General features: G+C 46.5%; 2 protein-coding genes and 1 pseudogene across 2 annotated transcripts; 2 read left to right on the plus strand and 1 right to left on the minus strand.

The window, feature by feature from the left end:
- The first annotated feature begins 19,376 nt into the window (after positions 1–19,376).
- Positions 19,377–19,495, plus strand: LOC118601885 (annotated as a pseudogene).
- Positions 19,496–39,915: 20,420 nt separating this feature from the next.
- Positions 39,916–56,613, minus strand: LOC107508492 (60S ribosomal protein L27-like). Its single transcript, XM_036219543.1, has 2 exons — positions 56,322–56,613; positions 39,916–40,342 (listed from the first exon to the last, which is right to left on the minus strand). The coding sequence occupies exon 2, from the start codon at positions 40,319–40,321 to the stop codon at positions 39,944–39,946; it is 378 nt and encodes a 125-aa protein (XP_036075436.1). The 5' UTR covers positions 40,322–40,342; positions 56,322–56,613; the 3' UTR covers positions 39,916–39,943.
- On the plus strand, positions 54,286–101,740 carry KY (kyphoscoliosis peptidase). The gene is made up of 13 exons (XM_036219542.1): positions 54,286–54,308; positions 54,907–54,969; positions 55,228–55,469; positions 56,581–56,941; positions 63,878–63,940; positions 74,677–74,745; positions 76,538–76,600; positions 79,480–79,562; positions 83,429–83,537; positions 85,130–85,247; positions 91,864–92,052; positions 93,347–93,537; positions 97,392–101,740. Exons 4-13 carry the CDS (start codon positions 56,806–56,808, stop codon positions 98,285–98,287), a joined length of 1,917 nt encoding a protein of 638 aa, XP_036075435.1. The 5' UTR covers positions 54,286–54,308; positions 54,907–54,969; positions 55,228–55,469; positions 56,581–56,805; the 3' UTR covers positions 98,288–101,740.
- Positions 101,741–113,796: the final 12,056 nt, after the last annotated feature.

A 113,796-nucleotide genomic window follows, 5' to 3' on the forward strand; every position in this document is an offset into this window, starting at 1 on the left:
TCTGAGCTGAGCCCCTTGGATTATAAGAAATTTAAGTTTACCTGATTTAGCAAATGAAAATAAAGCATGGATATATTATACTAAAAAATTTACGTATTGTTTATTGAGTGGTTCAATCTTACCCATTCATTACCCTGGGGGCTGGAGAGAAGCAAGGGGGCTCTTATTCATAAGCTCTGACCTCTGCTGAACGGATCTGAGATGGGTTAGAAATGTGCTCTCTCGGTTTGGACACTTGGACTCAGTATCTCTTACTTGCTAACACTCTCCCAGGCTTCCTTTTAGTACTTAATCTAGGGAATAAAGACACTGTTGTCATTGGTTTTCAGACTAATGGAACCAGCATCCTAGAACTCCCATCTGGCCCCTTGCCAACAATACACACAGACGTACTGCCAAGGTCAAACCTCAGAAGCTGGAATAGACCAGGAAACCTCCACATTGAAGGATCATGGCCAAGCACTGCTTTCTCCTCGAGAGCAAGAAAAACTGCTAATCAGTTGCCAAACAGGACTTCTGTTGCTCAAAATCAATGAACTTCTTGATTCCAATGGGTGTTTGTACCTCAAAATCGCTGCAAAGTCTTCCTGGATCTTTTGATCACCCCCTCTCCAATCTTTACCTGTGAGTTTTCCTGCTTACAATTATTCAGAGGTCTCCAATATTTCCTCTTCTATGCCTAATTATAATAAGCTAATAATCGATCATTATGTACAAAACTCTTTAAGTTCCCTGTATATTCTTCCATTACATTTGTGATAATTATCTCTTAATACAGCTCTGACTAAGAAAGCGTGGGCCTTGACCCAGACACTCTGGAGTTTGAAGCCTAGATGATTATTTACTAGCTTATGACTTCGGTCAATTCATTGAACTTCTCTGAGACTTCTATCACTCATTTATAAGGACTAGCACAACTGACTCCTTTGACCCAAACCTTATTCTATTAGAAATCATTCAGATTAATGGGAAAAAAAAAATTGTGAACTCTACTTTAGAATTAGATCTTATCCTTTTATAAACCATGTAGATTTATAGGAAAATAATGTAAACTTCATTTGCAGCAGAACTAGGGACCAATTACCAGATTATGATATATCTACAGTGGAATATTACATAGGCATTAAAAATGAAGCTCTTTAATCCTTATGCCGTGAATGGTAGACTTTATTTTGTAAAAAAAGCAAGACGGGAAATACTATGCTATGCTTTGTATAAAAAAGGAAGGACGTAAAAATATTTTTCATTTGTTTAATTTACATGGACAACACACAGAACTTAATAAAGTGGTAAAATCTGGTGTTAGGATGGGGAATAATGGTTAAAAGGAAGAGTGGGAATGAGATTTTTCACCGTTTATTATTTCCATATTATTTTGATTTTGAAACCACATGAATACATAACTTATTCAAAAATAAAAATTAAAAGTTGAATGTTTTTAAAAATTAAAAATAAAATCTAAAAGTTGTGAGTTAAATGAGACCATGCATGTAGTATGTGTGTATGTGTATTGTGTGCATGTGTACGTGAGTGTGGGGGGGGTCTGTGTGTAGTACCCGAAAATTTACATGACATATAATAGATATTCATTAAATGTGGCACTCTTCCCTTGTTCATGTTTATTTTTTCTAATTCTAAAATAATATATTTTGTTTAGAGAATAATTTTCAAGTTAAAGAAAAGCCTAAAGAAAAAAAATAATCACCCATTATCCCAGCACTCAGAGATATATCTGTTAACATTTTGCATATTACTTACCAATTTTTATATTTTTATGTAAGTATTTTTACACAGGGAAATATATACGATTTTTTATCCTTTACCTTAAAGCAAAGCCAACACTTGCAACTTCTGCTTCTAAAATCTGCGTATATTCCATTCTCTAAATGGCTTTTGTCACTGTTACCCTGCCATTGTTGCCATGGTCCCTTCGCCTCCCTGAGAACAGGGGCCACGTCCCATTCATCTTTGAATCCCCTGTGTGTGGCTTGCGGAGGGATCCTGATAAATACCTGTTGAATAAAATGTAAAAAAATAATTACCTCAAAATTATTTAAGTAATCATTTATTGATGGGTGTTTGGATCATTTCCAATTGTTTTTACTTCCCTAAATAATGCTAGCACAGTCATTCGTGTATGTAAATCACAAATCGCCACACATGTCTTTGTCTTTTTAGGTGAAATTCCTAGAAGTAAAGTTACTGGCTCAATCAATAGGAAAAAAGTTAAGGTTGTTGAAATCATGTTGCTAATTTGACTTCCAAAAAGTTGTCCCAGCATGCACTCTCAGCAGTTGCTCAGGGGAGGCTAGGCACTGATGTTCACTGAAATTAGGAGTTCGGCTCCTTAAATCTTTGCTCATTCCTCGACAAGAGAAATGGCATTCCGTTGCTTTCTTTTAAATTTCTGTAATTGTTTTAGTGAGGTTGAACAGGTTTTCAAATGTCATTAGATATGATTTTTTTTTTTTTTAACCAGCTGTCTGTTCATACACTTTATCCATCTACCTATGTGGGCCTTCTTGTTTTCCTTCTATATCTTCTCTTTTTAAATTTGAATCTCTGTGTTTTTCTCTTGCTTCATAGTTTACCTAATTGTCTTCAGGGAATATTTTTACAGGTTTAGGGAAGATTTATATTGTGGAAAATGTCCAACAGACATAAAAGTAGAGAGAGCAATGAATCCCCATGTTCCCATCACCCAACTTCAACAATTCTAAACACTTTGACGGTCTTGTTTAATCTGTTTTTCTGTTTCTTCCTTAACACACACATATGGATATTTTTTTTTTAATTTCTTTCTGGAGTATTTTAGGTAAATCCTAGACATTTTGTCCATAAATATCCAAAGAATTTTTTAGCTACCATATGAGTATCTCTATTTAAGAAGTACACGGATTAACTCCACAATAAGGAATGTATTTATAACATTTCAGAATCCTGCCCTCTATCGTTCCTCTACATTTGGTTGACTGTAAAATGAGGCCTTTGTCCTTCTTCATCCTACTTGCATGTACTCCCTGGGATATGGGTGAAATATTGCAGCCATGCACTTAGGACAAATGAATGGCCAAGGCCTTGTCAAAGTCACCCAGATTGACAGGAGAAGAGAGTCATCAATTTGCATTTGCTGAGCACATAAACAACTCATCTCTAGCCTGTGTTTTACTAACTGATTGCCGCTTTAATCAAACTCATAATTCAACATCGTTAGTACTTTTAAATCTGAATTCATCTTCATTAAATAGTAGCTCACGTCGAGAGGGGAAAATGGGTTTCCTCCCCTTCCCTTCCTCCCCTCCCTATTAAATGGAGACTTCTTTGCCCTGCCAGAAGTGATGGATCTCATTGTCTTTCTTTTGGTAGACTGGGCCTCAGGTTTTAAGTAGAACTCCAAGATGGTGGCAGTATCTTTATTTCCTCTGTTGGAACCATTTTATCCAATTTCAAATCACTGTAGAAATCAGAAACCCAGTAAGCTGTCTCAACTGTGAGGACTATGGGTGTGCAAAGTGGAGAAAGCAGGGGAGAGAGAGACAACCATAAGGAAGAGATGTCTGCACAATAACAAAAGTTTTTTAAAAATAAGTGCTTGCAAAGACATAACTGCAGCCAGGCTGGAAGAAAAGAAGGCCACGCCACCCCCGGGCTCCGGCCTGCTGTTCCCTGTGCTAATCCCGGTGAGAGCAACAGGAGCCGCAGGAATCTGAGCTGCCCGCCTGACTTCAGCATCTGGCGCTGGAGTCCGGGGCTGTGGATCAGGGAAGTTATGTTGTTCTAGTAAAGAAATACCAGCTTGTCAAGGCCTAGGACTGGCTGTGGATGGGATCCCAAGCCTACTCCAGAAAAGTCTGAATGCCCTTTATTGACCAGCACTTGCATTCGGGTCAAGCTTTGGCCCTGTGCCAGCCCTCTAGCACCTCCTGGCCTGGTGTGCTGCAGAAAGAAGGAACAAGTGGTAGCTCAGCCAGCTCCCCTAATGTCAGGGAATGTTCTGCTGTGTGTGTGTGTGTGTGTGTGTGTGTGTGTGTGTGTGTGTGTGGTCATGTCCTGCTACTGGAGCTTGAAGTTACAAAGCACCTTGTTCAAAATGAAGCCTGCTGTCAAATGGTAAACAAGGCGGATTCTGAGGATTAAAATGTCAAGCCCGACCCAAAGCCAGGCCTTTGCTAACATGCACCGTGGCGGGTGGTGCCCGGAAAGGTTTTCAAAGGCTTGAGGCCGGCATGAGGTGTGTGAAACCAGAGCTTGGCCTTTCCGTGGAAAAAGCTAGGGGAGAACAGAAGGAGACAGGCTCTCTCACCATGAAACGTGTTTAAAGAAGAATCTCTTGAATTAAAATAGATGCACTCCTGAAATAATCTTGTTTTGAAGCATCACAAATCTTAGGAAGAGGAAAAGGCTATCAATACACTTACCCTTTGAGTCTGTTATGGCCCTTGCTATTTATAATGTATTTTTCCTCCATGTGGCTTAAAATAATCAACGAACATTATCACATTAACTCTTGCAATCTCCCCTGCCCTTCCACAGACTCCAGTCCTTCGGTGCCACAGAGGACACAGGCTGTGGCCTCTGCCGCCCTCACTCCTATGAGCCCCCTGGCCTACCTGGCCGGGGAGCGCATCCTAGTCACCGCCGCTGCAGTCCACAGTCTTTCCTCAGCTGCAGGGAGACTGCTGGAGGAGATACTGGAGCATCGAAGCCTACAGGACCCTGGAGAGTCCCCAGGCCCTGGTCCCTGCTGCAGTGTCCTGACCTACTGGTGTCATCATGAGGCCCATGGCAGGTCACTGTTGCCAATAATAAAGCTCTGATGCCTACAAATTGTTTATTTTTTAAAAAGTAAATTAGAGCAGGGTAAAGTTATCTCAAAAGAGGGTGCAAAATGCCAGCCCACGCAGTATGTATATGTTAACTTTTAAGACTCAGAAGAATTTGCATAAAAATTTCACATTATCAGCTTCTCTTGGAAAACCCAGGGCTGGTGATCCCAAGTGTCAGCTCTGGATGGGAGCTGAGTGGCTCTGCGCTTTCAGCAGGGAGCAGTGCTCTCTCTGAGTGACACCATGAGACCCTGAATGAGCACATCACTTCCCCAGTGAAGATAGTGCTGGGCCCTTATAGGCTTTTTGAGGTCTGACCTCTGGCAAGCAGGAGCAGAAGCAGGTTTCCTGGGAGCTGAAATCTGTACAATTTGGGGAGCGCATTTAAAACAATACAAAACCACAAATACAAAGTTAAATTCAAAATAAATATTTATTTAAAATGAGAAAAGAAATGATATCAATTTAAAAATATCAATGATGACAATTACAACATTATAGCTATACACACTCCACAAAATCCAGAAAAATAATGTAATTTTTAAAAAATAATACTTCACTGCATGACCTGCCCCTATAATACTTTTTTCTTAAAGTTTTCAGTTGCATCCTTTGATTAAGTCTCCATAGGAAAAGAATTTTTAAATATTTTCTCTAGCAAGAATAGAAAGAAATGTACTTTTTCTTCTAGATAAGCTGGCTGAAATTTGGTTTAAACTATCGATAGTTTAGAAAAGTTTCTTTTAGCATCATCCTTCATTATTGGTAATGTTATATGCACTTTTAGGATTTTTGCCAAATTTAGGAAAACTTTTAAGAACTTTTTTTCCTGTATGAGCTGTTGCATTGTATTTACATAGCAGTTTGAAATACCGCAATAGGACTGTGCCCATAGCATAGGAATTCTAATCAGTTCTATTTTACATGATTCCCATCAGAAAAGAAAAAAAAAGATTATATAGTACAATTATAATTGTATGTTCTGCCTTATTGAGTATATTCTTGCATAAGTGAACTTCTATTTTGACTAGGCATTGATGAGAATTGAATCCATCATTTGCAATTTTATATGCCTAGTAATTGGAAGATTATCCTACCGTACATAGGCAATGTACATTTCAAGCTTTGTTTCTCCTGCATTATCCACATACTTCAGGAGCTGGAACCATGAGTACATTCATGCTGTGATTCTGAGCGAGTTCACAGAATGAGCAGTGGAAACATTCTTAGAGCCGTTTTTATACTAGCATGGCCAGCAATGACTTATCCTTGAGAGTGATGCAAACCACAGAAATATATCCCACTAAACCCAAACTAAATGCACCTCAACTCAAACTTCCTTAACAGTTATCAGAAAAACCCTTGGCCACTCCAGGGCCACCTGACACAAAGAGAAGTCTGACAGAGCAGAAGAGAGAATGGACAGTGACCGTGGTCACACTATTACAGCTCAAACTCCTCACTTTTGCAAATTTTACAAAAACATAGAACCTTATGCACACATTGTGAAGGTCTCTCCTGGGATTCTGGAAAGGGGCCTAGAAAGTGAGGGGACTGAAGTGGAAGCTTAACTTGCTTCTGGGTGCATTGTCCTCTGGGGGATAATAACAATCCCACACCCCTGTAGAGACACGGGACTTTCTCATTACCCACAGCTCCTACCATCGAAGCCACAACCCTAAGCGATTGCCCTTTACTGCAGTGCCACTAGTTGTTGTCAGTTATTGAAGTGACTTACTTCCTCAAAATTATCTTTTGGATTTTTGTCAAAATCTAGATCTTGTGAAGGAAATACATTTTGCATACGACCGTTGATCACCAGCTATATCCCACCTGCAGGAAAATGGCAGAAGACTACTGTGATGGTGGGAGGCCCTCTTGCTACAGGTAGAGAGAAGTGAAGCTGCCCAGGGTTGTTGGGGCCAGGATTAGACTCCTCCTAAATCATCCTTAGCCCAACGCTGTTTCTAATAGTTCAAAGCGTGGTCTCAGCTTTAAGGTGGCTGGCTCTACCATCTCACACCTAGTGAAATACCATGTGTAGCCTTCTAATGGGTGTTACCTAGTGTATTGGTCAGGTATTGCTCTCATGTGTAACCACCTACCTCAAAGCCCTTTAGTTTGAAACAACTAACATTTATTCTCAGGGATCTATACATTAGCTACCGAGGCTGTGCTTCATGCTGGACGATTATGGGCCTAAATTTATTCCACACATTTCTCCGCCCCCTTGGACCAGAAAACTAACGTAGGCATGTTCTTCTCAAGGTGATGGCAAAGGTACAAGATGAACAGAAACACATGAAGCCTCTTATGACTTAGGCTTGGAACTGACACATTGTGGTTTTTATCCACATGTCATTAGCCAAAGCAAATCCTATAGCCAACATCAAAGTGAAAGATGTAAAGTATACCCCACTCATAAGGCTATGGAAGGGTGTGAATGCAGGGAAATGGGAAAAATTGGAGCCAATAATTCAATCTACTATACCTAGGAAGGAACACAGATGACAGAAAGGCAAAGCCAGCAACCCACTGTAGAGATGAGAGAATTGGGGAGTGCCGCAGACAACAGAGCTTTAGCAGGGTATTTGGCAGGGGCAAATGTGGACAGCTGGGCAGATTTATTGCTGAACCACTGTGCCCAAAGAGCATTGACTAAAGGATTGATGTCCATCTGGAAGAGGTTTGCAGTGGCATACCATCAGCTTCTGCCCTGCAACACTGTTTTCATCCACATCTTGGATGCAGGTATTGGAATCATGTTTTATCAGATTTGCAGGTGATACACATCTGAGTAGCGTGACTAATACACTTTGATGACAATATCAAAATTCAAATTGGTATCAACAGGCTGGATTTATGGGCCCAAAATAACCAAGGACAAATAAATTTAAAAGAGAACTAACATTTATTGAATAGCTACTAGGTGTCAGGCACACATTTTATTTAATCCTTAAACAACACTTTAAAGCAAATATACTACTTTTCAGATTAAAAATATCCTATATCTTAGAAGAAGAACAAATTACATCCAAATCAAGCAGAAGGAAAGAAATTAAAAAATTAGCATGGAAATTAATAAAACAGAAGAGAAAAATAATAGAGAAAATCAACAAAATCAAAGTCGGTTCTTTAAAAAGACTGACAAAATTGGCAATCCTTTAGCTAAGTGGAATAGGAAAAAAAGAGATAACTCGAATCATTAAAATAAGAAGTGAGAGGACATCACTACTGACTTTACAAAAAAAAAAAAAGGATTATAAGGAAATACTATAAACAACTATCAACAAATTAGGTAACTTAAGTGAAATAGACAAGTTCCTAGAAAGACATAAATTACCGAAATTGAGTGAAGAAGGAACAGAAAATCTGAATAGGCCTATAAGTAAAGAGATCAAATTAGTACTTTTTAAGTTTCTCATGAAAATGAGCAGCCCAGGCCCAGAGGAATGAAGTCTGCCAAACATTCAAGGAAGAATTAATATCAATCCTTCATAAACTCTCAGGAAAATTAGAAGAAGAGAAAATACTCTTCGAACCATTCTATGAAGCCAGTGTTACCCTGAGAGCAGAAGCCAGTATTATCCTGCAGAACAGTATCCTTTATGACCACAAATGCAAAACCCTCACCAAAATACTAGCAAATCCAAACCAGCAATCTATACAAAGAATTATATGCCATAAACAAATGGGATTTGTCCCAAGAATGCAAAGTTGTTTAACCTTCAGAAATCAATTAATGTAGTACACCATATTAATGGATAAAGGACAGAAACCACAAGACCATTTCAATAGATTCAGAAAAATTATTTTACAAATATCAATACCCTTTCATGTAAAAAAAATTAAAAAACACTCAACAAACTAGGAACAAAATGGGACTGCCCCAATCTAGTAAAATAGGAATCTATTTTAAAAACCCATAGCTAGTATCATACTAATGGTGAAAAATCAAGCTCTTTCCACCTGAGATTAAGGACAAAATAAGAATGTCCATTCTCATTATTTCTATTTAACATGTATTGGGGGTTCTAGTCAGGGCAATTAGGTAAGAGAAAGAAATAAATGGCATCAAGACTGGAAAGAAAAAAGTAAAAATCTATTTTCAGATGACATGATCTTGTTTATAGAAATGGTAAGAAATCCACTAAAACACTATTAGTACTAATAAATGAGTTCAGCAATGTGGCAGGATATAATATCAATATACAAAAATAATTGTATTTTTATAAACTAGCAATTCAAATTGAACTATTTTAAATTGGTATTAAGAAAATTCCATTTACAATAGCATTAAAAAGAATAGATACTTAGGTATAAATTTAACAAAAGAAAGTTTGACTTGTTGAAAGAAATTAAGAAAGATCTAAATAAATGAAAAGATATATCATGTTTATTGTTTGGAAAACAATATTGTTAAGATGATAATACTCCCCAAATTAATCTACAGACAGTGCAATTTCTATAAAATCCAAGCTGCCTATTTTTGCAGAAATTGAAGAGCTGATCCTAAAATTCCTGTAGACATTTAAGAGATCTAGAATAGTCCTAAAACAAGTAAAAAGATCAAATTTGTAATTTTTACCAATCTTCCCAATTTCAAAACTTGCTACAATGCTATAATAATCAATATTGTGTGGTACCAGCATAAGGACAGAAATAAAGATCAATGGAATAGAATTTGGAGTCCACAAATAAACATTTACATTTATAGCCAATTGATTTTTAACGAGAGTACTAAGCTCATTTGATGGGAAAAGAATAGTCTCATGGTGCTAGGGACAACTGAATATGCAAAAGAATGAAGTTGGACCCCCACATCATTCCACAGACGGAAGTTAATTCAAAATGGATCATAGACATATAGTATGAGCTAAAACTATAAAGCTGTTAAAACAAAGCATAAGAACACATCTTCATGACTGAAGATTTGACAATGGATTCTTAGATATAACACTAAAAGCATGAACAAAAAAAAAAAATTGGACTTCAGCAATGCTGAAAAATTTTGTGTTTGAAAGGACATTATCAAGAAAATAAAAAGACAGCCCATGGAATAGGAGAAAATATTTTTAAGTTATATATCTGATATGAGACTTGTACCTATAATAAAGAATTCTTGGAGCTCAATAGTAAAAAAGACAACCCAATTTAAACATGGGCAAAGGATTTGAATAGACATTTCTCCACAGAAGATATCTAATAGCCAATAAGTACCTGAAAAAAGGCTCAAAATCATTCATCATTAGGAAAATGCAGCTCAAAACTACAATGAGATACTTACTTCAACAACCAGTAAGAAGGTATAATAAAAAAAGACAATTTGTGTTTGTGAGAAATTTAAGAAATTGGAAACCTCATACACTGCTGGTGGGAATGTAAAATGGTACAGCCAGTTTGGAAAACAGTTTGGCAGTTCCTCAAAAAGTAAAGGTAGATTTATCATGTAACCCAGCAATTTCACTCTTAGATATATACCCAAGAAAAATAAAAACGGGCATCCACACGAAGACTTATATACAACTATTTAAACCAGCATTATTTATAATATCTAAAAAAAAAAAAAGGGAACAACCCAAAAGTTTGTCAATTGATGAATGGATACATAAAATATGATACACCCATACAATGGAATGCTATTTGGCAACAAAAAGGAATGAAGTACCAATCCATGATAGCACATGACAACCCTTGAAAACATGCTAAGTAAAAGAAGTCAGACACAAAAGACCACATATTGTATGATTCCATTTGAATCATACATGTCTAGAATGAAATGTCTAGAGTGGGCAAATACATAGACAAAAGTATATTAGTAATTGCTTAGGGCTAGGATTTGAGGATATAAAGGAAATGGAAATTGACTTAATAAGGATGGGATTATTTTTACTAAAGGGGACAAAAGTTGTCTAAAGTTAGATTGTGGTAATGAGTGCATAACTCTGTGAACATACTAAAATATGTCGACTTATGTGGTACGTGACTTATATCTCAATAAAGCTTTTTTTTTCTAATTGACTGCACAGGTGAAAAAAAAGCTATATTTTAGAAAAGTGCTTCTCATACTTTAATGCACAGGCAATTCACCTATGGATTTGTTAAAATGCTGACTCTTATTTGTAGGTCTTGGATGGAACTTAAGATTTGGCATTTCTAACAAGCTGCCTATACCACACCTTGAAGAACAAGACCTTAAGGTAGTTAAATAGTTTTCTCAGGGTTATACAGCTATTAAATGGGAGAACACAGGATTCAAGTTTGTGTGACAGCAGAATTCATAACTAGTGGTTAAGTGGCGTATGAATTAGGCCTGGCTTTTCAGCAACTATTGTTTAAAAAGAAAAAAGAAAGAAAAAGAACATTCAGAGGTTTTACATAACCGTAACATCAATGTATCAAGAGTTCACCCTAGCCACTAAAACTCTGAATGGAGTCTTAAACTAAATTAATAGAAGTAGAAGCCCCATCCAGTAAGGAAAGTATAGCCTTGTGAACAGACCACCTCTGGAACCCCAGACTCAGATATGGTAGCCCCATTTAAGAGGAACATTGAAAAGGCACAGTTTATATAGAAGAAGATAACCTGCATGGAAAATAGATAAAATGATTGGTGAGGTTTATAATTCAGAAGTGAGATTTGGGCAAGCTATAATGTTCCTAAATAAAGGCTATCCTATGATAGAGGAAATGGATGTTTTCTATGTGACCTAGAGGGCAGAGCAAAGATTAAGAAAGGACAGTTGTAAGGAATTCACTCCAATAAATAAAAAAGTAATAAGTCCTAATGATTAAAAGCTTCTTATACCATTCACGACTCAGAAACCAAACACAAACTGGCTTAAGTTAAATGGGGAGGGTTTTTTCCACATAACATAAAAGTTCAGAGATAGGTTTCAGGCACTACCATCTTTCCATGCTGTTTTTCTCTATGTTGGCTTCATCATCAGGCATATTCTCCTTCAGTAGTGACAAGATGGTCTCTAGTAGCACCAGGCTTAGATCCTATCAGTTTAACAACCAGGAGAGTAAAGAGATCTCCTTCCCAAGGGCTCCAACAAAACAACCAGGGCTGTTTTGTTAGAGCCCTTGGAAAGGAGATCCCTTTGATTGGACAGCTTGGGTCACATGCTCATTCCTGAACCAATCATAACAGTCAGAGTGTGAAGCATGATGATTTACCAGGCTTGGATCACATGCTCACCACTAAAACTGACAGGTGGGGTCAGCTCTGCCTAAACCACAAGCCTGAGACAGGAGAATGGGTGGTCTTCCAAAATAAAAAATAAAATCGTCTGGCTGTTTTTTCCAGAAGGGAAAATAGTAGTTTGTCAAGAAACCAACAGATTTTCATAAACTGTCTGAAAACTTTGGGAGCAGGAGATAGAGGATTCTCTCTCTGGAGACATTCAAGCAAAGGCTGACAGACCACCATTACCCTTATCCAGTAGGAAGAAGTGGTTGGGAGTAAATCTTAGATAATCACCTACCTCTCTTCTAAGAACAATGATTCTCTGTTATCTTCATTCTTTCTCTCAGGCATTTACTTCTGCCTCAAAATACCTTTCATTATAAAGAAGTTTCCTAATTCGTATTGCATAGAATGTTTCAGGCCTTATTGGGAGCATAATTATTTCCTTTTGTCTTCTCTCTTAAGTCAGCCTTGTGGCCTGGACATATACTCTCTCTTCATCACTGGCCTCAGCCTTAGAGCTTTGCCTTAATTAAAGGTACTCACTCCAAAGACAAGTTAGAATGTGGCTTCAGTAGAGTATTATCATCTCTTCTGTATTTCTCTTTAGCAAACCACCCCTTATTCAAGGAGAAGTGTTTTGTTTACAAGAAAATAAGAGCATTAGAGCTAACTTAAAAAAAAGGTGTGTGTACATGCATGTGTGTGTGTGCGTGCATGCATGCGTGCATGTATGTGTGCGTGTGCGTGTGCGTGTGCGTGTGCGTGTGTGTGTGTGTGTGTGTGTGTAAGCAGCAGGCTGACCTTGTAAGGATACGGCATGTGTGAGGACCTCTGGAACAAGAATCACTGCCAGTCAGGATGGCCCTGGAACCTCAGTGGCAAGAGTACGCCAGCCTTGCCCAGTGCTCTGTCATTATTTACCTGGCTAGCCATAGGCCACATATTCAAATCTTCATACTCAGCTATCAACTGACTTGCCTTTCACTGTCCCATTCTCACATCCTGGAAGAAAACTCTCATTGGACCAGCTCCTGTTTTGCTCCAGGCAGTAGGCTTGCCCTAGTCTAAATCTTATTCCTTTTCCAAAACAGATTTGGCGGCCCAGGCCACCGCCCTTCAGTAAGTCTATGGACAGCATCTTTGGAATATTGTACTCACCTAACCCACACTCTGAATCTGTCATGTGCACCCCACCCCCGCCCCTTGTACCTGAGTGTTGCTGGGAAGAATCAGATGCCCAGCCTCATGTTCTCCCGGCAAGTAACCAACCAGCTGGAAGGGTGTAAAGTGATCAGGCCATTGGGCAACACAGAATGATCATCTTTCCAAATGGTGACGGCAGAGGAGGCTGGGGGGGCTTGCACATGACTGAAGACAGTGCCAGGAGAGAGTTTCAGATTAAGGAAAAGGAGGAAATCCACCGAAGCTCAGGTTTCCTCTGCACCTCCGGCCTGTCAGAGAGGGAGGTTCATGTGTGTGGCCTGTGTTGTCCCAGGGACAGGGACTACATGTGTGGCAGACTAGATCAACCCTGAAAATTCCAGCTATACCCAGAAGGACCCACACATGAGTCCCCACATGCCACTACTCAGAGATTGACATCCCCGCCCAAGCCTCACATGCACTTTCCTACAGGGACTCACCAGGGAAGGGGATCAACCTAGAGGACCAAGGAGTCAGGGAGCGCCAGGGCACTCAGCAACTCAGCCACCTACCACATACAGAGGAAAAGGCTGAAAACACCCAACAGGATGAGCATCTAAGGGTTCACCAGCCTGAAGACATCATTCCCATGAAAATGAACAGCCAGAGAGACCAGAGGGAATTCTAAGAGATCCGCTAGTTCCAGGCACTGCAAGAGAATTGGACACAGTAATTAATGGAACCTTAAAAGACAAATTCAAATTGATCAGTCACTAAATGAGAGTATTGCTACCCAGACTGAAACTGATTTAAAGGAACATAAATTGAGTCAATAATAAATGTAGAAGGAGACAGGCGTCGGAGGAAAGTATCTAGTGTAGCATTATTAGAGTTGATGTTATTTATTATAGGGAATTAATACCAATTTTTTAACAAAGTTCCCATGACAAAGCCTTTGAAAGAAACTACAATGCAAAACTTAGATCTGTAAGATCTGGTTTTAGGAGCTTAATAGAAAATATTAAATAGAGGACAGCAATTTAATTAAATATAAAGATGATGATAAATTGCTGGGATTCTATCCAATCACGGGAAAAGAGATCTTGAACAAAGTGCTCTGGTGTGATCGGAGGATTGTAAGACACAGACATTTGTAAAGACAAAATTTGCAGAGCATCGATTATGAGCTTTCTTTCGCCTCTCCCTGTAGGGTTCCCCATAGGATGTGGCACCAGGATCTCTTCAAGTGGCCAAGGCCCTCCAGGATCTATCTGTACCCACCCTGCTCCAGAGAAGGAAAAACCCCTTCCTTTCCCTGGCTGCACAGCCCTTCTGGCATCAACACCATCCCTGAACGTGCAATGTGCAGACTCTGCCCCCATCCATTGCCCAGTGTACACGAAGTGGGCAATCTCAGAATCACCCACATTCTATCTATAAACCAGGGGGAGGGGAACACCTGGAGCTGAAAGGAGTGCAATTCATCCCCGGATGACTGATTCAGGAGTGAGGAAATTCCTGATGGAGAACTCTGACATTGCTTAATTCTGGAGCAGCTGACCTCCAACCCCTTGCTGCCTCAGCAGAGAGCCCGGAACACTTTCCCAGGTCCAAGCAATGCTATCTAGCATCACTCTTACACATGGGCTCACACAGAGAGGCCGCAGCCAGACTCATGCTGTGCATGGAGGAGGGAGGACAGTAGTGTCCAGACAACTGGACAAGGGGGACACATGTATGTTACAGGGTGGTACCATGAGCTAAGAAGGGTCGGGATGACCCTAACAGCATGAGACAGAGCCTAGCCACAAGGTCTCAAGGCCTTCTCCTTCTTAGCCCTAAAGACCTGCTAGTTGGGAAGCCTTCTCTGGATTTCCTGCCTCCCCAGCTGGGGTTGGGGCATCCTCCTCCAACTCCAATGACACCTGCTATGTTAGCTTCTATCTGGGCACTTTGCATGTTGTCTTAACAGTTACCAGTTCCCTGGGCTGTCTCCCTGCTGGAGTGGGTCTTATTCATTGTAGTCTCTCTGCAGCATTCAACAAAACCAGTCACCCCCAGCGTGACCTTTTGCATCCCTGAGACAAACTGGCAGCAGGCCCATTGTGCCAGTCTGAGGGGATTTAAGGCCAATCCTGGCATTTTGTAACAACCCCACAGAATGTCTGCCCAAATGAGGTCCCAAGCCAGTTGTTGGCCATGACATGGGTTCCCGCCACCGTGTACAGCTCCTGACCTCTTCATATGACTGACCACATTAGTTTCAGCATAGTCTCCACTTCTTTCAACCACCATTCTTACTTATAGACATAACGAAGCCAGTGCAGTAGAGTGGAATGAAACTGAATTTAAATAGAAAAGACCCTGTGTTCAAACCCATGCCTAATCCCAATCAATTCTATCTGTTTATTTCTCTGCCAACAACTTATTACTAATCATGTTCCAATAATGCCAAATGTCTTACCTTTCTTAATCGGAGAGACTAAATAACTTGACCAGGACCACACAGGTAATGACTCAACTCTATCGGCCCCAAAGTCTGGATACGTTTCGTTATTTCAGACTAACTCTATAAATATGGGAAGGGATGAATTTTATTTCCAGAACAGACACAAATATTCACTAGGAGGGCGTTTGTAAACAAGTACTGCACTACCCAAATGTTCATTTGTTAATTCAAGAATTGTTTATGCAAAGTCCTATGCTAGGTGCAGACCTCATCCTCAAGCAGGGCGGAGTCCAGTGTAGAGAAAGACACTAGAACGAATAACCCAGCTCAGCGATTAGTCTCTGATCCCACCCCCACTTTTTTCTGAGGGTTCTCAGTTAGCTCTCAGGTGCATGTTCCATGACCAATTATATAGCAGCAGTCATTTTCCTCCTCTTTCGTCTCTTCTTTCCTAGGGCTATCAGCTGCTGAGGCCTTGGTTATCTCTAAGCACCCCAGTGGCCATGGTGCAGCCACCCTCACAGCAAAAAAGCCCTGGAGTCCTGTAGCCACCAAAATGGGGCGAATAGCATTTGGAGCTCGAAGGCTGAAGCCACACTGCACTCTGTGCCTGAAGGAAGAAAATGTTTCCCTCCCTCTGCCTCCCTCCTGTGGTGTTCCTGCACCCGAAATCTTTCAAGGTTGCCACTGAAAAATATCCTTTCCTCTGTACTCTGGGTCTTATATGTGTCAGTGGGACACTAAGCTGGGAACGAATCCAAGTGATAGCCCCTCTCAAGACAGGTTTGGATCCTGAGTGTAACTCCTGCCTGAGCCTCTTCCCAGGAGGCTCCTAAATCTTTCATGAAAGTAGTTTTGCCCCACCCCTTTCATCAGACACACACTAACATGGCTCAGAGCTTACGGTCCACTGACTCCCAATACACACGGACATGCACGCACAATGCACACATGCACAGCTGTGGGAGTCAGTGGTCAAGGTCCGACACTCTTAAATCTTATCATTAGGGGACAGAAAGAGGCAGGAGGGTATATGTCCCCCACCTCTACCACCATCTCAGGGCAATGCCCTGAAATTTCAAGGGATAAAAATATTTAGTAATTGATGGCAATGTAATAGAATGCAAAGCCTGATAGTCTAGGAATCAGATGTAAAAAAGGGGAAATATTTGCCTGAACTGTGTTTGTGCTATCATGGGGTAAAAGCAACCAGCTAGAATTTGCAGAACTGAGAAATATGAGAGACATCTTAAGTACAAAGGGCCTGACTGGCAGGTCATACTGAGATTCTAAATCTCTAGGTTTCTTGATCATTCCCTCAATGACCCATCAAGATAATAAAAATACCCCTCCTGTGACCTAGTCTCTTAGGGCCCTGGCCTCTGTCAGGCAAAGCTTTATTGTTGTTGGAAATCTCTGACCAATTGGACAAATTAATCTCTGATAAAAGATTAATGCAACAATGGCAAATAGATTTCTTTTCTGCTGCCAACTATAATCGATCGGTAGGGCTACCTGGAGTGCTCACGTGAGGACTGTGGCCAGAGCTTAGCTCAGCAGGCAAGAGTGCTGGGATCAATTCAGGAGTCTGTCCTGAGCTCTCCAGGGACAATGGCATTGTAGGTGCTGCTTGTCTGCCATCCTAAGATTAGTAGCTGTTCCTCCCTCCTTGGGTACAGACAATAGAAGACATTGAGGCAATGAAGAGGTATAAGAGATACCAGCCTTCTTGGGGACAGCCCTTTCCATGCTCCAGGAGGACCTGACTGCTCTGGCAGCATCACAGGGAACCCTCCCTCAGCAGTACTCCATCCCAGGGCAAGAGGAGGGCTGAGCAGCCATCAATCTCAATGAGCATCATTAACTTGTACCCTCCAGGAGAGTGACAAACATGCACATGTGGCTAGTGTGAGCTCCTCATTGGTGGTCAGGCCTAGGTACACCAATCACCACCTGTTTTGGGGACTCAGGTTGGAGTCTGATCAGGCACTCACTAAGGTGAAGAGAAAGTAGATCGATCTTATAAATAGACCCTGGATGCACTGAGGCCGTGCACATTTAGATCTCACAGTGGATCCAGAAAGGATGGGAGAGCCCCAGCCTCTGACAGGTTATTTTTGTTTAATTTTGTTTGCTTTTCCAGGGCTGCAGATATGCTTGCTAAAGTACTAAATATAAACAGCTCTGAAAATTAAGGCTGACCCTGGCAACATTGTGTGGGGCCCATGACCCTTAGACATGGAGTAAAAAAACACTGGGTAGAAGACCTAGGATATTACAGGAGAACCAAGCTACTACTTCTGTGGCCCTTGGGGAGCCTGAGCTATCTCCTTCTAGGGGGGCTCAGAAACTCCTGCCAGGCCCTACTTTTCTAGCAAGCCATGGCCCTTCCATTCTGGGATCCATACACTATTTGCAGAAAATTCCAGCCCCTGAACAAGTCCCAGCTTGCCCAGCTAGTCCAAATAAAGCACATAGGGGCCATGATGGCATGATGGCAGATTGGCTCATCGGCAGGGTGTACTGGGAGCAGACTCCTACAAATAGCAGGCGTGAATTAGTCCTGGTTACAGAGGAGAGAGATCCCTGTGAAAACATCTCCCCTTGGGCAGAGTCGAGGCTGGGACACTCTTAATCACAATGATTTCTGAATTCGATGGGAACGTACTACTAAGGGGGGCTCCTGCCCTGAGGCGTCTGTGGCAGTGGTTCCCCCTGTCTGGAATGCTCTTTCCCCAGATAGCCCATGGCTCACTCCCTCCCCTCCAGCAGGTCTCTGCTCAGATGCCACCTCTCATGAAGGCCTACTTGTCTATCCTATTGAGTAATGTAAACCACCCCCACCCCGGCTCTCTGCATCCTTCTTACCCAGGTTTACTTTTCATTTTGTTCATGGGTCTCATCACTTTCTAACACGTTCTCTAATTTACCTATTTATTATGGTAATTGTTCCCCATCTGATCTCTCCCCACAACATGGATGAATTCCTGTGAGGATAGCCATCCTGTCTGTTCTGGTCCCTTTATGCCAAACGCTTAAAGCAGTGTTTAGCATATAGTCAGTGCTCGGTTAATATTTTTGAATAAAATTAAAATTTTAATTTTTAAAATTTTATATTATGCCCTAGATCAGCATCGATGATATCAATCTTTATACATGACGATCTTTATATCCATGATATTTCACTCAGTAATTCAAGAAAGAAAGAATTTTTGGAAAAGAAAATAATTCTGAGTACTGTATGCCAAGGGCAAATGCATTCATTACTTTGGCTTCCAGTTGGATGTGGTGGATTCAACGTACATGTCTTCCCCAACAAAATGCCAAAACATATATAAAAGCAGAAGTAACCCATAAAGCCAAAAAGAACCAGAGAGAGATGATAACAGACAAGATACAGCAAAAGAATAAATAAATAGCAATATGGAAAGCAGATGGATGAGGGGCAACCATATTGGCACACCGGCCAAAGGCAAACGATGCACATCTAAAGGGAAGGCAGCTAGCAAGAAGCTGGAACTTTAAGAAGAAAGAGTGCCCTGAAAGCTCTGGGGCAAGTGGGGCTGAACATCAGAGAATGAATGGGTTGAAGTTCAGGTTGAAGAGACAATGAGACCCCCAATGTAACTAAATTGGATATAACTAAGTTGGAAAGATGTTATCGGGAAGTGTCTCTGTGATGAGGAGGGAGATAAGAGAGATAAGTCTTATATCTTGTTTAGAATTCAGTAGAAAATAACTAAAACCTAAAACTCAAAAGCCAGTCTACGACCATGCTGCCCTGAACAAGCCCAATCCCGTCTGATCTCGGAAGCTAAGCAGGGTTGGGGCTGGTTAGTGCTTGGATGGGAGACCACCTAGGAAGACAAGGTGCTGTAGGCATAAAAAATAAAAAATAAGGGATTGTTAAACTGACAAGGTCCTTGTAATCTGTGAGGCCAACCAAAGGTAGATTCATCTAAAAAAATAAAAAATAAAATAAAACTCAAAAGCCAGCTGTACAAGGATGGAGGAAACTGCCTATAGAGTCGCAAATGTTCACCTCTGAGAAGCGTGGATTGTGGCAGAGGAGGGATGGCACAAGACCCGCTATTTTCGTTATAAGCCTTACAGAACTATTTGCCTTTTAAAACTGTCTGTATACCACTTTTATAAAAATAAAAATAGAAGTTCTGGCTGCTGTGTGGAGAATAGGTTGGAGGAGAGGAAGAAAGGAACCAGGGAAACCCATTAAGTGGTCCAGGGGAGAAACAGTGAGTGAGGGCCAGGGCCAGCAAGGTAGGAATGAAAGTGGAGAGAACTAGATGCATTTGCAAGTTTTGGAGACAGAGTCAATGTGACTTCTTGAAGGATTAAACATAGGCAATAAAATGGTGAGAAGAATCAAATGTAATTTTTAGGCATTTGGCTGGAGCAACTTGGTGCAGATGGCCTAGGAAAAGAGTTGAGACAAGCAAGGTGCCCTGCGCACAGCATACAAGGAGGCCCACCCTCCCTCCCTCTCAGGACCATGCAAGTACAGGTGGGCACTGGAGCGAAGGCCTTCTGAAACATTCTTGCCTCGCCTTAGTCCCAGCTTGAATTGGTGGGTTCTGGCACTATTTACTGAGATGGGAAAATCAATGGCATAAGCACAGGGGTCAATGCTTTTGGAGGACAGAGAGGGAAAAAGTTTTATTTTGGACAGGTCATGGTTGACTCTTCTACTAGTGATCCATGTGGAATTGTCAGGTAGTATGTGTCTGACACTCATGGGAGTGGGAGGGCAGTCAGGTTTGAGATTGAAATTTGGAAGCCTTAGCATAGAGATGATGCCTAAAGCCATGTGTTGGGACTGGACACCCCAGAGAGAGTGGGTGCGAAGAGTACAGGAGGGGCCAGATCGAAGACATTCGGGTATGTAACAATGAGGAGAAAAGGAATGGACAGGGCAGACAAAGGAGCATCCGCAGAGGTAAGAGGAAAACCAGGAGAGGCTGGTGTTCCAAAACCGGGAAGAAAGCCTTGGCAGAGGGGACTGTCCTGAATGCTTCATGCCCACAACCATTTACAGAAATGATGCCGAGGAGACGAAAATGCGTGTTGGTCTCTGTCTTACCCAAGCCAGCCCCCTTTGTGTCCACCTGGGACTTCTCATAACTCATGCTCTTCTCCACCTGTGGTGTGGCCTTGCTGCCAGTCCCGCGCCCTCCCAATGCTGCAGCGCCCCTCCCCCTCCCCGGGATCTGCAACCTGCAGCTCGGTCTATTCTCCAGAAGCAGTGCCAGACACAGTATATACAGAAATGGTCAGGACCAATGTTTTCTCCAGAGGACTCATGCCTTTCTGAAACATTTCCTCCTCTGGACTTCTTCAGTTAAAACACCCCACTTGTCCAAGTCTAAATTCTGGCCCCAGCCCACTGACCAGACCCCCCCAGGCAAGCCCACTGGCCCTCCATGGGATAGAGAGGGACATAAACCTTTGCTCTGCCATGAGGAGCCGCCTCATTGGAGCACAGAATCATCCACTTTAGAGAAAGCCGTTCCAGGAAGGGCCAAAGAAGAGCCAGCTGGTGAGGTGCCCCTTTACCCTAGATCCTAGTACAGCACCTAGTGCACAGGGGTGCATGGAATGACGGCTAAGTGATTGGAGTGCTCACCCTGTGAGAACCCACGTCTCCGCCAGTTCGGCACACACCCTATGCAGGACAGCAAGCCCAGGCAGGCCATCTTCTGTGTCTAGACAACCTGCAGTCATGCTGTGCATGTTAATGTCCCCGTCTGAATGTGGAGACACTTCTGCATCAGGAGACCATTCGCTTCCTGCTCTGTGACCCCGCCTGGAAGCAGCTGGTGCTCCACTCCCAGCCCCATTAGTTTCATCCATGCTGATTTCCCAATTAGCTGAATAGTTTGTTGTGAGTTGTCCTTATGATTTTACAAAAGTGAAAAAATATCAAAGTGCTAATATTGACAAGAAGAAGTCACAAAGCTCAACATAGTGAACATGAAGGTGAGACTCTTTAGGCATTACTGAAAGAAGCAAACTCATAGCCTCAAGCTGATGCTCATTAGACTTAGGCCTGTCAGCAGCTGTGTGTGTGTGTGTGTGTGTGTGTGTGTGTGTGTGATTAATGTTTAGTTTCCTGGAATACTTTTCTCTCCCCTGACCCCTTTTATAAATATGAAATTATATTCCGTGATCTGTCCCTTCCCCACCTATGTGCACATTTCCAGGAAGGTGCACTCCCAAAGCTAGGGACTGCCTCTGCTTTGGCGGGCAGCGTACCCCTCACTATCCCAAACACCCTGATGACAAGTGCTGTCCTGTAGTGTAAGGTAAAGCCTCTGCCCAACACTAAGCTTTCCTTCCTTCCTTCCTTCCTTCCTTCCTTCCTTCCTTCCTTCCTTCCTTCCTTCCTTCCTTCCTTCCTTCCTTCCTTCCTTTCTTGCTTTCTTGCTTTCTTTTCTTTTTTTGAATAAATTCTTCCTACATTAAGCCAAGATCTTACTTCTTCGTATCTCTTCATGGTGCCAGTTGTACTTTATGGAGTCACCCATAAGAAATCTACTCCCTTTCTCACAGGATGGCCCTTCAAACATTCGATACCAGCTGCTCTGTTCACACCATCCTCCTTTTCAAAGTAAATGGAATCTCATTCTCTCAAAAACTCATACCAGACCAATTACCTGCCATGTATGTTCTTTTAAAGGTGGGCTGGGGGTTTACAATAAATATCAAGGAACTCAACAATGTTCCTAGATTTTATTTCCATAATCTGACTTCAAGAAATCCATCCTAAAGAAATGGTCACATATGTAGCCAAATTTTGCTCCTACAGCTCTCCCTGGAGTATTAGCCGTTATTACAAAAGATTATACAATAATGGAAAAGTGGGCAAATAAATTATGTCACATCTATATAATGATATAATATTATACAACCATAAAACACTATCTTTTTGAAGAATAAGGGAAAAGATAGATACATAATGGTATGCTCAATATTACACAGATGTGCACCCACATCGCACACTCATGCAAAGCTATGCACACACAGACATAAAACAGGAAGGAACACCCTTAAATATGAATAGCGGGACTACACAGTTAGTAGCATTATTGGTGATGATTCTTTTATATTTTGTCTTCATTTCTCGAATATTCTATGGTGGGTCTACACTACTTCTAATCCGCAACTAGAAAAGTTATAATTTAAAAACAGAACTGGACAAAGGGCCCTCACATGATCCAACCAGCACAGAGTGTTCATCACTCTCCCTGCGCTGTGCCCTCATCTCCCTTGTCCTGAAGCCTGACAGGCACTGTTGACTAGCTGTCAATCAACTTCCCTGAGGCATTTTGCAGGAGCTGCCTTTACCTAGTACCCCAGCTGGTGGCACAATGAGGTATGATTTTTCTCCCATGCAGGGCTTATTCCAGATCAAATGCACGAGCAGCAGAAGACATGGGGTGGTGACTCAAGAGTAAGTCCTGCTTGGAGAGTGAATAAAATACTGCCCACAGACAGGCCTGCCTCTCGCATATTCCCCCTGGGACCACATTGTGCCAGGCCACTTTCATACACTAAGGGTGACTAGGTGGGCAGACGTGACCTATGTGATAAGTCCTCCTGAGTCTGTAAAAGAGCCCATCCAGGTGATTGTCTTACTATATTGACAAGGTAGAAAGCAATGCCAGGAGGACAGGGGAGGAGTTCAGTGAGGTAGTGAAAAATCCAGAGGCACTTACTAGCTGTGTGACCTCGGAAAATTTCCTTAACCTCTCTGAGCCTCAGTTTCCACGAATAGAAAATGGAGATAATACTAGGACTATGTCTGCTGGTTGTTGTGAGGAGTGGCTGGGTTTAGTACCTGTAAGCACTCAGTGTTCACAGTTTGCATGTGGCAGGCAAAGCTGCCTGATCCTATGTCAAATGCTTAGGCCATCGGGCCTGCCTCCTTCTTTCTTTCTCTGTCTTTTAATAAATTTCTTGTGTGTGGATGAGCTGCAGAAGTAGAATTGTGTGTGCACTGACCTCTGAGCTTTTCTGGGAGTGGGCAGCACCCTCTCTTTTCCTCAGGGACTCCACGGGGCCCTCCTGCAGTGTCTGCCATGCGGCGCCTCTTCCCAGCTTCACCACTACTGCCGGTGAGGGCGGCACACCTTCACCTTCCAGCATCCACACCAACCTGTTCAAAAAGACCAAGTCGGCTCAACTTCCTCCTGTGAGTCACGTATGTGGTCCAAGGAAGCAGGAAAGGTCACTGCCATGTGTGGGCAGGCCCCCTCTCTTGGTAAGCTCATCTCTCGATAAATGGCGAGTGCTGCCATCTCTCGCTCGAGAAGCCAGAACAATGTGTGCTCAAGTCTTTCCAATCGGGATTGTTTCCACGAGCCTTTGGCTTCTGTGGGGAACATTTGGTTTAAAAGGAAATGGAATTCCCCCTTCAATATTCTTCTTGGATGACAGGTCTGTGATTGGAATCAAGGCATGAAAAATCATGCCCCGGTGGTTATTTCCATTAGTAGCTTTTGACTTTGCAGGGACACCTGGTGCACAGAGTGCTCCTCTTCCACCTCCCACTTCCTGCCCCCCACAGCTCAGGCAGGTCCTGGCTGGCTGATCCTGGAGCTTCTTGGTATTTCAGAGCCCTGGGCTTTCTGGTCAAGGGCTTAACTAACTTACCTTTACAAGAACTTACTACATGGTCTCTCCTCATTCCACTGTTCCACAAGCCTGTGCCCTCATCTAGCTTTCTTCCTCTCCAAAATGGGATGGAATTCCTGCCATACACACACACACACACATGCACATGCATGCACACACAGCAAGTGCGTGTTTCTCTGCCTGTGATAAGCAATTACAGGAAAGTACTAATTGTCATACATGATAAGAAAGAAATTAATTGTTAATTGTCTACATTGCAGTGTACCAGAACCCACTGGATTGCCACCGAAAGAAATGGAGGTGGGGTCTGGAAACTCAAAAGAAGAATAAAATGAGACCTTACTCAAGAATGAGCCTTTGAAGAAGGTGCAGTGATAAATATTGCTGCAGAAGCCACAGGCCACATCATGGATGGTTTGTGTGTCTACCTCCTGTCCTAGCCTAGGAGCAGCCCTAGGGGACAGCCATACATCTGTGTGCTCCTCACACTTGGAAAAGTTTCAGGCACAGACTAACACCCAGGTAATGCTTGTCATTGGTGGAACTTAGGAAGAAACCAAAGGAACAAGGTAACCAGCTCCTGCACAGAGACTCTGAGTGCTCTTTTACTTAACTTGTGGCAGAATTTGAAGAGCAACAGTATGTTGTGTGTTTGCTGAGCAGGATGTAAACTCAAAGAAGCCAAGTCCTCTGCAGCCAGATGAGGAGCCTGGTCTGAGGTGTGGGAGGGGAGGGTGCCAATACAGTGTTCACAGGCCTGATCCTGAACCAGGAGGGCCGGTATACAGATGCAATGTGGTGCATAGTGTGACTGTACCCGCCTGCCATCACCATAGAAAGAGAGCCTATCCCCAAACCCAGTAACACTGGAAAGACATCAAGAGCCCGCTACCCTTCACGGTAAGCAACAGCTATGCTCAGGAGCCAGAGGATTTGCTTGCTGGAGTGGAGACCAGAGGCCAGCGGGCCAATGAAAGTTAGCATCTGAGCATAAGTGAGGGGCACTGCCCACATGTCCATAGAACGGCTGCCAGCGCTTCTGCAGGATGCTGTTGCCTCCCTTTCAGAGCCCTGAGCCCTGAGCACCCATCTCCAGGATATGTACGGCTAGTGGCAGAAAGCAGGGGATGTTTCTGTCTCACTCCTAGGAGGGCAAGGACTGAGAACTCACTGCCAGGAACCCTGGAAGTCAGGCCAGTCAATGTCTGTGCAAGTGAGGTAGGAGTCCCTTAGGAGAAAAGCTGGTCCTCTTCACTCAAGTTCTCTCAGCTCCTTAGCAGTGAGGTTTCAAAAATTCTGGTGGCCGTGGACCAAGGTAAGTACCCAACGAATCCAACATGGAGGTGAAGAATCATTTCTCTACAAAGGCTCCTGACTCCTGGGAATGTCTGAGCCCCAAGTGCAGCTATAAACAAGAAATAAACTAGTTCATTTTTTTCCCTGCTCCCTGCTATTTTATATAAAGAACTTTTCTATCCAATAAAGAAAACAAATAACACCTTGCATTGTTCAAAATTCTGTTAGGCAACAGAAATCTGAAGAATTATGACTTAAATATAATTGGAGTTTTATTTATTTGTTTGTTTGTTTGTTTATACTCACAGAAGAAATCTGGAAATAATCAAACCAAGACTTTTTTTGTAGCTCCATGAAGCCATTGAAGGGCTCAGTCTCCTTCTGGCCCTGAGCCCTTCTATCCTCCAGGTATGGCCCTGGTCCTCACCTCTGCAGTCTAACTGTGCAGCTCCAGCCATTTCAGCTGAGTTATGGGCAGGAAAATGAAAAAGGGCAAAGGGAAAACAATGTGTGTTATGAATTCACTCTGTTTTAAATGTATTTTTCTTGAAGCCCCTCGCAACAATTTTCTTGAACATCTTATTGGCCAGAATTATATCACATGACCATTCTAGCTGCAAGGGAGGCTGGGGTTTTTTTTCTGGGCATGTTGCTGTTCTAACAAAATGTGGTTTCTATTAATAAAGAAAAGAGGGAAGAAAAGATATGGAGTGAGAACTGGCAGTCACCACCACAAACCTGCGTAACAGCTCTTGTCTCAATGTTAATCAAAGTGTTTGGAAAGTAAATTAGAGAGAGGAAGAGGATAAGAAAGTGAGAGAAAAGAAAGGAGAGAAACAGAACCTGTAATCAGGGACCGGAGCTGGGATACTCAAGCTATCTTGAATGAAAGTATGTATGCCTGTGTGTTAGGGCAGTCAATAATCATAGTTTGCCAGGGACACAGGACTGTCAGTGTTAAAACCAGGATAGTCCAAGGCAAATAGCAACAGCTGGTCATCCTAAATGTGTGTATGTACGTATGCATGAAGGTGATGTTCTTAAACAAGATATCTTATACCACGCTTCTCAAGGTACTGAGAGCAAGAAGCAGAAGAGACCCCTGAAGGCCCTCAAGACCCTTTTAAGGGATCAGTGAGGTCAGAATGTGTTCTAATAAATTTAAAGTGTTTTTGCCTATTTCGCTCCCTTTTTTCTCTCACAGGTATGCAAAGGAGTTTTTCAGAGGTTATATGACTTATGATAATGCAACAGATTGGGTGCAAAAGTAGATGAGACTTCATCTGCCTTCTTTTCTGTAAGAGAAAGGAAATAGAGACACGAGACAACAAAGAGATTTTTTTTTAATATAAAAAAGTCACTCTTCTCGCTGTTTACTTTTGTTCTGAAAAAGTCATTTTTATTAAAAATATCTTATGTTAACATGTGATGATTTATTATGGCTATGATTATTAATATGGTTTAAAATAAATTATTTTTAAAATTTCATCTTAGCTTCTAATATGATAGTTATAACCTACATCAAAAAAAAAAAAAAAAAAGCTTTTGGCATCCTCAACAATTTTTAAAAGTGTGAAGTGGTCCTGAGACCGAAAAGTTGAAGCTCTGCTGTCCTAGACTAATAAGGGCATGAAAGTGGAGAGTTAGGGCATACAATATCCTGAGAATTAAAGAATAGGGACAGGAGGAAGCCTGGACCCCATGGATGCTGGCATCAGAAGGCAGCAGACCCAGGTCCTTCAGCAGCAGTGGATGCGAATGTACGTTTTTGTGCAGTACAGCTCAAAATGTATTGGGGTCAAACTTGCAAACTGTTCGCTACTAGTCACTGTTAAGTGTAGAATTCAAGAAAGTTTGTAGAACTTCCCATAGCACCTTGATGGAGTAACTTTATATCTACTGAAACTAATAATACAAACAGCTGGGTTTGTGTTTTGTATGTCTCCTTTCTTTCATTTTATTTTTCTAGCAATTTATTTTTACTATACTTTACAGAAGTATTCCAGGATGTATTGAAAATTTCTTAAATAAGGTCCTTTCATGCCTGAGATGAATCTTAAAGGATGAATACTGGTTATCCAAGCAAAAGAGGGGACAAAGTATTACATAGAAAATTTTGTGCTTTGAGTGAAAACAGTGCATTGTCGAGAGTACGCTCTTCTTGCTTGAACTATTTTACAATTTTATATATTGTGGATAACTAATAGCAATGCAGAACAATTTCTGCCTGTGGACATACAAAGCTTCTGCCCTGCAGCTGGTTTCCCTCACCACAGCAAAGTTGTTTGCCCTCCATTTTCTCACTCATCTCAATATTCCTAATTTATAACTTTGCCTGTTCTTTGGATTCTCCTTTGAACTTCTTGTAATATCTCATTGGTTTTCTCATTAGTGATTAAATAAAACTATTAAAGATGATTATTAAATCAGTAAAAAATAATGTGGTCCTGAGAAGCCATGAAAGTAGTTAGACAGATGTCCCAAGATACCAATAAGTCTTTTATACCTGTGGATTGATATTGAACTCAGGATTCATTTTATTTGATTCTCTTTACCTGTCTGCTAATAATCTTAATCATAATAATAGTGATACTTGTTCTTTGGGTTTTTCTATATAAAGTCCACCTGTTTATGATTACCGAACATGAATAAGATAACTGTAATATTCTTTTCACAGTTTACGTAAATGTTATACTAGATGCCAAATACAGAAAAATGAGACCGAAGGCAAAACTGTCTTCTGGATAATAGTTCACATGATAGAAATGATCCAGAGTGTTTTTCTCAATGAAAGACATAAGACCTGACTGCCTCCTACTTACCTGCCCTTTCATTTGGGGGAAAATTCTGCCTCAACTCAGATCCCATGGTTATGGTATTGCCCCATCTCCAATGGTCAACAAGACAAAGTCAATACTGAGACTTCCTAGGAATAAGCCTTTCTAGTGCAGACCACGCTATCTGACCAAAAGTTTGCCCCCATTCTGCCACAAGTCGCAGGGAGCCTGGATTTCTGTCTTTCTCGAGGCCTGATTATTCTACTCTCTTTGGGGTCTGTATAGTAAGTACCCTCATGTCCTTAAAATATATATATTTTTAATTTAAATTAGATTGAGAGGGGGTTCTTTCATTTACAATAGCACCCTTTTGAATTACACACTTCCCACAGCGCCCGCCCCTCCCGCCCCCCGACCCCAGCTGGAGATGACAGGCCCAAGATTTGCCTGTTGGGATAAGCCCAGCAGGCATCGGGATCAGGATTTGTTCTTAATATAGACAAACCCTGGAAAAATCCCTTCCACAATAAGGGAGATGGTGCCGCCGCCCAGCTCTCCAGGCACCCGAGGTGATATGCAGCACATTCATTCAGGTTGTAGTTCATCTCTGGACCTGGTACAGGCTCAGCTGAGTTAAAGTTAGAGTTTCTCCAGAGAATCACATAAAGTGGTGAGAAGGGCCAGTAGCTTTTGAGAAATTCGATGAAGAAGGTACATTCTGAAAACGTCCCCAGGGTACATTTTCCCTGGTGACCAAAGTTGATTCGATGAAAGCACAGAGAGCTGTGTGACCTGGTGTGAGTCATGTGACTGCTCTGAGCTGCAGTGTACAGGACCGTTGTGAAGCTCGGTGATGAGCAGAGTACCTGCATGATGTTGGCACACGGTTGGCACTTTTCCCAGAATTATCATTGTGCCTAAGTTTACTGAAGGGAAGTGAAATAAAATGATAGTGCCCCTATCTTTTATTTGAGGGGGAGGCATTTAAGCATCACAGTTAAGAAAATGAATTTCCATCTTGGATGTATTTATTGCAAGTCATACTGTGCCTGCTGTGTGCTGTCAGGCAAGTTACCCCATTTCACGTAGCCTCAGTTTCTCCGTCCTTTAAACTGACATCCATGATAGTGCTTCAGTCACTCAGTGCATTGTGAGGCTCACATGAGACAGTGAACAGAGAGCACTGAGCCTGGTTCCTGATACCTGAGCAGTATTCACCAGCATTCACTGTTTTTTGTAGCTGCTGCTCTCTGCATTTCTCTGTCCTTTCCCTGGTCTGGGAGCTGCTCTCACCCTGGCTGATGTGGAGCTATCTTGACATAGACAGAGCCTGTGCTATGTCTGGGGTGGACGGCGGAGGGCCATGATGGAATGAGGGAAGGCTTAAGGGCCCAGAGCAGTCTCTACTGTCCCCATAAGGACTCTGGTTATGGGAGCCCTCTGCTGCCCCTGCTGGAAGGCTCTTGGCCAGCCAGCTCCTCAGCCTGCCAAGGACACTGCTGACCCCACCCCCAGGTCAGACGTGTGCTTGGTCGCCTGAGCTCTCCCGCCCCTCCGGCCCAGGACAACAGGTGTATGTGCTCAGTAACTCGAGCCTACCTTCTGAGGGCCTGAGAAATTGAGAGAGGACAGACAACTCTTTCTTCAGACTACCACACGGCCAATAAACAAGTTTTCAGGGAGATCATGGCCAGCTCAGGGTTGTGCAGGGCCGGCTGTTAGTCCGGGGACTGTCCAGGACCTTTGCTTTCATAACACCAGCAGCAGCGGCAGCGGCAGGAACCAGCCCCGTTTACTGAACACCCAGCGGGTGCCAGCACTGTGCCAGGTTTTCCATGCTTTTCCCATTTCTTCCTCTCTACAGTCCTGTGGGGAAAGTGACTGATAAGAGCAGAGACACTGGCTTCGGACTAGGGCTTGAACCCCAGGATCTGCCACAGGCTGATTGTTTGACCCTGACCAAGTCAATTCACCTCTTAGAGCCTCAGTTTTCTCATCTGTGAAATAAAGACAATTGTACCTACCTCAAATGGCCTTGGGGAGTTAGATGAGGTAATACAGGGCAACAGTGGTAGCTGAGAGCCTGGCACAAAGGAAGCCCTTAATATGTGACAGCCAAATACATTATCTGAGCCATGTCCCCACTACAAGTATGAGGACACTGAAGCTCATTTGGCCAGACTCAAAGTAGGTCTGATGAGCCCAAGCTCATCACTAACTCACCTCCTGGTTTTTCTCCCAAGCCCTGGTAACTCTGCTGGTGGACAGACTAGAAGGAAGCAAACCCCTAGGTTTAGGGTTCCAGCCAGAAGGAGGTGGAAAGCACCAGCTAAGACAGAGGGTGGCATCGTCTGTGGCTTCTTATTGCCAAGGCTCTTCTGTTTCCAAAATCAGAACATTCTTCAGAAGGGGCTAAAGTTGGGCACCCAGAGATAAAACTTCAAGTTACCTTGTTCCAAACAAAGACTGCAGTCATTACACAGAGAGCCATAGACCACATGTCTATGGCCAGACTCTGGGACAAAAGGCAGAGACTAGGAGGAGGTGGGCATCCTCATGCGAGGGATGCAATGCGTGTCCCAGAGAGCACCCCGTGTCTGTGACTGTGCACACTCATGGGTGCTGAGGCCAAACGGAGCACACCCACAGCTCTGCCAGGGGCAGTGACCACAGTCCCCCAAAGTCCAGAGTGTTTTGATCATTGCTTCATCTCAACATGGTTTAAATCAGTATAAAAGCACTTATAAATAAGATGCTTAGCATGAGGTTATGTATCTTCTCCATATAAACAATTTTATACATGATGTTTAGGTTATAAGTTTAAATCCATAAAGGTCTGTTTAAACCATAATATATCAGCAATATTATTTCTTTTTATGAAAAAAAAAAACATTTAGGTTAAGAAACATTAAACATGGACACATTAAACACAGTTAAACACAATACAATGTCTACCCAGCGTCCAATTCTTCTTCTTTCTTCCATTCAAGCCATGTGACACCCCAACCCCGACCCCGCCACCAATGTCCCTGGACTATAAGTAAGTTTCCTGCAAGTGTTATAGTCAAGAATCCAATCAGCACCTGGCATCCCTCTGGTGACTGTCATTGGTCCAGGGAGCGATGTGAGATCTAAGTTAGTCCAGTTGGACTGAAGGAACATTCTTTCATCTGTGGGTAGAAGAGAGGTTTCCTTGCTCTCTTACTGACCAGAAACACACAGCACATTGCCCCGAGTGCTGATGGGGATCATCTTGCCAGCACAAATGAGGTCTGCTGAAAACAAAGCAGCAACAGAGGATTGCATGGCCAGAGATCCTGGGGAAACCACGCCCGGGCTTCATGTGACATACCACATCAGTCCTACCTCTGGACTTCCTGTGTTGTAGGATGGTAAGTTCCTTTGTTGAATTAGTGGGAGTTTTCTATTATTTGCAGCAGGAAAGCATTCTTATGCTGGAGGAGGTATGTCTAGAGATGAACGAAAAGAAAGGGACTCCCCTAAGATGATGAGACAAAAGTTGAAAGAGATCATGGAAGAAGATAAAGGATTAATGAAGGAGCTCATGCTTATGCAATAAAGACATTTTCCCATATTGAATTATTGACAGGAGAATTATGGGAAAAGATGAAAAAGAGGACTTGACTTGGGCCCCAGCCCCCAAGGGAGAAGGGAGGTTAAAGTGGAGAAAGATTTCTGTGTAGCTAGAACTATACGATCAGTCCAGAACATCTTGCCACCCACCCAAATTTGTTCGGGGAAGAAAAGTAGGAGCAACGGAGAGATAGTGAGCCCATGTGGGTAAGGGCACTGAGGGGACATGCAGTCAGCTGTCCGTAGTCACGAGCCAGTTTGTGAGCTCACATTCCCAGGATGTGGGCACACTTCTAGAGTCTCTGAACATCTTCAAACCTAAAGTCTGAGAGGCAGCTTGTGTCATCTGCCAGGGGTTTCCTTCCAGCCCCTGATATACACAAGAGAGCTCTTTTCATTTTTCTCTCAAACCAAAAGATGTTCTTGATTCTTTTCATGGCCTCAGTCAAGTCTACATTGCCTTCCGTGGCAAAAGTGAAAAGAGAATAAAAAATATCTTGTGTACATCTGCTGTTTTGCTTACCTTGCATCCGTTTATTCTGAGTCTGTTAAAAGCACCCCATTCTGTCATGAAGCAATGTAGTTTGCAGTGGATTTGACCCCATCCCAGATCCAAGGATGAACATGTGGCTCAGATCTAGCCAATGAGAGCACTGTATCTCCCTGCTAACAGTAATTCAAGGGTGGACAAGTGACTCCAACCCAGCTAATCTAAGCAAATGAGAGGGAATTCTTGGTGGTGGGAAGTGGGGGAGGGGCTTCATTATCTGCTAAGCCTATAAATATGTAAGCTATCTTGTGGCTGCTGGGGACATTTTGGTGGTTTATGAGAAGAACCCGCCTAACAATGAAGCGAATATGGAAAGAAAGAGCGAGAGACAAATGGAGCCATAATTATATCATTTGAGCCCCTCATCTAAAGCCAGTGTCCTGGACTTTTCATTTACATGACAAAATGCTATATTCTCTATTTTTGCATAGTCACTTAAGTCGATTGTTCTATCACTTTAACTGATGGAGTTCGGGTTGATAACAAATCTCAACATCAGAAAAAAATAACTTTCCTTCTCTCTTATTATTTACTCACTGGTCTTATATAATAGACCTAGATTATTCCTAATGTACATCAAATTCTTGCTGTCCGACCTTGAACAAGTCATATCCATGCATTCTCATCACTAAAATGAGGGCGTTGGACCTGATATCCCAGGCTCCTTCCAGCTCTGAAATTGTATACTTCTATGAATAGTCTCTTAGCAACCTCCACACTCAGAATTAGATGCGAAACTATTTTGTTCAAGAGTGTGGATTCAAAACATTAAAATAAAACTTTTAAAAAGTTTACTCAAATGTCAGATGATGAAAACCACGCAAGGCCTCTTTGCTTTCGCACAGCATGGAACTGCATTCGTGCAGATGTGCGGATGTATCATCTGCTAATTTCTGGTGCCTGAAAACTTCCACTCCCCCTGCCCCTTCTAATAATGAATGCCTCGTTGTAGCTGTAGCCAGTCTATCTCATTCACCCTTTTTGATCCATAAATGCTTTCAGAGGGAGAGAAGACATAACAGTTAATATTCAGAAAGGTTTAAAAATAAAATTGTAGTTGCTTCAGTCATAAAATCTAGGGTCCATACTCAAAGCCCATTACTGACTCTGCGTCACCCAGGTGCCAAGTTTGACACGTGCCCACAAGCTCCCATCTCCTCTCCTACTCCTGCCTCTTCAAGCATCCTAGGTGCATTATTTAACATCTCTGTGCCTCAGTTTCCTCCTGTATGAAATGGGGATAATAATAATACCTTTCTCCAAGTGTTGTTTGCAGGTTGTGAATGAGTAAAGTCCTCAGAGCAGTGCCCTGCATGTAATAAGCGTGGTATAAATGTTTGCTCCCATCGTCATCATCATTATTCTGATTGGACTTCTCAGTGTTGCATGGGCAGTTCCTTGGATAGGTGCATGAATAAACTGTACTTGTGAAGCACTCAAAAATATTTCACATCCTGTAGCTTATCAACGAATGTTTATTAACGAAGGTGTTCTAGAGATATAAAAGTAGCAATTCAGAAGGGACACAGTCCGCTCCCCTTTCTGCCCACTCGTGAGCCCTTCTTTTTGGAGCTGTTACAGTTGGCTTGTAGGGCCCAGGATTTCCACTTAGTGATGATTTTCAACTCTTAGTGTAAATTTGCTCCTCTTAGTATCTGACATGAACTGCTGCCAATACAATTGTAGACTCATTTCTGAATTACGTCTCTTTTAGCTAAAAGATACCCAGAGTAACCTGCTGACCCCAGAACTCAATTCTCTGGGGTACTCAAAAGTGAGAGGATACAAGAACAAATTCTTCTAACCTGCTCTTACTTGAAACTAATTGGTGACCCAAAAGACCATTTACTCAGTGTATTAGGAGATAAAATAAACTTGAGCTCAGTCCCTGGCAGCCACCAGAGACCTCCCCAACAAGAAGACTCACCCCCTGAGCACCAAAAGGCTGCTCACTGGACACAGGACAGGGACAAAGCTGTCCGACTGACCAGGAGGCATAAATACTCCAAATGGCTGGGAGAGTATAATGAGAGTGAGCCAGGGCTTCAGCAGGCCTGGGTTGCTACTCTAGCAAGGGTTGTTTACTAGCTGAGTGACTCTGAGCAAGTTTATAACTTCTCTGAGCCTTGGTTTCTTCATATGTAAACTGGAGCCATGAGACTCGCCCCATAGAGTTGCTGTGAGAACTAAGACCAGACATGTAGAATGCCTGCCACGTCAACACATGGTACACCCCCGTCGTTGTAATGTTCTTCCTCCTCCGGGGAAATTCTTCTGTGTCAGGAGTCGCCATCAATCTCTAGGTCCACCCACTCTCTCCACAATGATGGGTAAACTCCAACCAGTTTTCATGCCGATCCCCCTTTTCTCAGATTCCACCATCTCCTGCCATGACGCCATGGCGGGCCTCCCACTGAAAAACACTCCAGAAGTTTTTAGTTTAATATGCACCACATTTTACCCCAAATCAGAACTTCTTAACATTCTCAGGCTCTGACATATTTGAGAATCTAATGAAAGCTCTGGTCCTTCTGCCTGTAAAAATGACTACACATTTGCATGTGATTTTCACGGCTCATAGACTCCATTGAGCCTCTCTATAGGCCTTCTAGGGCCACATGTACCTCGAGACAAAGATCCCTGCCTTAATCGACCTTAGCAGCTTCTGGCCTTCCTGTCTGTGCTTGGCTACTGCTCCTACTGGCCACAAGTTCACAAGTCATCCCTGAATGGTGCAGGGTAACAGTCCCTTACTTCACAGTTTACAAAGTGCCAAAGAACAAAGTGGCATGTTCTCACTCAAACAGCCACAGAAGGCTAATTCCATCCCTCCTTGGGTTTCTATTCATGGTGTTTGCCTCAAAGATGTGCTTTCTTGGCTCTCTCCTCCAAATCAAAGGGCCCTTGCAGGAACTAGGTCTGCAGAGGGTCCAACTCTCCCCACTCCCTCTGGCTCTCCCCATCCTTGAAACTCATAACACTCCAAGCCCCACCCCCGCATGTTCCTAAGCTCTTGTCCCAAAAGCCACCTGTCCTGTGGCCTCACTAACAAGTACCGCTGTCCTGCAAAGCTTCTCGGGGCTCAGCTGCCAAGGCAGGAGGGAAGAATTAAGATACCAAAGTTGAAAGATGTCAGGCTTCAGAAGCAAGCTCTAAACAAACTTGAATAGCAGGAAGTTTCAAAGGGACTCGCTGAAGTCCTTGTAAAACTCCTGCCACCTCTTCAGTCAGCCAACAGTTCCATGTTCTTTCAGATCCCTTTGAGCAATCTCTTTGTTGAGTCACCAGCTCCATTCCTGCGAAGGAACCAAAGGGTTCTTTGTATTTAATCCTTACAGTAGAAAAAGACTGGTGGGGCTTTGGATCCTCCCCACCTGAAACAAGAATATCTCATAGCATCATGAAGCTGGACGTGTTCCACCCTCTCCCATCAGGAAGGGAACTTCAGTCATACATCTCAACATGCTCATCTCGTGGATGAAGAAACTGAGACAGTAAAGTCTGATTGTTTCTTCAGACTCCTCGAGGAGCGAGTAGTCAAGCTGGACATGCTCATGGTTGTCCAGACTTCTCGTCTTCTCGGTGTGCTGTATGGTGCACAGTCTCCTCAAAGGGTTATTTCAATGAGCGTTATGGAGCCCATTCCTCAATAGCCAGTGTTTTGGGAAATTTAACGTTGTTGACAAGATTAGAGCTATTGAAAAAGTGGGCATAACCAAATGGTCACAGAATTAAGCTTAAAATGTATGTGTGTATTAATTTTCTAGGGCTGCCATAACAAAATACCACCAACTGCTGCCTTAACAACAGAAATTTATTTTCTCACCATTCTGGAGGCTAAAAGCCTGAGATCTAGGTGTCAGCAGGGTTGATTCCCCCTTAAGGCCTCTCTCTGGATGGCCACCTCCTTGCTATGTCTTTACACGATCTTCCTTCTATGCATGTGCCCCCCTAGTATCTCTCACTCTTCTTATAAGGACACCAGTCCTATTGGATTAGGGTCCCACCTTATGCCTCATTTTATCTTCATCTCTTTGGAGACTCTATCTCCAAGTACAGTTATTTTCTGAGGTATTAGGAGTTAGAACTTCAATAAATGAATGGGGGGAGGACACAATTCAGCCCATAATAATATATATGTTCTTAAAAGAGAAAATGTAACTACCTGGGTAATACAAGAGCACAGCGGGAAGCCCTCATGGGAGGTCAGGGCCGCTCAGTTGCACCGCATGGGGACAGGATCCCAGACTGTGCTGAGCCATTAAGTAAAGGGCTTCTTCTGCCACCTGCCAGCTGAGTGATGCTCTGCTGTGGGTCAGCTTGGTGGCCAGATAGTGTTTAGACACTTACGTCAAGCAAGGAAAGAATCCGGCTTAGAACCATTCCATTGTCTCTTCCAGAAAATGCGGCTACCCTGTCCTGAACACTTCATAGGAAAGTAGAGAAGATCAAATAAGTTGAAGTAAATAAACGGCTGCATTATATGAACTGTAATTATACCAAATAAGTGAAAGTTATTAAAACTTATGTTTTGTTTTCCTTTTGAGTAAACTGTCAAATCCCCCACAAAAAAGGAGTCCAAAGGCATGACTATCGATGATAGTGTTTCTCAATGGCTCATGTCCAATGGGCCCGTATGTCACCAGCTCCCGTTGTGAGGCTACCAGACAACTTGTGCTGAGAACTGCATGAGCTCTGGGGGTGATGTGCTTTGTCCTGATGAGTGGCACATGTGAAGCGCTCATTTGCTGCTTTGCCAGGGAGCTCGCAGTGGGTTGAACAGAGCTAGTGCAGAGGTGGAGGGGACGTAGGCCTGAAACAGGCCATTCCTGAGCGGTGTGGAGGAGGCGACCAGGCGTTGGCAATCCAAGTGGAGGGGAAGTTAGCGAAGGGTGTGGGCAGAGCTTCAGTAGCAGTGTGGTGTGCTGGGCATGGGCCAGCCCCGAGAGCTGGGCTTGGATCCAACTCCACAGCCTTGGTCAAATTACTTAGTCACATTGTGCCTCAGTATCCTCATCTGTAAAATGAGGACAATTGTATCCACTTCATAAGGTTGTTATGGAATTTAAATGACTTATTATACAAAGAGGCCTTATAGGGTGCTTGGCACATAGCGAATGGGCAGGAAAGATTAGCCATTATGATTCATCCTTTACTTTCATTAAACATTGATTGAGCCGCTAATGTGTGCCAGGCACTATGCTAGGCCCCCAAGAACACACAGTCTTGCTCCCCTGAAGCACGCAGCATGCATAGATGTGAAAATTATTTAAACAACTTTATAAATAGTCTCATGGAGAGCAGCCCAATGAGCTGTGGAAACCAGAGTGAGCTCGTGACCTGTAAGTAGGGATGGGAGAAGGGTAGACATGCAACAAACAGAATGTCCAGAAAAACATCTCTGAGAAGGTGGCACCTGGCCTAATCTTAAAGGAAGGGTAGAAATGTCATGGGAGGGGTTTGGGGGTAGGAGGGCACCATGTGCAGGGAGACACGGGACAGTGTGGTCCCTGTGGCAACTAACCTACACTTCTGGATTGGAGGAGCTTAAGCGTAAGCAGAAATGACAAGAAATGCATCTGAGAAACTGGTAGGAGCTAGTGCCTGGTGGCCCAGGTTCTCTGCCAGAACAAAGGATTGGACTTGATCCCACGTGGGTTTGAGCAGGAAGTGGCACACCCAGATTTGTGTTTTAAACCTGAGCACAGGAAGAGATAGGACTAGAAAGGAAAATACTAGAGGCAAAGTGGCCCGTGAGCTGACTGACCTAGGAGGCAATAGTGATAGGATGCAGAGACCGAGGACACGAGGTCCTTAAGAGGGGGCATGGCATGACATGACTAAGTGACATGAGAAGGGGTATCAGAGAAGGACGAGTCTGATGCACAGGAAGGGGTCCAGTTGTGAGGAGCGGAACATGGAGGCAGCAGCCCAGGGAAAGGAGGCAGAATCCGAGCAAAGCCCCAGCCCAGAGTCTGGGGCTGTGCAACTGTCCAGGGATGAGGAGATAAAGCAGGGACCACCAGAAAGCTGAGGGGCTGGGGTCAGGGGGCTACCAGGAAGATCAGAGCCCTTGCAAGGGTAGGAAGGGAGGACCAGGACTTTGATGGCCAGGATGTGCTCAGGGTCGGCCACAGGAGGGCAGTAGAGTGCCCAGGGAGTATGACAGGGACCCTGGAGTAGAGGGTTAAGAGGGAAAGGAATAACGAGGAATTAGAATAGCAAGCATGGACTACTCTTCTTCAGGAGATTAGAGTGAAAAACAGGAAGAGAAAAAGGTGTGAAGTGGAGTCAGAAGAGAATCCTTTTTTAAGTGGAAGAAGCATGAACCAGAAGCCAATAGAGGTAGAGGTAGAGAAAGGAGGGTGGAAGGTGCTACCTGAGGGGACTGGCCCCCAGAAGGTCAGAGGTCATGTGTACCAACTGGGGTTCCTTTGAGAGTAAGAACAGAAAACCTGATCCACCCTGACCTGGGAAGCAGAGAATTTGTTGGCTCGTGTAACCGAACATTCCAAGGTAGTCTCACTTCCGGCACAACAGGATACAGGGCCTAAGCAGCATCACAGAATCTGGCTTCTCTTCCTCCCTCTCCCATCCTTGACTCATCTCTGTCAACCCCATTCTCAAGCAGATTTGCTTTTTTTAATTCTTTTTAAAAATTGACGTAATTCACTTACCATAAAATTTACCTTTTTAGAGTGTACGATCTCACTTTATAATTATTTTAACTATATTTATAAGGTTGTGCAACTATCACCACTATCTAATTCCAGAACATTTCCATCACCTCTCACCAAAAACATATACCCATTAGCAGTCACTCCCAATTTCCCCTCGCAGCCCCTGGCAACCACTAATTTACTCTCCTTCTTTACATTGCCCATTCTGGTTATTGAATATAAATGAAATCATAAAATATGTGGTCTTTTGTGTCTAGCTTCTTTCACTTACCAGAATTTTTTTACCCATGTTGTAGTATATATCTGTACTTTATTCTTTTTTTATGACTAAATAATATTCCATTGTATGGATCTACCACAGCTTATTTATCCATTCATCAACTAATGTCTACTTGACTTGTTCCAATGTTCTGACTATTATGAATAGGGTTGCTATGAACATCCATGTATAAGTTTTTTGTGTGAACATATGTTTTCAATTTGCTTGGGATTATACTTAGGAATGGAATTGCTGGATCATATGGCAACTCTATATAATTTACTTTTTAAGGAACTGCCGAACTGTTTTCCAAAGAAACTGCATCATTTTAATTCCCCACCAGCAATGTCTGAGGGCTCCAATTTCTCCACATCCTCACCAACACTTATTATTTTCTATGTTTTTGATTATAGCCATCCTAGTAGGTGTAAGTGGTACCTCACTGTAGTTTCGATTTACATTTTCTTTTTGTTTTTTAAATTTTTTATTTTTTGGACTTTTAATGACTGAAACAAAAAAGATCTAAAACTGCAGCTTCTGGAAGAACCATTTGTTCTTGCCGGTCTTGAACCTCTCCTCAAACTTGACCTTGGCTTCCTGTCCAGCCTTGCGTTGCAGAGCAGGATCTCTGAAGACGTCCTTGTTAACAACAGTTTTGTCCAAGTGATTGTAGTTATAAACTTTCACAAAAGACTTGATCTTTGACCTCTTGGCAATTTTCTTCTTGCCCATGGCAGCTGTCACCTTGAGGGGATAGTAATCATTTTCAGCCACCAGAGTATGGCCGCAGGGGCGATCTGAGGTGCCATCATCAATGTTCTTCACGATGACTGCTTTGTGTCCAGAGGAGTGTCTAGCCAGGATTGACACTATCTTCCCGGGTTTCATAAACTTGCCCATTTCAACAGCAACCACTGGGGCCTACAGCAGAAAGGAAAGCTTGATTTACATCTCCTTAATGACATATGACGTTGATCATCTTTTCACATGTTTATTGTTGATTGCGTATCTTCTTTGAAGAAATATATATTCAAATCCTTTGCCTATTATTTAATGGGGTTATCTTTTTATTATGGAATTGTAAGAATTATTTATATATTCTAGATTAAATTTCCTTATACAGTATATAATTTAAAAATATCTGTGAATTGTCTTTTTACTTTCTTTATTGTGTCCTTGACAACACAAATTTTGAGGAAGTCCAATTTATCTACCTTTTCTTTGATTGTTCATACTTTATGTGTCATATCTAAGAAACTAAACCCAATATCATAAAGATTTAAACCTATCTTTTCTTCCAAGAGTTTTATAGTTTTAGCTCTTACAGGTATGTCTATGACACATTAATTTTTATTTATGGTGTGAAGCAGGTATCTAACTTCATTTTTTTTTTCTTTTGCATGTAGATATCCAGTTGTCCCAGCACCAATTATGGAAAAGATTATTCTTCCCCATTTAATTGTCTTAACACCCTTGTCAAAAATCAATTGACCATAGCAGTATGGATTTATTTCTGAACTCTGAGTGATGAAATTAGGGCACACTTTTTTTATATATATACAGAGGAGATTTTGCAATCCTTGAAGAGATAGGAACATCATTTTAAAAAGTTATTTAAACACTCTACCCTACACACTTGTTTAAGGATTACTCAACTTGACAACCTGCCTATCATTGAAGGTCCCCAAGTGATGCGTCTGGCCAGCCCAGGTCATAATGCTCACTGTGCATGACTCCATGCTCCCCAGCTGCATCCATCCACACAGCTTCCCTTGGCTCGTAGCACTCTATTGCACAGATGAGGAAACAATGACTCAGCGAGATAGGGACAACCTCTCCGTTCGCAATATCCCACAAGTCATGAGAGTCAGAGAATGGCTCAAATTTTTTGTCTGATTTCCAGGGTATTGGGGCAACCCCTCAACAACCCCTGTGCAGAAAGCGTTTGTTCACTGCCCTCAGCGGACACTCACACGGCCTCTGTTTAAACACCCCCACACATGTGGGACTCCATGTTGTCCTTTTCCCATGTACATCTATTATTTTTATTATGAAAGATCTCAAACACACAGAAAAGTACTGTTGGTAACATAACAAACACCCATGTGCCCACCACTGGGAGTAAACAAAGGTTAACAATTTCCTGTTTGTTTCAGATCATTTTTCAAAGGAAGTCAATGATTACAGAGGTATTGATGATCTACATGAATCCCCCGGCAGTTCTTTGTCTCCACAGAGGAATCACTATCCTCACAAAGTGGCACATTTAGTCATCTTTTAAGCTCTTGTCACACACATATATATCTGTAAACAATACATCTCATTGTCTTGGATGTTTTAAAACTGTATCTAAGTGATGTCATACTATAATATACTTCCAACCCTCCTTTATTCATTCAGTTTTGAGTTGGAAGTGTTTTTCCATATGGTTTCAAGGTCTAGTTCGTCCGTGGTAACTGCAATACAGAATTCCAGTGTAGGAAGACACTACAATTTCTACAACCATCCCTGCCATGGACACTTCCCAGTTTGTAGTTTTACAAACCCTTCTGTAATAAACAACCTCGACATGATATGAGCTGGGTTTTGGGACATGCACATTTCATCTCTAGTAGATGTTACCGAATTGCTCTCTAAATGTATTATAGCAGTTTATTTTCCCACCAGACAGCTATTAGTAGGTCATTTGCCCACAGCAAATCATGGTGTTGCAGACTTCACTATGCTCTAATGTGAACAGTGGGAATTCATAGTTGTTCTCAGAAGCACCACCTCTTTCCACGGTGGACTCTTTAAGAAACTTCCTTACAATGATGAAACACGACCTCGTTTTCTTTGTTGGTCCTCACCCTACAAGCTCAAACTGGCTATCTAAGATCCTCCAGAGCATTTCTCCAAGTGGTCTTATCAAATCAGATATCCCTTGGTTAGCAACTTACTTTTTTTTTTACCCAAATGTAATATTATATGCAGAAGGGCTGTGTGTGGTTCGGAAAGGAGTATGTTCATATTGGAGGCAAACAACATACAAGACTGTGAATGAAAATAGCTCAGAGGACCTCAAAGATAAATTTGATTTCAGTTATCTAGTTGGTAATCGTTGAAAATCTTTTCTTGTGCTTGGATATTATTTGCCGGTCCCCAAATTCCAATCTTTTAACATGTACTCATTGTTTTTACTTAAGAACTTTGACCCAATTACCCGGTTATTTTAGTCCTCCAGAAACCATGGAACAATGACTCAAAAGCTTTATCATGACTGAAATACCGTGAGACCCATTAATAAGTACCATGAAGTGAGTCACAGTTAACTTGGGTCAGAACTGGTGTTATGCACAATACTTACGATACACACCACATGGGATCTGATCAATCAGATCAGATATCAGCCATACCGTGCCAACCAGCTGAATTGCAAAGGGGGCCCCCATCACTACTGCACTGCCAGACCCTTGCGTTACGTGGGCCATGAGCATCAGTGCTGGAGGAAGGGGTAGAGGAAGAAGCCGGGGTATCTCCGCAGCACAGTGTCTGACCAGAACCCCTCACGAAGAGGAGGGAAAGGACTGCTGCTCTGAACCCACGCTCTGCACCCCTGTGCACAGGCCACCTTCTTTTCATTACCTGCTACTTTGAAGATTGAGTGTTCCCGAGATGTAAGACAAATTCCTTTGTTGGTGAGGTGTAGGTGAAGGAGGTGGAGGTGATGGAAATAGTGATGGCAGAAGGGATGGAGCTGGTAGAGGTGGAGGTGGAATGGAGAAGGTGGCGGAGGTAGAGGTGAAAATGGAATGAAGGCGGTGAGCTCCATAGGAAAGGGGCAATAAGACGTGCTTTATTACTTATCGAGGCGATCACATCACAAGCTACATAAATGTCGAATCACTATGTTGTATACCTGAAACGAATATAACATTGTATGTCGACTACACTTTGATAAAAATATAAATTAAAATTTAAAAAATAATTTAGTAAGGAGCTAGTCCAAGGAAAAAGCAGAGCGCGCATTCACCTGTGTGGAAATCTACAGATGTGAGTGGCAGTCTACCTGAAGAGCTGTTATGTTCAATTAAAAAAAAGAAAAAATGATTTTATCATGAGAGTTAACTGGACACCACTCAGATAGAAAGCCATTCAGAAGGTGTGGAAAGCCGTCTTTGCTAAAAGCAGCTCTGGGATGTGTTCTTGGCTTGTCTTGAAGGTCAAGGAGACAGTGAACTCCTAATACCACCTCCTAGTTCTGCTTCCTGCTCTGGGCCAGCCCAGCTCCTGAGGGCCAAGGGCTGCCTGGCATCTCCCCTCCTGGCCGGCTCACATCAGGACAGCCTTTCTCAATCCTCGACTTCTTCCTCACACTGAGGTGCACAGCTGGGCAGGCAGAGAGACCATGGTTGTGGCCCTCATGGCTTCCTCCCACCCATGACCCAGCCAGGGTCACGAGAAGGAGCAGGTCAGAGCACCCTTAGAGTTCCTGGCACCTCCATCCGTAGGGTCCGGGCAGAGCTCTGATGCGGGCAGCTCCTTGCAAGGCCCTCCTCAGTGGCTGAAGCACAAAGTTTGCCGGCCACCACATTCGGAGCCAGGGAGTTCCCTTTCAGGATGTGCCACTAGGCGGATATGTCTGTGAAGCAGACCCATGGGTGTTCCACTGGATTTTCATATTGTCAAGTTGGGAATAATATATGTATATATGAGTCTCTACTTCCAGTGCCTGCTATTATTTGGTCTTTGAGCCTAGTTGCAGACACAGAGCTCCAAAAACCCTTGTAATTTCCTGGATGGTAGGAGGACAGGTGTTCTAATGAGGCGACTATTGCTGAGCTTCTAGACGGGGGCTGGTCACCAGAAAGACCAAGCATGATTTAGAAGCTTAGAACTTTCATTTCCACCCATCATCCTCCAGAGAGGGGAGAGGAGTTGGAAAATGAATTAATAATGAATCATGGCTATGTGATCAAGCCTCTATAAAAATCCAAAACATGGGGTTTGGAGAGCTTACAGGTTGGTGGACGTATCTACGTGCAGGAGAGGGGTGCACCCCAACTCCGCAGAAATAGAAGCTCCCACACATGGAACACTTCCAGACCTTACCTTGTACATCCCTGAATCTGTCTGTTCATCTGTACTCTTCAAAATACTCTTTGTAATAAATTAGCAATAGTAAGTAAACTGCTTTCTTGGGTTCTGTGAGCCATTCTAGCAAATTATTAAACTTGAGAAGAGAGTCATGGGAACCTCCAATTTGTAGTCAAGTCAGACAGAAGTGGTGGATAACCTGGGGACCTCCTACTTCTAATTGGTGTCTGAAGTCGGGGCCGGTCTCATAGGACTGAGCCCCTCGCCTGGGGGGCCTGCACTCACTCCAGGAGGTTAATGTCAGAGTTGCTTGGCGTGAAACCCCACATGCACATCTGGTGTCAGAAGTGTTGTAGGTGTGGTCGTAGTTTGAGAATAAGAAAACAGTGTGTGATCCTAGAACTGTGTCTGCGTATTTCTGAATACAATTTAACCATACTGATGTATATGTAGTTCGTTGTCTAATCTATTCTACATCTGACCAGAGGAGAGCCCAGCCCCTGGTGCCTTCACTTCATCTCCTAACGCTACCAGCCTTCACTGCCCACCAAGGTAGCACTTGCAACCGCTCCCACAGGAGGAGCCAGATTAACAACCTGGAAGTGCAGGAAAGCTAATGCCTTTTAGGGTGAACTTTCATCAGCAAGGAGTAACAGATCGGAAGGAGCAGAGAGATGAATTGTGCCCTTGGCATGTTGCTTGTCATCTCTGGACCTCATTTCCTCACCCCAAGGTGGAGTCAGTGATGACCCCTACCCTATTTAAGAGGATGAAATGAAAGAATACCCAGCACAGAGCCTGGGCCAGGGCAGGAGCTTCATAAATTAACATGTCATGTTACTTTTATTGCCTTGGCCCAGCCACTGAGTTCCCTCACCGTCACAGAGTGACTAGGACTGAATAGTAACCTCCAAGGTACCTCCCGGTCTGTCTATATGGGGTTACGCAGAGGGCCCCCAGCTCTTCCTGAAGGATCACTGCTTGATGAAACAAAAGATACAGGAAGCCCCTATATGAAGAAAGTTCCCTCAGAGCCCTCCCAGCCCTGGTCCCTGCCCACCCAGGGCCCACAGGGTGAGGAGAGAAGGGATCTACCCTAGCTTCTTCTGGTGCTGCATTTTCCACTGTGACTGGTGTGACCCCACAATAGAATCTCTGCGGGAGCCTGCTAGAAACACAGATCCCTGGCCTCCCCTTGACAAACCAGCATATCAGACCCTGGGAATGGCCTGGCACCTGAACTTGAATGTGCTCGCCAGTGATTCTGCTGCCTACTAACATCTGAGAACCATTGTCAGACCCTGGACCCAAGAGTGACTTATTCCTTCTGAATGTGCTGAGGCTGAAAGGACCTTGGCTCATGAGGCTTCTCCTTCTACTAAGAGCCTGACCAGAAGCATCCTTGTCTATCCACCCCGGCTCCAACCCCAGCTGCCCCAACATGCACCCCCTGCCCCATTCTCTTTATTTGTCTTCAGGAATATCTTTGCGTGTCTCTGTCTCTGTTTCTCTCCCTGACTCCCTCTCTTTCCATGCCCATCTTCCCTCGTCGCTCTCATTCTGTTTCTCTCTAGTGTCTCACTATCTCTGTCTGTCCCCACTCCCTCTCTCTCACACATCTTTCTCTGTCCTTTAATTGCTCTCTTTCCTCCTCTGTTTCTATTCTCTCTTTCTGTCTCTCTTTGTCTCTCTCTTGCTGTCTGTCCTATTTCTCTCCCCATATCTCCATCTTTCTGCCTCTCTGTCTCCCTATTTCTTACTTTCTGACTGTTTCTTTATCTCTGTCTTTCCTCTTACATATCTCTCTTTCTACTTTTCTATGGCTTTCTTTCTCTCTCTGTCCCTCGGTCCCTTTCTCTCTCTGTCTCTGCGTCTCTCTGTCTGGGTGTCTCTTTGTCTCTCTTTGCCTCCCGGTCCCTCGGCATTTTTCTCAGTGTTTTTGTCTCTGTCTCTCTCTGTCGCCTGTTCCTTTCTCTGTTTCTTTCCCGGTCTTCTCCCTCCCTGGAGGCCTCCAAGATGGAGGCCTGGAACAGATGGCTGTCAGGCTTTGGCCAGAGGCCCATGTCATCACAGAGGCTCTTCCCTCAGTAGCGGCCTTTCAGCGACCACCTGGAGAATATAAACTGTCCTGCCACAAACAGGCTGCCATCAGTCCTTTGATCCAGGGCCTGGCCCAGCCCTGGGCCCAGCCTGCCTTGGGTAACCCTGAGAGACCAAGCTCCTGTTTCATTTGCACAACAACCACTCCAGCCATCCCCTGCCTCAAGGTAGTGGGTAGGAGGAAGCTTACACCCAAGGGCAGCAGTAGGCCTCCACCTCGCCTCCCTCCCATACCAGGGGATGGGGAGACAGGAAGTCATGATGGTTGGAGTACCCTAAAGCCCTCGCCTGATTTCTCCCAGACTTGCAGGTGGGGCCAGAAGTGGCCTGTACTGCTGACCTGTGACCAGTCGTGCCCCACCTCAGTCTGCAGAGACCATCAGTGTCGAGTGAGAAGCCAGGGATCCCTGCCCATCTATTGCCCATCTTGTGTCCCAAGACAAGGCAACCCAAGGACAACCTCTGCACTGGCTGGGGGAAAGAAGGTAGATGTCACAGGACTGCTCATTTACTGTGTGTCATGCAGGTGGCCAGCTGCTGAATCCAGAACAGCTGCATTGAGCAGGAATTAATACGTCCATTGTTCAAATGAGAAAACCAAGGCACAGAGAAGTGACATGACTCCCCTAAGGTCCCCTAGCACCAACAGAAACCCACAGTGGCCTCATTACACACATGCACACACACAGACTTGCCTTAACGAAGCACCCGTCATGCACAGGAAGCAGGTTGCTCTAGGAAACACAGATGAATGGCACAGTCCCAGCAGCAGAGGTCCCACACACAAACGCAGGTGCACACGCCATGACCCCGGTGGTCCTGAGATGCCCTTGACAATGAGATCTGTGGTCGTGTCCCAGGTTCAGGGCAGTGGGTATGATTGCCACTAGGTAACACATGAGGAGACTGAGGCTCTGATGTGCCTGGCAATGCTGGGACTTGATTTTACTAATTCTTAGGTGGCCCTTTTAGGATGAAGATAAAAACACCCATCAGGGCCCTCTTCCCAAGACACAGCATAGGGGAGGCAGGAGATGCTCCGCTGGACTGAAGGGGCCTAGTGGGTGCCCAGACAGCAGAGAAGACCAGAACAGACCCTGCATGCATGTGCACGGCCTCCAAAGGAAAGGCCTTTGTTTTGCGGTTTTCACGAACCCAGAAGGCCCTCTGAGCCTAGGAGTTCTCCCTGTCCCCAGCTTCCTCCCTTTGTCCCTCCTGGTAGGAGGGAGGACAGGATGGCAGGATGCAGTGGGAGAAGGCCCGGCTCATGTTTCCATGTTTCCCCCCTCTTTTCCTGGCAGGGATTACACAGTGAGCAAGGAGGACAGCTGAGCTGGCAGGTGGGTGGCCTGGCCACACTGAGAAAGCTCGGGAGGAAGGACGGCTGAGGTAACTAGGGGCTAGAGCAGCGATTCTCTTCACACATGCCTCCCTTCCCAGCCACTCTGGGCCCCTATGTGCCCGTGGCTTCACTGCTTGTCCCAGCACCAATATCTGGGCGTCTGTGTTCTGGTTCCCCCAAACTCAGCTCTCCAGGGTAGGCAAAGGCAAAGCCAAATAGTTTCTCAACAGAAATTGACTGACTGCAAAGAATGGAAGACCCAGAAGTTTATAGGAAGCTACAGGGCTCAAGTGAATGAGACCTATTTAATTCTAGAATCTCCAATGAGTGCTGCCGCCCTCACCCAGCCTCCATCGCATCCCTCCTCCCACACGTTCTGCAGCTGTTAGAAGGCATCTGTCCGGTAAACTACAGGCTCTACTCCACTAGAGCCTTTGGTTTCTTGGGCCACCTAGCTAACCATTTGGGAATACTTGGGATGGAAGTTGTCAATCATTGGTCTTTAGACATTCATCAGAACAATGAGGGAACATTTTGGTGACATCAAACAATGAGAACTGGTTGTACATCCAAGAAGTGCCAAGAATGATGTGTTTTCAAAAAACCACACATCCTTGGTGCCAGAGGGGCCTCATGGACCCTGGGCTGAAGCCCTAACAGATGGGGGGTAAAGCTGAGGTCTTCCTTGGGGCTCTGCTGGATCTTCCAAGCCCACCCCCCACTCCAGGAAGATATCTGGGACCAGAAAAGCAAAGCAAAGCAAAGCTGGACATTGAACTAGCTGTGTGAATGTCTGTAGATCTGGCCTGAGGGTTCTTGCTGCATCCTTGAAGAGAGAGTCCAGGGCCAGGAGGACCCTGGATCTGCTGAGGCCACCAAAGGATGCTCCAATTCCATGTCAACCAGAGATGACCTGGCATCAAACTCCAACAGCTGTGCATTACCCTGACAACCTCATTTGCACTGGGCACTCCAGGAGCCAATCGATTTTGTGGTTTCTATCCACATACACCTTTATGTAACACTGTCTAGAATTTAACTGTCAAATAGCACGCTTTTCAATTGTCCAGGACCTGTTAACTTCAAGCTCTCATTCTGATTCTTCGTATTAGCAGGCATATTTGACATAGCCCTGCTCCTCACATTTACTCATGTTGAACAGGTGCCCTATCTGAGCCCCAGTTCCTCATCTCTAGAATGCAAGCAACCACCTCAAAAGGTTGAGATAATTAAGACTAGTGAAAGCAGCTAACACAGGGTCCGGCATGGAGTGTATAACCAATACCTTTTTTTCCTTCCTTCCTTCCTTCCTTCCTTCCTTCCTTCCTTCCTTCTTTCCTTCCTTCCTTCCTTCCTTCCTTCCTTCCTTCCTTCCCTTCCTTTATTGTATTTTCCCCCAAAACAGAGTCTAAGTATCTTAGCTGACTCTCCTTCAACCCCCTCGCTTTCAGCCATTATCTTGCTGTTGCTCCTCTCAAGACTCTTTGATTCTACTGTTTCCTTCCTAAGTGAATCTGCAGTTTCTAGGTTGACTACGAGAGAGACTCATTTATGTCTGTGTCCCCACAACACCAAATACAAGGCCTGGAACATCGTCTGGTTCTGGATAGAATGAAGGAATTGGTAATTGAATGGGAATGGGAGACAAATGGATAGATAGATGAATGAGTGGATAGATGGAACATGTTAGAGAGAAGGGATAGATGGATATGGTTGGCAGATGAATTGAAGAGTGATGTACAGGTGGGGATAGAGGGATGGGTGAACAAAGGGCCAAGTGAGATGGATGGATGACAGTGTGGATAGACTGAGTGAATAGATTGATATGAAACAGTATGTGAGAGGGCGGATTGCTGGATGGATGAACAGATGGACAAAGGCACATGCCATGATTGGCTTTGGACTGAGGCAGGGAGGGACAAGGATCTCGCTTCAATGCTTTCATCTCAAACCAGTGTTTTTACTCTGTGTCCTTCTGCTCTCAAACTATAAAGATGGAGCAGGGGAAGAAAGGAGCAACTGAAAGCAGGAATGACTGGGTACCATCCGTCTTCATCCCAGCTTTGCCAAGCCCTCACTTAGTGAGCACTGTCCCAGGCTCCAAGCATCACAATACTCAGAACAACAGGATTGGAGAAAGCACTGAGAGCGCACTTGAGCCTCCCTGGCCATTTCGACCACTCCTGCCCTTGGAAGATGCCATCCAGAAGACAACATCTGACCATCTTAGCAAAGCTTTGACCGTCCTCATGCTCAACATCAAAGGCTGGAAACCTGCCAATTTCACTTCCCGCTCTGCCTGTCCCAGAGAACAAGCTTGCATGCTGGCCATGCCGGGTTCAGCTGAGTTGCTTCTGTGCTGCCCTCACTAAGCCCACTGCTGTTGAGAACAGCAAGCGTGCCGTCCTCACCGCCTCATTCTAGGGATGGAGTTCCTGACACAGAGTTGGCATAGAAAAAATGCTTGAGGTTAAATAAAATCGAAAATGGAAAATGTGTGTTGGACCCAACTGAACATCATTTGGGAGAAAGCGAAATATCTTGGAAATCAATGGCCCACCTTGATCTGGGACACAGCTTGAACCCCACCTCCACCACTTCCTAGCTGTGTGACCTGGCACAAGTGTTTGCACCCCTTCGAACCTCTATTTCCTCATCTATGTAATCGAGATAATAGTTGATACCACTCAACTATCTCCTGAGACTGTGAGGATCACACCACAAACAGGCTTTACGCTTGGTCCTTCTGAGGATCCCCACACACACACACACACACATCCTGGGAACCTTGATAGCCGAGCCCCAATGCCAAACATCTCCACCTGAAGGACAGAGCGGGGCCTGTGCAGGGAGGACCAGCAGGCCACGGGAGGTGAGGATGCTCCACTTTCAGGTTTCTCTAACTGGGGCTGTGCTGATCATTCTGACCTCAATCTTTCTCTGTGAATTATGGAACAAGAGTTCTCTGAAAACAAGGCATGTGCAAAAGTTCCAGTGCCCTCCTCCTCATCTTACCCTTCCCAGCTTCGTAAGGACCATGGCTTATTAGCTGTTCCCATCCAGTTCTCTGTGTCCTGTGCCTGCACACGTGAGACTAAAAATATCCATGGCTCCTATTAGAGGCTCTGCTCCAAGAGCAGGCAAGTCTGCACTGACACTAAAAACTGGCTCCCTGTGCCACCTGGGATCCTGGCCACTGGGCCTGTCCTGCTTGGTGCAGATGAAAGCCAACGCCCTCCTGATAGACACTAGGGGTCTTACAGTCATGATCAAAAGGCAGTTCTGAGTTCATTTGTATTTTGGCTCAGACACTCCAAAGCCATTTTCTGTGGCCCTCCTCACCACCTCATTTGACAACCTCCTAAGACCCAGGCGTGAGGGATCTCTCCAAGGGCACATGCATCACTCAGAGCACTGCCTCGGTCACTGGAAGTGGCCCGCCCAAAACTCAGCCTGCTCCTGGAAAACATATCTGTGCCCTTTTTCACCAAAACATGCAGCACGACAAGTGTGTCAGGCTTACTGCCAGGACGGAGCCAGTGTCGACTCACTGGGAAAACGGTATGAACCGATTTCTTGGTCCTCCACTCCTTTGTCAACAAAATAGGCATAAAGGCAACAGCCCAGCCTTGGGCTGTCTTGAGGACCACATGAGTTCCTGGAAGTAAAAATGCAGAACTCTGTATGGAAGTGGTGACTGCCAGAGAATGGACTGTGAAGCATGGCAGCGGGCGAGAAGTCTCCTTGTGTGCATCAGAGAAGCGGATCGAGGAATATGCAAGGGGCGCTTCGATAGCTGCAATAAACACTTGGCGAAGCTAAAGAGGTAATCTCTCCATGGGCTTTCATGTGCCACTGGATACCTCTCTTGGCATGGCCTGAGATATTCTGGAAGTGGTGGTGAGAGACAAATTGATTTTCATCATCTCCATCCACAGGAAAAGGCCAAGAATGCCACAGAGCATAAAGACTCCAAAATTCAAACTACCTGGAATTTGGAACATGGTGCTTCCCATATGTGCACATCCTTATATGCAAGAAGAGGGGGACTGAAATAAGCTATGGACAGAAAAATAAGAAAATTCAATGAAGGCGTCACAGACAGAAACACTAAAACAGGGACTAGCTGATGGGCAAGCAGGGAGAGACAAACCAGAAAGGCTGAGAACAGAAATCGTATTTAACAGAAAAATCACAGTTCAGGGCTCCTGACTGGGGTGCGGTGGGGGGACGACTTCATGGCACTGACTGAGCAGCGCTGTCGAAGCCAAGCTCTCCCCAAATTTGTGCTCCAGATGGTTCTGTCGGCAGCGGGGGAAGGTGCCTTTAGAGCAGCTTGTCCTCATTTAACCTCCTGCTCCTCCATTCCCTGAAGCCTGAGAGAAAGGCAGAGACAAGCAAACACCACAAATCTGTGGAAGGCTGTCATACCTCCAGGCGAAAGAGAGAAGTCTTGGCTGGCTGGGAGCATTCATTCTGTCCAATTTAATTCAACCATTTATTGAGCACCCCCTGTGCGCAGCACACATAGGAGGTAGAGTGTGCCGGCGGAAGGAGGGGGCCTCAGGAATGAGGCAGACCACTACCTGGGCCTCAAAGAGCTCAGCGGGGTCCAAGGTAGCTCGGAAGAGTAACCTTTTTTCTTTAACTAACGTTTAAGTGTTTATGCCATAAATTTATGTAAAAATTATTGTTCAATCTCAGTGGTAATAAAAAATGAAAATTTGAAAGAGTTACTATGTATCAATTATATTGCAGCAAAGGTTTCTGTAATAATAGTAGTCAATGATTGTGACGGTATATGGGAAGTTTGACATACAGAGCTAGTGAGATTGTAAACGGGCACAATCATTCTGGAAAGTAACTTGACAGGATATCTCAAGCCTTAAAATAGTTATGTGTGTGTGTGTGTGTGTGTGTGTGTGTGTGTGTGTGTGTGTGTGTGTGTACAAGCACACACACATTTATTTTATATGTTCTAGTAACTCTATATAATAGTAGAAGGAAATGCTAAATAACAGAGAGCTGGCATTCTCTAGGAGCTCCAGGAAGGCTTTAGGGCAGAGGTGTGGGCAGTGTCGGGCCTTGAAGGATAGCTACACTATACTTGCCAAGAAGGTCCAACAAGGCTTTCTAGGAATTGGCGGCAGCAATAACAAAGGCTCAGAAGTGGAAATGAGTCAAGCCAGGCTGTTCAAGGCTCCATGAGAAATCTACGCCAGCTGTTGAAAAGGTTTCTGGGAAAGGTGGCTGGTCCCTCATGTAACGGTTTATCCATCTCAGGGGAAGGGAGAGCCTTGAGAGACAGGGACTTGGTCCCATTCTTGGTGCGCATCTTCTACTTCACCAATGGAGAAAGGCATGTCATGTCTACAGATTGCCTACTGAAAGCCTTTCACGTCTTGGCTTACCTATTATATCTCTATGGAGCAGAGAGAAACTTGCCTCTTGGGACTTCTAGAGAGATAAAAGAGTTATTGCTGGTGGTCCCTGAGGAACTCCTGTTTCTGAGAAAAAGCACTTATGAGAGTCAGAACATACCCCTCTCTGGCCAAGGACTCATCTGCCAGGAGTAAGCCTCTCCCTGTTACCCACTGCCCGTCTCCAAGATACAAAGTCAGCAAACTCAGGGCTCAGAACTGGTCAGACCAGTGACGAATCCCACCTGCAAGCAAAGTCATGGAGGTAGTGTGGGTGACAGCTGGACACGCCTGAGCATTCTGTGTGATGGAGGATAAAGGCGATGGTACAGCCCCCTGAGCATTCTGTGTGATGGAGGATAAAGGCGATGGTACAGCCCTTTTGACTGCTGCCTTTTGGGGTCCTGAAATTTCCAACTCATTTTGATCAGAATAATTAAGATTCTGCCCAAGGAAGAGGATATCCCCTGGTTTGTCAGATACTAAGACGAGGATGTAGATTAATTAGGTCAAAATACAGAGATTCTTGAACTCCATGTTGTTCAAGATGGTGGCAAGATGGAGGGGCTACTGTGCTGAGCAAAGCCTAGAAGTGGAGAGGCCACATGTGTTTGGGGAGTTGCGGACATGGCTGTGGCGGCGGCATGTGTGGGTTGTCAGGGAAAGAAGAACAGATGTTTCTGTAGAAGCAGGCTGGACTCAGGATGTGAATCACTGGCTGAGGATCTGTTCTTTGTCCCACTGGTTGTGGGAACGACTGGAGGGGGGTTTTAAGCAGAAGGGATAAACCTTCTGAATGACGACTCATGGCCTCGGTCCTCCTTCCTGCTCCTCCTCCCCCTTCCAGACATATCCAAATGCCCTCAGCCACATCGCCTTCCTTGTGGTGTTCCCCTCTCGGGTCATATGGATGAAGGGAAGGGTCAGCAGAGGCCAGGGATCGGGGCAGGTAGGGAGTGTGATGAGCATGTCACCTTTCTGCCCATGTAAGAAGCAGCTCAGCCCAGGAAGCCTGCTGCTGGACTGAGGTCCTGGGGTCGGGGAAGCCTTGGGGAGTGGGTCCCGGTTCTAGGAAGCACTGGGATCCAGGAACAGCAGCCTCTACCAGAGCCGGTGCAGCAACTCTGCCCCTATTTTATAGGTTTCCTCCAAAATAGTGTTCTCATTGTATTTTTGTCCCCCAGAGATGTAGGCCAACATTTGGACACAACTGGGAAGTGGGGGCTACTGGCATCTAGTGTGTAGATCCCAGGGATGTTGCTAAATATCCTACAATGCACGGGACATCTCCCTAAACAAAGAGTGCTCTGGCCCCAACTGTCCATAGTGCCACAGATGAGAAGCCCTGCTCTAAAGGATCTGTTTCTAGGCATCCTCTGGTTGGCACACCCCCGGGTCATCATCTCCTCCAGGGACAGCTCTGGGAGGGGGAACTATGGTGAGCAAGCTTCTAAGAGAGACACTCTGAAGCGGGAGCGTAAGGGTGGGGAAATGGAAACACAAATTTCAGGTAAAGGAGCTTCAGCCTTCCCGCCCTCCCCACTCAGCCCCATCTAGTAAGAAGAAGTGCTACACAGGAGCTTCTGTGGAGATTTTCACCCTGGAAGGAGGTAAGCCACAACGTCCTAGGTCAGATGGGTGTATGCTGGGACCAGAGAGCTGTCTAAGCAATCTCCAAGACCCCAGAAGCTTTGAATAGTCCATAGTTCCTACTTCCTCTAGAGAGCAGCCAGGCTTAGCTAGCCTCCCAGTTGTGACTGTGTATACACACACACACACACACACACACACACACACACACTGCAGGAGAGGACTCACCACATGAGGAAACCTGCCTTAAGAGTCACCCACCTCCACTGGTCCCTCAGCTCAACTCTCTAGGGACTGCGGTTCAATACTTTTGGAAGCCAGTGACTTCTCCTTTCATCGGATGCCCAGTGGGCAAGGGGTCGGTGGTGATGCAATGAGGAAGCCGCCTTCACAGGCAGCCAGCCTGCGAGCCGCCGTCAGCAGGGAAGGATCTTCAGAGCCTGAGAGTACAGCTGTGTGACCCCCAGCTCCATCACTGACTTGTCACTTTACCTGTCCCTTTCCTCACCCTGAAAATGAGGTAAGAATGACAGCTACCATTTGGAGACCGCTTACTATGCACCACGCACCTCCTGTGCACGTCATTCTCACAACATCCTGTGAGAATTTGTATTATGCTCATGACATGTGTGAGAACATGGCAGGGAGATGGCTTGTCCAAGGTCACATGGGCAGCAAGTGGTGTAGCTGAGACAGGAACCCAGGTCTATACAATACCGTCTGCCTCCAAGGGGGAGGAAGGAGCTCTCAGGGCCCATGCTGCAAGGTGGGGTCATGACGCTCAAAGTGGGGAGGTTTTTAGAACCAAGGCCTCCATGTGCTCAGCATTTATTAATGGTGGAAACTCAAGTTGGGAGACTGGCTCAGGCAGGGTGGGCCCACTGTGCCAAGGGCTACCAGGCAGATGCTGCTGTAAACACTCCTGAGACCTAGAGCCAAAGGCCCTGCTGCTGTTGGCTGGGCAGGCCAGGCCCTGCTAAAAATAGATGGGCTCTCAGGTCCAGCTCCCTGACCACAGCAGGCAGGCTGCGCCCTGAGCCCCAGCCACCCCCTGTCACCCTCCCCCCTTGCTCACCAGGCAGGAGCCAGGCTTCTAGAAGGAACAGAGATGTTAAGACTTCCACTTCAAGCCAGAGAGAACTGTTAAGTTGATGCCCAGTAGGCATGTTCCAAGTTCTGGTGGGGCCATAATGGGGGGAGAGGGTCTGATCCCAATACCCCATCTATCTCCCTCAGGGAGGAAGCTGTAAACCTCCAAAACCCACCCAGGGAAGGAATGTAGCTAAGGCCAAAACTCAGCCAATTTCTCCACACTTGGCAATATAATCTGGCGCCCGCTTGCTGTGTTTTTCCTTTTCCCGATCTGACTCACTTGTTGTCAGCTCTGCGTGATTCTGTATTTACCGTGGCTTTCAGAGGTCTGCTTCGGGCCCCCTGGGGTGAACCATCCCTCACCCCGGAGACTGTGGGGTTGAGGCGCGCGGGGCCAGCAGTCCTGGAGCCCGGGACCGGCGCTTTCAGCACAGGGGGCGGCAGGCAGGGACGCGGGGCAGGAGGCTCTGGGGCTGGTGGCCTCTGCCTGCAGTGGCCTCAGTGCAGGTCTGGGCTCAGCCGGGGATTTCCTTTCAAAGGTGACTTAGAGCCACTTCATTAGGGGAGCGCACTCCCGGGCGGGCCCTAATGGCGTGTTTGGCAGAGTCAGCGAAACGCCGCGCGCAGCGGCTCGGCGGCGGGGGAGCGCCCTCTCCCGCGCCCTCGCCGTCTCCCGCGCCGAGCAGCGGCGCGCACGGGGCCATTTGCAGCGCAGGCAGCCTCGGAAGCGGCCGCGGCGCGCGGGCGGGGAGCGAGGTGACACCATGGAGCTGAAGAAGGATAACAACGCCGTGGCCATCGACATGCTGCTGATCGTGCACTCGGAGAAGCGGCGCGCTGCGCAGGGCACGCACTCGGACCTGCAGGCGGACCCGGGCGCGCTGCCGCAGCGCAGAGGAGGTAAAGCGCGCCCGGCCCGACCCCCGGCGGCCCCCCGCACCTTGGCCTCCTCGCCTCAGTGCTGGCCTGCCGGGGGGCGCCCCACGCGCCCCCGAACGAGGTCAGCGACACCAGCCCTCTCCCCATGGCTGCCTGCGCCTCCACGCTGTGGCTCTGGCGTCCCTTGGCAACGCGCAGCCCCGTGATTGCCCCGGGTTGACTCCCTGCGCAGGCCTGTGGGTGCTTCTGTCACTCCCGGCAGCCTGTTTCCTGCAGCCACTATCTGAAAGGTGCAGATGAGGGTTGGAAGATGCCCTGAAAGGAGGGGGCCAGAGCCTCAGGCCTGACCCCTGGGTGGCGGAAGCCTGCTCCCCACATGGCACGCGCAGAGTGCAGGGGACCCAGGGGAATCTGTGTGCTGAGTCAGACTTGAAGATGGGGATCTCCCTTGGTGTCCTTGCGCAAGTCGTGTTCTCAGTTTCCCTTTCTTGAGCCCCCTCCACCCCTCCTACAGAAGGCATAAAAGATATAAAGGGCACACTGGCATGGGTTGGATGAGGTTTGAAATCTGCTCTCCCCACCCTTAATTTATCTATTAATTCTCCTTTCCTACGGACTTTTTGAGGAAGGGTAAACTGGAAAGATAAAGTAACTGTTTATAGCATGATGTGGAAAGCAGGTCTTAGGCCCTTGCATTCTTCAGAGGAGAGGACACAACGTGAAGAGGGTACAGATAGATAATAATGGAGATTAAAAAGCCCCTTAGAAGTCTGGGAACCTCCTGTTTGGGGGTCTAGGAGAAAGCCCTCAGGAGCCCTGGCGGAGTGGTCTCCGTGCACATTAGGGCGACTGCGCCTATGCCTTGGGAATAACGCTCGACAGCCTATGCAGTGAAATTACTTCTGCCTCCCGTCTCCACTCCAGCCTCGGAGCTCCTCGGATCGTCCAAAGCCCTTCTGTTCCCAGAGCCCCTGTGCACATTCCACCTGCCTACCGAAGCCATGGTGCCACGGACGGCCTTGCCTCCACCTGCCACGCAGGCTGGAGCTGCCCTGCAATTCCTGGTGACCCCTTGGGGAAGCAGGCAGGGGAAAGAAATAGATTCTGAAGAGCTGAGAATGTTGACGGGTACTTCAGTTTGGGGAGGAATTTGAGGACCACTGGTTGTTTGGGTTGGTTAGTTTCCTAGTTCTCAGAGCTGTTCCTGGAAGAAGGGGAAGTGCCTGCTCCCGGGTATTCGTAATGAGGAAATGGGCAGAGGCCATCAGCTCCTGCATGGAAATGAGACAGCACTTCTTCACACGCTGCAGTCCAGAAGGCCTTCCCCAGTGTGTGGCATGGCCAGAAGACCCCCCAGGGGCACAGCTCTGGGTCAGCCCACGAGTCGCACCTCCCTCTCCTGCTCTGATCACATCTCTTCTAAGGGCTCTGTCACTAGAAAAGGTGAAGAACACAGAGAAGCCTGGAAATGCCAGGGATCAGGACTGCTCCGGGAGGTGTCTGACACCTACCACAGACACTATACGACTCCAGATCGACGTACTCCACACACATGACCATAACTTAGGGAAAGAAGACCCTGCTTGCTAAGGTTTTTCTGCTGATACTTTTCTCCAAATATTTTCTCAAGAAAGAGAAACGGGAGAGTGTGCAGCCTCTGAGACCTGCTAAGAGCCGGCTTACAGGTGCCCACACAGCCCAAGGCGGGGAAATGCTGAGCAAGACAAGCTCGTTCCGAGGCCTCTTGGTGCACAAGATCCAAAACGTGTCCATGCCCACTTCCAGGTGTCTCCTCCTGTCTCCTCCCCACTCCAGATCCTCAGCTCTGCGAAGGAGAGCCTGAGCTCAGTAACTGTCACCATGCAGAAGACAGAGTGAAGATGTGACCAGGTGGCTTTCTGCTGTGTCCTTGTGGCAGAAAAGAGTCAGAGGGACAGGAGGCAAGGAGCATGTGCACCAGGAGGTTTGGGCTGCAAGGCCAACAGGTGCTCTCTCCCCTTTTCTCTGGGGCCCTAGCATTATCCCATTCATTCCCTTGGAACAGTGCTTCTCAAAAGTATTCCTGGAGGCTCTCAGCTTGTCTCAGGTAGTCCCTTGGCTGTGGAGGAGGCTGCATAAAGCTGCCTGCACCAAGTCTGAAAGAGTTTTGAAGTCTTGGGTTTATCCCCAAAGTTAATGTGATAACTTTATTCCACTCCACAAGCGAGTCATTGAGGGTTCCACGTGGTAAGTTCCAGACTGTGGAGGGCCCTGCAGAAAAGAGGGACTGGGGGGCCTGGACTGGTTGAAAGCGCTGGAGAAGCAGGATCAAGGCTGAGCTTTCATGAACAGCACCATAAGCTGCTCAGCAAGCTGGTTTGGTGAGGAAAACTCCGCTGCCACCGCGGAGCACTAGGTGCTCCTTTCACACCAGGAACTTGATTCTACTGCAGTTGCTCCCACTGCCAGAACGTACGCCAGTTCTCTGCCAGGAGCTTGACCTCACAGCCACCACTTCCAGCCAGCACCAGAAAGAGAGAGAGAAAGCACTTCTCTTCTTTTTCCTGTTGCCTCACCAGCTCCTGAGATGGAATTGGACACAGGTGCCGCTGACTAGCCATGCCCCACCCACACATGTCCACACTGTAGCTGCAAGGGAGGCTCGGAGAGCAGGCAACTTTCACTTTTGGTTTCCACAAGGAAAGGCAGTCTTTGCCCACCCCTACCCTACACCCTCCCATCAAATGGCACACACAGAAATAGGCACCAAGATGGATGGCAAACGTTTTCTACAATAATGCTTCCATATTTATGTGGTGGAGACGTGGTAGTAAAAAATGAGTATCTGTATTGTGAAAATTCTCCCTAGGTGATCCTGATAGCCAAGCCCACCCCTATTGAAAACTACTGTTTTAATGCTTTTTTTTTTTTGATGTTTTTAAACGGCGAGGGTTGCATTGATGCTCCCAAGTGCATCTCATTCATGGACAGCCTCCCTCAGCAACCAGGAGAACCAAGTTACACCACCCATGTTAATCCAGATACGTTTGCAACTGGCACATCACTCGCTGGGCCTTGGTCTCTCCACCACAGAGAACCTCACTCCAGTCCTTGTCATTTCACAGGACTCCAAGCCATTGGAAATGGAATCCAGAAATGGCAGAAATTAGAATGAAATGACCTGTATGGTAAATTCTCTGTTTTAATTGTATTTTCTAATCTCTGGAATTCATCACTTTGAGAAATGACTGGAAGCATTGGGTTCCACTTGTTGAACACTGGCTCTAGACATCTAACCACTCTGGGAGTGGCTGCTCGTGGCTCAGCCAGGCCTCCGTGGCAACTGTGCGCATGGAAAGTTTTCCCTGCCATCAGGTACCCCGATTTCCTGGAGGCTGAAGAAAGGGCAGTACCATAAGCTTGAGCACCCACTTGTTCTCTCGGTGAGCCTCAGGGAAGACTGGCATCATTTGGGATAGTGAGGTTTGGGTGTGTTCCCACAGAAATGGGGCTGTCCTGTCATGCAGGTCATCCATCCTTTGAAGATTTTTCTGAACAGAGAGGACAACAGCTTGCCTTGGGCCAGTATCACTTGAGGCCTGGGAGATGCTAATGGCTCCCTGCTGGCCTGGAACCCAGAATACAATAAAATCTGAGAGAAGTCAGCTTCCAAAATCTCTTCTCTGGTACCAGCTGCCTGTCACCCTGCAGTCTCAAGATCTGAGAATTCTATGCAAGGACCAGCTATACTAGGCCTTATTCTGTGCCATTCAGGGATCCATTAGCCCAGCCTCCAGGAACAAACATCCTCGTAACTGCACTGTGGGCATGTGAAAATTCTAAGAAGGATCATATCTCCTCTCACAGAGCCCCAATAGGGGGCTCAGTCAGACTCCAGATCAGATGACTGATTCATCAGATGCCAGTGTAAAGGAACCACCTTCCGTGACTCTCCACAAATAGGGAAACAGGGCCACAATTGAGCAAGACTGAACATTCTTCTGACAGTAACGAAAGGGAAGGTTGGAGTTCTAAAAGTAAATTCATTCCTCTATTACCTCAATAAAGGTCAATAGTGCTCACTTTGTGCCAGGCAAGGTTCTAACTGTTAGGATGAAACAGTGGCCAATACAGTCAAGAACCCCTGCCCTCATAGGGCTACATTAAAATGATTGTAATCATAATGACAGACACTGAAGTTGTGTGTCAATATCCTGGAAGTGAAGAGCTTGCCTGTATTCCCTACCCTGTGCGTGCGGATGAGTTATCCTCAAGATACACTGCCCCAGGGACCACCCCTCGGAGTTCCAACTGACAGACATGCATGGGTGAGATAGCTTCCTTAACCCTGCTATACACATGCTCTAGCTCTCCTGAAGCAGACACCAAAATTAGTAAAACTATGCTTCAAGCTCATCAAAATTAAGATAAGAATCATATCTCCAGAGACATGTCAGTCACAGAAACGCAGAGCAGCCCATGCAGGCACGTGTTCCCGGCCAGGCCAGTGTGTGAGTGAGTAAGCGGGCAACGAACGGGGCTGCAGTGGGAGGGAAGAGATGTACCATCCTCGTTTGTTGCAGGCCCTTACCTTGCCTGAGCTGTCTGAAAGCCATCTATGTCTTGTCGGGCATGCTGTTCCATCAGCAGAGGATTGAAATATACTGAATGCATCCTCTTTTCACCATCTGCGGGGTTCCTGGTTTGGAGGAAGTTTAATGGAAAAATACAACAAAACACCAAGGGACCCAGTAACTGTTACAAGACTCTCCTAAAAGGCATGAAGTGGGTCTTAGTATAATGTGTCAGTCATTAAAGGGGATGATTAAAATAGTTTTTGCAAAAACCGAGAGTTTCAGGTAAATGCAGGGGTGGAGAGAGGCTCCATAGAGGCTTTGAACTCGGAAAAGATAACGGTTCCAACACTCCACCAATATATGTAATTTAAAGTAAAATTTTATTTCTTTTTCAAATGGCACACTTATATTCATGCAGAAATTAAAATTATAGCTTCTGTCTGCGTTTTCTGATGGCAAGATTGTGGGTACATACTTGCCTTGCTAGTGCTCAGGACACCGGCCCTGGTAACCAGCAGGCCGCTCAGCCCTGGAAACTGGATGGCATGTTCATCTGAGAAGGAAGCAGCTGATGGCTTGTGCTGGTGGAGTGTGCACAAACGTGGCTGAACATGGGGTTGATCCAAAAGGGCACATGTGCCCCCTCTTGCTGCCCTGTGCACTTCTTGGGCTGGGGGTGTGCAGGAGGCCGGGGGTGGGGGCGGGGGGAGCCCGAAGTGCTCCAAACTTTTCCAAACAGCTGGTGTTTGGGCTGAGCCGCCCTGCCCCCAGCTTGTCCAGCAATGGGTTTCCCCTGCTGTGATTGGCTGCTTTCCTTGTTCCTGGCTGAAGTCTGCCTAGCAGCACAGCGACTGACGCCCCACAGCTACAGGGAAACCAATTGTGCAGCCCTGACTATAAATACCCCACAACAGCTATGCCAGCTAATTGCCCTCCTTGAGGATTCCCTTCCCATATCCTATTTCCTCCCTCGGCCAGCAGAGCAGAAATGCAGCCAGCTGTGCCCACAGGAGGTGGCCTCCCTGTCCTAGCCTGCGTCTGGCCTGGAGCTCCAACTCAGAGTACCTCATCACCCTGGGTGGAGCTCCTGTGGACCTGGAACCTCAGCCAAACAACCTATCACAGTCCAGGGTCTAAGGGTCCTGGTTGGCCTGCTCATAGGAGAAGGCTGGAGCAGGCAGATTTCTCCAGGGCAAGACCCAGCCAGATGGATAGAAAGCCCAGCCCAGCTCAGTGTCCCACTCACCCACCATGACTGGCTCCTGCTTGGCCCCAGGCATGGGAAGCACTGAATAGCACATCTGGTACGGTATACAAGAGATGTCATCCAAATGGAACCTGGTCAGTCCCATGCCCTAGAGGCTTGCTTGTTTCCAGGCCCAGGCACTGGTCCCAGTGAGCACTTACAGTGACAGGCCTGGCAGCCTTTCTGCAGACCAATGGAAGGCCACGGAGAAGATGACTGGCCAGGGTGGTAGCAGTGAGGAACCCTCCAGCTGCCACAGACCTGGCTCTTCCCAACCCCACCTTCCCACTCCTCTGAAGCAGAGATTCAAGGGTAACCTCAGCAAGACCAGCTCATTGCAGCAGTTGTACAGGGAGAGATGTAGGAAAGGTGGTATTTCTGGTAGGAGGGGCAGCTAAGCCCGTAGTTTCCTGCTCATGGCCTACAGTAGGAATGGGGCATCTCTACACAACGGCCTGACCCCACCAGGCTCAGGGAAGCTCTGTGTCCCAGGGATGTACATATCTCTAATTGGTGGAGAGAGTTTTCATATAGTGGGTGCCCTGCAAATGTAAAACTGAACCAAACTGCAAGTTACCCCAAGTCCTAGGCTGGAAGCAGGAGGTAGGCTGCCCTCATTCTTCTCAGACGGAGGCAAGAGGCAGAACTAGGTGTCAGGAGACTAGGGGTTCAAGTCCTAGTTCTGACCCTTCCTGACTGCAGGATCTGGCAAAAAGTTACCAGTCCAAACTGTGGACCTCTCGGCTATAAAATCAGGACAAGAACCTCTCAGGCCACTTCACACAAAGGTAGGAATGTCAAGCATACCCATGCACTTTCGGGATTGTGCCTGGTGACACCAAAGTCCAGAGTTGTGGTTACTTAACCATGGAGGTGTCCCTGGCTTCTTGTGAAGAAACCCAGCCTGTGCTGACACCTGCAGAGAGGCATGAGGGTGTGTGCAGAGGGCTCCCAGTCAGCGTCCTCTGCGTTCGGGTATAACTGTGCTAAGTCCTGTGTGTGCGTGCTGTGGGTTATGCACACGAGTGTGCATATGTTAAAGCCAGGCCTGGGATGAGCTCGGGCCCCATCAGCCTGCCTTTCTTGCAGCCTGCCGGGGGAAATTCTGCTGTGATCCCAGTGGTCACTGCAGGTCTCTCTGTCTTTCTTAAATAGGACACCTGGCGGAGAAGCAGCACCCTCAGCAGACTCAGGTCATCACTTCCTATGACAACCAAGGTAAGGGATTCGCAACTAGCCTCTGGCTCCTGTTTGCCAGAGACAGCCGACTGCAGAGCACAGACTTATGGGGAGCAGGGTCTTCTCTGCCCCACGGATGTTGGAGCTTCCTTTCCCTCTTCTCACATTCCATGGGAAGCAGGGAGAGGCTGCATGGTGTCGTGGGATGAGAAATAAAGTCTTTAGGCAACAGAACCCACTGGTGTCATCATCCTCATCTTCGTTGTTATATATAATAAATGCTATATATATCACAATATATAACATTTATTGAGCACTAACCATGTGCCAGGCATTCTGCCACGCCATTTACATGATTGTTCTCATGTAAATTAAACTTCACAACAATCCTATGTGATTGGTACTCCTGGTATCCTCATTTTACAGATGAATAAACTGAGGCTTGGAAAGATTGTCATGTGTCCATGATCAAATGACCAGCAAGATTCAGAACTGGGCAGTTGACCCTCCCACAACCACCACAAGGCCTCAGCTGTTAACCTTCACGCAGCTCTGCTTCCACAGCCCCCTGGAAACCAGTCTCCCCCTGCGGCTTGCGTGGAGCAGGAGAGCTCCACTGCTGTGGCTGGGGACCGGGCCCTCCACTCCTGCTCGGTTTTCTGCTCCACATTAAAGACCCAGAGCCTGGTGTCTGAGGGCTCCCAAAGGCTAGGCCCTAAGATTTCACCACCAGTGCTCTCAGCACTATTGTCCTAACCCGTAAGGAGATCATCTGATGGCATCCAGGGAACAGGGGTAGCTCTCTATGAGCAGGAGTATCTGGAGGCCCTGGAGGTTTTGGAGCCTTGGGGAACTGCTCTCTGAAACAGGTTTAAGAAGAGCCTGTCAGCATGGTTACCAGCACAAGGCAGCTGGCTCTCCTCGAGTTCTGGGTCAGTATCCCTTTAGGCCAAAATTCCTGGGACAATAGATCCAAGACAGGCCCCAGGGCCACTCAGTGGGCTGCATGCAACCTGCCACCTACGCTGAGCACCACAAGGACAAGCCCAGGCCCCTCTGCTTCTCTGAAATAGAAGCAGTACACAGCTGGCCACCAAATAAGAATAAACACAATCTCACTAAAATGAGAGAGGATTATCGACCACTTATTTCACTTAGTTGTGGCCATACCCTTGGATGAGGTCATGGTGTTATTCCAGTTAACACATGAGAAAGCTGAGGCTGGGGATGCTACAGTCCCTGAGCAGGGCGCTCAGGCCAGACCTCCACGCAGCACTGCCTCCCCTGTGTTGCAGGCAGATGGGGGCTGCCGGTCACCAGAGCTGCACAGCACACCCCAGCTCACATGCACCATTCATGTGCGCCACTCACCACCCCTCAGCATCCCAGGCTTCTAGAGAGGCAGGAAGGAGGGCAGCCTTGGCGTCCTATGAGAAGGAGGGACCCCTGTGTAGATTGGGATGGGCTGGCCCGGCGATGTCCTGAAAGAACCTGAGTCACAGCGACGATGGGGCCTCCCTTCTTTGGGGCAGAGTTCACACTGATATTGGCCCATTCATTCCGCAAAAAGCAGTTCCTGATGCCAGCGGTGGGGATCCATTAGAGAACAAAACAGATAAGGCCTCCTGTTCCTGTGGTGCTGACAGCCTAGGTAGGGAGACAGATGAACCTAACAAGTAAATTATAGGATGTCAGCTAAATCTGGAGGAGAAAATAAGGCAGGAAGGAGAATAGGGAGTGAGTATGTATGCACATGGGTGTATATTAGTTTCCTATGGCTGCTATAACAAATTATCACAAACTCGGTGACTTAACACAAGTTTACTCTCTTAGATAGTTCCAGAAACCCCAACTTTCAAATCAGTCTCACCGGGCTGAAGTCAAAATGTTGGCAAGGCAGTTTCCTTTTGGAAGCTCATGGAGAAAATCTGTTCCATACCTCTCTCTTCTTGTGCCTAGAGGCTACTGATACTCCTTGACTTGTAGCTGCATCACTCCGATCTCTGCTTCCACTGTCACATTGCCTTCTCTCCACATAAGTAGTTAAATCTCCCTCTGCCTCTGTTTCCGCCCAGATAATCCGGGCTAATCTTCCTATCTCCAGATCCTTAACTTAATCACATCTGCAAAGTCCCCTTTGGTATATTAAGTAACATTCACAGGTTCCTGGAATTAGGGCATGGCTATCTTTAAGGGCCATTATGCAGCCTACCACAGGGGACAATTTAAAATAGAATAGTTGAGAAAGGCCTCCCTGAGAAAGTGACATTTGCCTAAGGGAGGAGGAAAAGGAATAAACCATATGGGCATCTGGGAAAGGGCTTCCAGCAGAGGGAGCACAGGGCCTGAGGGCCTGAGGGTCTGAGGCAGGAGCTTGCCTGGCAAGTTCAGGGAGCTGAAAGAAGGTCACTGTGGCTGGAGGGGCGTGGTCAAGCTAGGGGTAGCAGAGATGAGTCAGAGATGACACAAGGCAGATCTTGAAGACCATGCTGGCTTCTAACCTGAGTGTGATTGGAAACTACTAGATGGTTTTAAATATGAGAGTAAACAGAAGTGGTCAAGTATGGATGCAAGAAGACTCCTTAGTTGGCAGCGTGGTAAACCAGGCAAGAGAGGTTTTCCCATGGTGTGCATTTGGGATGTAAGAGGGAAAAACCAAGGTTTAAGATTGAGGACGGCGATGGGGGAGATATAGGAGGAGCATTTTGGGGAAAGAAGGTGAAGCATTCGGATTTGACCTTGTTGAGGTTGGTGCCAGTGCCAAGCAAACACATACCTGCTAATAGTGACCAAGGAAATCATTATTTCCTGTACCACCTTCCTACTCATCCAGGGAGCTGCAAAACTCATGAGTTCAGTTCTGTGACCCACACCAGCTCCAGAGCAGCTTTATATCAATAACGGCAGTGCCCCAAGGGGAACACTTCGTATGGGCCATTCTAGGTCCTAAACCTCTTTTGTGGCTTACCTCATTTGACCCCACAACCACCTTCTGTGCAGGTTATCCTCCCATTTTACAGATGGGGAAACTGGGACCGGAGAGGTTTTAGTAATTTGCCTGAAGTTACACAGCTGCCACACACCAGGTCTGGAAGTTAGGCCCATGTCTGCACTTCTAAAGCCAGCGGGCTTAACTACTCCACCATACACCGCCCCGCCCCCTTCCATAAAGGGCTGTTGGGTATAACAGCTCTCATACCTCCCCGCTGGACCAGGAATCCAAGATTTCGATCAGAACTTGTCACTCAGAATGGTTCGCCTCCTCACCTTGTCATCCAGTGGTAGATTTGATACAATAGGTGACAAAAGGTCATTGGAATCTTGGATCTTCACAAGGAACGGAGCTTCAAAAGAATCTGTAATGGGCATGTGGGTCGAATGAGAGGAGAGTGTTCCCTGGCCTTCAGGCCTCGAAAGTTATACCTGAGGAGTCAGTTTTCTGTTGAGACTTCCATCCTTCCAGGTCATCGTCATCCATCCTTATCCCCATGCAGATACTCTGCGCCTTCTTTAATCACACGTGCAGTAGGTCAAATTGCCACATTTCCAAACCTAGGACATCCCTGTGTAGCTCCACTCTGCAGAAGGAATTGTGAATAGCCCTGTGTTTTCAAGACCCCAGTGAAAGCTGAGTCAGTTAGGGCCACAAGAGATGCCCTTCACCGCACACCACAGCCAGTTTCCCAAGGGTCTCAGCCCTGAGCTCTGGCGCATTCAGTCGTCATCTCATAACTAGGGCTGCTGAATGGGGCTTTCATACCATGTCTGGCAGTACCCAGTGAGCGTTCTCCAGGGCTGGACTGTCCTGTCGCCATCTTACATGCTTTTCCTGGGACGTCTGAGCTCATCATGCCCTACATTAAAGCTGACTACTCACCCTGAGCAAAAACCTAGACAGCATCTAAGAGTGTTTTTAAATTTACAAATGCTTTAGCTAAGGTTTCCTGGTGCTCAGCTACCACAGGAAAATATTCCGAGGCAAAGAATCTAGGATGTAAATGTGGCAGCCAGTTATGGAAAGAGTTAATGAACACCTAGAGTCAATGATGGCAGGTACCTGACATGAATCCCTCATTCCCTACACACACACACACACAGACTCACATTTATACATACACATGCATGACAGTCTTTGCTAATTGATCAGTGCTCTAGGCAGCCACTTCCAATCAGTCAGAGTTAATGAACAACACAAAATCTGTTTGCCATCTCTGTACTAGGTATTCTGAGCACATTAGGCCTTTAGACAGATCCTGATTCAAACCTGAGAGACCTGGAGAGAAGCTGTCAAGTGGGAGAAGTCTCCAGACTGGGTAAGAGGCAGTACACGGACGTGTTGGGCTTGCCTGCTGCATCTCACTTCTGAGAGGATAGGGAAAAGGAAGCAGTGCCAATGGTGTCTGGGAAAATAGCCTGAGAGTCACTTCTTAGGGGTAGCAGAGAATAATCACTAATACACTTTCACTTAGACAGTCAAAACTGCAGCTTCAGAAATATTATTTGGGTGACGACTGGTAGAACGGGGTACCAGTGCCCTCAGAGAAACAGCAGGTGACCTAAACTCCCAGGAAGTGCTTCCTTTGATTTGGTTAAGATTAGTGAACGGTATCTGACTGCACTTAGGATTTAGATCTTATTTTAAATTTTGCTCCAAATGATGTTCCACTCTTTTATCATTGGAGATTGGTTGGATTAATATTTTTCCTTAAATTAAGAGTTTTCTTTGATACAGGAATGCTATAGTCGGCAAACTCTTACCACTTTACATGTTAAGAAAGCGTGGGGCTGTAATGTGAGTGCTGCTCACCTGCGGATGGCAGGCCCAGGCCCAGGCCCAGTTCCTGGAGCAGAGAAGCCTCCCAGAAGTACCCTTACACCCTGTGAGTGAGAGTGGGGATCCCACTCCCACACAGATCAGGGAGGCCAGGAGCTTTGCTGTTTTTCTCAAGGGAGTGCCAGCCAGCAGCCGCCCTTTGTTGGAGAACCAGGACGTGGGACTCAGGAGGATGTTGGACATTGGCCCCTGTCCAAGAGGGGAAAGAGAAGAGGGGACGCAGGAAAGAGAAAAGGAATTAGAAACATTGATGGCTGGGGTTCCACGCCAGGGCTCCATTGAGCATGTGAGACTACCTCAACATCCACCCTTGGAAAGGCTTTAACAGTATTTTATTTTTCAGCTCCCTCATTTTTGACAAACAGACATGGATGAATTGAGAGTAGTTGGAAGTACCTGGACGTTAGATGTTCAGAGAAGAGATTGTTGGTTGTTGAACCATAAACCAACAAGTCGTTCAGTTTTCCAGCATCTCTAAGTTACTGGAGACTGTTCCAGTCAAGCATTTTCCAAATTGTGTTTGACAATATAGTACTGAGTCAGATAGACTTCTTTGCTTCAGGTCTTCTCAGATCATTGTGTATTGTGTGTACAAAATAGGAGAGAGTGGGCATAGTTCTCAATTTCTTTTTTTGCAAGACATCTTGCTACCAAATACCCCTCAGGGAATTTCAGGTGGAAAGTGGGGAGACAAGGAGAATAGACCCAGGCCTCATGCATCATGGGAAGACACATAGGAAGTCTTTGCTGCCGATGGTGATGGCGCCAGATTCTATCCGAAAACCAAAGCTGAATTATGCTTTGAACTCTTAGAAATGCTTAATGTCTTAGTTATAAAGCCACAGGCAGATTTTATTTGACAGTGAATGTGCTAGAAACTACACTCAAAATGAATGTTAACCCATTCGAAGTAATGGCTCAGAAACCCCACTGTATCTTTTTAAATTGTTTGGGAATTACTCTCTTTGGCATGCAGAGCAAGTTTATGAGCTGCACGAGAAAGTCTTTGAAAAATAATTGCAACATGTTTAGTAGGCAAAGGGTTAATAAAAAGAGCTCTTACAAATCAATAAGGAAAAAAATAATACATCAATAGGAAAATAGGCAAGTCATAAAATAAGAATTTAAAATGGCAAATAAATATATTAATAACATTACACTAAAATATTCCCAAACAAGATGGCATATTCTTTGACAAAAGTTTAAAGAATTAATAAAAATCAAATGTCAGTGAGGGTATTAGTTATCTATTTTTACATTACAAACCACTCAAAAACTCAATGGCTTAAAACAATAAGCATTTATCAGCTCACAAGTCTACAGGTTGGCTGGGTGTTCTTTTCTGAGCCACACCCAGCTGATCATGGGCCTTGGCTGGACTTGCTCATGTGTTGCAGTCAGCTAGAGAGTTGGGTGGAGACCAACTGGTCTAGGGTGGCTTCACCTGAGATGGCTCTGTTTTGCTCCATGTGGTCTCTCATCCTCCAGGAAGCTAGCCTGGACTCACTCACATGGTAATTGTGGCTGGAATCCCAAGAATGAAACTGGAAGCTGCAAACACTCTTGAAGCTTAGGCTCACAGCTTGCACAACATCACTCCTACCACATGCCCAATGGCCAAATCAAGTCATAAGGCCAGCCCAAATTCAATGGACAGAACAAAATGCTTCTCATTGAGAGGAAGCACGAAGTACTGTGGCCAATTTTGCAATCAAACACAGTACGAATGAGCAAAGTGGACATTCTCTTGCTTTGTAGGTATAATCATATATTGCTAAAATTATTCATGAGATAATTTTGCCAATATCGAACAAAAGCCTTAAAAATATCCATATCCTTTGATCTATATTTAAGAATTTATTCAAAGTGACTGATTTGAAAAGTATCTAAAGAGGTGTGTATCACAATGTTTACTGCATTACCATTTATAATAGCAAAACATTTCAGAAAAGGTAATTATCCAACCAAAAAAGGATTACTTATATGGATTATAAACCACCAATAGAATAGAGTACTATGTAGCCAGGTAAAATGATGACATGTGGCTACATTCACTGACGTATTAAATGATGAAAATAGGTTACAAAAGCATGTTTACTGTAATCCTATTTTGGATTTTCAATTTCTATTTTATATTTTTCTGTATCATCCAAGTTTTTGTTTTAATTCTGCTTGGGCTTTTTTATTCCGTTGGGTTTTTAAAAAAAATTTTATTCTATTTTAAATTAACTTACAGTAAAATAGAATTTTCTGGTGTAGAGTACTATGAGTTTTCATACATGCATAGATTTATATAACTATCATCACAATCAGAATACAGAGCAGTTAGTTCTCTTACCCCCAAAATTCTCCTGCACAGACTCTTTGTAGTCACAGCCTCTCATTATTCCTAAGAGTTTCTTTGTATTGATGAAAAGTATTTCTTGATATGGATGTACTATGGGGCGTTTATCCATTCACCTACTGAAGTACATTTAGGTTGTTTCCAATTTGGGGTAATTATTAATATAGCTCTATAAACATTTGTGTATAGGTTTTTGTGCGAACATAAGTTTTTATCTCTCAGGATAAGAGTCCAAGAGTGTAATAGTTGGGTCATATGTTAACTATATGTTTTGTTTTATAAGAAACTGCCTAAGTATTTTTCAGAGTGGCTGTACCATTTTATAATACCAGTAGCAATGTACAAAAAAATCCAGTTTCTCCACAACCTTGTCAGCATATAGTATTAGCACTAGTTTTTATTATTGTTCTTCTAATAAGTATGACATCCCATTGTGGCTTATTTTTCATTCTAATGGTTAATCATTTTGAACATCTTTTCATGTGCTATTTGCCATCTTTCTTTTGGTGAAACATCTGTTCTTTTACCTACTTTATAGTTGGATTGTCTTTACACTTTTGTAAAAAATTAAGTTGCCAGATTTGTGTGGGTCTATTTCTTAACTCTTTATTATACTCTGTTGGTCTATGTATCTACCCCTTTGCCAATATCACATTATTGTGATTACTGTAGCTTTATAGTAGCACATCTTAAAAACAGATAGTTGGAGTCCTCCAAATTTTTGTTTTCAAAATTGATTTGACTACTCTAGTAGCTAGTATCATCTAAATTTTAGAATCACCTTGCCTTTTTTACAATCTATAAAATTCCCCCAAGGAGTTTGAAATTGCATTAAATCTATAGATCAATTTAGGGAGATTGGCAACTCAGTAATATTGAGTCTTCCAATTTTCGAACATGGCATGTCTCCTCTACTTATTTAAGTCTTTTTAAAATTAGTTTGATCATATTTTGTAATTTTCAGGATACAGTTTCTGCACTTTTTTTAGATTTATATTTAAGTATTTCAGTTTTGAGAGCTATGAGAAATAGCAATTTCTAAATTCAACTTTCAATCATTTATTGCAATATAAATATAATTAATTTGGGATTGTTGATCTTGTATCCTATGACCATGTTAAACTTACTTATTAGTTCTAGGAACTTTATTGTAGATTCCTTGGGATTTTCTGTGTAGACAACCATGTTATCTGTGAATAAGGATATTATTTCTTTCTTTCTATTCTAGTTGACTTTTTTCCCCCTTCTTTAATTGCATGGGTAGTATTCCCAGTACGATTTTTATTAGGAGCAATGACTGGAGATCCATGCCTTGTTCCCAGTCTCAGAGGGAAAGAATTCAATTTTCACCATTAAATATGCTATTAGCTATAGAATTTTGGTAGATTCCCTTTTTCAGATTAAGAAATTTTCCTTCCATTTCTAGTTTGTTACAAGATTTTATTATGAATAAATGTTCAATTTTGTCAAATGCCTTTATTGCATCAATTGATATTATCATGTGATTTTTTTTTCTTTGGCCGGTTAATATGGAGAATTACATTCATTGGTTGTTGAATATTGAACCAGCCTTGCATTCCTAAAATAAACCATACTCAATTGTGTTATATTATTCTTTTACTATATTGCTGTATTTAATTTTCTAATATTTTATTGAGGAGTTTTGCGTTTCTAAGGAATGTTGGTCTGTAAGCGTTCTTTTCTTATACAGTCTTTGTCTGGTTTTGGTGTCAGATTAATGCTGACCTCATAAAATGGATATGAAGTATTCACTACTCTTCTGTTTTCTGAAGGAGGTTGTAGACAATTGGTGTTATTTCTTTTTAAATGTTTGTCAGATATTTGTTTATTTTTGGAAGGTTTTGAATTAAAAATTTAATTTTAAAAACAGATATAGGAACGTTCAGGTTATCTACTACTTTAATGAATTTTGATTGTAGCTTTCAAAGAATTAGTCTACGCCATCTAAATTACAGAACTTATATCACCCATTACATTCCTGATATTGGTGTCTTGATTTTTGATTTGTGTCTTACCTTTTCTATTTTTTTTTTTTTTGGTCCATCTGGTTAGTGGTTTATCAATCTTATTGACTATTTCTTTAAATATTTTTTCTGTACCACACTATTTCTCCTCTCCTTCCCAGATTTCAATGACATGAATGTTATACCTTTAGGTATTGTCTCACAGTTCAGTGAGACTCTGTCCAATTTTTCTCTCAGTTGTTTACATTGGATAATTTCTATTAATCTACCTTCAAGTTTACTGAATCTTTCATCTGTCATCTCCATTCTGCTATCAAGCATATCCAGGAAATTTTTTAAACTTCTATATTTTTCAGTTCTAAAATTTCCATGTTTTTTTCTTATATTTTCTAATGTTTTTTGTTGATACTTTGTATAATTTCATTTATCTCAAGCTGTTTGCTCTCACTTTTTAAAGCATGGTTATCATAGTTGTTTTAAAGTCTTTTTCTGATAATTCCAAAATCTGTGTCATCATGAGGTTAGTATCTATTGATTAACTTTTCCTTTTCATATTGAGATTTTCCTGGGTCTTTCTATGCTGAGTAATTTTGGATTGTAGCCTCTGTAATGCTAAACAGATCTGTCTTGCACATGCACCACCCAGTAGCCAGTCTAGGCATTGGTCTACCCCATAGTTTAGTTCTCAAAGACTGTGATGTTTAGGATGAGATCCATGCATGCACGACATAGATGAGGTCCATCTATGCAGAAGTGACCACAGGAGTTTGTTCATAACTTTACAGATTTGTTTTCTGGAGCTCTTTACTCTTCACAACCCAATCCTCTGGCCAAAACCTGGGGCTTTAGTTTCCCCCACTCAACCAGGCACTTCTCACAGCTGTGTCTGCTTCTGGAGCCAACCAATGGAGAACAGAGAAAAACAATGGGGATTTGTCCCCGTGCTCTTGGGGATCATGGCTTTTCTGGTGCCCTCCCTCAAAGACTTAGGTGCCTGCCTGTCCACCAACATCACTCTGCACTACTACTGACAAAATTTCTTGGGGGCTGAGCAGGGAGATAACAGAAAAAAGGAATAAATAAAATCAGAGATTTCCTGCACTCTCTCTGACTCTTAAAGGTTCTTTCTCTCACTCCACAGGCCGTAAGAAAGGGCTTCTCTTGGAGCACTTTTTCTCTACATTAATTATGCACTTCTGGGTTTGGGGCTGCCTTTGAGTCCAGCCAGGTAATACCAAAGTGGGAGGGGAATGATAAACTCGCTGCCAATTTCTAATCTTTAAATTCTTTAAATTCTAATCTTCTTCCCCAATTTACTTTCTGTCATTTACTTTACAGGGTCCTCAAATAGTTAGTTATCCGTGCATTTTTTCCCAAGTTTTATAGTTGCAGTCAGTGGGCAAAACAAGGTAGAATATGCTTATCAGTCTTGCCTGAATCTGGAAACTGTCTGCTTTTTTCCTTTCTTTTTTTTTTTAAACATGAATTACTTGTGTATTCAAAAGAAAGCTCTAAAACTAATTGTGTTTTGTTGTTCAAACATTTGTCATGAGACATTGCATTCTTTCCTAGTAGCGTCAGGCTGAGAATCTCACCTCCAATTCCTTTACAGGGACACAGCTAACTGTGGAGGTCCACCCTCGAGACGCCATGCCCCAGCTGCTCAAGAAGTTCTCTAAATGTACGTACATACAGGGATGCTTATGTGTGGAGGGCTGGCAGGGAGGATTGAAGGCAACGTAATAGTTCAGAGCCCAGCCTGGGCTTCTGGAGAGGAGTAAGGAGAGGAGTGACCTGGACTTACACACTGGTAAAAGGCAAGGCATGACAGCTTCCTGCTGAGGATTCTCTTTCTTCTCTATACCCAATAACCATTATACTGAAGTGTCTGAAATTAGGTGTGGGTAACACAAGGCATTTAGCTAAAGATGAATTTCATCACAAAATCATTGTTGGTTTTAGATGCCATTTGTTGACTGCCTAAAAACTAGCATTCACAGTGCTAAGTTCTTTACATTCATTAACTTTTTAACCCTTTAACATATACCAGGATTATTCACACTTTCAGGTCAGCAAAGTGAGACTCAGAAAGGTAAAATAACTGCCTACATGACTAGCTAAGAAGAAGGTCAGAACCCAGGTCTTACTGAGGCTTGCACTCTTACCCTACCTGGCTGCCTTCAGTGCAGGCCACACAGGCCCAGGCCCAGGCCTGTGATATTTCTTCCACTCCCTTCTGGGTCCGCTCCCTTCTGGGTCCATCTCTCCATCTCATAGCTAAACAAGGGCCTGGGCCAATGCAAGCCAAGGAACAGAGGCTGCAAACAGCCAAGGCTCAGATTCTCTCTGTGTCCACTCAGTAGGCCAAAGCAGGCCCTCAATGGCTGCCTGGCCCTGCAGCCCTCAGCAGTTAAGGTCTCAAGAGGGCAGGAGGAGACAGGCCCCAAGAGTCAAATGGCCAGATTCAGATCTCGGCCCTGTGATCGCAGACGAGTGGCTTAATTCTCCTCTGGATTTATTTTTTTCATCTATGAAGGGAGGGAAATAATTCACTGTCCCTCATAGGATCGACGTGAAGTTAAATGAAAGAGTCAATGTAAAGCATAAGCCAGGCACAGTGAGTACACAATAAATATTACCTGCTATTTCGAACCCCTATTACCCTACCAAAGAATGTAGATAAAAACAAAATGTAGGTACAAGAAAGAAAAGGCCAACTGTTTCTCAGAATGGTCTACATACATTTGCAACCTTCCGTTGTTATATTTACGGTCTACCATGGGCTTCAAGGGCATGAAACAGCCTGCCTTGGTATCCCATGCCCCAGCTCCTCCTGGTTCCATCAGGGTCCCACATCTTCCTGACCTCGTTTCAGATCAGCAGGAGGGGTTTCTCTCTCATTGCCCATGGAGTCTAATAATTACTGGCAACCATTTTGCCTTAACCATCCTGGATTTATAGGATTTGGTTGCCCTTGAAACTTCCCCAGGAATAATTTAATAATTACTTGAGCTTTCTGGGTTTCAGCTCCTATATATAGACCACCTTTCCCTCACTCACTCCACTTTCATGTCTGTCCATGGACAGTTCTTGTCCTGTTATCTGGTGTGAATTCACTGGTGTCCTCAGCACCCCCAGCTATGTTCCAAGATGACAGGAGAAGGCAGAGGAGGGCTAGACAGAAGGCTCCAGATGGACCCACTGAATAATCCCAAGTGTTGCTGTCAGAGGAAACATTACCTCTGCTCACAGACTGCACATATCTTTCTTGTCATTTGTCCCTGGTTCCCAGTCTTCCCTCTGCCCTACCAGGAAGTCCAGGGCAATTCCAGCAGCAAGAAGTCCAGGAGATGGGAGCAAGAAGGCTGTGAGGAGAGTGGGGTAGAAGCAAGGACCACCACACAGAGAATCATCTGTGCTTGCATTTTTATTGCTTCTGAAGTGTCTTTACTCTGACCTTTGGAATATTGTAGGTTTACACGGTGATAAAAATGGAAACCCAAGACCCCGGCAGCCTGGAGGAAAAGATGCCCATGGTAAGTTGCAGGGTCTTCTTAGGAGCTGTTCTGTGAGATGGGGAATTGGTTTAGCCTCATGGGGGATCTCTAGTCAATTGGAAATGGCTTCTGGGGCACTGTGCTAAGAATATGAGGCTACCTCTGGGTACAAGGGAGAGGAGTATCGTGATTGATTAGCAATATCTGCTATGGACACAGGGGGAGAAATTAAAAGCTCACATACTAGATGTATTCCCAAAGCTAAAGCAGAAACCTTGCCAATAACAAGGCTGCCCATCATGGGAAACATCAGAACTAGAATCCAGAGTTGCATTAACTTTAAATGAAGTACAGATATAAGGTAGGAGATATGCGAATAAGCAGAGTGAGGCAGGGAAGAAACCCTGAATGGGACGATAGATGACCTGGGTTCAAATCTTGCTTTTTTTCCTCACTCTCCTCCTCTAGGCCTCAGTTTCTCCGTTAGTAGACCAGATGGCATCTAAGGTTTGCTACAGCTTGGCACTTCTCATTGTTTTTGCTTTGCAATTAGAATAGTTTAGTTAATGCCACTGATATTTTAAATGTATTTGTGAAAAATTATATTTGGATCTTATATAATCTACTCAGAAGGTAAATTTAATGAGACATAAATCATTATGGGTATTTTTAATGTTCAGATGTTGTAAAATGGAACCAAGAAAGAGTAAAACTAGTAATAGAGCTTTCAGTCCCATTTTAGAAATGCCATCTTTCTTCTAAATGGGGGCAGGGAGGCCTCATTTGCAGAGCTGTACCGAGAAGAAATTGTTTGATGTGTCAAGTCCCCTTCATACTCACTTAGCTCACTCTGATGCCTCTTGTCAGAGAATGGCAGGAGCCCGATTCCATGAGGGAGAGGGCGCTGAGAAGTAGGGAAGCTCAGCAGGGCTTGCTGCTGTGTCCTCATGCCCTTCTGAGGGACTGGCTCGGCCAGGGCTGTACTTGGACCACACAGGGTAGGGACTGATAGTGACCTAAGTAATAGGAGACAAGAAGTCCCAGCCTCAGCACCCAAGGGGTGGCCACAATGGTGCTAGGCTTCAAGGGAGCTCTAATGTAAGATTGTGGAGGACAGAAGGATTTTGGGGTGTGTGACTTTCAGGAGATGTCTTAGCCATTGTAGAAGGAGAAGAAAAATGAAGGAAAAATGCGTCATGGTAGAGTTTGCATAGCCTGCCAGCCCCCCACATTCCCTGTCCCCTCTTAGAAGAGGAAAATTCCTCAGATTCCGGATGTGTCAGAGCACGTGACATGGCAAAAACCCAATCAGAGGCTTCCAACCAAAGGGACTAACCCCCCCAGGGGCTGCTGCAGTGTGGCAGCAGGGAGCAAGGGACAGCATGAGGTGGCCTTGGGGAAGGTGCCAAATCTAGCCTGGGGCTGAGAAGGAAGAGGCCTGGTTCCCACCAGGAATGGACTCTGGGGCAGTGAGGAAATGCAGAAGGACCTGTGCGGCCTGCTTCTGATGGCTACACCTGACTAGCCGCTAACCAGCTGGCACGGCACCTTGTCCTCTCCTGGCCCAGAGAGGGTCCATTTCTTGGGTCTCTAGCACCAAGGTATGGGACTCTCACAGCCCTTGGGGGATGTATGGGCAAATGTGCTGAGCACAGAGGCTTCGTACCCCTGCTCCTGCACTTGCCTGCAGAAGACTTCCGTTCTGCACCCTCCAGGGAGCAGAGTCACACCAGCCTTACAGCATGATCCACCACCTCATTCACTCTCCCCAGCGTCCCACACACATGTGCCTGAGGCCCAGCACCCCTCATGAGGTGGCGGTTGGGCCACAACTAGAACCCAGGCCTTGTGCAGCCCCACTAGGCATTTTCCCACATCCCTCTACTCGTCCTAGGCTTGCTGCTGCACCCTGGGGCCCCACCAGCACCCCTCACTCACCCACCACTCGGAGGCTCCTGAAATGACAAGCCGAGAGGTGGATGAGTCCGTCTGAGTCAGGGAATCAATGCCCATTGGCCCCATCCTCCTCTCACCCCCTCCCCGTCCTCCCACCCACCTTGCCTGATTTGGGCCAGCTTGGCTCAGAGGGGCTTGGATAACAAGGATGCTGCCAGAGCCCAGGCTCTTTTCTGGGTTGGGACAGGGCTTTGCTGCTCATCCATCGGTAGGTCTGACCACTGGTCAATTAGCCCTTCAGCAGCTGATTGAGCCTGTCCTGTGTCCAGGCTTCCTATGAGAATGGCTGGACATAGATGAGTGGTTCTGGGAGGCAGCCTCCCTCAGCAGCCTCCCATCAGAACACTTGGTTTTCTTGGGGTGCTCTAATCTCCAGCTGACTAGGGGCAAGGGAGAAGGCCTATCTGGGTGCCAAACCCACCTCCCCTGCAGAGGCCGAGGTGGCCTGACTCCACCACTCCCTCTTTCCACACCCAGAATGCTCTGCAGTACCTCTATCCCCGACACCATGACCTTGGCGCCAAGCCTCCCTCCTTTAGTCCGTCAGGGGTTAGCAGCATCACCTGGACGCTTTCCACAGAGCACTCATCCTGGACAAGTTAGCAGCAAATCTGCAGAAAACTAAATGGCAGGGAGAAGGGGATTTCATCATCGATCTGTCTGGGGACTGCTGAGTTAATTGAGGTGAAACCAGTTTCTTTATTGCCGGTTTCATAGGGTCTGCAAATAAGTTTATGTTCCCTGTGAGTCTCCAAGAGGACTGGAGGAGTTGCCATGGTCCCCAAACCAATTCGACCAGAGAACCCTGCCAGGAGATATAGCTCTTGGGAGCAGAGTTTCAGGCTCTGGGAATCATGTTGAAGGTCAGGAAGTCACAGCTCCTCAAAAAGACAGGGAGGCCTGAGCCAGGCAGCCCACGTCAGCAGGTTACAGCAGCTGACCTAGCCTCCCTGTGTTTCCAGCCTACCCCTGGGATCGGTCCAGCCTGAAATCCATGCCCCTGGACCTGCAACAGTTTGAGAAACTGGACACCTATGCCTCACAGGTAGGAGAGCCGGCCTCTCTGCCTAGGGGGCCCCACAAGGTAGCTTGGAGTTTCCCAAGCCAGGATAGCACGGCCTCTCCCCAGGAAGGAGTCCCTTGAATGGGTGGCCCAGAGTGCCTTTTCACAGAGAATGGGTGGGGACCAGAGGCCCAGGGCAGCAGGCCCTGCTGAGGACCGAGGCTGTTCCATCCCCCAACCCCTAACGCACAATGCTGACACTCCTGCCCCAGGCTGCACACTCTGCAGCCACCCCACTGGCAGGCCTCTCTGGCCAGCCCCATCCCACCTCCCCCTGACCATTTGGGCCTTGCACTGCCAATCCATGCCAGCACCAGCCCAGAAAGGAAGGGAGCACGAGGATGGGGGAAGCTCAGAGATGCAGATGGCCGGCACCACAACTACAGCCGTGCTCACTCCTAAAGCACGTGGGCTGCCAAGGTCTCACACCTCTGGGCTTAGGCACATCTGGGGTGGGGGTGGAGAGGGGCAGCTATAAGAGCTGAGGCGTTAGGGGCATGCTGGGGTCATGGGAGCCAGGCAGGAGCCTCGTGGTGCATGGATGGAGAGGAGCATGGACCAAGAAAGTCAGATCTGAGGGAGGAGCGGCAGTAGGACGTCACCCAGCTAACCCGGCAGGAGGAGGCCTGACCTGGATTAAGCAGGGGATGCTGAGAACAGAGGGGAGCAGAAGCCAACACTGAGCTGAGGGCAGAGGGGAAGGACACGATCCCCAGAGTGTGGAGCAAGGTGGAAGATGGGGAAAGGAGCTCTCAGGTGTGGGCTGAGCAATGGAGGAAAGGCAGGGCAGCTCCTCACCTGAGGAGCAAGGGAAAAGGAGCAAGTCTCCAGGGTGATGAGTTTGTTCAGGGGGGCGATGGGCCGTATAGTACCTGTGGTACATCCAGTGGAGATGACCACTGGGCGACTGGATAGCCAACCCTGGAGGTATCCAGCCTGGAGAGGCCTGGGCCAGAAACACTGACTTGGGAGCCAACAGATTAAGCTGAGAGCCGAAGCCATAGTGTGGGTGTCGTCTTGGGGAGGGCAAGGTGGAGCATCAGATGGGCCCGGAGCCACCTCAAGCCAGAGGAAAGAGTGAAGAGAAGATCCCACAGAAGCCTGACAAAGCAGGGGAGGCTGGATGCGGGCCATCCTGAGAAAGAGACTCGGGACCATTTTGTTGAGACACAGCAGACAGGAGGGGATGGGACAGCAAGGACACGAAGGGAGGAGGTGAGGACACAGGTGAGCGAGGGCCCTGCCTGAGGGACGCAGGCTCTACAAAGGCAGGAGGCCTGGACCCAAGGCCGACAGAGAGGCTGACTGAGCAGGAGGGAGAGAGAAAGGATGGGAGCAGGAAGGAGGGCTCATTGGAAGGAAGTCCTGCCTGGGCCTCGTGGAGTCTAAGGCCAGGTCACCTGTGAGATGAGGGAAGGGAAGTAGGGGGGACGGGGGCGGTATCCACAGTCTGCGGAGGGTGTGGTATGTGGTAATGGCCAACAGAGGGGATGGGACAGGCTGCTGACCAGGCTTAGAGAGCCAGTGCCAGGAGCCCAGCTGAAGCCAGAGACATACCACAGAGCAGTGGATAACTGGAGCCAGCCAGGCCCAGCTGGCTGAAGTCTGCAGTTACGTCAGGGGTCAGCCAGGCCATAGTGTGGGCCTGCAACATGATGGGCACTGTTCTAGGCCCCAGGAGGGGGACAAAGGCAAAGACAGTGGAGTTGGAGCTGGACATGGAAGAAAAAGAGGCAGGAAATGGCAGGGTAAGTGGGAGACAGCAGAGGGGCCAGAGGTCTCTTTGTGGTCAGAGTAGCTCCCGGGGTTCCAGTGTGAGGAATGGAATGGTTCCAGGAGACGACAGGTCAGGGCATACTCTGGAACCGAGCACCCAGCTGCCCCCGCTGCTCTAGAATGACTGAATACAGTCAAGGCTGCCTTTGTTGCAGCTCCAACCCAATTTCCTCCTGAGGGTCCCTGCAAGAAAACCTAATTTGTTCCCTTTTAAAATATATATATATAACATGCAATGTGCCATTTTAATCATTTTTAATTGTACAACTCAGTGACATTATTACGTTAATAATGTTGTACAGCCACCACCATCTATTTCCAAAATTGGAAGCTCTATACCATTCAGCCATAACTCCCCAGCCTCCCTTCCCCCAGCCCCTGGCAACCTCGAATTTATTCACCGTCTCTCTGAATTTGCCTATTCTAGATATTTCACATAAGTGGAGTCATCCAATATGTTTTCTTTTTTGGTCTAACTTATTTCCCTTAGCATCATGTTTTCAAGGTTCATCCATGTTGTAACATGAATCAGAACTTCATTTCTTTTAATGGATGAATAACATTTCAGTGTATGGATCTATCACATTTTGTTTACTCATTCACCTGTGATAACACTTGGGTTGTTTCTACCTTTTGGCTGTCGTGAATAATGTTGCCATGAACATTTGTGAACAAGTATCTGAGTACCTGTCTTCAGTTCTTTTGTATCTCTACCTGGGAGTGGAATTATTGGGTCATGTGGTAATTCTATGTTTAACTTTTAGAGGAACCACCAAACTGTGTTCCGCAGCAGCTGCACCATTTTCTATTCCTACCAGCAATGTACCAGGTTCTAATATCTCCACGATCTTGCCTACATATATTGTCTATCTTTTTAACTATAGCCATCCTTGTGAGTATGAAGCAGTATCTCGTTGGTGGTTTCCATGTGCATTTCTCTAGTGCCTAATGATGTTGAACATCTCTTCATGTGCTTATTGGCCATTTATATATCTTTGGGAAAATGTACGTTCAAATCTTTTGCCCATTTTAAAATTGGGTTGTCTTTTTGTTGTTGAGTTGTAGGAGTTCTTTATATATTCTGGATATTAACCTCATCAGATATATGATTTGCAAATATTTTCTCCCGTTCCGTAAGTTATCTTTTCACTTTCTTAATAATTTCCTTTCATGCACAGAGGTTCATTACTATTATGAAGACCGATTAATCTTTTTTTTCTTTTGTACCTTATGCTTTCGGTGTCATATCTAAGAATTCATTGCCAGATTCAAAGTCATGATGATTTATCCCTCTGTTTTCTTCCAAGAGTTTTACAGTTTAAGTTCTTGTGTTTAATTATTGGTTCTTTTCGAGTTACTTTGCATATGATATGAGGTAGGGATCCAACGTCATTCTTTTGCATCTGGATATCCAGTTGTTCAGTGTCATTTGTTAAATAGACTATCATTCCCCTGTTGGATGAACTTGGCGCTCTTGTCAAAAGTCAGTTAGCCATAGATGTATTATGAATTTATTTCTGGACTCTCAATTTTATTCCATTGGTCTATACGATCCTTATTCTAGTACCACACTATTTAGATTACTACAGCTTTCTTATAAGTTACCAAATTGGGAAATGTGAGTCCTCCAATTTTGCTCTTTTTCCAAATTTATTTTGGCTATTCCAGCCCCCTTGCAATTCCATATAAATTTTAGAATTGGCTTCTTTTCCATGTCTACCAAAAAAAAAAAAAAAAGCTATTGTAATTTTATAGGGATTGCTGTAGATTGCTGTGGGTAGTTGGACCATGACTAGGGGCTGCTACAGCTGCTCAGATACCCACTTGGCTAGCCCCGGGATCTGCAAAGAAAAGGTATGGTGGCTCTAGAGCCAGTGATTTAGCCGGTCAGCCCTACCCACCATATCTAGCCGCGCATCGAAGGTTGCCCTCAGCCCAGCCTTTGTCCCTCTGGGCCGCTCCCCTACTTCTCTGCCTGGAGGAAAGGCAACACTGGCTGCAGGTGGCAGAGTGCTGAGTGTCCCACGGCCCTCGTCCAGGCCCTGAAACAGCACACCCCTCCCACTCCCCAGGTGATTGTCAAGAGTGGCCTGGACGAGCTGGTGAATGACCTGCTCCAGGAGGCCCGCAGTGATCTGGAGAGGGTCCGCGCAATCTGGATCTGGATATGCCACCACATAGGTAGGACCACCCGTGCTGCCGCTCGCTCTAGGAGCTTTTGATGCCACTCCCTGCAGTCCTCTGTTCCCAGGGAGCATCTCTGAGACCCACTCAATCACCAAAGTGTGTGGAACAAGATGGAAGGTGGAGGAAAGACGCTTCCTGATGGCTGGATTGAATAACCTAAGACTAACCAAGGAGGGTAAAACTCATCATGTGCAAACAGTCTTCATGAAGAGTCCATGGGCAGGGGTCCCATGTGGCCCTCTGCCCACAGCCAGTGGCCACCTTCCCTCAGTCCTGGCTTCCTGGACTGAGATGAGAACCCCGGACAGCAGGTCATCTTGGAAAAGCAAACAAACAAACAAAAAACAGCAGTTGGGGAGGAGTCATAGCTGTTTGAAAAGTTATTTCAACACTAGAGGTTGCTTAAAGTACCAGTGGCAGGAAGGAGGAGGGTCTCTCCTCTTCCTACTCCTTGTTTCCACTGGCAACCTTGCTCACCGCTCTCAGCCCCGTCTCCAGGTTCTCAGAGCCACCTCGGGGGGCCTGGGCCTGTGCAGCTGCCCACACATCTTCAAAGGACAGCCTCAGGAGTCTGACTAGGTCAAGCCAAGCCCCACAGGTGGTTGCTAAGGGAATAATGGATGCTGCCCTTAGCAGTTGATGGAGGAACCAGATGATGGGTGAACTTCCAGTGTTTTTCCTGTTGTATAATGACCAAGGGGTCTCTCCTGATCTGCTACCACTGGGCTTTTCCTTTGTCTTCCCAAAGCAGCAGTTAGGGATGCAGCTCAAAGGATAAATGCACTTGGAATCCATAGGGTATCTAACCGGTAGGGCCTGAGGGGCCACCTGCTCCCACCCCAAGCCCAGCAGATCAATCTCAGCCTTAAGAGCAGAATCAGAAACAGAACATTTGGTAGGACTTTGTTTACTGCGCTCTCTCGCGCTCTCTCTCTCTCTCTCTCTCTTTCTTACACACACACACACACACACACACACACACACACACACACACACACGTGCACAGTCCCTTTGTGTCCTCAGTGACCACAATGATTCCTGTCTGAGGTCCTCACCTCAGGCTTCAGGCTCTATTGTTAGTGAAGTGACGGGCTGTGGGAGAGCGGTCTTGTCTATTTGGGGCAAGCTTCAACGGTAGCTCAGTGTGCCCCGTGTGGGTCTTTGTGAGGCCTCGGCCTTGTGGGGCCGCACCAGGGACAGAGAGCAGCTTCACTGGAATGGCCTGCAGAGCTACATGAGGGTGGGGACAAGTGGGCAGAGGCCCCCAACCCTGGGCATTGTCTTGGTCCCAGCCCTTCCTCAGACCAAGGCCTAAGGAGCCAGGCAGCCTCTCTGCCAGGTGTTGGTCTTTCTCTCACCACCTGCACAAAGAGGTGACTTTTCCCAAATCTCCCCGGGGCTGAGTCCCTGGTTCCATCCACCCACAGTGTTTTTTCCCAGGCCTGAGGGAAGCCAGCCAAAATGCTGCCGAAAGCACAGCTAAGGGTAAGGGCGATGCCACAGGCAGTGGACCCCTCTCCCCTCTGCACCAGCTTTGGCGGCATCCCAGGACCTGATTCCTCATGGCCTCTTCCTCTGCCCTCCAGAGTACGATGTTGAGGCTGCCCAAGAGAAGAACCGCCAGGCCTTCAAGCCCACTGACATCCTGCGGACCCAGAAGACCAACTGCGATGGCTATGCCGGGCTCTTTGAGAAAATGTGCAGGTACGAGTGGGTTCCGGCAAAAGGCAGGCAGGCCTGGGACTGACCACCTGGCCCATCCCTTTCTCCTTCCAAAGTTCTGTGTGCCTTTGCCCACATGCCAGCCCTGAAACCTGAGTTTGCAAACTCTACTCTGGAATCCAAGTGAATCCTGAAAAGGTCAATTTCTCCTGTTTTAACACCAGCATAATTGACTTTGTACCATCTGCCGGGCTTCACGATGCATTAACATAATGGCAGATGAATGCACAAAGATAATTTGGTTATAAAAGGCCCTTTTTCCACCTTCTCCCATCTCTGTGCAACTGAAGGTTAGCAGAATGGCAGATCTGGGAACAGGAGGACAGCGGCTGCTGCCACCAAGGGGACTGTGAAAGGCTTGTCCTCGGGGCTGGCACGGGGGCCCTCTCTCAGGGTAAACAACAGATCTCCTACCTGAGAAGATTTGTCAGTTGGAAAAGTTGAAGGAGTAGGAAGCAGTGTCTCTCTTGGAGCCTTTGGGCTCCATTTCCATTGCTCTGGGAGTGAGCACCTGGCCAGATTGCCCCGGGGTTGGATGACAGCAGGAGAGTGGCTGGTGAGGAAGCCATTTGTATTTGAAGTCATCATTGCTGCTTCTGAGTGATCTCGAGACAGACTCAAGGCTGGGGAAGCCCTACTGAGCCCCATAGCTTCCTGTGCCTACTCTCTGAGGTCTGCTGGATTCCCCAGGAAACAATCAGCCAGCCCTAAGGGCCACTGAAAACCCCTTGGGTGGGTGGATCCCTGCCCATTTTCTCTGTAAGCTCCTGAGCATGGGTATTCTCAAGCACCCAGACATTAGTCCACCAAGACCGCAGGTAGCTAGTCCTCAAACCAACCGTAGCAACAAGCACTAAAGCCCACAGAAGAGCAGTTGTCATGTATCAGTGTTGCACAGGTGGCTGTAAGATGTCCTTCTCCATGAGATATTTATGCAACCAATTCCTGGCCTGGCCCCCAGCTGTTTGCCTCGCACCCTCCATCACTACTGCCTGGGCCCAATGTTGCTCCAACCCTCTCTGCCCTTCCCTTCCCCCATCTCCAAGACCCACCCCTGAAACCACAACCAGGACAGGTCAGGGTACCGAGGAAACCAGCCTCCCCACTCCCCATTCACTCAGCCAGAGCAATTTCCACCCTGCGCATTCCCACTGCTACCCTGTCCCCCAGACTTAGGTGCCCCCATATGCCTTTGGGCTTCTCCAGGAACCTCAATCTTTATTGGTCCCCCTCCCCCACCACCCAGGCTCTCTAGGCCCTAGGTTCCTGAGCAAGACTAAAGGCTCACACTGTCGCATAAAGTCCTTCGGAATCTGACCTAACCGCCCCTCCAGACGTGCACCTTTGATAGCAGCCACGCTTCCATCTCCTCAGGCTCGCCCTGCTCCCCGCTCTGCTCCGTGACGCTCCTTCCAGGCCCCACTCCAGGGCGGCTCCGCACCGCCACCTTCCCCTCCTCTGGTGTCATCAGCACAACTCATCCACGAGCTCGTGGTTTGCCTTATGCTTTTATTTAATAACTTTTCTAAATTTAAAAAAAAAATGCTTGTTAATTGTAGGTGATTTATGAAATGCACAGAAGCCAAAAGAAGAAAATTAAGTTACTCTGAATCCTACCATCTAGAGATAACACTTGACATTGTGTTGTAGTCCTTTCCGGACTTCGCTCTATCATAGAGGTGTTACTTGTGCTCCTTTCTCTCATATGTCTGTGGGTCTCATGTGACTGCATGTCCTTAGCGCCTCTCTCTTTCTCTGTCCTCTGTGACCACCCATCTCAGAGTCCTATACACAGTAGGCCCTCAAAGACAGGAACTGACAGGGTAGTCCAGCAGACTTGTATGAAGTGGACCTTATTCTCTTTTAAAATATGGAGTAACCATCAATCTGTCAACTCTTGGTGCCTAGCATCTTTCAGACCATAACTGTTTTCATCTGAATCTGCAAATTGGAAAACACTCAGGATTTTTAGACCACAGAATATTTCCTTCTCTGGCAATAAAGCTTTCCAGCATGGTATAGAAGGTGTGCCAGATTTAAAGCCAGAAAGATTTCCTGGTGCTCAGTTTACCAGACCTTAAGTTACCACTTACTAGTTTTGTTCCTCTTGGAAGGCACGTAACTCGACCCTCCGTTTCCTCATTTATGTGCTGGGACTCTGTTGCCTACTGTCAGGACTATAGGACTAAATGAGAACATGCAGTTTGGGGTTTGCTAACCTGATTTTGGGACTGTTGTTTTTCTAACCTTCCTTGTCTTTCCCGAGTATGGAAGAGCTTTTGCTCTGTGGAACTTTCCTACAGACCCAGATAGACTCCCAGAGACTCAGAAAATTGACACTTGCCTTGAGTGAAACTGTCAGCTTTTTGGACCAATCCAGACGCTTAGTGATGGCCATATTCTGGCCTGCAGCTCATCCTTAAAACTCATTTAAACATTTTGCACCATTTAAAGTTAGGTTTCAACCTGGCAGTTACCATGTGCAAGACCCCTCACATTGCCCGGGATGTTTAAGAGTAGCTCTCAGTTCCATGAATTCCTTTAATTTTGCTTTAAAGATTGGTAACCTCATCTATACATCACTTCCCAAATTCCCCTTACCTTTAAAATAACTGCCGAAGAGTTGGTGAATTCATCAGCCGATTCCTGAATAACCGAAGACATGTAATCCACACTTGCCGATGGATCCCTGCTTAGTTGTCAGGATGTCCTCTTAGCAAGAGCTGTACCCACATGGCCATCATTACCGCTGCCAGTCCATCCTGCCTCCCTGCAATGGCCTCATTAAAGACTGATTTAATAAAGCAATTTGGTGGGGAATTCAGATATTTTCACAACATCATTTATTTCCTCATCGTCTTTCCCAAGTAACTGATGTGAGGTATATTGTTGGTGCTTTAGCTCGTAACTGCTGATCCAGATTCTTTCTGACTTTCTATCATCCGGCATTAATGTCTCTTCTGTTGCCTCAATTGTCACAGTCTTAATGAATTCTGCTTAATTTCCTTGCGGGACCAAACTTAATCCCCCAGATTCCTGCCACTGAGTCAGCTTCTAGTACATTCCCTCTGCTGTTATCACAGCTCTAGCACCACCAGCCAGCAGATTTTCCAGATACCTTTGATCAAGCCAGGAGCTTAGTACCTGTTTGAGGCTTCGATGCCGAGGGGACTGGTTGTCACCAATCAAATGTCAGTCAGTTTTCTATCCATCCTTCAGCTGTCAAAGAGAGCAAGAACAGTGGTACGCTTCTGCCTAGCATGATGTCCAGACGATCTCAAAACATCACTTGTTTCCAAGTCCTCGAAGACGGGGGAATGACCATCTCAGCCTCCTGGGAGAGGCAGATGCATTGGATAATCTTAAATTATCCTCAAATCTGACTTTGTCATATACGGCTTCCAAAAGAGATATCTAAACTCCTTCCCTCTTATAGATACATCAAAGGATAGTGCTCACAAATGTGAATTACATCACTACAGCAAGCCATCCTTTAACGTTGCTCTGTATACCACCCAGAAATTTATATATTAAAACAAATCTTGGCGTACAAAAGGGCTGTTGCAAGGCAAAGCCTTCCGAACTGGGCATTAAGACAGCCGAGTCCTGTTTTGGCCACTGGCTGGCTGTGTGTCCTCAGGCAAGTCAGCCTCCCTCTCTGAAACTGACTCCTTACCTTTGCAGAGGAGGCCCCTGAGGTCATACCTCAAGAGGCTTTAAACAAGCCCTTCGAGAGAATTACTACTGTGATCACACTTACTGACCTTCCCATAAGAGAGGTATATGAAAAGGGAAAGGGAAGCAAATAGCAGAAATATAAAGACACTTTCAAATGCCAAGAAATCAACTACATAAATTGCGAAACATAAGTCATGGTTATGTTTGTCCTGCCACAGAATAAAAATCACAATATTTTTTGCCAATTTAGAGTTTACCTTTATCACAATAATATTAACCTTGAAAACCAGCATTTTGGGAACAGCAAGGCCCTAAGACTTCTAAATCACATATGCTTGCCCAGTGAAAGCGAACATTGAGCTTAAAGTTAATGAAACCATATTCCCTAAATTCTATTATATAATTTCTAATATATATTTCTATATATTAGAAATTACAATATTTTCAACAAGATACCAAAAAAAAAAAAGAACAGATTTCGTTACCCCTCCTGCAACTACCATTGGTCTCTCCCTTTCTCCTGCATGGCTCAGGCCGGGAGGGGTGCTCAGAGCTGGGGAAGTCCTCTGTGGTTACCCTGACAGGTGCACCCTGCAGCGGAGCCTGGCAGTGCAGGGCTAAAGCACTCTGGAGGGGCCTGGACCACCTCTGGACAAAATGATAGTCACAGTCTGGATCTATGTCTTAATGAATACCAGTGGCATTGGGATTTTCAAAACTGTCTAAGATAAAAACCAAGATTCTGCGGCCTGAGGTTATTAGATAGATCTTGTGAGGTGATAGTTTGAGCTCTGGGGTGGCTGGCAGAGCTCTTTAGGAGATGGACATGTTTGCCATCTGCTGTCCTTTCTTCAATGCTCTCCCAGCTCTTTCCAGCAAATTCCTTCTCCTTTGGGTTTCCCAGGGCTTTGCTTATCATTAGCATTTTAGTGACAATTCACATATCTGTCCCCCTTCCAACTATGAGCACATTTAGGCCAGCCAGTGAGCTTTATTTCTGGAATAGCCTATTTATCGTTATAGTTTTTATTATGATATGATATATGGTATAACATGACATGACATGGTAATATGATTCCCTGGTGCCTGGTACAGTGCTTTGCACAGAGTATATGTAGTCAGTGATCTTTTGATGGCACGAAATGGCCAAGAGTCACCCTGACTAGCCACCAGCAGCTGGAATTACTAGTTCCACACTTTTGCATGAGAATTATGGATTATTAATAATAAAGCTTTACTATAAGCTTGTCCAATTCATCTTGCACATTGCTGCCAGGTAAAAAAAATATATATCCTCATATCATAGTCAAGCATGGCATAAGCTTATAGCCAAGTTTATTTTTTCATCTTTATTCTGCCCCAGGCATTCCCCACGGCCCTCCCAGCTTCTCCTCAGTCTGTCAGAGGAGAGTCGACCCCTAGAGATCACTTAATGCCATCTTTCCTTTTTGCTCATGATGAGCCTGGCAAGGGCACACTGGAGGTGACCATTAGAGCTGGGAAGAGAGCTGTGATCTCCTACCTCAGCCCAGTGACCACCCGCTCAGGCCAAGTTTGAGCTGATGTCCACCTCAGCGCCTGCCTGCTACATTTCACTGAAGCTTGCTTTTCCTTCCTCTTCTGACTCCAGGTGGCTCTGAGCAAAGGACATCAGTGGGCAGTATGTCCAGATGTGTATGGCTGCGCTCAATCCAATTCACCTTACTACAAAACAGCCCAGTCTCTAAACACCACTGTTCCCAAGACTCCCTTTGCCCGCCCCCCGCACACACATTCCACTAGAAATTGAGATGCACAGACATTCTGGGCAAGAAAGGAAAATAAGTCACTGAGGAAAGTAATTTCAAGTAATATTTATGAATTTTTTTCCAAATCTAAAAGTAACACGTAATCATTATTAAAAACTTATAAAGTATAGAGAAGTTTAAAGAAGAAAATTAAAATCACCCAAAATTTTATTACCAAGAGACCAGGTGACTTTTGTGCTGCTCGCTCACTGCCCCTCCCCCCCCCACACACACATCCATCTCATCCTCCTGGAATGCACACGCACACATATACATACACACACAGAGGCAAGGTGCTTGCCAGTGGCGCCTGTGGTTCCCAGAGGTGCTCAGCGCCCAGCCCCCACCATCCAGCCCTCAAATTGTTGCCAACTGGGTTGAACACTGTCAAGGCGACCCATGAGCTCATAAAAGATTGGTCAGCATTTTCACATCCAAAGGGACAGCTATGGGGCCCTCCAAAGCTATGCCCAGGGCAGTCAGTCAGCAAATGACCTTAATGCTCTTCTGTGGCCCTGGCAGTCAGACCTAAATAATCATGGCAGTGAACTTGCCCTCCGGGTCAGGGCTGGAGACATCAGCTGGCCTGCACCAGGGGTCCCTACGTAGATGTCCTGGGGCAGGATGTAGCAGGGGCAGTAGGGCTCAGCTCTCTCCTACACCCTCACATCCAGCACCCCTCCCTGACACCCCACCATGTCACCTAGACCCGACTCCTCAGTCATACATGTGTTTCGAGCCGCTCTGGTTCTTCAAGAACACTACTGCGTCCCTGGTTTCCGTGTTCTTGAAGTGATCCTCGTAGGCACCCCCTGACCTCACGAAGAGCTGCCAGTGAGCCCTCGGGTGGGCTCTGAGGAGAGACAATTCAGAAGTGATTTATATGGTTTCAGGGGAGTCTCAGGACTGCAGCCAGTCTTCTTCGTCACCAGGACCAGCCAGTCCTGTGTGTCCCCCTGTCCCATGGCCCTGGAAATAGTATGTGACTGTGTGAGAGGCAAGGAAAAGGAGAGACATAGAGGGACCCCTGGCCAGCAGACGCACCTGAGGCCGAGGGCCACAGACTGACAAACTTGTGGGTGGAGGGAGGGGCCAGCAGGAGCCACCTCTGAGACCCCCTGTCCCATCCCCAGGATCGCTGGAGTGCAGTGCATGACGGTGCCCGGCTACTCCAAGGGCTTTGGCTACCAGACAGGGCAGAGCTTCTCCGGGGAGTTTGACCATGCCTGGAATTCTGTGTACCTGGAGGGGAGATGGCACCTGGTGGACAGTACCTGGGGCAGTGGCCTGGTAGACACCACCACTTCCAAATTCACCTTCCTGTGAGTACAAGTCTCAGTTCTGTTGGGCATCTGGTCGGTGCAAATAAAGGAGGCTGAGGTTGAAGGCGGCAGCAGGTGGAAGAGGCCAGGTGGGAGGGAAGGAGAGCCAGGGCGGTCTGGGCCTGTTGCTGGCCACTCCCACCCTTCCTCAGGCTCCAAAGTGAGCTAGCCCCAGGCCAATGATAAGGGCCCAGGCCTTTGTGTCACCTCACTCTCCACTGACCAAGTCCCTCCTCTGGCTCCCTAACATTCCCTCCACCCAAGCGCTAAAAACTTATAGCATTTGCCCACGGGCCACATATGAGGAAAGGCAAAGCTGCGAACCTTCTTTAGTTGTGCGTAGGTTCCCTGTCAGCCTTTGGCCCATTGACTGTATCGCAATGCATCTTACTGCTTCCCCCAGATGCCTGGGTTCCTCCCCACTCTGGCCCGAATACAGCCATATCGCACTCGGGGATAACGTTTTTTGGTAAGGGGTGCTCTCTGTCAGCCACAGTGGGGCAGGGCACCTGAAATGCAGAGGGCCGAAGCATGAATGTTCTCCAAGGCTCTGGCCAACCCTCACCTTAAGCTAAATCCATGACACTGGTCATGGATTATGATGTCCATCAGATACCAAGAAAAAGGGCCTTGTCTCCGATTTTTGCAATTGAAATCTTGACAGTCATGCACACAGGACAGATTACAAGAGCACACACACACCTCCACATGCAGGGCCTGTGCACTCACACACCTCCTTGACCTCTGTCAGCTCTGGCCCTATTCACCTTGAGCCAAGAAAAGCCTCCCTTCTTAGACGAATCTCACCATCTCCTCTTGACCCTCATCACTGACCTCCAGAGAGCTACATCTGGTTGGCCCCAACTGCACAGAAGGGCCTCCACCTACACAGCTGCTCAGGCATGGTGATGAGCTGGGGTGACGAGTTGGCCCACTAGAGCACTTTCCCTCCTTGCCTTCCCTCCACCTTACTGGCTGGCACCTGATCTGCAGGTCACACCTTTTGCTTTCATCAAATCTTCGTTTGGCTTTGAAAGCAGGGAAGCTTCCTCTTGGAAGGCACCTCGGATCCTGCCGTGGCTCCTATTTCTGGAAGGAGACACCGAGGGTTTCAGGGTCCATGTTAGGAATGGAGATGGTGCCTTTCATTCAGGGCATCAGTGGGATCCCTCCTGTGGGTGCATTAGCCAGAAGAAAGTCCCAAAGGTGCCCCTGTGAGGCCCTGCTCCCTGCTTCACAGGGCTAGGGCCTGCTCACCCTGCGTGGCTACTAACCAGCTTTTCCTTCGCTCCAGCTACAATGAATTCTACTTCCTCACCCACCCCGCGCTGTTCATCGAGGACCATTTCCCAGACAACAAGAACTGGCAACTGCTGAAACCTCCTCAATCCCTGAGGCAGTTTGAGAACAACATGTATCACAAGAGTGAATTCTACAACAAGGGGATGCTGAGTGCCCACCCGGAGACTCCTGTGGTCCGAACAGGTAACCCCCGGCCGGCAGCCCGCAGGGACGGGGCGGCCCGCTCTGTGCATCTGGGCGTCTGGGCCCACATAGGACTGCCCTGCCAGAGCTCCAGCCGTGAGCTCAGTGCCAGTTCAGTATATGGGAACGTGAGGCAGGAGACTGAGGCAGCCATAGCTATCGAGCCATCAGGGCATCATGCAGCTGCAAGTCACACTTGCAGGGACAGAAGCCCGCTCACGCCAGCGTGAATCAAGAAGGCGGTGTGGAGGAAGTCTGCAGGTTTCCCTTCCCCCAGGGCTGCACTCACAGCCCAGCCTGTCGGGGGAGTCAGGACTAGGGACCCCAGGTGGGCCGAGCCTCTGTCAGCTGACCCAGCAGGAAAGGGCTGCCCTGGCTGCACCCGCCTCCCAGCTCAGGTGCTCAACGGAAGCTGACTACCCTGCTGTGTTCTCTTCCCAAACCCCTGGCAGAGAGCATGTGTTGGCCCAGCAGAGCCAGTACTTTATGTCAGTGGTCTAACCAGATATTCAGGGTGCAGCAGCAGGGGGTGTCTTAACCCAGAAGGTGGGGGAGGTGGCCACTGAGCTGGGTCTTGAATGCTGACGTAGAGCAGACATCACAGTAGATGGGAACAAACATGTTCTAGGAACCTCCGAGCTCAAGTAACCCTGGATTTCCTCAGTGACCTGGGTGTCTGTTGGCTCTGCCAGCCTCCGCTCCTCCTCCCTTCCCTCCTGGCGGCAGGATCCAGCCTTTTCCAGCTAGCTTCCCCAAGCCGAGCTGTCCTCGTGGCTGGGCTGGACAGACATTTGCTACCTACCTCCCACAGAGGCCACTCAGGCAGCCACCTGAGTGTGTTTGTGTACCATTGGGTATATGGGGGGAGACTAGCCCTGGGGGTTCAGAACTGTGGTCATGAGCCTCACAGAACTGTCTCCAGAAACCTGTGTCTTATGCATCTCTGAGGCCCTGGTCTGGGGCGGGGCACATAGTCTAGACACACTGCTAGGCTCAGCACAGCCAGGTCAGTGTACCCCCAACCCCCACTTCAACAAAGGACGGCTGGCCTGGCTGCTCCATCTCTGCCACCAGGGGGCCTGTGTGACTCCCAGGAGGAAAGGCCTGAGGTGGCCTGTGGGTGGGCCTGGAGTGGTGGGAGCCCTTCTCCACGCCTCCGCCGCTGCCGCCGGGGTGACTGGAGCACCAGGGAGCACAGGTGGCCCCACGTTAGTTCCCGCCGCTGTCCCTTCCACCTCACAATGGTTTCCTTAACCAGGCTGAGCTCTGGCATTCGTTGTAAAGCTCCTGCAGGGAAAACAACAGCCGGAAGTGGCCCTCCTGGAGGATGCGTTTCCTGCGCTTCTGGGCCGGGATGGCCTTGGCTGCCTCAGGTTTTAACAGATGCGGCCCGTTCTGTCTGTGGTGGGCCGCGGAGCCACAGGGAAGAATGCACCAGGCCACACCAACATCCAACTAATGCCACTGCACCGAGTGTGCCTGTTCAAGAGGCATAGGAGTGTAAACACTGGGTTTCTTAATATATAGTAATGTAAAATTTGATTCTACACTCACGACGCGTATTTAAAGAATATTTCTTGGTTGGAGCTAATTATGTTAAGAGTGGAGTTGGAAGGAAGCAAAGAAGAAAATTGAGATGCACAAAGGCAGGCAAGAGAGAAGACACAGGGCGGTGGTGGTCGAAAGCCACTGGGAGCAGGAGAGAGCTAAGGAGGGGTGAGGAGAAGAGGAGGAGGAAGTGGGCAGAGGAGGTTACAGGCTCCTACAGCCCCCGGGGGTTGCTAGCCTTTTATTTCAAGTCTTCTTGTCTTCCCACTCACCTTTGCCAAGAACTCTCGGGGCTGGGAACTGGGATAAGGCAGAAAAGGAGGCAGGTAGGCACCTCCCCCACACCCAGAAGGGAGAATGGACATTAGTTCATCACAGTGGTGCTGAGTTCCCTGAAGGAGACTCGAAGCTCAAGAGAGCCTTTCGAGGTGCTCAGCCTGGAAAGGTGTCTGGAAAGGAGTCTGGAAAGGCTTCTTTGTGGTCAGTAGGGTGTGAGAGAATGCCCTGTGGCCCTGAGAAGGAGGGTCCTGGTGCTGGTCAGACAGGAGGGCACTGGCCTGTCCACTGGTCTCGTTTGATGGCGGCCCACAGAAGTGAGCCAGGTGGATATTTTCACAGGAACCCTCAGGCCACTGCATGCAGGCTCTGGGCAGTGCTCCACACACCAAGGGTGACTTGCACAGGCACCTCACAAGCAACTCAGTATGAGATGGAACAGGACAGGGGCCGTGAGGAGTTGAGGACTGAGAGAGCTCTGCTCACTGAGCTGGCTTAGAAGAGAGGGTGAGGGAAGAGGAAGGTTTCAACCAAGAGAGGGTAACAAGTCTATTGTTCTTGGTCACTTGCCTTTGGAAGTTTCCATGGGGCAGATGTCCCACAGGTGGCTGAAGGCAGTGGAGAAAAAGTGTAGACAAAGGAAATAGCACAAAAGCACAAAGAACCCCACAATTACTGGAATGGAAAGGGAAGGAATGACAGCGGAAATCAAGCAACAGTCAGAGGAGTGAGGAGAGGGCCAGGCTGGAGAGGGTGGAGGGCACAAGGGCAGGAGAGGACCTCCCAACGGGCATGGTGGGCAGCCAAGGTTCTCCAAGAAAGTCGCTGAAGACTGGAGAGTGGAAACGGTGGCCAGATTTCAGAGATCCAGTGAGTGGAAGGGAAGTGTAGAGGGGCGGGGTTTAGAGTATAAGGTCATGAGGAGTTGGCAGTGCCTAAGAGGGCAGGAAAAGTTTTCCAGATAAAGGAGCCAGTGAAAAAGCAGATTGAGCTCCCATCCTTGGCCTGCCGCCTGTGTGGGGATTCTCATTCCCAAGGTGGGAGTTGGCCCTGAATGCAGTAGCTGAGCAGCCTGGGGGGTGGGGCAGGGTGCATGTGGCAAATTAGATAGGAAGTCTCAGGGATCCTTGTCCTAGAGCCTTCTGCCTCCCAGCAGGAGCATTGCACCCCAGACCAAGAACGGGGCAGGGAGGATGCTGGTACAAGGACCAGGTAGGATAGCGCTTACCAGCTGCAAAGACCAGAGAACTGACCACCTGTCACCTCCCCCCACCCCCCAAAAAAAATCACTAGGAAGGAGGAAGGCAAAACTGCAGAGCAGGAGGAGAGGCAGAGGGAGGGTGGATGCAAAAGAGCCTCCCGTACACTCACTGACTCTTCATTCCAGAAATATGGCTAAGAGGTGCCCATGCAGGAAGCATGGGGTGGGGGGAAAGGGAGCAAGGAAGTCTCCGCATGCCCTGAGCACAGTCCCCAGGAGTAAAGCCATTCCAAACCATTTTTACGGTGACGTGTTGACGTGACAGCTCCTGACACTGTACAGACAGACAGATGCTAGAGGGAGCAGTGCGAAAGGAAGACTCAACACTCGGAGGAGGAGGAGGTCAAAGTGTGGCTCTCCGACCAGGGCCCCGGGCCCTCCTTGCCCCCTTGGCCCCCTCGCCTGCTAGAGAATCAGGCTGAGCCTCCATGCTGCTTCATCTAATGTGAATCAAATGAGTGAGCACCGATAGCTGGGGGCAGAGCTTTACTTAAGACCCCAGCTTTCGACTCTGTCAAAGACAACCACCTAAAGTGGGTGAGCGGCCCCGTCCAGTGGTGTGCTGCGGCTGGCTTATGTTGTGTTCAGTGACATCACATTGGCTGTTCAAAATCGATCATGGTGAAAGTATTTACATCACGGAAATGGGCAAATGCTACAGATCAGGGTCCCCCCCCGCCCACCACCAAGAGAGCCAGTCATTACACATGTACCAGCACATCGGCACTTGCTGGACCCATCTCACCTGACCTTGGCTTTCTCTCCACAGTGAACGGGAAGGCCACGGTCACCATGGAGAGCGGTGCCCCAACACTGTTCATGTTTATGCTCAATGGCAAGCAGGAGCACGGGCTGCTGAGCCTCCGGAAGAACGGGATGAAGCTAGAGGTCTACCCTCCAACCACGGGCACCCACAAGCTGCAGATCTTTGCCAAAGGCAACTCCGACGTCTACAGCGCAGTGCTGGAGTACACGCTCAAGTGTAACTACGTGGACTTGGGGGTCCAGCTGCCCGCCGAGCTGCACCAGCCCGTGGGCCCCAGCTGGTTCTCGGAGCAGATGGGCATCCTGAAGCCCTCCCACCCTGACCCCATCATCCACACCAGTGACGGGCGCTGCTCCGTCAGCTTCGGCGTGGAGGAGGGCATCAGTGTGCTGGCTTCCCTGCATGGGGACGATGGCCCCATCACTGAGGAGACGCAGCGGCGCTACATCTTCCAGCTGCACCGAGAGAAGCGGACAGAGCTGAAAGTCCAGCTGCCCAGTGCCGGCAAGTTTGCCCTCAAGATCTTTGTCAAGAAGAGGCAGGAACCGGGCAACTATGTCTTCGTCTTCAATTATCTCCTGTGCTGCACCAACACCAAGGTGAACTGGCCCATGTTCCCCGAGAGCTTTGGTAACTGGGGGCAGGACAACGAGCTGCTGGAGCCTCTGTCGGGCGTGCTTCCTGCCAACCGGAACGTCCCGTTCAAATTGAAGCTGCACGGCGTCGCCAAAGCCCTGGTGAAGGGGCAGGACACGTGGCCCCTGACCCTGAATGGCGAGGGCTACTGGGAGGGCAGCTGCAACACGGCCGGCTGCCAGGAAGTGTACGTCATGGTGCTGGAGAACGCCAACCACAGCTTCTACTCCTACATCCTGAAGTATAAAGTGAACGGCCAGTGAGGGCCGGTGCCCAGTCACCCCTCCAGGGGGGCCCAAGGGAAGTGCAGAGAGCCCTGGACACCACGGAGTCTGCATGAAATCACTTCTAGGCCTCTGCCTCAGTCTCCCTGCTGTGCCGCAGGAGCTGTGATGTTTGTGTTTTGATGGCTTCACAAGGGGACAGAGGCAAAGGCCCTTTAGAAGAAAAAGGTGCTATGTAAATCCAAAGTATTGTAAACTGTACGCCACTGCCCAGATGCCCTTTCTCGTGTTAATGCCGCTGTTGTTATAAGGTCGATGTGGGAAAGCAGAGCTGTTGCTCAGGCTGAGAGCTTTTCAGGTGAAGGTGAGAAAATTCTCCCCCAGGCCCCAGAGGGACATGACTTGCAAGGCCGAGTCACCTTGGATCACAGAACCCCTTTTTAAGTAGCTACAGTGTTTCTCACTCACTCCCGGACCCCAGGGAAGGTTGGGCTATTGCTTTTTTCCCCAGAGCTGACCATCGTCTGCATTCCTGCTGCCTCTTCACTAGGTGCTTCTTGCTCTTCAAAAGCCCTGGGGAAAAAGTGTGGAGAGGAAGCTAGTGCCCCCAACTGGCTGGAGGCTGGTGTTCCCCACAATCCCTGTGTATACTGGGAATGTGGTAGCAGAAGAGCTGTGAAGAGACTCCAGAGTGGAGAGCAGCCGGTGCCCACTCCCGGGTGTCCTGGGCGGGGACCACCATGGCAGTCCTGCAACCTAAGTCTGAGTGATAAGACCTCCAACCGTGCTCCCAGTGGAGCCTGCAAGACAGTTGGTTCGGGCCCTCTCTGAGCCTGCACCCTTCACAGGGAGCCTCGAGAGGCCTGCCAGCCCCTGGGGAGTCTTGTCGATAACCCTCAGGGTAGACCCGGCAGGGAAGCCGGGTGAGGAAGCAGTGCAACCGCTGCAGTGCCAAGGAGGCTCCCGTGATAACTGGGCTCTGCCGTCCCCCAGCAAAGCCGGGGGGAACCGCGACATGCCCTGGGAGCAGCTTTCGTGCTTGTCCCTGTCCCAGCTCCCTTCCTCCTTTTCCCTGAGAACAGAGACCCCTGAGGTCCCATCTTCTGTGGGGACAGTTCAGAGCCCCTTGTTGGCTCAGGCCCAAGAAGCCTAGACTACCCAGCTGGCCCTCAGCAGCACCTCTGGCAGGTGTTGCCATGGCAACAGCAGAAAGGCTGGCTCCAACGAGGGCCCTGAAGAGGGAAGAATGGAGAGGCCCTGCGTGGACACTGCAACACCATCCTGGCACACGGGGACACTCACGGCGGCCCCTGCTGACCTCCTGGCTTCTCCAGCTCTACAGCCCGTTCCTATCTCAGTGCCCTGGCCCCAGAAAGCCAGACTCCCCAGCACTCTCCCCTCATTGCCCCCAGGCTCAGCTACAGCCAGGACCAGCTAGGGATCCTCCCAGCTTCCTCTGCCTTCCTTCTCTCATTTGTGTATTCAACCCATGTTCGTGGGGCACTTAATTAGCACCAAGCACAGTGCCACGTGCTGGAGCTGCAGAGGGAACATCCCAGAGCTCAGGGTGTGGGACTCAGCCTCCCCTCACGCAGGTGTGTCCGGAGTTCTAGACTTCCAACCCTTTCAGTCCATCATCCCCCTAGGCTCCCTCCCTAAAAGGTCCCCAACTGCCACCTTGTATGGCACTGGCCCAGAGCAAAGTTACAGCAGTGCCATCCTCCACCAGGCTGGGGGCTTTGAAACACACTGGGAGTGCCCCCAGGGAGGGGCCGAGCTGCCCTGGCCTGCGTCCAGTGCCTTCTGGCGGAGGCTCTACCCCCCAGGCATTCAGCACCATGTCACGCAGGCCTGGAAAAGGCACAAAGACCCCAGGGAAGGAACCTTTGTGAACCGCGACTGGGAAAGGAGGGAACTTTTACATCCTGAAAACAGCCTTTTCTCACACCTTTGATTTTTATGGGCTGAAAGAAATGTGCTGTTTCATCAAAATGATAAGTGCCTTCTATGACTCATGCCATTCACTGGACCCAGAGCTGGCTGCTGAGGACGTGCATCTTTTTAAAAACAATATGATTAATCAATATATTCTTGAACATGCAGAGGATGCCACCCAGCCAAACAGGAGCTGTCGCCGGAACCGGAGACAGAGGCCCAGCCAGCCGCTCAAAGTGCCTGCAGAACATACCGCGTGCCCCTCCCTCATTTAATCAGGTACTCCTTTTGTACAGACAGCTGTAGGCGCAGCCAGAAAACCACCTGCAATTCTTTCCACTGAAGTAAAAATACATGAAATGAAACCCCATCTTCATGAATTTTAACACGCATGCTGCTCAGTGTAGAATTCGGGGTTGCATTTACAGGTCTTTTATTCAAACCCCCATCTTTGTTCCCTGGTCGGCGAGTCCCAGCGGCCGGTGGAATGGCACTCGCGCCCCCTGGTGCCCATAATGCGGAGCTGCCAGCGCTGCACACCTCCGCGAGGCTGAACCTGTCACCAGGGTTTTTACGCAGAAGTTGAAAAATGCCGCTGCGGTGTTTATGTTACGTCCACTCGGTGCTCTCTCGTGGCTTCTCAGCGCTTCCTCGTGTATACCCGGAGCGCGTTTTGCCACACACAGTTGTGAAGCGAGCCGGGGGGACTGGCCGACGAGAAGACATGAATGCAATAGGATTTCCAGTGCTTTGCCTGGAAATCCCATCTTGAAACAAAAACACAGGACATCGGACTGGATGGGACATTTTTCGCCACATTCGTTGCCATGCCAGCGAAGGTCTGAAGCTGATCAAACTCAGAGAGCTTTTGCTGGCAAGTCCCAGGATGGCAGCCCCCAGGCCACAGGCAGAAGGGTGCTGAGGGTCCAGGAGGGTGGGACAGTGCAGGGGGCAAACGCGGCACAACGACAACCACAATTAACTTCTTTTCAGCCTGTTTCTGAATTGCCACCAGCACAGCCGGACTCCGTTTTCAGCCCGATTGTGATCGCGGTCAGTTCCCCAAATGTTATTCTGCCCCACCAGCACAAACTCCACACGTACGGCCTGCTGAGATTAAAGGGAAATAACTAAATTAGCTGAAGCATGAAGGATTTAGGCTAGACGTACAGAACTGTTTCCTGTTGTTAAGCAGGAGGGGCAAGTCGCCAAGAAAGTTTGTGAAATCCTCTTCTTAAAGGACCTGAAAAGTAGAAAAGTTTTCCCAGGGGTCTCGGGGTTTCAGAGGCCACACACTAACAGGAAGGATTAGGGTCTCTCCGAACTGGTTAATCTTGAAATACACTTGATCACCCGCCCAGTCTATATACGTGTGTCCCACATCAGGTTACCTGAGGTCTATTGTTTGGTTCCATTTGGAATAGGTAGTTGGACAATTTAAGAGGCGACCACTTTTCATAACGCGGGCACCGAGTTGTGCGGGCCGGTGGCTGTTGAGTATGCTTTACCCACATTGTTGCTGGTGTTGTTTTTCAATAAAATTTATATTCATTTTTATCCGACAATGTAATTATCGATCCATTCTTATCACTGCTCTCACAAGAGGGGGAAAACACAGGGAAAAAACACTTTCATGTTCAAAGGAAGCCCTGCAGGGAGAGAAAAAATCAATGTCCCAGCCATTTGAACGTGATGGTGAGATGCAAATGAAATGTCAGGCAAATCACTATTTCACATTAAAGAAAACATAATTAGGTTAGCTCCAGCCCCTCTCTAGCTCGCATGCCTTTGAAGAACATGAAGGCAGTGTTTCTTTCATTGAATCTTGTTTAACTTGAAATTTTTAAAGTCAACCCTAATTTCTGCTCCGAGTGTGAAAAAAAAATGTACCCCAAATGCCTATCGTTGTACTTTTTTGTTGTTTTGAACACATAGAAGTATTCATATACATGCAGAAACTTTCCAGCAGGTTACCTAAACAGATTATTCATAAATTAGACATTTAGGGAAATATGAAACATGAAAATCTAGATACCTCTGGGAAGCTGCTGTAACCATGGAGACCATTCTCGTAGCTATAGTGTGAAAGAGAAGAAAACTTGTGTTCCCAAACCAAGCCCGTTGTGTCCTTCCCTGCTGGATCCATGAACATGAGCCCCAGCATGCTTACCCTTAGGAAGAAAGCCCACAGGTGGACCATGTCTTTAACAGCATGTTGAGGGAAGCCAGAAGAAACAGTCTCCCACATAATAGAAGCAGGAACTCTCGAATTATTAGAATAGTCTGAAAATGCCAACCCCAAGGCTGAAACGGATGACCTCTAACGTCCCTTCCAGTCTGGAGAGTCTGTGATGCTGTGTCTCCGTGAACAGAAGCTGGCAGGCGGTAGACCTGGGATTGTCAGTTACTGAATATCTGAAGGGCCCTGCTGTGTTAAGAGCCTGCCCTGCAGCCCCCAACAGACTGTGCTGCTTGCTTCTCTCTTGCCTGAGGGCAAGGGGCTGGAGAGAACCCAGCCAAGGGCCCAAAGGGGAAGTAACAACCCCTGACAGGATGTTGATTCTCTCTGATTTTGCAAGCAGAACTAAAGAAAACTAAAAGTCAGGCAGCAACTGGAATGTCCTCTCTTGGATGACCTACGGGCATCTCAGAACCAAAAGATACTGAACCAAAGACGCTCTTCTTCCCCAGATTACCTCCAATCCCTCCTGGGCCCTCAACGCAGTAAATGCATCCCCATCCCCCAGGTACCAAAGTTAGATCATGGCAGCCACCAGTGACTCCTTCGTACCCCTCAGTGATGAAATGTTGTCTGTTCTGGGTGTGTCTCATGTCCGACCTACTCCCCCAACTACACATCCACTCTACCACACAGCCTTTGCCATGATTCAGGCCTTTGCCATGATTCAGCCTTTGCCATGATTCTCTCAGCTACAGCACTGCAATTGCTTCCTGCGATGACATGAAGCCCCCGCCTGCCCTACGACTCTCCATGTGTCCTCGTATGTGAACACCAAGACTGTTGGGTTCTGTGAAGACGAGGTTTCCACGAAAGCCTTTCAGAAGAAGTTCCCCACCTCTGGAGAAGGCATAATTTGTGTCAGGCGCTTTGTGGAAAAGGTAGGTCTTCAAACATAAACTGGCTTTAATAAGGAGGCGGGAAAAATCCCAAAGTCCTCTCTTTTTTCTGGACTTTGAAGAGGTTAGGTGCTGAGGTCTTCACTCCTAGGTGACAGTGTGTACAAGGGCTCTTAACACCGCAGCCAGAGGGGGACCTGAGACCATGCCGTGGGTGGTGGCAGAGCCCTGACAGTGGGCTAGCTACACCTCGTTAGTCAGATTACCCACAGGGGACTGGCCGCCCCGCCAACGAAGGTTAGCGGCAGAGGATGGCTAGGGACTCTTTGGCAATGAAGTTTTATGAAATTGCCTTTCTTTTAACTAATTGTGTTTCCTACCCAAGATTTTCCCCCAGGACCCTGTTTGTAAGAGACCCTATAACCTAAGCTTGGCGCTTCTGTGGAGGAGCACGCAGAACTAAAGACAGCGGCTGGTCCCACCCACACCTACCCAAACAGAGCCTGACAAGTAAACCTTTCTGCAGGAAAGCTCCCAACCCTCAGAAGAACCTGTTATCTTAGGAAAGAACTATGATATGACAGTTCTTTGGTTATTTAAGATCAAAAAGCATAAATATTTTCTACTAACAAAGCCTGCATATGCGGGACTGTCTTCAGGAGAGTTGATATTTTGGAAAACGATGCTCAAGTGAACAGGCGAAGCTCAGGGTTTCTTTGAGCAGGGTCACCCCGGAGGCCGATCCTCTAAAGCAAAGCACCTGCAGGAGACAAAGAGCCTCGAGGTTGTCTCCTGCAGCAAGGCAGTCATGAGGGTGTAAGGATGAGAAGGAAACCTGGATAGGCCATGTGGAATGGTTTCATGTTTATGGTAAACCGGCTCTCCAGACGTTTGGCCATTGTTGCCTGAAGCATTGATTAAGAAGGGTTCTGAGGTTATATCCGGCTCCACAGGAAAGAGTGTCGTGATTAGCTAGTGATCTATGGACACTGTATTGAAGGGTGAGGTATACAATGCATTTGCCAATCCTAACATAAAGGCAGCTAAATCAGGCTAAGACCAAATTAACACAGGGGATCATTCAGACCAGTGGGTAAGCACTGGCTTTCCATCAGCCTAGTCCACTGACAACCAGTCAGCCACCAAACCGTCTTTCTGAGGGTGCACTGGAGGCCTCCCGGCCACCTCGAGGCTCCAGAAGGATGCCACCCAACCTCCCTGCCTGGAGTCCAGACGTTTTGCTCCAGAAGAAGGAGCCTGACCCAGCCTTTTTTTGCTATTTCACCTCCACGATCAAACACTACCTTGCACTTAAAATAAGCGATCAGTAAATTTTTAAAGTGAACATTTTGTCATTTCAAAAGTGAGTTAATAGATCACTGGATTTATTTATGTAGCTGTTGACCAAAAAGACTGTTGAGTTACAACCTCCAAACAGTCATTTCCTTCTTTATGCCGACTAACCGAAATACTACATGCCAGGCGGTGAGCTCCTTTGGCCCTGTGGGAACTGTGTATTTACAGGAAGAGAAAAATGGCCACCTGGCTGGGAGTGCTCGTGATGTTTGCCACCACGAAGCAATCAGGGCAGCTGATCGATGGCAGGAGTGGCCTTCTTCTCAGGGACCCGCCGCCTTCAGCTTGCACCGAGATTGGTTTGTTTCCATCAAGGGGACGGCTGACTGCCTCCCTGACACAAGAAATCAGCCATCATTTCACCCCGGCTGTGCAGGGACCAAGACAGTGCCGCCCTGCTCCGGGGTGGCAGGGAGGTCTGTGGAGAGGCTTGTGGCATGAAGGCAGAGGGGCGGTCACACCACGAATGACCAAGGACAATTGGGCTGCATGATTAATGTAGCACAGAGGTTAAGAGTGAGGAGCCCCTGGCAGCTCCCATATGGGCAAAGAACGGCGATGAGGAAAAATGCGGGAACATTTATTTAATACAAAATGAGCAGGGTTCAAATTTTCCAGAACACTTTGCTGACCTATGTATATATTTGTATGTATGTAAATATCAAGGGTATCTGAAATTAATGTTTTATTATATTATAAAAAATTAGGTGTAGCCAGGACGCCAGGGGCCTTTGGAGGCGGTCCCCTCTTCTCTCCTCTCCCCCCATTTCCTTTGTGATCATCCTACCCTCAGGACAAATAAATCAGTTACTAAGTTGCAGTGTTCCCTTTGGATGGGATGGCTGAACAGGGCACCCCGTGTCTGCCCCTCTGACTGTCCCCCGGACCCCGTCTCCCAGGCTGGCTGCCTGACCCTGAGCTTGCCTTCTTCCAGCTGCCCCGTTCCATGACTGATGTTACCTGCGAAGCTCCACCTACAGCTCTTCGATTCTCTTGCTCAGGGAGAATCAGAGTCCACATTCTGCATATGAAGAAACTGCCCAAAGACATACAGCTGCTGATCAGAGAGCTGGCTTTGAGGCCCCTTTCTCTCTCTGCTCTCTGACTCATTTCACTGGGTCCCATCACCCTGAGAGCTGGGGCAGTCTTTAAGCATCGGTGATGCAAATTGCTAAGGGCACAGGTGTGTTGCTAAGCGGCCTTGCATACTTGTCAGAGGTTTGGAGAGCATGAAGGGAGCTGGGGTCTGCGTGGTATCTTCAGGGAATAGCAAGAGCTCAGTCTTCTAAGATCAGGGATTTGCTTGATTAAATGTTTGATGAATGAATTAATAAATGGGTGAACTGTCATCAGAGTAGCCCACATATGTTTAGCCATTAATCAGAACAGATTTAAGCTGTAGAAATATTTTAGTTGAGGCATAAAGAGGAGGAAGGGCTGTTCTATAACGTGCCAAAACACATGCCAGGCCCTCACCATGGAGGTCTTTTCATCTCATGGCTGAATATTTAAGAGAGGACTCCCCTGAAAAGCGGAGACAATATTCGCACAACCCTCTGGGGTAAACCGAAGGGGTTTTAAGGGTGTCTATATGGAACAAAATGTATTACATTTTCTCTGCAATATTTAATTATGATGATAAAAATAAAATGCAAGGATTAGGAAAGGCCTTGAATTTACATGAAAATTCTAGTTTTCAGAAAACTTTAATGAAAACACCGAGCTCACTTTCGTGACCTTAACTTTTTTATATTAGGATTTTATGCTTGAAATTGCTACACACAATTCTTGATCAGGATATTTTTAATTAACAATATCTTTAAATTATTCATGGTTTGCTTTGATTAGAAACTTTGCAAGGTAGTACTTTCTTCACAACCTTCATTGTAATATTCATTACAACAATACAAATGGTATTTTAAGACTCAAATTGTAATTCCTCTTCATTAATTGACAAATTTATTGTTGAAGTTTCTAGTAATATTATGAGTAGATTTTGAATCCAATAAAACATTTTCAGACCTAATATTAAATAACACAAAACACTAATTTGCACAACTTCTGTTTCTTGTTTGGGCAATCAGTCATCCTGTAGCTGGCTTGGGGTGAGAGGCGGCAGGGTGTACCAGCATTGCTGGAAAATACTTTTTGCCTTATTTATAGCATTTAATTTTAGGTCAAGGATCCAAAAAACATGGCTTGAGATTCCAGAAAGATTCAGCCTATTGAATTTTTCGTGAAGACAGGTTTGGACTGCCGTCTAGAGTTGCACCCACAGGATCTCCACCTGCCTCCCCACACCCACTCGCCCCTACCCATCCCTTGCCCCACAGTCCCCAGATGGCTGTGTTTGGGCTGAAAGTTTTCTTGGGCACACAGGGCACCAGCTCCTCCAGCATATCATGGGCCCCTGTTCCTTGTCCACAGCGGACAGTGACATCCTCTGCAGATCTGTCAAAGGAGATGTACGAGGGGTCCAACTTCTCCTTGGTCCATGCAGCAAGCCCAAGATGCCACATGCCGTTCACTGGATTTGTGGTGTATAGAGACTGTGGACTGCTTAACCAAACCAGGCTCTCCTCCAGGGAGCCCCAGGCCAGAGGCTCTGATCATCCTGGACTCGACCTAGTTGCCCCAAATGTGAGGGCTTCCAAGACCCCAGGTTCCCTGATAACTCAGGTGGAATGTTCTGACCTGTTAAATGTGCAACACTAGTTCTCCAAGATGCCCAAAGATATACCATGGATAATAAGTGTGTAAGTTGGTCTGTGGTTACGTGCATTTAAAGACTAAGTTCTTAGAGTCACAGGTGATGCTAAGCACAAATACTGCCCCCTCTACACAAGTAAATGTTCACCGAGAACCAGAACTGACCAGATAAAAGGTAAAGTGTAAGTAAGCTCGAAGACTCTAAGTTCTTAACCTGGAGTTCACAGACTCCCTACCTAGGGGTCCGAGGATAGGACTGAGTATGCCTTGACCTTGAATATTATTCTAAATAAGCTCTCACTGACATAGAGTTTTTATTCCATTAGGAACCTAGGCCATAAGCCACAGCAGTGCTAGCAGGGCTGGGGGCTTTCTTCCTGTGGAAATCACAGATATTTTCATATTTCATTACAGTGTTACAGACATCTCAAAATATTACTTTCATGCATCACTGCTTCAAAAGTATAGTAGGTGATAGAACTGCCACTTGGATTTGTTATTTAATGAGTTAATAAAGAGGCACATATAATATCACACATTTCTTTTTTCTTAGGTTTTTGATAGCCGAATGTCAATATAATTGGTTTTCTTCCTAACATCATTTTATTTTATGCACTTAGTCGTTATTCCGAGGGGTCCATAGGCTCCACCACTCTGCCAAAGAAGTCTCTGGCACACAAAAGGTTAAGAACCGCTAAGGGCCTAAGGCCACCAGCACCCAGTGATTTGGGAAGCAATAGGGGAGGGTGGGCTAGTGGGAGGAGGAGAGGCAGGCCTCCCAATTCCTGGACCTATGAGGCAGCGTCGCTGTTCACCTTTGGTATGTTTCGAAGGAACACTTTATTAACACATTGAAAAATTTGGGATCTCTGGAAGGCAGTTTGAGAAATGTGGATTTAAGAAGTGATTTAGCCTGGAAAGATGCCAGAATTGCTTGGTGTTGTTCAAAAATGTGTTAGTGTTAAACCTTTTCAGAGCAAAATAAAGAGATAGAATATTGCCTTCTCAGTCTATAAACGCTCATGCGGGAGGGAGTACGTTGAACATATCAGCGATCTAGAACTTCCCCATCCTTTGCTCATGGTCTAGTACTTATTAATATATGAACCGGCTGTTGCTAGGAATCCACAATGGGCTGAAGGGCCTGTCAGCCAGGAGAGAGTCACTGGGGAAGCCCCTGGGCTCCTGCCCCAGCCACCGCTTACCACCGGGTCACACAGAGACCCGCACATTTGGAGGACATGCTCCTGCTGGGAGCAAAGGCTATGCTCGATATTGGCTAAAGGGACTAATTGGTAGCAAACATTTCTCACATTGTTTGCGGCATTTAATTTTAGGCTGAGGATCTGAGAAACGTGCCCTAGAATGCAGAAAGATCCAGGCACTGAGGAGTTTAGTTTATGCTATATATTAGAGGCAAGACTAAGTCAAGAGATGGCCTGCTCAGAGGCCCTCCTTGCTTTCCGAAGCCAATGCCAAGGGCATCAGGACAGCTCTGGGAACTGGTGATGAGCTCATCCACACTGGAAGCCTCCCAAGGGAGTGGCTGTTCCATAAAAGCCCTGGGCAAACTAGTGTCAAGCTCGTCTCAGCAGATCTGTTTTCCAGAGCTGAAGACGTGAGCAGGCTTATGTAACATACCCGGCTTCTCTTTCTCAGTTTTGCCCAGTCATGCTTGTAGAGATATTGGGGGACTTGCCAAGCCATCCTAGGGCACAGTCCCATATTCCCACATTTCCCCATCAGTGGTCTATAACTCTCTCTAAAACATTTTGTAAACGCTCCTCCTCTAAACACTAAGGTTAGTGCTGAGCATTTCTGCAGCCCTTACATATAATACAGTTAGCCAAGAAGCTCTGCCTGGCTGATTATTACAGACTTTGCCGCCAGAACCCTCAGTAATCTTGCAAACTGCTCCCCTCGGAGGGAGCCCAAGACCGCGCTCCACTGGAGGGAGAACCGGAGCCCAGCAGCGTGAGGGCCCTTGGCCAAGCCCCTGCCCATAGTATCCCAGGGCGCAGAACCGCCCCACCCACGGCAGTTATTCAGAGCTCGATCACTGCTCTCTAGAGAAGGCCACCACTGTTACTTCTAAATGTGAACTGAGAGTGGAAAATGTGAAATTTTAGAAGAGTGTGTGCTGTCTGTGTTGTGATGTTTTCTGAGTATAAACTTGAAGTTTTTAGGCATTGCTACCCATCAGTCTTTTTTTTTTTCCTAACAGCTTTCAGATATAATTAATCTACCATGTAATTCACCCATTTAAAGTGTACAATTGAATAGTTTTTAGTTGTGTTATATTCGGAGTTGTGCAACCATCACCACAGTCGATTCTGGGACCTTTTCATAAGCCCAGAAGGCGACCTTGCACCCTTGGTTGCCGCTGCCTTCGCCCTTTCTTGAGGATTCAACTGCACCTTAAAGCTCAGGCCCAACAGGAGTTGGTTGGGCTCCTCCAGTTTCCATCTCCCCCAGGAAACAGAACACCATGCTGGGAGAGTTCCAGTCCCAAACTTGTGGGTCTTAATCGCTCTTTGGCTTGCAGATATCGTTGAGGGTCATGTGCAGACTGTGGACTCTCTCCCTCTGAAAGATGTACGTTTGTAGGCTTACACATTTTCCATTTAATATTAGGAAGTTCCTGGACCTAACACCATTCAGGCATTGCCTTGATTAGGTTCTTCCTTTTCATAAGAGCAGTATAAACCTACTTCTGATTGGGTCATCAAATCATTCGAACGTGGCCCTAATGGGCAACATAAAATTCCTAAATTCTAGATTCCCACTGAGAAAAAAAAAAAAGAGTGAACTGTGTTTTTTAAATTATCGAAATTGCACTGTAGAGAAATAGCTTTTAAAGAAGATTGCTTTAAAGGCCTGCAGTCCATCATTCTTCCAAATTTCCCCTTTTGATCAAGCCAGGCCACAGGACCTTCCCAGCATTGTGCTTGGGACCCTCTCAGAACTGGGCTCTCTAAATTGCACTTCAGCCTTTTACCATCAGCCCATATTGAAGCACGCTGCAAGGAAGCTGTAATTCTCTGATTATCATCAGTTACGAAAATGTTTTAGGGCCTCTCCTAACGCTTACACACACTCAGAAAAAGATGTGCTTCCCCTGAACCCATGGTCTGTTTTCATCTTGTGGGCACCGTAAAGCTTTTAAGTCATAATGTTTTCCTCTCTGCTTTTGCCCTTAAGAAGCGCAGAGGTAATTTTTTTGCCTGCCTCTAGCAGCTGGACGAAACTTGATGGTCGTTTGTGAATCAACATTTACAGCCCTCATTTCTCCTTTGTCCTGATTCCACCATTTGTTCCCTTTTGATGCATTTTTGTATTGCTATCTCAAACTGCTTCTAGAACAAGTCAACAAATTTCTTTTTCTAACCTTGTCATTCTGCACTTGAAGGCAACTCATGACAACTGTTAGCTTAATGTATATTCTCAATTACAGAGCTTATTTTAGTTATTTTTCTCACCTGTAACTTTTAGGCACTAGACTCAAGGGGGTTTTGCAAACAGTTAACCATCACCGGTAGTTTACCAGGTGTTACGTGTCTGTGTATAAGGATAAGGAGCAAGGCAGAATTTTTTGGAGTTAAAAAGACATAACAGAAACACAGTGTTGTATTTTTTCTATTCAACAGGATACTTTCATAGCACTTACTGAGCCATTGAACTGATCTAATTGCTTTGCACGTTAATCTGCGCAAAAACCCTATGAGGTAGATATGATTTTTATTTCCCCCACTTTACAGATGATAAAATTGAGGCATAGAGAGGTTAATTAACTTCCCCAAGGTCACACAACTAATGAATGACAGAGCTAGGATTAGAAACAGGGTCTCCTGCCTGCAGTCCATACTACCCACCCTTAGGCTCTGGTAGAAAGAGCCTGGGCATTGGGATCCTGGGCAAGCCACTGAAATCCTGTCACCTCCCTGTTCCCTGTCGGAACAATGATATCCACTGTCTCCCAGACCTGTCGAAATCAAATGAGACTCCATGGAAAGGCAGTGTCCAACTCACAATAGGAACTCAACTTTGTCCTCTTCGACTGCATAGAAATCCAGAAAGAAACTTCACTGGGAATCCAGGCAGAATAATTCACTCAACAAAACATCTGTAAACATTAACAGTAGACTACAGCACCGTCATTTTCAGCTCATTTGGGTACCCCGATCACTAAGAGGTTTTGTAAAATGTGTATTAAGATATTAACTCAAATTTCATTTTGACACTTTTCAATGTTTGGCATCTTTTTGAAAAGTGAAGCTGAGATTAAATTAAAATTGAATTTTTCTGACAAATTTAGAGAATTAGTTAACTAGTTGACTATTTCAACTTTAAACAACACTGTATAAATTTAAGGAAGTATATAGTATCTCATGATTCCTTAAGTATTTCCAGTGACTAGAGTCTGTCATTTTCCTCCTAGTCAACATCCTGTGACAATTTCAGAAGCAGGAGTTCTTCCTTTTAGGAGTAAGCTTGAGACAGTCTGAAACTCAGAAATCCCCTCATACCAATTAACATGGGTACGGTATTTTCAGAGTCTGCGAAGCCCTATCAGAAGTATATTTTCAGTAAACCCTCTCATTGCCATGAGGTATTATCCCCATTTTATAGGTAAGTACAATGAAGCCCAGAATGGTAGTGATTTTCATCCATCCAGTACTTAGTTAGTGCCTTGTATGTGTTAGGCAGCACACTGACTGAGGATCTAGGCAGGACTTGGCCCCCGCTTGTAAGTTTTCAATTTAGTGGAAAGATGGAGTTTAAATAAACAGCACAGTATAGTTAGTGTTTTGAGAGGGGCACACACAGGAGGAACTCTCCCTGAGTGTGGTCAGGGGAGGTGGGAGAGCTTTGCCAAGGGAGATAATAGGGGCACATAAAAGTGTGCGAGAAGAGGAAGCAGACCCAAAGGTCAGCATATACGAAGGCACACCAGGAAAATGCAGCACATCTGAGAAAGGACATTCACCCACTGGTTCAAACTATCCGAGCCCTACTGAGGTGTTGGGCTTGTGTTGATAAGGACCCCACCATGTACGACAGACAAAGCCCTTGCCCTCAAGGAGCTTACTTCTAAAGGAAGGAATAAACGATAAAAACATAAGCCAAGTAACAATGTAATTTAAGAGGGTGGTAAGTACTATGATGGAAATAACAGGGCGGTGAGCTAGAGAAACCGGGAGCAGTGAGTGTTGGATGCAGCAGTCAGGGGAGGCTTTCTCAAGAGCGGACGATGGAGTGCAGACCTGAGAGAGGAGGAAATGCCAATCACAGGGGAAGGAGGTGCTATAAACAGCAAGGGCCCTAACAGGTGAAAGCTGGCTTTATTGTCAGGAAACAACAAGAGTGGCCAGTGAGACTGGAGCACAGTGGAAAGACAGCACAGGTGGGTGATGGAGGCAGGCCCAGATTGTGGGGCACCTTGGAGATGATGGTAAACGATTCGGAATTATCTGAGCGCGATAAGAAGCCTTTGAAAGGTTTTGAGAAAGGCAGTGGTGACACTGTTCATTTACATTCCTAGAAGATAACTCTCAAGGCACCAATGAGAATGAATCACTGGGGTCAGGAGTAGGAGTGATACCAGCTGGGAGGCTACTGCCAGAGTCTAAGTGAGACACTGGGTTAGTCTGGGCCAGGGGGGTGGCAGTGGAGGAGATGGTTGGATCTGAGAGAGATTTTGGAGGCCGAATGGGCAGGACCTCCCAATGGTTTGGATTTGGAGGCGTGGGTAAGGAAGGTGAAAAGGACAACTCCTAGCAATTGGGAAACACGATGCTGCCCTGACATGGACTCCTAGCAAGAGGGAGAACTGAGTTCTCTCTTGGAAATGTTCAACATAAGATGCTGTGAAGATATTCCACGAGCAGTTAGGTTTCTGAGACAGTAGCTCTGAGGAGAGACCAAGATTAGTTTTGAATGTAAGGGTTGTTGGCCTGTAGACAGTATTGAAAGCTTCAGAATCAAATGAAAATATTCCAGGGGAGTGAGTATGCTGAGTGAGAAAACTCATTTCAAAGCCCTGGGGAGGGTAAGAAAGGAACAGCCATATAAGGACAATGAGATGGGGTGGCCAGTGAAGTAGGAGGGAAGCCAGGAGTGTCAGCGCAGAGAAGCCGAAAGAGGAAGGGGGAGAGTCCAGCAGTGCAAAATGATGCTCAGGGACTAATTGGGTCACTGGTGACCTCAAAAGCAAGACAGCAGTTTTATGGTGGGGACTGAACGGGGTTGGGAGGGTTAAGAAAAGAGTGGGAGGTCAGGAAGTGTAAACGGTCACTGCGGAAATTCTGGGTCAAGCGGAGCAAAATATATGGAGCAACAGAGAGGCATGTGGAACTGAGGTTCTGTTTAAAAAAAACAAAACCCTCTCATACTTGGGCTTTGAGCAAGAAGGTTTCCTGTCAAAGTTCTTTAGCCCCTTTATATACTACCAGCCTGACTGTACATATTAC

This window comes from Rousettus aegyptiacus, unplaced genomic scaffold (assembly GCF_014176215.1).
Source record: "Rousettus aegyptiacus isolate mRouAeg1 unplaced genomic scaffold, mRouAeg1.p scaffold_m13_p_4, whole genome shotgun sequence".
Taxonomy (NCBI): domain Eukaryota; kingdom Metazoa; phylum Chordata; class Mammalia; order Chiroptera; family Pteropodidae; genus Rousettus; species Rousettus aegyptiacus.

Excerpts from the sequence above, each read along its gene's own strand:
- LOC107508492 (XM_036219543.1), bottom strand. The coding sequence starts at position 40,321 with ATGGGCAAGTTTATGAAACCCGGGAAGATAGTGTCAATCCTGGCTAGA.
- KY (XM_036219542.1), top strand. The coding sequence starts at position 56,806 with ATGGAGCTGAAGAAGGATAACAACGCCGTGGCCATCGACATGCTGCTG. Across the intron at positions 56,942-63,877 it reads GCTGCCGCAGCGCAGAGGAG|GACACCTGGCGGAGAAGCAG; the intron begins GTAAAGCGCGCC and ends TTTCTTAAATAG. Across the intron at positions 83,538-85,129 it reads CTGGATATGCCACCACATAG|AGTACGATGTTGAGGCTGCC; the intron begins GTAGGACCACCC and ends TCTGCCCTCCAG.